The 144,179-nt window shown below is 42.7% G+C and overlaps 2 protein-coding genes across 5 annotated transcripts; one reads left to right on the top strand and one right to left on the bottom strand.

Annotated features, from left to right (window-relative positions):
* Positions 1-2,745: 2,745 nt before the first annotated feature.
* On the bottom strand, positions 2,746-22,683 carry LRP11 (LDL receptor related protein 11). 4 transcript variants are annotated; one of them, XM_086625243.1, is made up of 8 exons: positions 22,173-22,683; positions 21,550-21,564; positions 16,678-16,838; positions 12,562-12,703; positions 9,772-9,897; positions 8,812-9,024; positions 3,180-3,281; positions 2,746-2,900 (listed from the first exon to the last, which is right to left on the bottom strand). In XM_086625243.1, the coding sequence occupies exons 1-8, from the start codon at positions 22,681-22,683 to the stop codon at positions 2,746-2,748; spliced, it is 1,425 nt and encodes a 474-aa protein (XP_086481369.1). The 4 variants fall into 4 exon arrangements, with proteins under 4 accessions (XP_086481369.1, XP_086481361.1, XP_086481375.1 ...); XM_086625235.1 differs by lacking the exon at positions 21,550-21,564 and having other exon boundaries at positions 22,155-22,683; XM_086625249.1 differs by lacking the exon at positions 21,550-21,564 and having other exon boundaries at positions 22,164-22,683.
* A 53,581-nt stretch (positions 22,684-76,264) lies between these two features.
* Positions 76,265-129,999, top strand: PPP1R14C (protein phosphatase 1 regulatory inhibitor subunit 14C). Its single transcript, XM_086625220.1, has 4 exons — positions 76,265-76,540; positions 117,303-117,386; positions 118,719-118,751; positions 129,925-129,999. The coding sequence occupies exons 1-4, from the start codon at positions 76,265-76,267 to the stop codon at positions 129,997-129,999; spliced, it is 468 nt and encodes a 155-aa protein (XP_086481346.1).
* Positions 130,000-144,179: the final 14,180 nt, after the last annotated feature.

Below are 144,179 nucleotides of genomic sequence, written 5' to 3'. Positions count from 1 at the left end.
GGTGATGATTTTCACACAGAATATCAGACTTGTGCTGCAGTATGAACACTGTATAAAATGCCCTAGCTCCTGAAGCTTGCATGGGAAACCATGAAAGCAGTTAGCAAAGCAACCGTGAAGATGGAGTAGAAGCACGGCCTGCTCTGAGTGCTCCTTTGAGATGAGAGAGAGGGCCCCAACCTTGGGAGCGGCTGGGATGGGGCGACAGAAGTGGTGTCAGCAGGAGGCAACAGCTGGGACCAGCCTGGGGAGGAAGGAGAAGCACCCCCAGCATGTTGGCAAGGGTGTCCTGCGACAGCTTTTTCTGCTTAGAGGTAGGTGCTCTGGCTCAGGAGTTCAGGATCACTTATTTAAAAGCAAATAGCATTGAAGCTATTAAATGAAAACACGTATTAGCGAGACCTGTATGTATTAATTGCAGGAGCTGCCAAGCCAATCTGTTGTTTTGCTAACTTTGTCTTGCTCTTCATCTAGCTGATGATGCCCAGGCTTTCTGGAAAGGTGCAAATTTTCTTTTATTTCAGTCCAACTGTGAAGTTTGCAATTACTTGAGAAGTAACAGGCTTTTAGCTGGTGGTCTGCACAGCAGCAGCTGTCACCATCTCCCCTCCTAGAAAGAGGATTTCCTGGGCAGCCTGTGGCAACTGTAACACACAGCGATAGCTAGGCTCCGGTGCTAGGCTTGCTGCTGCTTGGAAGTGTTTCTTCTTGGCTGTCACACGCGAAATCCATGAAGGTTGACTCCACTTGCAGCAGCGCAGCAGCAAAACGTGCTGTTGGGTAAAGCGACTGGAAAGCCGAGCGGCCTCTCCAACCACAGCTGTACTGGCTGGCTCCTGCTCCATGTGGGATCTCGCTGTTGTCCTGCCCAGAAGAACAAAACCAGACCTCTTGTTCTGCTGGCTGCATGCTGGAGTAAGGGGTTTCGGTAACAGGAGTGCTACAGGCACAGTGAGAAAAGACTACTTTTCTTGCTGCTATGGTAAGATAGTGAAGGAGAATTAGATACTGAATTAAAACCCCAAACAAAGCAAAGTGACAATTCTTCAATGATGGACAATAATACCCCAACACGCTGGGCAGTGCTGTATTTAAAACGTGGTCTTTTGGGTCTTGTGCTATTTGCCATGCCTGCTGTGGGCCATGCTCCCAAGTTACAAATGGGCAGTATTGACAGAAGGTCTCCTGGACCCAGTGCAACGCTGAAGTGCAAGCAACCAGAGTTTGCCTAACATGCCAGCAGGGTTCTGAGCAAGCAGCACTGGCAACTGGATTCCCTGAGAGGCTGGCACAGCCGCTCGGCAACTACTGTCCTGCTCGGCTCAAGTACTGCTCGAGAGACGGGTCATGGAGGGAGACGCCCTGCTCTTCTCAGCCTTCCTACAACAAAACATTTCAACAACTCCCCTCACCCTACATGTTCCAGCTTCTTTTAAGACTGTTTCACAGGGAGGAGAAATGCACTTCTGTCTGCTGTAATGCTATGGTCTCGTAGCACAAAACCTAGCTGGTAGCTGAAAATAAAGGCAATGCAAGAAACGTAAGAATAAAATAGGTTTATTAGAGCTATTTTACATAATGTAATCAAGACCGAGCAACTTGAAGAACTATTTGTATACCATGGCAATATTCTCGCTGACTTGGAAGTTACTGAAGTACAAAAGACGACATACAAAAAGATGCATGCCTCATTTGCCTCTGTTTTTATTGGGACCTATGATGGACATGACATCCTTGGACAGTCAAACAAGATAGACAGCACGGTGTGTGTATATATATATGTATATATAACGTGTACTGTACACATTTTACAGTTAACACATCTGAAGTTCACTCACACGTATCAATTACTTGCTCTAATTCTATGAGAATTTCGCTGGGGTGAGGGCAGGTCGCCGAAGCTTTTAAGCTGTGCAGGGAGCTACGGGATAACCGGCAGGAGTTCTACACTCGAGTCTCAAGTAAAAGCCACTGCGTGCTGCTCTCTCACAGAGACTCAGCTCTGGGATCACACAACTGCTGTCGAGCACTGGTAAGTCCAAACTCATCCACTGAAGGACTTGTATTTTTTCATTTAGTAAGCATGACTCTGTTAGCTGCACAGAGGTTTAAACTACGAATGAAAAAAAGATGCTTTGTTCCTTAAATCCCAAATTTCGTTACAAAAGCTGGTGCTTGGATAGCGATTGCTTTTAATTAACAAAGCAAGACAAATTCTGTAATGAAAATACTCCCAGTGCATCAGGTGGAAAGTACACAAATCAGTCTCTGCTGGGCAGTGAAGTAACATGTTGGTCTGGAGCGTCTCGGTCCCCAGAGCGGAGCGCAGCGGTGGCAGTGCCAAGAAGAGCAGGGTGGCACAGGCTTCCCTCTATGCCTCGGCTGGGGCTGCTGGGCCTTGGCTGCTCTGGTGCCATGGCCCCAGGGCACGCTCTGTCATGGCCAGGACCCCGACTGCTGCAGGGAGAGCAAGGGCACCTTGCATCCAGTTTGGGGTGTCCCCACCTTGCAGTGTCTTCTGCACAAGAGGCAACCAGAGCTACTCTCTGGAGCTTGAACACTTATTTTCTGAGCACGGGCTTCTATCCACTATTTTATTTTCTCACCAAAGGGGAAGAACATGTTCTTCATCTCGTAGGCTTCTTCTACATTTGAAACTTAACTAAAGATTTTGGTCCTTTTATAGAGGCAGAGGTTCATGGACACAGGAGAAAGGGGAGAAAACAACTGACCTAAATCCCATTTTTAGAGATACATCCCATTGATGAGGTAATCGGACTCTTCGGATGTAATGGGTCGAGCTTTTTTAAGCTTCTGTCTCACTAAACGCAGTCTGCAAGCAACCATAAGCAGCAGTAAAGCAGTGATGGCCAAGCCTAAGGCTAAGGGTAACACAGCACCTACAACGAGGTTAAGAGAAATTACGCTTTATTTAATATAGTGAGAAATCGGTAGAAAAAACTTTTTTTTTTTTTTTTTTTAAATAGAGCTAGTCTATCAGTTAGGTGCTAATATTTGGAGCAACTCATGCTGCGAAATGAAACTGTATGATCATACATGTTAGGAACAGTTCAGAATATGGAAATACATTATTCAAGTCTTGACTATAGTCTCTGGATCTATAGCACCTGACTGAAAAACTAACATAAATCAAAATCAATTCACATGGTCAGTCTTACCTGTTTCTGGGACTGGACGACCACCTCCAAGCTGATCTCTCTTTGGCACAGTTATGCCATTCACATTTTTATCATCTGGTCTTTTCCCTGAGGAACTGTTATCTGCACAAAGTCAAGCAAGATAGATGAATATTGCAGTTCAGTGACTCAGGAAGTCCCATCCACAGGACATCAGAATTAAATAATGTGAAAGTGCTTAAATTTAGAAAAAAAATCAGTTTCAGAACTGCTGATTCCTATTGTATATTACAAATTTTTGAAATAATGTTAAACTAAAGATAAAATGTAAATTTGTTTTGTATCACATGCCACAGTGCATTTCAACCAGACCCAAGTGGAGTCTTTTTCCATTGAAAAAAAGATGAATATAAATTCTCTTTTACAATATGAGGTAAAATATTACTGAAGCAGTTATACATAGTTGAAAATTAGGCCATTTCAAGTTATGTTGATCTCCACCCTTGGAACTTGTAATGCAGGAAACGCTTAGGCTGGCTGCACAAATCACCTTAATTTTGCTCCTCACCCAGCATAAACAGACGCAGAACTTATATACTATGGCAGACATAAAAATACCTAGGGAAAACATTTCAAAGAAGATGACTTGGAGTCACTTCAGCTTTGTGTAGAACAGAACATACAGCAGAGCACTGTAACTACACAAGAAGAGAGAATGAGTATTTTGCTCTTGGGAGTGCAGGTGCAATGAGTAACTCAGCTGGGACTCCCTTCTCCTGCCCTCCCACTGAAGTCCTACACCAATAGCTGTGGGGACACTTCATACAAGAGTGACAGCCTGATCCACCAACACACCCTTGCAAAAACCAGAAATACACCTATGTTTTTAAATGTAGTGACTATATTTGTTTTTTACTGATAGCATAAATATCAAAGGGCACTTTGCACTGTGATGCGTTTGCTGGCAGCCCTCGGAACTGTGGCAATGCCAGCAGAAACATACTCTGCTGGAAGATGCGTAAAATATGAATGTGAAACGTTGTGATTGGAATTACATATAGTCGTGGGCGTTAAGGAAGCATTTAAGTCAGTTAGCGTGGAACATGCACCATGTGTAACTCCCACCCATCACCAGCAGCTCCGAAGCGCTGCAGGGCACGTCCCTGTCAGTGGCTGCAGAAAATACACACGACCCTTTAATTAAAGCTTAAATTGTTTCATCAACACTGGCATGAAGTTAGTGCTAATGTCCCCATTCTAAGTTACAAAACAGCCTTCCACGCTCTGGCTTTCTTGCCCTGCCTTTATGACTCGTGGTGCATAAACGCTACTTCACCTGCTAGGAAATGTCTTCCAAACAAGCTATAGCCCTCCTTGTTTGGGATCTTGAAGGTATTCTGGCATGTAAAGGGGACTTACGGAAATCCTGAGTGTAAACTGTACTGACTTTAAGGTACATGTATGGTATCAGAGCTGTGCAAAATAATCTGAATGTAATTGAGACTAAAACCAGCAGCTGTTCTCTGCTCCTGTCTTCCCTATATGAAATTAAATGACTATCTGTCTTTATTTTGGCAATACCAAATTGTGTTCACTGGCTCCTCTTAGAGCTGCTCCTGCCTGTGTGACAATGCTAGGTCTGAAAGCCTGTTTTATAAATTCGTTTCCGTGCCATTTGAGTAAAGGAGATATTTAAGTCAACTGCTTCGTAAGGACATTTGGCAAATATATCTGAATATGGAAAGAAGTTTAGCGGGAAAATTTCAAAAGGGTAGAAGAATAACAGAATGCTTTCAGTAAAGCTTGAAGGGTTTTATTAAGACTTGTGGCTGTTCTTACGGGACTGGAGAGGCTATCAGAGTCAATACTGCTCAACATCTGATCTGTTATCAACTAGAAAACAAAGAGATATTTCCCCAAACAGGTTTAGGAGCCTGACATAAAGCATGTTACATGGGTTTAGTTTTGTTTTCGCTTTCTCTTCATTATCTAGTCCATGCCTAGGAAATCGCAGTTTATAGCCCTTTCCAGTTACCCTAAATTAGAGTTCTAGGTTATGGCTACTGCTGTTGACGCCTGTGCAGCAAAAACATGACTAAGGCTTGGGCACCCAGTCAAACCTTGTAATCCCAGCCCTGAACAGTACTGCACAACAGCTGGCGTGGGCAGCCTGGCAGAGACCCCGTGCCAGGGAATGCAAAGCTGTTACGGAGATTTATACACTTGAGTTGGCTACGCTGGCGAGTGCAAATCTTCAGGCTGCTTGTGAATTCAACCTGTCTGCACGACTGTGGTTGCTAGACTGGCTATTGCTGCTTAGAAGCCAGCCCATGGCTCACTCCAGCGTGCTTTGCTGCAACTGTATTTTTGCTATATTCATTTACAAGCACAGCAGTGCCAGAGTATGCAGCTAGGCTTGAGAGCTTCCCTGGAAAGGGATGCCAAGGCACTTTGGAGGCAGCGATGCAGAAATGCTGTGCTGGCCTTTGGAGGAGCTGCAGTCTGGGTTACTTCATTCTGGAGATATGTCTGCAAAAGGAAAGGACTCCTTTATTGACATCAAATGCCTCTTCCTGCACCCACTTCCAACTACAGAAGAAAACGTTTGGCCTTCCAGCTTGGGCAAAAGTAAACCATGAGTCTGTTGCAGAAATCTCCATGCCCTGAGTGCCTAAGGTTATCTCTAAGTTGGACCTGGCATTCCCCGGGAGTCATCGTGCTGTAGACAAACCCCACTGGAAAGGCAGGAGTGCAGAAAAAGATTCACCTATTGTCAAGAATGAATGACTTCGGGGGTTTGGGTTTTTTACCTTTCTTTTTACTGTGAATAAATCCCCTGCTAGGCCGGGTAGAAGTTTTAAAGAGTGGTTTTAAACCTCGGACTTGCATATTTTCACATTTTCGTACTTAAGCATAAACCCTTAAAAAGCTTGTATGAAGTCAGAGCCAAACATAAGCGGCTACTGGAGCAAAGAAAGCAGGTTGCGGGAAATCTGTTAGGAGGAAAGGGATTCTAGGATAAATTTCCCCTAGTATTACCTCCACAGGCAGAAAGCTCACATTCCTGCTGTGAGGAACTATCGCACAGCCCAAAATATCATAGTTTAGCCCAGCTCCTTTTAAAGTGGAGAAGAGATAAAAATGGTAAGTAAATTACCCTTAATATTAACACCTTCTCCTGCTCTGCCTTGAAGTCACTGGATCTAAGAGCATCATGTTTTCCTTCCTGGCTTGTATCCATGATGATCTGCAAATACCAACTAAGAGGTAAGACAAATGTAGCCCTGAATGGGACACTCTCGAGTGAAAAGCTGGAACCTATGTTGCCGCTGTAAAGCCATATCCTTTAATATGTATCTTAAGCAGACAGCTTTTCACCATGTTGACATTAAAATCTTCAAAGCTTATTTTTGAAACTGATTTATAGTGTATCAGGAGCCTGAATGCTTGCAAAGTCAACTTTTAAGCCAACAAGTAATGTTACTGTCTTGGTCCAATAAAGCCTTTATAGTGTGACTCAGAGGCACCGGTTCTGCCTGGGCACCAGCAGCAGGTTTGGCTCTCTCAGAAGAGGGTCCATCCCAGAACAGGATTCTGCCAGTGGAATTGCTGAACTTTTGAGGCGGTTGGTATTGATTTCTGTTCGATGCTGCTTACCTCTCCTCAAAAATGCATCTAGCAATTAACTGCCTTCCTGAACATTTTTTGAGACGGGCTTCACGGAGCTGCTCCAGTGTTTCCGAGTATCTTTTTTTTTTGTAGCAACTAATTATTAGATTTAGTCTGTTACCTCCTTGAGATTGCAGTGACATAGAGAAATCTAATTAATCGATCTGGGTGGATTTTTAGGGATGGGTTACATGCCTGTCTCCTCAACTCCATAAACACTGTGGTGCTTGCCAGCGGGGCAGGACTCGAACGTCTCTGGATCTGTGGGAATCATTAACGTACAGTGTGTGACCCCTATGGAGTTTAATGTCCACGTGAGAAGACAGCCACTCAAAGGAGATTGTGGCAGTTGCCCTTGGAGCCAGAGCATCTCTTAATGTCCCATCACACGCACCCTCTTTGGAACTGATCCACAGGCGATTTAAAAACTCACTGAGCTGTTTGCTGCTTTTTTGGTGGGTACTGGGCTCCTGGGTCAGAAAGAACTCGGTCCTTCTATTCTACAAGGAAATCCTTAAGCATCATTTAACAGAAATTAATTTCTGACTGAGCCTTGTCAAAAGAACAATATTAAAAGCACAAAAGTTAAGAACAGACATGGTCAGCTGGAAATAGTGCCTGTTTAAAATTAAAAAGATTACAACAGCTTCTGGTAGGACACTAATCACTGAAGATCCATCACATTTTCTTAGTTTTATAATAATTTTTTTCTTTGATTGTCTGCTGCTGTGCAAAAGGCTACCTTGAGAGCAAAAACGGTGCAAGTAGGTCACTGTGCAATAGGTAAACATGGAAAATGACTGTGCAAAAATGCCATGCTTTTACATGCACTTCCAGTTATAACCTCTGATTACAGGTTGCCAAAGTTGGTGACCTCAATTTTGGTCTGACTTCTGGATTCACAAGCCATTCATGGTTTTTATGACTCATTTAGCAGCAGACTTTCCATTGGAGCCTGCAATGCCCTTTGGCAATTTGATGTTTCATTTGGGTGGCCCCGTATCAGGTGTGACTCAGGACTACACAAGCCAGAAAGGTTTGGGCCAGTCTCCGCAGCTGAAATACAAGCATCTGAAGAAACATCAAAGTGCCAGGCAGGGAAGTGCCCTTTACGAGAGTCAGCAGTGGAGGGCACTGTGCACTGCTCTGTTGTAAGAAGAAAATAAAGTTGTTTATAAATAGTCACATCTTGGGGAGCAAGAATCAGCCTAAACCATGAAGAAATAAAAACGGAGGTCTCGTACTCATTTTAGGCTCTGTGCACGCAATTTTGCTTTCATTCAATTGCCACTTCAAATTATTTTAATTCACCAGCAGGCACCTTAAAAGACATACTGATTTCATTGCAGTTTCTGGAGTTTTACCAAGGCAAGTGTTGGTGACTCTGCCTGTAACGTCACTACACACTGACTCACAACAGGCTTGCAGCCACTATGGAGAATACTACTGGGGACCTGGGGTTGCTTGGTGCCAAAGACTGAGCCTTCTTTATTGTGATGAAAGATTTCTCTTGCTTTGGAGACGTGCTTCAGAAAAAAAGTGCCCATAATAATCAAGATATTATGTCAGGTAAAAAAAAACAGTCGTCAACAGTTAGCATCAGGAGAATAACAATTACCCTCACCCAAGTTGAACAGTACTTTGTTATGTTCTCCTGAAGGTACTCACCTACAGATTTAGTGAGCCTGTTACATCACCTTACATAGCTGAACCTGTGGCAGAATTTGTATTTAACTCACTGCACATTTTGTTGCTTAGACTGTATTATTTTCCTAGCATTCCTGCATTTTAACTTTCTTTTGTACTTGGTATGAACTGGACTTGACAATTATAAAGCAACACCTACTTGTAACTTCATTATACAAGCTTCTTTTGTATGTTTCACATTTTCAAATTTTTACTCTTAGCCAGTCACCGAAAGGCAATTTAAAAAAATGTAAGGTGCAAGACATTTTCTTTCTTTAAAGAGAATGATTTACTGAAACCAAGTTGTTTCAATTCTTACCTGGCACAAATCCACTGATTTGTTTCTTTGGTCCCTGAGAAAGCGATTGGTTAGACATGCCTGCATCCACTGAGAGAAGCGGTTGATTTCTGGCAGTGGCTTTCAGGGTGTTTTCTGCAGAGAAGTTTTCATCTGTGTTTTCAGTCAGTCCTACAGTCCTTTGCTGGCTGGTTCCAAGAGCTGCGTGTGTCACTGTCTTCCGACCCGGGCTGACTGTGTTAACAGGAACAAAGATCATACTTCTTATACAGAATTGAAGGGAATGGGAGTGTTCTGATGGAAGACTCTCCAATATGAGCCTTGAGGCAGGCTAAACAACTTCCGGAGCTTCAGACCGATAATGAAATGTGAGTTACAGATACATAGCAAGTTACCAATTGCCCGCTGTCAACTGTTAAGCAAGAGTAATACTCATGAACTCAACAATGAAATCCAGCAACTGAAATGTGAATGAAAGAGTGGTTATCCACCGTGCCAATTCACCTTCTGATGACTTCTGTTCACTTAGCCGAGCACGGGCACATACTGAGGATGACTAATGAAAGCGAACAGAGCAATGGTGAATCAACTGGTTCCCCTACATGCTCACATTTCCAGTGGTTCAGATTCTTGCAAGGTGTGTAACTGTACTTTGAAGTGAACCTCTGAGACACCCCTTCAGGGTCCTTGCTTCCAGAATCATTGTGCAAGTAAAGAAGTGATCTTTTAAACGTTGAGAACTCTAACACAAAATCTGTAATTTGGGGACCTTTAACAGTTTTGATATGTTCTGAAGGAAAGGAAGTTAATTTCTGAGCATCTGCTCTATGCAGACTTTAAACCTTCCCATGTGCTATTTCCAATGAAAGGCTCTACGGTGGGAGCAACCTGCTCGCTCATGGGCAGAGAGGCCACAGAGGGGTGTCATTTCCCTTTGGTCATTCTGACTCCACAATCTACACTGTGGCCTGGTGCACTTACAGTTCTGGCAGAAAGTTTCATCCGATCCATCAGGGCACTGTCTCACGCCATCACAAGCAAAAGTGATGTCAATGCAGCAGCCGTCATCGCAGATAAACTGGTAGCGAGAGCAAACCCCAACACAGGCTGTTGAGAAACAATTCCCAAATTACCAAAAGAGAAATCCAAGCAGTAAATACTGAATCAAAAAAATGTGCAGTACCAAGGAAAAAGCAAAACCACGCTATGTCAAAAAGGACCACCAACAAGGCAGAAAATTGAAGAAAGGCCAGGCTCAGCTATATGATGCTATATTGACATAGAAGCTAATATAGCTAATAGCTGTTCCTGGCACCCTCATCACTGTTCTGGCACTCTCTTTACTACAGGAATACTCAACCTGGAGGCTGTTGCACCTTACACCTTGTGCGGCACTCTTTCAGCATTTCAAACTCTGCTGGCCTAAGCTGAAAGGAGATCTTCCCAGGCTCAAAACACCTAGGACAGTCTTGAAAATAAATAAATGAAATCTCTAGGGCTGTAACTGCATCTCTCCAACACACAATTCCTTCTACATACCCATTCTGTATTTCTGACAATATGTTATTTTACATGCACTCATGCAGCTGATGTGGGATCTTTTATGGCATGTTTTCTGCAACCTAATTAAAACAGTAAAAGAATGCTCATCATTTATTTACATCAGCAATCCATAGACTCTGGTACAGCACATGCCAGAACACATGCCAGGTCTCACAAGTGACCTTCACCAGAAAGAACTGGTAGCTGCCTGCTTTAATATTTAGATTCCCCCAAAAACGGAGAGTGTCCTTGGACATTTCATTTTGCATACTCAAAGCTTTCCTGAAACCCATTCTGACCTTGTAATTATTGTTTACATCCCTGCCTCTGTCCTTCCAACAGCGGTGTAGTTCATTGCTTTGTAAAGCACTATCAAACTCAGTGTTTGGTTAATGTTGTAACAGCAAATCAATTTGCGTAAGCAAGTCACAGCCTTTGGTTGTTATCCTGCTACGCACCAAAAAGCTGAGCAATGCTAAGGGAAGTGTGGCAGGAACACAGGTGCCTGTTTAAAACCCCTAAGATCATACTTAGAAAATGCATCTCCTAAACTTCAGCACTAATAATAGCATGCATTAAGGCACCATCGACTGGTTTAACTATAGCAGGAGCACTTGAATTGCAAACGGACTTGGGGAATTAGAAGAAAAAAAGGCAGCAAACCCTCTATGTGCTCCACCTAAAAGACACCGCAGATACCCACAGCAGCAAATAAATAGATCAGCAAACCTCTCTGGCTGCGTTAGCTGAATTAAACATTAATGAATACAACTCTATCATCCATTACTGGAATAGAGGTCTTATTAAACAGACTCATAACTGTTTTTTTGTAATACCAATTTATTGCCACTGGGACTACCCTCTCACGTAAGAGATATTGCACTGGTGCAAAGCACTGGTTCAGCTGAACATAGTGATGACGCTATTTAACCTTTACTTTGTGCCAAAGCAGCAAATCTATATTAGCAACTTGCTAATTCCAATGTACTCGGAAGTTACTACATTAAAATTTGCAGAATTGACAGCCACTGAAATCTAACTTACTTTCTACCTTTTAGGCTTTTTACATATTTCTTGATCTCAGAGTTTAAAAATGATGGGTCAATTCCAGTTTCAGTTTCCCCAGTAACATAAGGCTTCAGTAACAACCACTACACAGAAAAGCTTAAATGCACGAAAACAAGAAACCATTCCATCTTTTAGACTACAGATGCAGGCCAATATTATCACTACTCTGTGCTTCACACATACTATTAACTGCTTTTAACCGGGTCTTCCTTATAGCACAAGCCCTGTCATGTTGCACGCACTGCCTGACTATACAACAGTTAGGATGTGCCTGATACATATGGCAGTGTTTGATTTTTCCAACCCTGCATGCTTATTAGCAATACAGGGATGAGCATTTAAACGCTTGAAAATATTATTGCTCTAACAAACAAGCGATGCTTGCTTGCTTCCTCAATTTGCAAAAGCAATTCAAAGCAGAAAGAGATGTCATTATGTAATGAAGAAGGGCAAGATAATGCACTAGAAATGGAGAATAAGATTTCTGCCTCTGTCAAGACCTTTGTTCTCAGTATCATACCCAGGGTGTCACACAGGCAACAGCTCTAGTCGTTTTCGCACTGTGCCGGTTTTGTCTGGGAAAGAGTTAATCTTTTTCATAGTAGCTGGTATGGGGCTGTGTTTTGGATTTGTGCTGGAAACAGTGTTAATAACACAGGGATGTCTTCCTCATTGCTGAGCAGTGCTCACACAGAGCCAAGGCCTTTTCTGCTTCTCACCCCACCCCACCAGCCAGTAGGCTGGGGGTGCACAAAAAGCTGAGAGAGGACACAGCTGGAACAGCTGGCCCCAACTGACCAAAGGGATATTCCATATCATATGACATCATGCTCAGCATATAAACCTAGGGAACAAGAAGGAAGCAGGGGACATTCAGAGTGATGGCATTTGTCTTCTCAAGTAACCCTCAACGCGTGATGGAGCCCTGCTTTCCTGGAGATGGCTGAACACCTGCCTACCAATGGGAAGTGGTGAAGGAATTCCTTGTTTTGCTTTGCTTGCGTGCGTGGCTTTTGCTTTACCTGTTCAACTGTCTTTATCTCAACCCAGGAGTTTTCTCACTTTCACCCTTCTGATTCCCTCCTCGATCCCACTGGGGGGGAGTGAGCAAGCGGCTGGGTGGGGCTGAGTCGCCAACTGGGATTAAATCATGATACTCACCTACTGCAGAATGAACCATGGGAAGAACAGTCACAGAGATGTTGTCGGAGCTCCGCTGACCTGCAGTGTCTGTCACAGTTAGCTGGAAAATATACTTGCCTTCCTGGACATGAGATAGTTTCAGTGTTCCCGGTTGTGGTACCTGATTAAAGAAACACAGTGAAAAAAAAAATTGGTATAAAGGATCTGTACATAAACTTCTAGGAATAGGGAGCTCGTTTCTGTACTATGCTTTTCACGCAGATTAAATACTTCTCTTAAGTCTAGCCACTCAAACATGCGTCATCAACATGTAACGTTTTGATCGTTTTTTTTTTTGCATCCATTTGTAAAAATAAACATGCTAAATATTTACATACTGGTTTTTGTGGTTCACTTTATTACCTGGAGCTGTGGATCTTAGCACTGGAGAATAAACGGAACCATACATTTAACTCAATTTTTTAGTAATTAGAAATGTAATTTTAGAGCATAGACAGTAAAATATTAAAATATTTTTCTCTCTCTTGAGTTGGTCTGTACACAATACATATGTATACACAGAAGTTATTTTTGCTGTATCTTGATTTATGATAAGGTGACTACCAGTGGTAGCATTGCTTGATTAGTAAGACTGCCCACATCTGTCCTGACATGTGATGTACTCACTTGCAACTTTTACAAATCGCCAGACTGAATTTTTTTTTTCCTCACACTGAATTTCCCGGCCTTGCTCTGAACCTGAAATAGTTCATCTATAGTGAGTGACCTCAACATTAGTTTTCAGAAAGTCATGTGATATATATATAAATATATATATATAAATATATATATATATATAAAACAATTTAAATTGGATTAGATCATTAAAAAATAGTAAAAGAACTCATTTAATAATTTAAAACAGCTGCCTACCTGCCATTACTAGTAGGATAGTCATTTAGAAGTAAGTTTGTATAAAATGGATATGGTATTCGTATCAAATGCTGAACTTTTTTTCACCTTTAGACAATTACCAGTCACTGATAACTCCAGCTGTCTGAGAGTTCGGTAACACATACCTCAGTAACTACAAAAAAGTGCTGCAGGTTTTTTGGACATGTGGTACATTTTTACAAATGAAGCACACAGGACTATCTTTGTAAGTAACTGAAAGGTGCATTAAAAGCCTCCGTGATTAGCTTTAATATCAAAACCAAAATTCAATAAAGACCTTTGGTTTTGCTTATTTAAAGTTGGTTTTCATGCCTAAGAACAACAGGATTTTGCAATAAATATGATAATAGAGTCATAGACCTAGCTTCATAGCAGGGTGTATTGATAAATTCATTTTTCTCATCTGGTAAGGGAATTTCCTAACTGAAATTTCTTTCCTTTTCTATTTCCACAAATGCACTAAGTTAACTGATCTTGCTGTTGGAGTATATGACACTTTAGAATTTTATTCTTTATTGTATTATAGAAATAAGAACACTCTAAAAAACAGCTGCTGCTGTTCACTGTGACTGCTGAGAGAGAAAATACGGTATTTAAAACTCACCAGCCATGGAGTCCAGCTCTCTTCTCAGGGCAGAGCCAGAGAAACACCACTGACATCTGAATCCACCGCCTCTCCTCCTGGCAACCTCTGTGCTTTCCTTTTTACCTCCATCCTGCCCTGAAGAATGCCTGACTGTACCTGCCTTCTTACAAACTTTGGCTCAAACTAGACAGTAAATTTCCAGACATCAAATGAGAATCCAAATCAGCATTTTAAAAAGCCCAAGAATTGCCCACAAGTGTCACAGAGCTGCGCAGCTACAGCACGTGGGTAGCAATCTGAGAAGCAAATAATCTAAGAAGCAATAATCAGTCACAACAGAAAAAAAACTTCCACTGGCTTCCTTCTACAATATGATAAGATCTCTTCATAGCAGTCCTTCCCCCTCCCGTGCCTTTTATTTATTCTTTGGTACGTAAGTGCAATGCAACAGCTGCCTTTTATCTTATTTAAACACAGTCCTGTTCTCCCTTGTAGCTATGGATTCATATATAGTTTTCTAACAACAGATCGCAAGAAATCCAGTGACTTCAGGATAGCAACTAAACCGCTAAAGATAGCAACTGAAGATTGTACAAATAATCACAATTATTAATTCAACTCTAAAAATTAAATTATCCTGGATAATCATCAGGGTACACATCTGTGGGAGCAAATCTTGCCCATTTGAACACAATGGAAAAGAATCTATCTAAACAAAAACCTCTGCCAAGACTGCTTCATTTATCAAATATAAAGAAATCACCAAGATTAATGCTAATTTTGCAAGTTTAAATTAATATAAGACTGGTCTCTATTTTATGGAGTGACTATAAGTAAAAACATGAACTTTAAATTTTCAAATTAACTTCTAATTTTTGTGTTACTCTAGATATATTTCTACATCACAGGTATATTTAAAGAGTATTTGATTGCTATGTATGGAAAATAATGCTGCAAAGGGTCAGATTAACAACTCTTGATAATAAAATATCTATTCTATCTAGATGATATCTAGCAACTATTCTTAAAGCTTCAGTCAGGTCTTTTCTCTGTATTATGCTGTTTGCAATCCTTATGAAAGCCTTTTGACTTTTTAATTTTCAAGCGAATAAAATAACAAATGCAGATAAACTCACAGTGGTCTTTAACATAGTTTCAAATTGCAATACAGCCTCAAGTAATTCAGAACTGGCTGACTGTAGTCACCCTTCCACAGATGTCCATCTTGGAGCAGAAGACAAAACTTGCAAAAGTACATAGCACTGGCTTAACTAACACTTTTGAATATCCCTCCTATGTTTTCTGCAAGGAGGATGGTTATAAAAAATTACTTGTGTGTATTTTTCAGTAAGTATTCACCAGAGAAACCCAACTGTCTTCTTAGGGTTCACCCAGCGGCATGTTTCCTAACCATGACATGGTGGTCGTCAATTACCTCCCTCCAGGAGGCTAAGGAATAACCAATTGCTCCACAGGGTTTTTCCATGGATGAGAATTTTAGGATTCAATGCATTTAGCTAGCTCGTTATGTTAGGCAAAACTCTGGTTTGCTCCATCATTACAAATCTCGAATAGCTTTGCTGATACTGGCAGTTTGTCCAACTCGCCTTTGATGTTACTGAGCTGAGTGGACATAAGCAGCAACTGTCAGGTACTGCTCACGGTGGCACTGGGACAACAGCCTCTTGCGTTTTGGACTGTGCCCATTGCTGATCCTGTCCTGTTTAAACTCTTCCTATCCATCAGCAGCATCTCAGCAACAGCAAGGTCTATGGTCCATACCCTCTCCCCTTTAACATGTCCCTCTTGCTCTAGGTGGAGTCCTTGCTGAGTCCTGAATATTGTGGGCTCTGAACAGACTGAGTAGACTCTATGGGTTTGAGATATTTTTCCTTTCCTTTTCTGCTGCTCCTAAAGCATTCACAAAGAAGGGTAGGAGGGAGAATCCCTCTCTTGATGATTAATTTTAAGTTAAAACCAAATTGCACGGATGCACGGACATTGTACAGATGCAATAAAACAGTATCTCAAGATGTAAGGTCTACATCCCACATTTCTTTGCAGTTTCTCCACAAGTATTGACAAAAGACTTGGTAAAAATATCTTATTATTTTTAGTAACTGAATTACTAAGGTGTCTCTAACCTGGACCACAGAAGCCTGAAACCGTGTGCAGTGAGCACAATGGCAAAAGAGAGCAGAGCTGAAACACAGTAGAGTAATAGCATCCACTTGTTTGCTGCTGGCTGTCTCATGTCATCCTGGATAGAGATGAACTGTATAAACCACTAGAAATAATCACTGGAACAAACTCCCCAGGGACATGGTATAGTCCCCATCACTGGAAGTTTTCAAGACGTGACTGGACAGGTGAGATAATCATCTAGGCTCCTTGTCCCACGAAAGGTTGGACCAGATGATCTTTTGAAGTCCCTTCCAACCTGGGCTGCTCCATTATTTCTATGAAATAAACACTCAAGTTGTATAGTCATCCTAATTTTGGTGCCTGGTAGTCCTGTCCATTTGGATACATTTAATATTATTAGCTCTACGTTTAAAACTGTATGAACACAACTATCTGCAAGTAACTGTCCGTGTGTGAGATTGCACGCGTACCTTCATTTCAACCGATGAGTCACCTTGCAGCAACGTCCACTCATACTGCACAATTCCACGGTCATCTGAACTTTCTCGGCCATCCAAAATGACCCAGTCAACAGGTGACTGCAGCACAATATCCTGTCCCGCCTTGCACCGTGGAGGCTCGTCGTACTCTTCTTCAATAAAAAAGAGTGGCTCAGTTATTTATCAGGGGAAGCTGAGTGATTATTTATATAAAACATATTTTTTCTTGGTTAAGGTATTGATTCGCCACTGTGCAACTTCCTGAAAGACGGGACATGTTCACTAGTGCATATTTTATTAAGCGAAGTAGTATCTACTTAAATTTTAGTTAACTGCGCATGTTGAGCGATGTTTTCAGGAAATAACTGCTACAGTAGAAGCACGTTGCATAGAAAACCTCTCTACGTACATGGATGTTTCCCAATACAACAGGATTGTTAGCATCAGTGTGTTTTTTAATCTGAACTAAGGAAAATGGATTTAAATATGAATTACATACATATTCAAATGGCAGTTACTGCACACCTTTTTAGCACTCTGCATAACTTAATAGGCTTTTAGTCTCTTTCTATAATAGATGATTACAGGAGCGAAAGACCTATTTAACATAAGCTGGCATGCTGGTGAAGCAGTGCTCAGTAACATAATGATTAAAAATTTTCAGAAATGACTGCTGATTTCAAGTGCCTAATCTAAGACATTCAAAGCTTCATTTTCAGACTGTTTAGGATTTGTAGCATTTTGCTATATTCAAAGCACAGTTCTTATTGATTAAAATTGCAAGTACTAAGTACTTTTGCCAGTCAGACCACAAGTTTTTCAGGTTAGACTAGCAAAACCCACGGTACGTTAAGTGACATGGCCTGTGAGAAGTGGCTTAAGTCACTTGCTCAGCAACCTTCAGGCAGTGCAGGTAAGAGAGAGGGATAAAATCTGGTTCTAGAAGTCAGCATTTGACTGCTTGTTCTGGTTTTGACTGAGACAGAATCAGTTTTTAGCATTTAGAAGAGCTCTGCGTTAGCTCTTCTAAATGCTAAAAAGAACAACTGACTCTGTCTCAGTCAAAACCAGGACACTGCTTTAGCCACAAGATCACATCTTTCTGCAGTTCCCTGCCCAGGCTTCATTCCTTCTCTGGGCATGAGGTGTCTGGCACCCTGAAGTGCCAGGCTGCTTTCTGCTCTTCGACCTCTGCAAAGGATATCCTGTAAAGGACGTTGATCAAAAAAGCATCTGCTAAACACAAGGCTGTAAGTTCACTCAGTGTGGGCAGAGCTGCACAAGGAAAGAAAAGCTGCTTCCCCATCGGTGTAGGGATTCTCCCTCACACATGATCCTCTCCAGTTTCAAGAACTTGCTCGAAGGCACGGACCTCATCGGAACAGTGGGGACATTTTTTATCACTGGTTAAACAGCAAAATTTTTTTTCCTTGTTTTTCTCAGAAGTAGGTAAGGCAGAAAACTTCAAGGCATAATGCCTTAAGTTAGGAAAACATACAAATAACTGAAAACGGCATCTAATAACAGAAAGTATGAAGCAGTTCTTGCTCATCCAGCTGGCACAGGAAGCTTTGCCTAATTTATATACACGCAGTTCTCAAAACCAACGATGTTTAAAAAGCACCGTTTAGGTGCAAAAAAAATACTCATTGCTAAAAAACACCATCATCATAGTGCCAAGGCAACTTTTTGTTGGTATATATGAGTTATGTGCAGTCTTCACGTGATTGTTTACCAATCAGTCAAAAAGAGATTGAGCTGGGTCTGAAGCAACACAGCCCATTCTTCCACTTGTAACTTGGAAAGAAGTTTCATGTCACCTGCCTGGTTTCAATGACTCAATCAAAGCCCTGCAGAGGCAGAGAGAAGCCCCACTTGCCCCGGGCACCAAGCAATAAGGATATTCTCTGCCCAGACTAACTTTATACTCCAGCAGCCTGCGTTGCAACAGCAGGACCACTTCACGTTGGGGCAGGTCACAGAAATTTCATGCCAGGTCTTTGCTAGAGATGACTGAGGGACCACACTCAGGCCAAAGGATGGAGGCACCATGCCTTTGCTTGTAAGCCACCAGACCATCTTCAGAAAGGTAAATCAATGGCAAATCAGTCCGTCTTTTGCTCTAGTAAAGAAAAAAACTGGCCTGAGAGAAACAACTGGCATCAGAGGAGACAGCCTATTGAGCTAAAGACTCTTTTTCCACAGCAAAGTTTTAAGCAATGGAATACATGATCCTTAGTGAGTGAAACACCTCCAGATCTGGGCAATACATGCTTCTAAGAAGTAGTCAGCATAAAAATGCAAGGAGGCATACTCAGGAGCCACTTACAACCACCGCTCATGGGAGTAAAGGACTATCAGCCACAGGCTAGCAGAAAAACCAAGCTGAGAAAGCATCTTTTAACTTGTTTCTAACTTTTGTTTTGGTTGAACATAAATAAGCAATATGAAACTGATATACCAGAGCAACACTCAGAGATGCTGGAGCCAGGTGCTTCCTAGAAGAGGGGCTGCAGCTTTATAAGCAACACTTTTTTCTTAGGAGGGGAACATGACAGGCTTAATTTATTCTGCTTTCTCCATCCTTTATGTAGATTTGGCCTGCCAATAATGAGGCTGCCAGCTAGCCATCTGAATGAAGGCTTTGTTATAAAAGGTTATTTCACTGCGGATTCCTTAATGTCTTTGATATTAGCTTACCTGAATGTTGAATCCTCCCATTGCTCACAACTAGCAAGTAGCACAAAAGGAAAGTCCGACGTTTCTGGTGAGGCACTCAAGTCCTCTTTCTTTCTACATCAAAAATTTAAAAATTTGCCTAACAAAGGCAAAACCAGTTACCTCTTCTTTCAGTATAGACATATGAGGTTTCATTGTTAACACAGCACAAACTGCCTGGAAGTGCAAAGTAAATCTACAGCAAAACCAGCACAAACTGAGCGTAAAGTGAAGGACTCGGATTTACACTGTCAGTCTCAGAAATACATCCCGCCACTGACTGTTCTGGAAGTACAGAGATACACTTAATCTGAAGAATATATACCTATCATTAATTGCTCCCAGAATTGCATAAGCAATTGGTTTTGGTTTACTGAAGATCCTTCACATAAATGAAACAATACCCTAGAGATCACTGTATACTAATGCTCAGAAATATTTTTGAATTATGAGGACACCACATTTATGGATAAAATGTTGGTTTGGGATTATCAAAAAGAAAACAGCAGAAGACTCAACACCACAGTACTCTGAGAAAAAAAAAAAAAAAAGAACAGGTAAAATGTGATCCCCTCATGAAAGAAAATCTTGAGATGAAATGCTATTTCCTAAATTTCCTAAATTCAATCATGGGGTGACATAAGAGCAAAGAGAGATGCCTTCATCATCCTGTGATGATGCACTGTTGTCCAGATTAATTTTCCAGTGGCTTTCAAGAATGCAGTGGTAGCATAACATCAGACAGCAAAATAATTCAATCTTAATTTTACCTCTCCTGGTCTATGTCACGGCTGACAGATGTTTGAACAAAAGTTCATTCTCCTTCGTGACTCTGCTTCAGCTCCAGTGTAATTGCATTAAGAAGTCATAATCCCCTGTTTCCGATACCACCATCACCCACAAGGCACACTTTTAAATAAACCCAACAGGACCCAGAGCAATCTGCAGATTAGGAATTGAAATTGCCTTGCAAGCCCAGTGCTGACAGTCATGAAAGCTGCCAAAAAGACAAGGCATTCAAGAATTCCAGAATTCAAGAACTCAAGGAATTCAAGATCTTCAAGATTTCTACTATGTAGAGCATCATTTGAACAATAGTATTATTTATAACGTGCCATAACTGCACTCTACATTAGGGCTAGTTTTAATGGAATTAAGGCAGTTCAAAATGATGAAGGACATTTGAAGATATTTTCAAAGGTTTTCAAAGAAGCCTAATTCTCTCTGACTTTGATGCAAAAGCTAGACTTAAGCCTTCTACGTTGCAGGTGCAAGTACAGGGTTATAAAACATAATTACCCAAAAGTTGCTACATAAATGTTGCTGTGGATCTAATACTTCCCCCGTTGAAAATGTCAAAATCATACCTTGGGTTTTTCTGGCATCTTAAGATCATCTTTACTGCCACCAGTTCCTCCCTATAGCTCTCTAGTTTACCCGCCCATGCACTTTGCAAAAAATATTTAAGCATTCTAACTCCTGTAAAAGCCGAGCCCCTGTTCTCTCTTATCTCCAGGGGATTCCCGTTGGTGTTCTCATAAAACAGGCAAGACTGGACAGAGGATCAAGCCTGAGGTCTGCCCTGCCAAGGGAGCAGTAATAGCAGGTGCCATCTGGACACACTGCTCTAATTCACACCACCACCAGGTCTTCTTCATGTTGCATGCAGTGATGCATTTACTTAACTTGCGATATATCCCTGAAGAAGGCGAAGACACGTAGGAAAGTACTGTCAACAGAAGGTAATGAAATTAAGACGACATGCATTAAGGCGCAACTGTTTAACAACAGGAGGTGGGGGAGTGCGAATAAGTTCTATGGATCAGATACAAGGAATCCGACTCCAAATCTGGAAATCCAGACTTGTTTTCATCTACAGCTACTTGCTCTGGATTACGTTGTTCTTAAATAGGCTTCAGGGCTGAACAAACTGCTGCTTTTGATGTGGCTCAGACTCCAGAGGCGGTCATATGGAGTCTCCATGCTGCTTCTGGACTACCTGTGAGATATCCTTCTCTTCTTCCGTCTAGCTCTCACGTTCTTAAGAAGGAAAAATTCTAAGTGAATGAGACACCCGCTTAAGTGACAACGTCTGGACAGCACCCCCAAGAAGAAGGCTGTGTGCTTGCTCTCAAGCTACTGCACCAGGTTCTGGCGTAGCTGGCAAGCACCAGCAGTTCACATTTTCCAGGGAGCCCATCTGGCTCCAAGGGCAGCTGTTCTCCCCTTGGGGAACCTGACCCGTGCAGCCGGGACCTGCCCGGTCCCCCCGGGGTCTGGGGCTCGTGAACACGCTCGTCCCACCGGCGGGCTCCCAGCTCCGGGCCACTCGCAGGGTCTCCGCAGAGGCAGAGGCGTGAGCGCCGGGTTTTTCCAAACTCGCGCACCCCGCAAAGCCCTCGGGCACCGCTGGGCCGCCTCTCCCGGCTCAGGGGGGCCCCGCCGAAAGGCACGGCGCTGCCCGGCGCTCCCGCGGGCGTCCTCCCCTCCCGCGGGCGATGCCCCACGACCCGGGCGCCCGCTCCCGGCGCCGGGGAAGCCGCACGGACCGTGGTCCCTCCTCGCCAGCTCCCCCACGGCGCGGGGCTGCGAACGGCGGCACCGCCGCAGCGAGCGGAACCGGCCGCCGACCCCGCCCGCCCCCGCGCCGAGGGCCGGCTGCCGCCATTTCCCTCCCGCCGTGGGGCCGCCGCTCCCCGCGGCCGCCCTCCCCGCGCGAAGCCATCTTGGGCCGAGCCCCGCGCCCCGACGCCCGCTGCGGCCCTTACCCGGCGGGGCGGCGGGCCGGCGGCTGTAGGTGCTGTAGCCGCGGTGCGGGGCGAAGCGGCAGACGGGGCGGCCGCGGTGCGTGCAGTTGAAGAGGTAGCAGCCCAGCTCCGCCGCCGCCGCCGCCCCCCGCGGCCGGCCGGGCCCCTGCACCACGGCCAGCGTGCAGCGCGGCTCGGCGCAGCAGGCGTCCAGGCACTGCCGCCAGCCCGCCACGGCGGCGGGGGCCCGCAGGAAGGTGGCGCCGGCCGCGATGGAGTCCTTGGTGCGGATGATGGAGTCGGGCCTGGCGGAGAAGCTGCCGCTGCCTCCGCACCTCTCCCCGCCGCCGCCGCCGCCCGCCGCTGGCGCTCCGGGCTCCTCCTGCTGCAGCTGCCGGCGAAACTCCTCCAGCAACGACTCCACGCCCGAGATCTGCGAGCGCAGGTCGGCCAGCGGCGCCGCGCACCGCCCGCCCGGCAGCACGGCCCGCCCGCCCAGCGCCGCCAGCAGCATCAGCACCAGCGCCGCCATGGCCCCAGGCGGCGGCGGCGGCGCGCAGGCGGGAGCGGCGGCGGCAGCGGCGGCGGCAGCGGCGGGACCGGCTCCCCCCGCCGGCACCCGCGAGCGCGGCGCGGGGAGGCGCCGGCCCCGCCTGGCGGCACGCGGCGGCGCTCAGCACCCGCCGCCCTGAACAGCTCCGCCGGGCGGGGCCCCCCGGCCCCTCCCCCGGAACCGGCACCGGCGCCGGGGCCTTCGGCAGGCGGGCCGGCTGCTCGCTCCCCCGTCCTCCGCTCCAGCCCTTCCCAGCGCCTTGAAGAAGGGAGTTTCTCTGAAAACGTGCTTTGCTCGCTTGGCAAACGCGTCAGGGAAACTTCTGCACACGTCATTTGCCACTTGCGCAAGCCGCCTACAAGTAACCGGGGTGGGTGGTCGCTGAAACCGCTGGTGGTTGTGTGAACGTGATGGAAGCAAACAAAAAAAAAACCCTCGGACCTGAGGTCTCCATCCCAGGTGTAGCGTTTCTGCTCAGAAATAGTAAAAAAAAAAAAAAAAAAAAAGCCTAATAATAAAAAGATGTAATGAGGAAGGCTGTGACTTCTTCAGCTGTAGCTAAAAATCCCAGATGGGATCTCGACCACCCAAGATGGTAGTGAAGAGCTGCTGGTGCAAGTTTTTGAAGGAGAGGCTTAAATGAGTTTCAGAGAAAGGCTCTCAATTAAAAATAATCAGGTTTAGATCTGCCACAACTTTTGTTTTAGCTTTATCATGAAATTAAGGCCTTGCGGATTCTGTGACAGTAATGGAAAGACCTCCCGGAAATCAGCAACCCTCAAAACAACAGCTGCCTTATATTTTTTTTGGTCAGGTGAATGGAGCCTCAAAGCACTCAAATGACACATTGAGAACTACCTACTCACATCGGGAAACGTAAACATGCCAGTAAATTAGTATAGAGGTGGTGACGGGCTTTGCGCTGCATGCAAAGGGATGGAGTTCGGATTTTTTCTTTAGTAACGAAGGGTCATGCGGTAACTCTGTGTTTCCACATTGGTTAGCCTCGTTCTTGAGAGCATCTTTAAACACAGACTTGTACGTTTCTGGAGTTACTGGAAAAGTCTTAATAGCTGAGTCAAAAAATGATCATCATGATCATTTTGAATCTCCTTCATATTTTTGGTTCGGTTTAGGCCACGTTTCCAGCATAACTTGGAATTGCTTCCAAGACAAATCTGTTCTAATATTCTGCCATTGTGGATCCTTAGGTGTTGCCCAGGAAATTCACTGCAGCTTATGGTTTGGATTATGATTTTCCCTCCTCCTCCTCCGAATCACGGGACTGTGATTCAGTGATTGTTTGAAGCAGGTTGGCCCGTCAGCAGTGGAGCGTTTGATGGTTGCTTTTCTGTGGCTGTGTGCTCTATGGGTTCTCTAACTTTCTAGAAATTACATTTTTGAGACTTTCAATTTCCTATCAAACTTAGTTGAAACCGGTCAATGCATTCCAAGGTTATAAGAAGTTGGAGCAGCTAGACAGGAAGATGATATAATCTTAATTTGCTTTGAAAATCAGGCTAAAATGCCATGATTTTATCTTTTAGGAAAATTTTGGAGAGGTGATCAATCTGTTCCTAACAGATGTACTGGCTGTGAAGCACTGATTTGCCAGCAGTGATGCTGGTTTGCTACTGCTCTGCCGTTGTACCTTCTGATACTACTTGTGCCACTAGAATGTAAACCATAAATAAAGCTCATACCACCACTATGATGGCTGAAGTTGGCAGAAGGAGCAAATGCACTAGGTCATCACTTCCTCATAGTCACCAAAGATTTGGATTCCTCTGAGCAGAAGCTCCCAGTTCTGGATCAGCACACAGCCAGTGCTGATTAGTGGGGGCCCATTTACAGAGCATAGAGGGTCACTCATGCCACCACCCTTGGGGTAGCCAGTTCTTCCAGAAAGGTGGCCCCTTATTGTCAGCGATGGTGACAGCACCTCTGGAGAGGCAGGTTGTTCTTGCAGAAGCCACTGAGAGAAATGTTGACTTTCTGTCGCTTTACAATGAGGAAGCCATGGTTGGAAGGTGTCCCCATGGAGAGTAGACTCTTCTTCAAGCAGGTAAGCATTTAAGAGGTAAAGAAGGGAATGACTAAAGAGAGATAACTGTGCTGATGGTTTGCTCAAGTGGCACTTTTCCTGTTTGATGGTTAGTAGATGTCAAAGCATTCTCCTGTGTTGAGCTAAGGATGACATGCTTACATGCGTGCTTGGAAGTGTTGAGGCCACTCCCAGATTAGCTTCTTGAGCAAAACGTGTAAGTGTAGCAGATTTTTTTTGTATTGATGCTGGAGCAGAACCTGTTTTGCTGCCTAATTTTCTTGGCTCTGAACGTGTATCTCGTATTACTTTGGCTTTGTGAGAGACGACATTCGTAGTCGTGCTGAGGTTTTTTCAGAAGGTGGCAGCAGCTTTTTACTAATATAAAATAGACTGCTGCTAGATGTTAATATCTGCTTAAGTGTAAATAAATACTTATACTTAATTTCCCATTTCATTACTGGTTCATTGTTGTGAGCGCCTTATATTTTCTTTAGGTTGTGGAGTTGCAAATTGAAATTAATATTCAGTTTATAGTAATACTCAAGGTATTTTATCCCTGCCTATCATCAAAGTGAAATTTTAAGATGGTTTCATTTTCAAGCAGAGGGCATTAGAGATTCAGGTTTTAGTTCTTTTTCCCTTTTCAAAGGATACACACATGTACCACATTTTGTTGTCCAAAATGTGCACTTCATAAAACATGGGACAATTAAAGAGACTGCTAGCGTTCTTTTCCAAAAGTGATGATTAGGCAACACCTATATTCTTTAAATCTAAACAATACCTGGCAGAGTAATATAGGGATTCAGAATTCATGAATATTCATGTTTACAACCATCTGTTAATTAGTTTCAATCTCTATTCGTATTCAAAATTCATAAATCACTGAAACTATGGGAGTAAGATATGAGTGCTTCTGCTTTTCTCTTCCTTTACATGTATTTTTTCCAAAATGAGAGAAAAGCAGGGATAAAAAAAGCAAGGGGCAGAAAGGTAGTGGAGTAGAACGGAAGGAAATGGAGAGGGTAGAAAGGGAGCAGGAAGAAAAGGCAAAGTTACATCCAGACTTCGCCATCTGAAGTGCTTTCCTCGTGTCTTCTTTTTTGTTGGACTATGTGCTCAGAAAAAGAAATATATCTTCCTTTTCATTTGACGTCTTCCAGATGCTCTGCAAACAGTAAACACATAATGCAAATGTTATCTGCAGAAAATGTGTCATCAGCATGATGCTGTCATTGAACACATTTTCTCTGCTCCTGCTTGCTTGTGAGAATCTGCCGAGTAAACACCCGTGATAGATACAAATCAGCTCAGATGCTGGAGTGGACTGTTGATTGACAGCTGAATTTGAGCAATTTGCCCACGAATGAATTGAAGTGATAACCTTTTCTTTGCAGTTTGAAGATTCAGGTTTCTGACTGGGAGAGTGAGAGCCGAGGCATTCAGCAGAAATTACAGAGGGTAGAGTGGTAAATGTTAGCAGTGGGAGCAGAGGAATTACAGATATATAACTCATCTTTTGTGTTTTGTCATTTTTTAATATTTCCCATCCCTCCCAAGCAAAGTCGTGTAATGCTGTGGTATTAGTGTTATGAAAACAGCAGGAGGAATCATTTTTCAAACTTCTAAATGAAAAATGTAATCTAATCATTAAAATATTTCATATCGTATTGCATATATATATACATCCCACGGTGCTGTGAGTTAAAAAGGTACGACTAGTTACAGCTTGAGATGGTTTTAGTCCAAGTATGGTAAACAGTTTTCCTTGCCCTCTTTAAGAAGCGAAAAATAGCCAAGCCCAGTCTTTGCAATCTGTGTGACTGTGTATAATTGTGCTTGTCTTTCTACTGCTATGTTAAGTACCTGTGTACAAAAAGTGAGAGTTTTACTAATTGATAAAGTGGAATACTATTAACAAACCCCCCTCCTTTCTATATGCCTGACTGTAATTGTGCCTGACACAATTTTACAAAAACGGGGAAGGAGACAGAGAACAAAAAAAAAGGCATGAGATTGTTGTGTAGAGACCCTTTCCCACTAGCAGCAGCGGTAAGGATCGGGCTAAGAAAGAGACATCAGGTGATTACTTTAACATTATGTTCATACGTGCCGCGATTGCTTCTCTGCCCGGATACTGCATAATTGACTGCACAGCGTTACCCAGGCACCACGTGGTATGAGCACAGACACTCTGACGGGAAAAGCACGGAGGCTCTGGTACTGAGACAAATCTTTTGGAAAAAAAACCCTCCTTGTAAAGAAGGATGGGGGTGACAAGGGGGAGCTGATTCTGTAAAGTGAATTTATTAATTGTGTTTATTACCTGGTGTAAGGTGAAATTCACTGTGAGAGGAGAGGTCACATAATGATCGTGCTCACTGCTGCCAAGGTATGGGCACTACTAGGGTGAACTGACTGTTTCGTCAAAACCAAAATCCTGCATGGATGTAAGCACGGAAAAAAGAGAGGTAGGGTAAAGCTAAGCAAAGAAATCTGAATATTGCTGTATATATCACTCTTACCACATTTCTTAGCTGAATCTTGGAAAACCACAATATTTCTTTTCAACTTAGAATCCACCAAATGCTCCTTCAGCATCCCCCAGCAATAGCATGGGCAGCTGCTTCTTTGGGCATGAAGGCTGTAAAACTGCAGTCTGAGAGGTGAAGGACAGTTGTGATTTTATTTTTAAAGAAATGATTCAAATACTTCTCTGGGAAAGGCGATACAAGAGCAGTAGATTTGTAACTGGAATTTCAGCCAGTTCTGTAGAGATAAGTTACCACTGATTTACAAACAGTAAAAACCTAATTTAACAGCCAGAGCCTAGGTTAAGGTAGGAGTAGAAAAAGTAATTTTGCTTGTGAACAGCACCATTAGTAGGGGAATGGTTGAGAGAATGAAGACGGGTTAATATTATGGGCTTTTTTACAGTCAGCATATTTTAACCTTTGAAGGCACTGACTCTGCTTATATTTGTACTGGAGCAGAACAACATGTGCTCCAAGGTGTTAGCTAAGCAAAGATTTGTGTAATCTCTGTCCATCAGTCAATGAAAAAATTTCTTACTGCATATTGAAAATGCAGAAAACTATTTCATGTACTGGCAGAAAGTACATAACTGACAGCCTAAATCCTTTCTACTTGGCTTTTTTTTTGAAATACACGAAGCTTTGATACTACGCAAAAAACTACAAAGGATTGCTTCCCAGAAGGAAAATATCTAGCTGAAAAATTGACTCATTGCTATTTCAGCCATGCATTCTTCTGCGGTATGGTATGTTGATAAAAATCAATCAGGTAATAAGCTCATGAATAGTGAGTCGATGGAAGCTGGTGGCAGCCTTGATGTTGATCAATAACGTCAAGATTTTGTAACAGGTTACAAAGTAATAGCAGGCTCTGCAGATGCTGCTGAATTAGCAAATCGACTGGATGTGACCACCACCAATCCTTTTTTCTGTTGGAGACTCCTGATTTTTCATATAAATAGCAAAAAAGAAGCCAATTAGTTGGTCATTGGGAGCAGTTTTATATGGAATTCTTCCTTTATACACTTTGAATTTAGCGTGCTGCTCTTAAATGAAAGATTTTGAATTTTTCAACACTTCTTTCTTTTTGGCAGTTTCAAAACTCTTCAGAAAATACAGCGCTTCAGAAATGCTTGCAAGGGCAGTAGACTCTTCGCATCTGTATTGATTCTGCAGGAAAACAGAAATACAATGATGATAATGTTTAGCTTAATGGCAACTGCAGAAATTGTGAGCTGACTGGACAGCTTGATCTGCAGGGGAAGACGTCAGCCGTCCACTTCGTTCTTTTTAAGGCTTCCTTTTAACCTCCTTTACAAAATACAAATCTCACTTTAAACTCAAATCTACTCCTATTTTCTTCCTAGATGCTTCTGTTCTCTGTTTTTTTACCTGGCGATGTTAAATAGTTGCAATGAGTCTAGCAACCGTTATTGATAATTTTAACCCATTGTGTGACAGCTGATAGCTCTCCCAGTGATTTTTCTAGAGTGATTTCTTAGATAAAGCTTTGTCTCTTAATGCTGAGAATGCATTGGCTAGTTTAAGAAATCAGCTAGAATGGTGAAAACGTGCAGTTCAGTTCAATTCAGCAGCCTGAGTTGCTGCTTGCATATTCTTCTGCTGTCTTAAGTGAGTGCAGCCATGATTAGCTGGAAAGACAATAAAATTCATATAAAGGATTGTTTTAATTCTGAACCTTGAAGTTCAAAACCAGCCAAAGACTGTTCTTAGCCCTTAATGTAATTTTTAATAATAAGAGCGATAGCTTATGGCCTTGCCACATTGGTTTGCCTAGCGGTTATTTTGTCAAGATAGGACCTGATGTATGAACCCATGATAGCTGGAAGGACAAAATTTTTTCTCAATCTGAAGGTGTACAAGCAAGATCAGTAGATCCTCTCTCTGTCTTGCAGGGCAGATCAGGTAGCTTGCCTTCCCAGCTGTGAGAAAAGACTTCTGGCTTTAGTAGGCTCTGGGTCAGATTCATAATCTGCATCTCTTATTTGCAAATTGGAATTACTAGTAGATATCTACAAAAAGAGAGCTGCAATAGAAAAAAGTAATTCATGTTAATAACACACTTTGAGGTTATTGCATTGAATAATTAAATTATGCAATTAAAAATATTCTTGTCTGTTTTTTTTTCGTTTGGTACAATCCAATTCCTCTTTTGCATGTTAAGATGACTGCGTTTGCCTTAAATTACTATATTTGCATTCATGTTTTTTTTTCCAAGCACTCTGACTGTACAATTTGAACAGTTCCCTTGTATTTCTGGCCACTGTCATGTTAGAACTGCTGTCTCTGTTGCTTTGTAGGTCACACACAGAGGTCTCTCCAGGTGAAATCAGTGGTATGTTTTAGTGATGTTCCCACTTTGCTAATGGTGGAGAAATGGGTTTTAGGTGTGTTGTTACTGGTCTGTTACTTTGAGCTCGTAGATCCCCGGCATTTTACTTCTATCCTCATCAAAAAGTCTTTCTGGACTTCAAAGCAGGAGGCCTCTTAAATTAACTTAGACAGATGAGAGAGTGGGATTGTCTTTAAGTTGTGCTGCAAATCACGCATTTTGTAGTGAAGTTTGAGACAAAATGACTTGAATGCAGATAATCCTCTGGTGTTCTTCCCACTGTTCTCCCATATGTGTCTCAGAGGACGTGTATGTTTCCTCACAGGTGACAAACTTGGCTAAGCAAATACCACAGAGGGTGTCAGCATTGTGTCTCAGTCACCTATAATTTAAATACTGTCACAGTACATAAATCGTAATGGGGAGATATCTGGATTTTAGTGAGGCTCAGATAGAGATTATCCAGGATAACCGTGCAATGAAGATGCACTGGTTGCATTAACCAAAAAATGTTCTAAATATGATACAGACTTTTTCTTTTTTTCAGGGAGTGTAAGTTTCCAGTTTTCCCCAACACTTTGGATTACGTTATTATTTAATAAGGACCCAGAGCTTGAATATCTATCTGAGCTGTGACATATTATGAATTTCCAGAACTGGCTGGTAATATTCTTGAAAAATACTGTTAAAATGAGACTTACCATTTTCTTGCTTCAAATGTGGCCTAGAAATATTGTGATAGCAGCCATTGTTTTGGTGTTTCTGCACTTCTTACCTGGGCTCATCTGGAAACTGACAGTGAAAACCCATTTGTTTCAGACCCTCAAGAGCAACTCCCCTGAAGCTCAGTTCTGGCAGGAGGTGAAGATTCCAGCAGGTTCATGGTTTGACCAAAGCAGTTTGTCCCTTCTTGTGTTTCTTTTAGAGAGAGAAAAAGGAAATCCTTGGACTTGAGCAGTACTGACTTTTTTATATATATATTTTATCGAGTTACTATATTCCTGCTTAACCAGGTAGTGCTTCAGTCAGTATAAGGGGTTGTGAGTGAACGCGGTTTCTATACATTATACAGCATACTTTTCACTCCGGAGCTTTTGTTGTGGCTGATATTGCACAGACAGAACTTATATGTGAAATTTGGAAACTGTGATAAGAAGCAGTGCAATTCACAGTGAGCATGTACTTGATTTGTATCATGAAGCCATTTTAAAAAGCTTTCCCGGCACAGTCGGGTTACTCTGTCGTGCATATTTGCGTGGCACTTCTGGAGCTGAAAGCCTGCCCCTGTTTTCACATCTCCGGCAGCTACAGAACAGCCAAAGGACTAATCCCGAGGCCCTGCCACCAGTGTAATAAGTTGGCTGTCTGAGACGTGTGTGGCTGGTAACTCGTATTCCTGACTGGAAATCAGATCGTATCCAGAAGAGTTACTGAGGCCTTGCTCTAGGACATTATGGAGCCACTTGGTTGTAGAACATTATGATTGTTGTTGCTTGAATTACAAAGCGTGCGTGCAGTGCAATAGCTCATTTCGATAAAACTGCTGAATTTGTTTGTTCTGCTGATCTAAGTAAGTCCCGTAGAAGAGATCTTGCTGGATCTGTGCCGGCAGGGCCAGATCTTGCTCTCTGCTGATATATAGTCTACAAGTCTTCAGGTTCCCAATACTTGAATAAATACTTGAATGCATACTTTTTGTTTTCCATTCTCTATCCTCTCAGTAAAAACCGAATGTCTTCTCCAAGGGCCAAGAAATTTGGCTATGCGTGAGAGGAGTACCCAAATGCATTGCTTAGTTAGATCAACCTCCCAAATCACACTGTTAGGTCCATCCAGACTGGAATCGGAGGAATTTTCTTGGGTTCTGTGTAAACTTCCTGCCAGATGGTATGGAAAGTCTGGATAGTGTGTGAGCTTGATGGTTTCCTTGAGAGGTAGATTAAAGTGATAATGGTATGTGCCATAGGACTTCCTGGTGTCTTTGAGCAGCTCTCAGTAACACTTATGTGCTTTGTTTAATGTTGTTTAAAAAAATCTCTCCTCTTATTCCTTGGCTTTTTCATTTCTGCCAGCAACTTCTTTAATCTAGAGGAGGCAAGAATGTGTTTACCCTCTCTTTTTTTTCCAAGAAAAGGGGCAGGATAATCATGTAACTTAATGTTTACATAAATTAGTATTTTAACTATATTATGATAACATTTTATTTATACAACTGTTACTCAGCTCCTATTTTCAGGAGGAAAGTAAGTGGAATATATTAAGGTAATTTCCATACTTTGTAGAAAATTCTCTCAGCTCCTGCAGTAAAACTCTCTTCTCCTTAGTGGAAATATAATTTTTATGAGTGGGCATCCTCCAGGAAAATACTAATGTAATATTTTTTCAAGAACGGTGCCATTAGCCGGTTCATGTTTTAGTTACAGCGTGCATGACAAAAAGGGAAAAACTTTACTGTTGTTTTGTCAGCTATGATATTAATAGGGCATTTCAGCTTTCCTGACTTGCTCTTCATGAGCTGTTGCTGAAATTTCAAGGCTGAGGATCATTTCACTGGTATTACTTGCTATTCAGTATGTCCTGAGATGGACTATCATCTCAAAGTAAAGACTTTGGAAAATCTAGTATTTGACTCCATGATGTCTGGGTCTTCCTTGGCCTCCTACAAGGCTCTGGATATTTGCTTTTTGTCTCTCCAGTGATCTGACACAGAAAGGAATGGTAGATGTATTATACGTTTAAGTATTGCTTAAGTATCTGTAGGCTGTTGAGTGAAAATAACACACCTATTCATAGGCTGGCATTGCATTTGATCAAGATGCTACTTAGTCACACACCTATTCTTAATGGAGTTTGGGATCCTGCCATATTTTGCATCATTTGTTACTTGATTGCAATAAATTTATCCTCTTATTCCTTTAAGCTATTTCAATTATTTATTAATCTGTGTATTGCTTTAAACAGCTTAGCAATAGCCTGCATAAATACTCAGTATAATTTTCTCCTGTAACAAAGCCGCCAAATCCTTGCAATAGATTGCCCAACTGTTACCCTGCAGTGCCCCAGCTGGCTCACGGCCTTTCAACATCCGTCCTGCCATGCTAATTCAGGTTGCCCTTCCAAACCCAGAGACATCGGGTTTGGAAACACTGCACAGCGCTTCAGCTTTAGAATTTGAGAAATAGCGTATCGGGTTTTTGTTTATTTCTGATTTCTTTTTTCAATTACAGGATTTTGCACTTATGAGACAGTAAGCATAAAGGAAAACCTGCTTAAACAACTTCCACATTCAACAGTTTAATAGCATGACTGTTTGTCTAAGGCAATTCCTGAGTACCTTTTACATCTTGAGGGAAATCCTCAGGGCAGTCGTTGCAATTATTCCCCTATGATATCCCAGTTCCAGACCAGGACAAGGTGTAAGTGGAGCCTGATCAATTTGAAGAGTCTGGCCCTGTACTTCGAGATGTAGCTTTAATTTATACTAGAAAGAAATTTGCATTCCTCACACCCCAAGTCTGCGTACTGAACAACTGTTCTGCTCTTTTCTCCCTCCCTAGCTGCACGCCCTATCTCTCTTAAACAGGACACAACCCTTTTGCATCTTCTCTCCTTCTCTACCCCAGGCAATATCACACCTCACCTCTCCCAAGCAGGACACAACCATTTTCTTCCCTTTTCACCCTGCCCTCCTTTCCACTATCTATTTCCCACAGCATACGCCACCTCTCCCAAACAGGACAGAGCCCTTGTGCCCCTTGTCCTCTGCCTTCCCTGCATATTGGGACCAGCTCTCCCAACCAGACCACCATACTTCTGTGCATCTGCTCCTCTTTTCAATCTCATGCCTTTCTCCCAGCTAAATGCAATCTGAGTTTAATTATATTCTTTTTTTTTTAAAAAAAAAAAACTGATTTGATTTATTCTGGTTATGCAAAGAGAGGAGAGAGACTTTCTGAATGTAAAGCCTTTATTATATACGGTACAGTGATAGGTAAGGGAGTACATTAGCATACTCACTAATATCTTGAAAAGGATGGTTTTTTGCCTTGTTTCCCCACCAAGGTTCCAGGGGCATTGTACTAATTCTTGTTCATCTAAGAAAAAATCCTGCATCCTTCTGAACTTTGATTACATTAAAATAATAGGCTAAGAATTTAGTAATTCCATTTGATAATTTGCGATACCTTCTATTGAAATAAACCTCATGATTCATTTGGGGAATGACAACACGGCACTTTCATCCTAGTCTGCTCTGGAGATAGGGGAACTCACAATCTGCTTAACGGACATTATAGACTGAGACCGGAGTTTTCTGCATCCCTTCTACTGAATTGCATGTGGGTCAGGCTTGCCATGGTGTGGTGAGGTGCTTAAGAGGATTTCAGTTAAGCCTGACCATCCTCAGCTCAGTCAAGCTGAAGGAAAGGGGCCGAAGCAGCTAGCCAGGTCTTGAATCTTTGCGCCCCAAATTCACTTTTTTGCACCACACAGGTTACCCCAGCTCTGCCCTTTAGCCTGCGCTTCACAGTCCCCTAAAACATGCACAGCCCCACCAGCAAACTTTTATGTGGAAACCTGCACATTGTCCCCCAGATGCCGCCTAGTACTACCTCTGCACAAAGCCACCCTGTCCTCCAGGCAGCCAAAATGCTCCAAGGCAGCGTTACGGTTGCCTGCACAGCACAGTTGTGTCGGCATGAGCTAAAGTAGAGCTGGGTTTGAAGGCTGGATGTGAGTGTGACATTTACAAAGTGATCAGGTTCTTTCTGGGAGAAGAGCAGGTGCAGGACCTGATTAGGGATACAGAGAGAAGCTGCCCTTCTGTACTCTGAAGATAAGGCAAATGAGTGGACTCTGTATGGGTGGGTAAAATCTTCTGGTCACCTTGCTTCCTCCTCAGTTCGGATGCTGCAAAAAACCTACAGGTTTGGGACAGGGTTAAGTACCTCGTAATCATAACCCCAGTGCATTTTTACCCGAAGCCTGCAGGCAGCCTGGAAGTCTATCTCAGAGTTGTGCCAACCTCTTCACTCTTACGAGGGTGTCTTCTTCTCCATGGCGAGTGGTTCTGGCACATGAAGAGTGATTGCTCCATTATGCTTGATATGGCTTTTCATTTTACTTTCTTCATAGTAATATCCAAGCACAAACCTGAAATGATGGATCTGCTATCTGCCGTTAACAGCTCAGCCTCATCACTCTCTTGGGGAAAATCGTGCCTTTGCAGTAATGCTTTGTTTTAATAGGGTTTTGTTTTTCCTTTAATAGGGTCTTGGTTTTATTTTATATATATAAACCAAACATACATATACTTGTATGTATAAATCTATGTAAATGTACTTTTTTTTTTTTTTTTTCCAGAGAAGGCAAGGCTCAAGAGGAATGTCTTTTTGAAAGATGGAGGGGTGGAGGATGGTAATATTTCAAGTGGTTCTTGGTGGGTGCAAGAGTTCATTCTTTAGCCTCAGGCTCTGTCCTGAAAATGATATTAACAGGTGGGCTTTATCCTCACAGTGAAAATTGTCACTTTATCTGAGGAATGGAGGTCTGGACTGCAGTCTTTATGTGTTATACAAATGCATGAGAAACTACGCTGTCCCTCCCATCTGCTTTTAAAGAACAAAAAAACCCCTGGAATTATTGTTAAAAAGTCTAGGCCCTTGATAACCATCATCAGCTGGGATGCTGCCAGTGGTCAAAAAGTTACCCGCTAGCTCCATCGGTAGGCTGACTTTTGACTCCAATATCAGTTGAATGAGTTCTGAAAAACAAGGCAGGTCTGCGTTTGAGGTGTTAGCTACCTGAGAGTGAGAAAAGATTACTGTAATATTTTAAAAGAAGTGTTTCCTATCTGCCCTCAGACATTGTAATTAACCTGTACAAGGCCAGAACTATGTTTTGTAAATAAGTGGAGAGCATCTGAGCCGTTAGTAGACTAAGCCACGTATCTACTTTACAAGCAGTCATGTAGCACCTAGTGCAGCATCTCTATGTAGAGACTTTAAAGCTCTTCATTTTAAACAACAGTTGTGTGATCCGTAATTGCAACATACTGCTGTAAACTATCTTTACCATACTCTGTTTTACCTCTGTGGCTGCTCGTTCCTCGGTGGGCTCTGAAAGAATAATTCAAGCAAGTTTCAGTTATTGTTGCTTTGCACTTCTTCAGCACAATAATGTGCCTTGTTACCAGGTTAGCAAGCACGCCCTGCTCCCTCCTTTTTTACAGAAGAAGATTGAACAGGTCCTAGAAAGTGCCTTCCAAATCGTGTAGTAGTCCCTGCATCTTCTGGTATTAATAACATTCCCTGTTCATTTCCATTTTTTTTTTTTCTCTGTCAATCTCTAGCTTTGCGATCACACTCGGAGACCTTTTTGTAACTCCTGACTTGGGCACTGCTTTCAGTCCATTCCCTCTGGAAGTTATACTGTGTGCATATGATACCATATGTACATGTAACACTTTTATATTCACTGGAGATGAAGCTGCAGATCTGACCTAGACTGTCTGCACTAACTATAATGCTGAAATTGCTTATAATTATCTACAAGTGGAAGTGTGAAATTACAGGATTCATAATTTGCATCACACTGGAAGGGCATATAAAGTCAGTGTAAGTGTAATGAGAAAAAATCAATAGGTTTTTTTCCTTTATGCTTAAGAAATATGTTTTACTTTTAGCTAGACCATTTTGTATACTGTGTTTTGGACAAGTGAATGGAAAACAAAAGATGGCATCTGTGCATCTCTGAAGTTCTGGAGAGAAATGAAATGCAGACAGCTCTGCTAGCTTGGGAAGTTTCACAATTGCATAGATAGTTTTGATAGGAATTAAGATACGATCTGGTACGTAAGAAACATTCAGCATGCCTTTGTATCTGCTTATCTGTCCTCCTGTAGAATCTTTTTCCTGACACTACCTCCCTGAAACCCCAAGCCACGCTCACGAGTCTCATGCAAATGCGTTGCCAAACTGTGCGCTGCTCCGTGGCTGATGGGTTTCGGGAAGGGGAGGTTGCAGCCAGAGCCAGCCAGCTCTTCTTAAAAAGACTAATAATTGTGCAGTTTTTTCTGGTTCTACCTATCCATTGCTAGTGAAGAAAAGCTGTATGGTAGGGAATAAAGATGGGCCAAAGTCAATGAGGCAGATGAGGGTGTATACAGAATAGGGAACAGATGAGCGGTGAAGCCCTTTCATACATAGGGATGAATCTCCTCAGACCCACAAAATACAGACTTTATTTAGTATTCCAGACTGGGCAGTGGCACTCGGGTCTGAGACTGACTTCAGCTTCCTGTTTTATTTAAATGAGTGCCCATGATTGTGTGGGATGAGGGGACACTGTCCCCCCAGACACGTGTGTGTGTGCAGGGGGAGAGAGGCCCTGAGTGTGCAGAGGCAGGTTTAGACTGCATGCACGGACGGGGCAGGCATGGCACTGGTTCCTGCATGAGCAGGTGGCAAGGGATCCTGATGTTTCTAGGGGTTTACATGGGGACAGACAGGGGCCGTGCAGCTTCCAACTCGCACAGAACACCCTTGTGTTAGGGATGGGCAGGGCTGCCATGGGGCAGGGGAGAGCAGAGCTTGCTGCAGGTGCTTGGCAACTCTTCCAGGATGCTCCTGTGATTTTAACAAATCTAATTGCCCCCAGCACAGCCCTGCTGCATACAGCTGTACATTTGCATGCTGGTCCACAGCAAGATGCGCCCCATTAGTACGTTTTTCTTGAGTTACCTAGTCTTATGAATCCCACTTGGATTTTTGAAGAGGCCATGGACTTCCTGGAGATCTGGGTTAAGGAAACAGCCCAATTATGCCGTAACCACAGACTTTTCATAATGGCAAAAAACACAGGTGTAGATCAAAGGCAGTGATGGAGAGGCACTAGACATGCGCCAGTGCCAAAACAAAGGGGAAAAAAGCCTGCGTAAGAATTACAAACACTGAAGGAGATCAACATCACAGGGAAGGAGATCAGCATCGCCTCTGTCAGTTCATCTCCTATCAGTACCTGCCATCACAAGCTGGGCAGATCCTACTCTACAAACCACCTCAGGCACTCCATGGCTGGCTCTGAGGGTGCCTCCCCAGCACAGGCAGCCGTGCCTCCACCATCTAGGGTGCCACACAAAAATGCACGAGGCCTCCCCCATGGACAGGCACACGGCTTTCCTTCCAGGCAGCACCTAAAGGGAAAAACACAGATGGGGCAGACACCGAGGCCTGGTGCCTTGCAAAAACCAGCCAAGGAAACAATAAGCAGAAGACTCAGCATCTTCCACTAGTGGGTCCCAAAGGAAAAGGTAAGCCAAAGTTAAATTAGGATGCCTGATGCAGATGGGTATTTGCTCTCATCTGCTTGGTAAATGATGCCCTGAATATGAAGGATGAAGTCAGAGACCCCTCTGTTTTCTCCCCTTGGTTTGTGAAAGTGAGGAGTTCATCACAGCATATCAAGTGGCTGAGTCATGAATCAGAAGACTTTAGCAGCAGATTATAGCAATAGAAAATAAAATTAAGCACTTCACTCCAAAACTGTTGCCTTCTCTGAAATAGGGACTTTTCAGGATGCTTGGGAGTCTTCTTTACTTATACTGCACAATTAAATATTCAGCATTTCCTGCTAAATTTAGGTTTATTGAAGTAAACAATGATGCATAAGAGCAGAACTGGACAATTCCATTTTTAGGTATTAATAATTCAGAACCATATTTGAAAACAACAGAGGGATATATACAATACATCATAGAGGTTTTTATTATATCCACCCACTGCCTCTCCACCCACACAGAGATCTGATACTGTTTCTACTTGGAAACAATGTAGCATCATCATATCTTCAGCTTGTTTAAGTGTACAGATATACAGGATACATTTACAAGAATGCAGTGTGTTTTGTGCGGCTGGATGAGTCATTCTTTTTTCCCTGCAACCAAATCAGCCTGTTATTACTTAAAGTCAGCGTTGACAAACATTCATGCTTAGAATAACAGAAACTGTGTTTATCAGATTACGTGGAAATAGAGAAAACTGCATTCTACAGTGTTGAAAATACTCTTCTTGGATAAAACTCTGCCACTGAGCTCTCCATTTTAGTGTTACTTTTAAGATCTGATAACTTTTGTTTATCACATTGTCATTACTTACCTTGCTGTCACTTCAGGGCATGTGAAAAGTTTTTTGCTTTGGGAGCTATCTGATAAATTCCTTGTGCAATACTGTGTGTTACCTGTGTGGTCCCTGTCACCGCCTCTGACGCCAAAGCAGCCACAGCACAAAGAACTACGTGGAGTGTGTGGAAGGGGCAGGAGAAGAAAAAGAGAGATGGCGGTGCATCTGTTGGGGATATATTTTTACTCCAGTCTAGAGTTGTGGTTTTATTTAAAGACTGATACCTTAGCTGGCTTTCAACAACTTTAAGATTGATTTAGCTCAACTGAAAGAGGTTTCAGGGTTTTTTACTTGCCCATGGTGCTGAGCAATGCCTGCAGAGACATAAGTATCATTCCTGCCCCCCCTACTTGGGACTCCTTCACTCCAGCTGCCACCCCCAAGATGCACAGGGCTGAGGAGATGCCGATTTCACCTTTCTGGAGATCAATCTAAATGCTGTTCCATAGACACTGAATAAGAGATTCAACAAGAGAGTTAATAACATAAGGAGCCAAATTCAGCCTGGAGGAAGGAGATGAATTTCCAGCAAGTAAATTCCAGCAAGGGGCCAAATTAGGCGGAGACCTAAGATATACTTCAAGTGAAAGAGGTAAACAGCTCAGTCCCTTCAATGAAATTGTTTCAGGTTTATCCAAGTGAAATGAAGACCAGAATTTGCCTGGAGGGAGCTTGCTTTATTTCATAGCTATCTAGTTATTTTTCTGCTGCCCAGACCATCTGTTCCACTGGTGGGTATGTCATCATTCGCACACCCACTGAATGCCAAATTAATCCAAGTCACACAGCTTACACCTCCCTTCTGACTTAGACCAAACTATATTTTATTCCAGCATAAAATAGACATCAGAGCTAAGTTTGCCTCACTCATTTCTGAGGAGGAAAGGCTGAGCTTTGGGGCTGACTCTGATCCCCTAAGCAGGTAGTAGGTCCCACCACAGCTCATCAGCGCTGCACAATAATGGATACTCAGCAGGAAAAGGGATGCAGAAACAGAGCAAGGACACAGCCACGCTGCCAGACCCCTGTCTCACCCTCCCAAGATCTGCATCTTTGGGAAACTATGAGTCTTTGTATCCAGTAACTCTCAAATGGATTTGAAAGAATCTTCTAAGACTAAAGAGAATTTTTGTGCCAGCAGCCTGCTGTGGCAACAAGTTACAAAGCTGAACTGTAGTTTGAAGAGTTACCTCCTTTTACTTTCTTCGAAACTATCACTATTGATTTCATTTGATGTTATATTGGGAGGCAGCAACCAGTTACTCACCATTTACGTCCTTCTAGACACTTAAGATTGTTCAGATTTTTATTGTGTGCCCTCCCTGATTTTCTGTTCTCCCAGACAAAGGCTCCTGGTCTCATTGGCCATTTCTCACATCAAAACCGTTCCAGACTTTGGAGCATCTTTGTTTTTTCCCACCCACTTTTTTGAGCTGGGAGGATGGAAACAGAACAGTACATGCTATTCAAATGCAGTCACAGTGTGAATCTGTACAGTGACATCACGATATCCTCTGGTTTGGTCTTCCTTTCTTTCCTAACATTTGATTTGCTTTTTTAAATGCTACTGAACACTGAGCTGACATTTTCATAGACGTCTCTATCATAACCTCAAGATTGCTTTCCACAGCAGCAACAGCCATTTTGGAGCCTATCATCGCATATGTATAGTTGGGCTTTTTTCTCCCATGTGCATTACTTTACATTTATCAATATTGAATTCAGCTGCCTTTGTATTTCCAAGTCATTCTATATTATGACATCCCTCCTCAGCTTTTAGCAGTTGGCTTTAAATTTACTTCTTTGAATAACTTAGTATTGTCAGCAAACTTTGTTACTTCATCTTGTCCCACTTTCCAGGTCACTTAGGACTAGATCAGTCAGTGCATTCCTATGAGACTGCACTGGTGAACTTCCTCCACTGATTTATCCTTTGTGTCCTATCTTTTTAACCATTTATTTCTCCGTGAAAGTACCTTCTTTTTATCCCATTGCAGTTTAGCTTCTTTAGGTTTGGGTTAGCTTTGTCCCACTGAAAATGCAGCTTAATGACTTTGAGAGGAACTTGAACTTTGGTTGTATCCGAAAACAAGTGAGTGGGACGTTATGAAGATAGGACAAAACTGAGTAATTTTAGTCACAATTCAGAAAATGCCATCTCTCCCAAAGATCACGAAAGGATGCCCGGACAAACTGCTGCTGCACAAGCATGCCCTGAGGACGTCCATAACTAGAGATGCACACAGACATTTACAGTAACAAAGAGCACACCTGTTTGCAAAGATCTAGGTTTGCACCACGTTTTATTTCAGATTCACTGGGATGTGCCTGAGCTTCCTGGCAGTAAAGGAATATAATTAGCTGTGCTCTGGGGGGTGGATTTGTTCGTCTGAGTTGATGTCAAGTGTGAGGGAGACTGTGGCCTGCAGAGATGAGGTCACTGAAATGTGTGGTTGGGAGACAACTGTGAGAGCTGCTGGCAGATTTGCAAACCCAGGAGGAAAACAGTAACGATGGCCTTGGGAAGAAAGGGCAGTGGAGGCAATTACTGAGTGAGACATTTCACAAGGCAGTTCTGCCCTGACCGCCAGAGCAGCAGTGATTTAATGTTAGGGGCGGTCAAACTAATAGCAACAAAAGATATTTAAAAATACTGAATTGTGAAACTGAAGGGTAAACGCATAACTGTCACATAGGAGTCATTCTTACAAGATGTTGCTGAAAGGATTATTTCACCAGAGCTCAAATTTAGCATGGGCTAAAATCAGCTCGCCTGGTGGCAGGTCTGTCTTTTCAACTCTGCTACTGATGTTGCAAAACAGCTTTCTCTAGTGATCATTCCTATCCATTCGCCGTGTCTCCCTGCCTAGTCCTAAAATGCTTTTTGATACGCCTGTTCATCCACTAAAGGCTATAGACCTTTCAGGCAGCTTTTTTTCCTTTCCTTGAGAAAAAAAAAGTTCTGTATAAGTTTTCATCTTTTACTTTAAAAACCGTGGAGCATTGCAAGCATTCAATTCTTCGACATCCTCAACTGAAGGGGCTTCATCTCCCAGTTCCCTGGGCTTGTGAAAGTTGGCCTTTTGCAGGGAAGAACCTTAGTTCCACCTCTCTTTCTATCTAACTTAAAAAGTAGGTCATTCCACTTAAAATGTTGATAGATTAAAAATAAAATGTCACCAGAGCACAGCAGGATTGAACTCCCTGAACTGGAGTGTGAGTCAGGGAGGGTTAACAGTGAGTAAGGCAGGGGGAGGCTAACTCATTTCTTGTAAACGAACGGGTGTCTGGCAAGAAGCCGTTGTAACGTGTAGCAGAAAGCTTCGAATGAAACTCGATGGCTGAAAGGTGGGTTGTAAAGCAGAGACATGGTCAGTGCTGAGGCAGGGAACCTCGGCACAGGTGTAAAATGGCCTCCCAGGGCATGGCAGCTCCGGGGCAGCTGTAGCACAGACTGTAGGGGGTGGACAGGGAGACACCAAAACAGTCCCTTGGGTGCAGGTCTGAGAGGCAGAGCAGTGACTACTACTTCTGAGCCCAGGAAATGGGAATTTTTTTGATTCAGAGAGTCTGTGGGTGACAAGGAAGGTAGTCAGAAGGCGACTGGAAACCCAGGGAGGGGAAAGGCGGGGAATTCCTATCCCTGGAGATGCAGGCGGGCATGACGCAGCACCTCAGTGCGGCACCAACCCTTCCGACGGCAGGGCTGGGTAGCTGTGCCATGAAGGAGCAAAATACGTGTGTCTCAGAGAGGGGCCGCATCAGTGCCATGAGCGACTGAGCGTGATCCGCAGCCAGTGAGTACGGCCGAGCATGGTCAGAGAGTGCGGAGGGAGATGCAGCAAAAGACCATCAACATGCCCAGATGAGAGAAAAATCTCTGAGAACAGCAATTTGGTACAAAAAAAAATGGTGCCAGAGGCCCCTCCAGCCCTGCCCGTCCGTGCCCGTCCCCCGGGGGCTCTCTCCGAGCCCGGCGCCCCGCATCAGCTGCCGGGGCCGTCAGCCCCCGGCCCAGCGATGCTGCTGCAGGGCCGGACTCCGTCTCCTTACGTCCCAGCCCAGACTGGGCCAGTTCCCAGAGAGGTGTCCGGGGCTGGGGCTGCCCCAGGGCAGGGGGTGGGTCAGGCCGTGACTGCCCGGCCCTGCCCTGCCAGACCCCCATGGGGAGCTCCCGGCTGGGTGTGTGCGGATGCGGGAGTCACGTCTGGTCAAGCGACTGTATGGGCACACTGCAGCCGGGGCCGGGAGCCAGATTTTGTAGCACCTGGTCTTTGCGACCGTGGCAATGCCGATTCGTTGCCCCTATCACGTTTCTCAAGCAGGAGACAGAAGAGGTTTTGTGCGAGTCAAAAAAAACCCTGGGGTTGATTCCTGCCAGTGTTAAAGCATATGGCTGCACCTGTGTGTTTCGTCTCCCTGTTACCCCTGAGGAGGACCCTTCCTGCTCCTCTCCCCACTATAGCTTGCCTCTGGTGAGTGCTGGTGACTCCGAGATTGGGAAATTTGGTAGGTGTCTGTGGAGAGTCATGGGGTTACACAAGGTGCCATCTCACTCTACAAGAAATACAGGGATAAACAGCAATCCCTGATATCCATATGTTGTGCAGACAAAGACACAGAGCTTTCCTAGAGCCTATGGAGCTGGGATAACAGTGCAGGCATGGTGCTCCAGCCTGAGGAGCTGACTGGAAGACACTGGAGTACAGGCACAGGACGATATTTCAAGAGCAATCTAACAGCTGTCTGTCTCCAGTCCAAATATTAGACTGAACAGACTTTTTTTGTTGATAGAAAGACAGGTATTCAGCTGTCTAAGTCTTTCATATAAGGCTGAATAAAACGTCTTGAACAAAAATATTTGCAATTATTTCACGTTTAAAGTATTTGTGTCCCTTTGGTTAGCTAGCAAGTTGTGTAAGACAGCAGGCAGAGGAGTTTCTTGGGGTAGACTTTTTGTTAGACCTTTCTGAGCGAAAACACAGAATGCAATAATTTCCCACTGCAAAATGGCCTTGAGCATTTTTTGTCAGCTTTGTTTATTCCTGCTCAGGTATCACCAGTGTTCCTCACTGGCTGAAAGGACTCGAGAAGCAGATTGACATAGTGGAAATTCAGTCAAGCCAGGTGCACGTGCCTGCAAGAGAGGTGATGAATCCTGTGTTGCAGGGATAAGCGAGGTCAGGATTCACAAGAGAGAACCATGGACTGAGAGAACCAACTACTGCTGAGCCATGGACATGCTGGTCCTGTCACACTCTCCTTCAGCCTGAAGATGGTCCTACAGTTTGCTCTAGCCTGGACTAACTGCCACTGGATTTTTCTGGGAGCATGGGGAGGAGGTGAAACCTGTCAGTTAGATTTTGCAATGGGTACTTGTTCTTAGAAACCTGTTAGCATCTTCTTATTTTCTTTTCATTGAATTTGGATGCCACTTAAGAGTTAGTAATATCTATTGCCCCATTAAGAAGATAGACCCTTTTTGTTGAATAACACCCTCACTTCCTATAGAAAAAAGCAGTATGGATGGTATCTCCCTAGTGTGAATTCTGTGATTTGTGAGAGAAATTTACAGCTATGTTGGAGAACGATGTGCAAAAAGAGATCAAGGCTGTCTTACGATCAGTGCTGCAGCCTAAGCATTAGGCAGCCACTTCAGGGACCTGATCCACAATGCTGCAGGCAACAGGTTTGTGTCTCCTTGAGGAAGACATTTTTATATATCAGGGATTCTTTGGGGAAAATAAAAAGAAAATGCCTGTGGACAGAGAACTCTAAGCCAGGAGTCCTCAAAGTTTTATTAAAGAAGGGCCTTCAATGGCCAGAACATCTGTCAGCTGGTGTCATAAAAGATGGTGCAGCCTTTATGTTCAATAGATGTAACATTGAAAATGGACCTTGGGAAAGTTTTCATGTAAAATTTTCCAGGGGTATATGGTCCTAGGGGTTAATAAAGTCTCTTTATTGTCTAATGATGTTTACGTGCTTCAAATTGGCTAATTGTGGGTTTCATCCTAAGCAATGCTAGACCACTGAAAGCAAGCAGTGCTTTTGCAACTCTTACGTTATCAGCACTCTTGTGCTTCTGGACAGACCAAAAATGGAAAGAGAATTGCAAATTTTTTTTTGCAATAAACATTTCAGGGCTCTGCAAGCTGATTCTCAGTGGGTGGAAACAGGTAGTAGTGCAGAAAATAATCTCCTGCTGGTAAACTGAACAAATGTAAATGTTGATGCAGAGTACAAAGGGTTTCTGTCAAATGTAGACCTGGTACCTGCGATAGAGATGGCGGCACAGCAGAGCAGAGCTGAACTCCATCCCCGCAGGTTTGCCGTCTCTGACAGAAGCCCAGTATCAGAAAATTCATCTGTAGAAAGCGAACAGAGTAGCTTTCTGTCCCCACTTCAGTTTGTGTGTGGGCTAATAAGACTGAAGGGGAAATTATGCGACTCAAGCACAATATGGAGCTGCCTGACAGATTGCAGACAGATGTAAGCTTGCTTTGCCTGTGCACTGCACTGACTGAAGTTCAGCTAATATATTCTGTTTCTCCGTCAGGCTTACCGCATCAAGCTCAGCATTGTGCTGATAATGCAGTCACATGGCTTCTGCATCCGAGCTGGCTCGCTTCCTGCCAGCTTGAAGTAAACTTGCATCTGTCTTCGAAATACGATGTAGACATAACCTTGTAACAGGCCAGCACTTCTCAGCCTGCATAATGTGGAGCTGGGACGTGCTCAAAGCGGGAGGGAAAGGATCAGAGGTTGTCTCAAACTCTTTGAAGTAGAAGGGATTTGAAGATACGTGGTAGTACATAGGCAACCTGGAAGGGGTTACAGTGAGTGGGAGCAGATGGTAGCTTGACTGACAAGTGGAGATGCTGAGCATCTAAGAATACTAAACTAACTGGGTCCCTGGAAGCAGAAAATTGAAGTGTGTATTTCACATAGGCTTGTTACTATGACTATTCCCTGACTAGCGGATTACACCCGTGTGTGACAGTCCCTATTTATTCCCTACTTGTGATACAGAGCAACCAAGCAATTTGGTTACTGCCATGCTGGTACGGATGCTTTGAGATCTTTCATTTGGGCACAAGATGTCATTTTGTCATAAAAATGGAGATATTGATTGCTCCATAAATTATACGGATTATAAGTCAGAGCATAGCGGGGACCAGTGAGATGGCTAGAGAATGTCAGAAAGAATATACCCACATACTTCGGAGGACGAGAAAATTTAACTCTTTTGTTTACAGTATTAGTCAATATTCCTGTATGCACCCACAGTTAAGTTCTTTTTACTTCAAATTTGAAACTTCAAGTAGGAGCTTTTTGGTTTAAACTCTATTTTTTAAAAACTGAAATAGAGAGCAAGATTCTAATCTTCTTTCATGCTCTGAGTGCCCTATTCCACTATAAGCCCTATTTATTTTATGTTTGGAAGAGCTACCCATACAGCACAGTTACCATAAAGATAAAAATATTAGACAGACTCAAATTTCTCCTTTTTCCTATACAGTACACATCATTCCTATAAAATGCAAATGGATTTTTCCACATTGTCTTGTCCTAATATGTAAATGTATATTCTTTCCGGTACAATAGAGATGCTTTGCTAAGCTTAAGCAGATTTTGTTCAGTGTCAAAATGTGTATGTCCTCCACTTTCAGCTAATTTTCCAGAGAAAAAGGTGTAATAAGTGTAAACATTTATAATCCTAACAATTGATGGAAATGAAAACAGCAATTTGTGCTACAATAAAAGTGTGTGTGTGTAGAACCTAACCACTGGTGAGAATATTAACTTATTCACTCAAATTTGTATAGTAACAAAGACTGACACAATTTAGCAATCATTTTATTTTTATAAGGTAATTATAAAGTTGCAAATGTAGTGATTTATAGGACCCTATATTTAGTCTTGTGTTTAGTTCGCCATTTACTGTTTAAAATTAATACCTTCCATGCCTCATAAAACTTGTACACAATTAAGCTTTCTCCAGGACCTTCACTCACTGACTAAATTTCCCCTGCCCTGGTTTCCACTATGGCAGGATGGGCTCCTATGCCGTTTGCTATTCTGAGATTTCTAACGTAGAGATGCTGAATGTTTTTACTTTCAGGTGTGTCCTGGTTTCGGCTGGCGCTGAGTTAGTTTTCCTTTTTAGCAGCTAGAAGAGCTCTGTGTTTTGGTTTTAGCCTGGGATTTGCTATGAGAATAATGCTGATAGTTGCCAGCCAGGCTAAACCATGACAATGTGACTCTTGTAACCTAATGTGTTGCTTAAACTAAAGGACCTTTTCAATGAATAAAAGACTATAGTGTATCAGATTTCTATGAAGCAAACACAGGTGGTTTGGGACCAAGAAGAGCATTCAGGTAGTGTAACTCTTGGGTGCTCTGCCAGATTGCTTATTACATTAAACTTTTCTCTTATTTCAATTTTTATGAAACTCTTGAAGATAAAGATCTAACTTGAGATAACTTCTCTGAAAACCCAAAAGGACTTCTGAAGACTCTGGTGATTTTCCACATCATTTATAAAGCAAAAACTTGCTTTTAATTTTTGTTTTAATTTCCTCAAGCCTCTGTTGTGGTGTCTTAAGCATAGTAATGCAAATTTATGTTTTCAAGACTTCAAAACCACAGCATAATTAGCGGTGTTTTCTAACCAGCTAAACAAGTCACATGCTACCTGATTACTGGAATGATTGTTTTTCCACTTAAGAGAAAGAGTGAAGGGTCCACAGTTTTGTTGCACAGAATTTTCATCAGCCAGTAAATGGACAGACAGCCTGGTGTGTTGCAGCAAGGCAGATCGTAGTAGCATTTTGCTGTGTTGAAGGTGTGATCCTGCTTCTCCCTAGGAAGTTGCCGTCTACAGCCAGTTGCCTTTCTGAGCAGCGAGAGATGGATGTTCTGTAGAAACACTTTTAAACTTTTAATAATCTTATGTCAAGACCACTGTAAAAGCAGAGCATTTATCCCCTATTATTTCAGTTAAGAACTCCACTCCCTCCTCAGTGGATACTCCAGTGTTTAACTGCCATTAACCATTAGAAACATTTTCCTAAAGGTCATCTCAAATCTCTCATGCTGTAGCATAAACCCATTACATTTTCCTCATGTCTTCAGTCATATGGAAATTAATTCATTCAGGTTATTTTGCCATAATGTTTTAAATATTGAAAGACTTCTTATATCCTCCATTTTCTAGACTAACCAACCCCATTTTTCCGTTTATCTCATAACTCCTCTTCTCGCTTTCCCTAGACTTACTTCAGATGATCTCCATCTTTCCTAAAGCGTGTGGTATGCACAGCTGTACACAGAACTCCGGTTGAGTGCTTATGTACACCACCCCTGTCTCTACAAGACTGTGTCTTTGTTCCTGAGATATTCAGCTCTGAAGTTACATCAGTAAAATACATACCTGCATGGCATAATATAGAATACATAACAAAATATACATAGGACAGCAAAGTAAGGTTCTGTAGGAATCTTCATAGTAGGGATTTTCTACATTATTTTTTTAAGGGAGTGCAGATACACAACTGAGATCGTCCAGTTAAATAAAAATGTCAGTAACTGATGAGATGTATGGAAATGGATGATGCACATAGAAAAGCTGAAAGGTGCAAACTGGCTTTGGCAGAAAGCTGGTACTGAGCAAAACGTGGTAGCATGTTGGAAGAGTTATAATGCATTTTGTAAGACCCTGAGGCAGGTATAAGGAAGTAGAATCTGATGTGGAAACGGAAATGAAGCTAATTAAAGGACTTGGAGAATTAATCTGCCTACCTATTTAGTACTCAACCCTTTCAGACCACTTCTGGTGATTACACCCTACAGCATAAAGAATTAAATCCTTTAGTCTTCTTCTAAACAAAACTAAAACAAGTATCAGTGCTTTGACTGGATTTTCACTTTCTTCGAAGTGGGAATATCTAAATACTCAGGACCCCAACCTTGGTTGCTGGAAAATAGCAGAGCTGAGGTGTAGAGAATAAGCCTTACATTGCCTTGCAGCGAGCATTTACTCCTTGAGCTATGTTTCAGAATAAGTGGAGATCCTTCTGGGTTTAAATGCTTCCTTGCACTTCATTTGGATGTATGCTTGGAGGTCTTGAACTCAAGCTTTCCTGAGCCGGGGTCAGGAGGGCAGATTCACGTCTCTGTCACTGAACACTTGAAAAGCACCTGTAAATCTCAAGTACTTCTCCTCTTCTGAGCCAAAGGGGAGAAACTTGAGCAATTAAAGAAGTGATCAAAGAGAGAGAAAGTGATAACGGCATTCAGAAAGGGAAAAACAACGGTAAAAGCAAGATGTAGTCATTTCACTTTTCCCAATTTCTTTAATGCAAAGCTATTTGTGGAGTCTAGAGGGACAGACTCTGACGCAGCAATAGCTTGCCTGAAAGGAATCCACTGCTTGCTTTCCCCAGTTCCCTTCTCTCGTGCTTTCCTGACAGTTCACAGATTAGTTCACTGCCATAAGAAATGGGTCATCTCAGCAGCGCTGTATCATATGGGTCATCTCTGCAGCACCGCAGCAAAAGCAGCAGAGCAAAGTGAGGACTCGGGCTTCTGAGCCTTCTCAGCTTACCAACAGGCAGGTGGCTTTTCTCCTGACACAGCTCGGTACCCATCGCTTTGGTGGCAGCGGCGGTTTGGGTGGCTGTCACTGAAGAGGTTAATCCCTCCCTGTGTTTAAATGTCTCACAGATCAGGAACCCCTTCTGATTTTCCCTCAGCTGCCTGTACTCCCCTGTGATTCACGTTAGAGTTAGACTTTTTTACCTCCTCACAATGGAAGCTTTAATTGCCCTTGTGTTACATCTCACTGCAGTACAATACATGTAATTAGATGACCTCAGGCAAAAACCAAGTCCTACAATAAATTGGCATCGTTATTGGCCGCTGGTCTACTGACCCGCTGCTTCTCATCTGTTGCATTTACTCCAAAAACTGAGCAATGATCTAAGTGGTTTTGGATGTCAAGGGTATGCCAAAGAAGTTTATGTAGACTTCTACCTACTGCCCTATAATATTTGTCTTTATTGCACACATCCAGTAGGCATATAGTAGAGCATCCATTAAATGTAATGTTCAATACATATGGCCAAAGGAAGTGTGTTTAGAAACCATGGCTAATAGTGTAGGGACAAATTCCATTTTGTTTCCCGCAGATACTAAGGCTGACAGACTGTTAGTTGCATGATCATTAGCTAAAGTGAGCTCCACAGCAATGCTTGAGGCAAAATAATAATAATATGGTGGCAGATGCAGCAGGAACAGCACAAGTCAGCAGCACCAGTTAGCAATTCTTTTGCTTATTAGCAGAACATTCAGATTCCAGCCAGAATCATTAGGTTGTTTGGGTTTTTTTTTTTTAATTTTTCTTTCTGAATCCTTCCTGTCTTCAGGTCTTACTCCTTTATTGACATCAATTTTTCAAAGCAACACCTACAGACTATAAATTCCATTTTCTTTGAACAAACATATGGGTAAGGGAAGTTTTTTATGGCCTAGGAGAGGCTGCTTGTTTTATAACAGCATGCGGTGTTCAGGTTCCTAATTACAGTTGCATGCTTATCATTAGTACTCCAAAATTATGATGTATAAATCTGCGTCCTGATGCCTAGCCCTAGGGTTGGAACACAAAATTACACCAAAAAAACTGCCCAGAAATGTAAAACACCCTGCTCTTTATCGTCTTCCTCCTTGATAGCCTGAAAAAAAAGACGAGGATAATAAGGATTTAAATACATTCTTCGTGATCTGTATTTCTTACACTGACTGTGGTAACAGTAATAGATTTTGTAGGCTTGCTCAAAGTCAACCAAATGTGAAACAATCTATGCAGAGTTGTGTTTGGTCCCTGAGAAACACACCCATGAAGAACCATGAAGTCATGTTTCATAAAGACGTATCTGCAATGCATAGTTCAGCCTTCAAATTTCACAGGTGCAACAAGTTACGAGTTTAATTCTATTTTCTGCTTCAGTTCCCAACTGAAATCAGTTACTTCTCCACATTATTTAAAATTTCTTCAGATACTGGCTGGTTTCCCACTGTCCTCTCGAGAGTGAGTCAGTTCAGCAGCACCGCTGTGACCATCTCAGTGCTGTGCTGCACTGAGAGGGACTTTAAGATTCCCTTCAGTACATGGCTGAAATAGGACTACAGAGCCCAGAAAACTATTCCAGGAGGTGGGTGTGTGTATTTAAATCAGACTTTCTTTTCAACACAACTAGCCAAAGCATTAGGAATAACTTAATTTTTTACTATTACATAGGGCTCATAGATGTTGAGGAATTTTCTCCACTTTTCTCTTTTAGGAACGTACCAGAACTCCTTTGTCTTCTGCTATTAACTAGGTTGCCTGCAGTCTGGTCTAAAAGGACATGCCAAAAAAAAAAAAACCCAAGTGCTAGTCTGGTCTGATTTTAAAATGATGTTTGACAGAAGTGGCTAAATAACGAATACTCATTAATAGGACATCTACAAGTACTTGTGATTTCTCTCAAGATGTATTATCAGAAATGTTTCAACCACTCATGTTTATGTTTTTTTAAAGTTTCTAGGCAATAACAAGGTGTCAGCTATTTAAGCTCCCTAGTCAGTAAGTCATATGGCACCCAGTCTTGACCTCCCCCAGTCTCATTACAGCTTCGGTTTTGGGGTCCCATAAGTCAATAGGCGAATTTAGAACTGTGCCTGGAGGAAGTCTTTGGGATGTAGGCACACACTTCAATACTGCTGGCAATAGGGACGGATCTAGGCGGACACCTGTCCTAAAGGCAGAAAAGTCTGAGCATTTCTAGCAAGAGTAATTGCTAATGCTAATGTAAAGCTCATTAACCATGAATACTTGCATATGCAGCTTCATAAGAATTGAAGTGTAAACACTGCTGTCAATCAACATTTTAATCGCCCAAATGTTTGTGGAAAACCAATTCAAGATGATTTGAACGTGTTAAAAGTGAGTTCACCCTGAAATTTCAGCACTTCGTTGTGAAAGTATTTGCAGTGCTGACCCATCTCCACCTGGATTCTTTTAAAACACTCTGGAGCTTTATCACTGCTATAATTTTTTTTTTTTTTCTGGTTCTAAAATTGGTCTTGTAATAATAGAAACATGAAATTTGCTGACAGATTTCCCAGTGAGCTAGGATGGGCTGAGGCTGCTATTTTAAGCACCCTTGTGAGAAAAGCGATTGGTAGTACATGTGCTGAGCCCTGATTCAGCAAGAATTGGTGCAGGATCCCTGCTTCATGTTCAAGCTACAAGGAACATTGAAGAGGAACACTACTTAAACGAATGGATAGAAACATTGCAAGGTGTTTGGAAAAGCAAATTACTAATTTTGTTAGTAACAGAGAGTTGAAGATTACTCAGAAGAATCCATCTCAAGTCAGAGCCTTAGCTGATGAAAATGGGCAGAAATTCAATGAATTCAACAGGGTTGTAATGATTTTACATTTATTCAGGATTTGATCTGACATCTGAATGTGAATTTATTTTAATCACAATTTAGTCACTACTGCTGTCAGTAGAATACCCTTATATCTCATCATCCTGCAACAAATACAAAACTGGTTTCCATCTCTGTATGAAAGACTTTTTTTTTAATTTAATAAGTCAACTGCATCTGGAAGTTGAAATCGGTTTTGAGGATGATCATCCAGATTTGCTTCCTAAAATGGCCTGGGAAAGGAGGAGGTTTTGAAAGAGTGGTTAGGAGTTGTAGTTACTGCACTGTTGAGATCTGAAGTGTCCTGAGCTGAATTAGTTCCGTATTTCTTTTCAGTTGAGGCTGGATTTAACTGGAGATTATCTGCTGGCATAGCATGAAGCTAAATACAATTCAGAAAGACGTTCTCTATAATAACTTCAGTGGTTTTGTGCTTACTTATTTTTATTCTGTCAAGATCAAATTAAGCCAATTCCAGCCTATTAGGGAGGTGTGTGCACAATGAGCCTGGGGATGCGGAAGGGGTAACCAGCCTTCGGACTGCGTGGATGCCAGCCCTGACAGCTTTCCTGCTCTATTCCCAGGGGGGATGGAAAGAATGATGTAGCACAGCAGATTTTATCTGTGTGTGATACTTACTGCTATTATAAGGGAATTTCAGGGTGTGGAGTTAACCCTGAAAAGTCTGTGTAACTACCTGTGTATGTCATGTAATATACGTCATGTAAAACACATTCAGCTTTCCCTGGTGAGTCTTTCTCTTTGTCCTCTCCTTTAATTGCCTTGATCCGCCAGTGCTATTGCAAATAGCGAAGCTTAGGCCCTCTCCACACCCCAGGCTTTTCTCTGGCCCTTGAGAAGCATCTCCTTCAGCATCTTCCTGCTACTCCTGTCCTGTGATGTTCCTGGCTCACTGCTAGTTCTTCCTAAATCCTGATGCACACAGCAGCTGAATACTGCTGGCTGAATACCACTGGAATAGGCTGCCTAGGGAGGTGGTTGAGTCCCCATCCCTGGATGTGTTTAAGAAAAGGGTGGATGAGCTACTTGAGGATATGGTTTAATGGGGATTAGGGATGGTTGGACTCGATGATCTCTAAGGTCTTTTCCAACCTAGAAATCTATGAATCTATGAATCTATGAATCTATGAAACTCCTTGGTGTTTCATGATCTACAGGAGGGAAGGAGTGCTTTTTGGCATGGAGGCTTCATAGAAAACAAAAGTGATCTAGGCTGGAAGAGTTTAAGATGAGCAACATCCAGTCCAACATAGGGCTTGTGGTTTTTTTTGTTTGTTGGTTTTTTTTTTTTGCTTAAAAGTGTATTTTAAGCGAATGAAGTCTCCTGAGGTTAAAAAACCAAAAACAATGTGTGGATAATACCCTGCAGCTTTAGTATAGAAGAATTGAGTTTAGCCTGAAAGGATGTTTGAAAAGAAGAGGAAGAGGCAGCATCTAATGCTTTTCCACACTGAGTTTTTATTGCAGTTAAAACTGCCATCCCCAGTCTCTCCTGCAAATTTATCACATGCTCATTATTTGCTCCCAAGTAAAGGAAACATCTTTTTTTTTGTTGGGAAGTGTTAAAGACAAAGCCCTAGTCTCCCTTTCCAAGCCTGCCTGCCTTTCTGGGCAGCCTGCCCACGGTTCAGAATACTTGTTTATCCCAAGGAGGCCAAGAAAGAGCAAAAGGCTTTTCTAACGTCTGCAGCTTTCCAGGTGTCAGAGGCTGAGCTGCACCTGAGCAAGGGGGGATGGTGGGAGCCATGATGTGGGGGCACTGCTGAGCCCACCTCCCACAGCTGAGAGAGGGGGTCCCCAATGCAGCTGCAGGCAGAGGAAATCACACCAGGCATCTAAAAACTGAGGGAGCAGAGTGCACCCCTGCTCACTCATGTAAAATGGCCACGGTGGAAAACTAAAAGGCAATGTCCTGCCTTTAACAGCACAGCAGAGTCCAGGGTTTCCCTGTGGTCACCTCAGGAAGCATCCCGTCCTGGCTTTTGCTGGGCAGTACAAGTCCACACAGCCTCTTCTTGAAGGCTGTGGTGTACCATCTTAGCTAGATCCTAACTATATGTTTGATTCCGCATGTTGCCTTGCCTGCCAGAAAGTAAAAATCAAACCTCCATCATTTCTTTGTGGGTTATTGTAGGTTTGTTTTTGTTGTTTTTTTTTTTTTTTTATCTCTGGAAACTGTAGCTCCTGAACTGCATTTTCAGTAATTGCAAGATTTATTTTTGTATTGCTGTACATTAATCACATTGGAATGGGAGGAAAGCAAAAATAGGGAGGGAAGTGCATAGTTATTGAACAGGAAGAATAAAATGGAAACATTCGTATCTCATTTTCTAAGACTCTTGAAAACAATGGTGCAGTTTGGGGTTAAAAAAAAAAAGTAGAAAGAGCTAGCTGCCAAAAAAGTCCATAAAAGCAAGTCAAAACTGCACAAAAAGGCATGATATTCCTTTAAAAAGCTACGTGTAATCACCAGGGTACCTGACTAACTGGTACATAACATGTTTGTCTAAGCATAGTAACTCTCCCACTGAGAGAAACACTGTGAGCCAAACAAGAATATACATGCTTCGGAAATACTTCTTCAAAATCATGATGCTTGTTCCATTAGTCAATCTGGTGCACTTTCAATGGGTAAAAGACTGTTGAGCCTTAAATGAATCAGTCACACAGCAAATACAGAGAGAATCTGGGGAATTTAGTTTAAGAACATTAAACTTCAGCAGAGAAGAAAATATGAGGACAAGATATGATCTTATTGGGGTCTTCCTTAGAGGTCCTCAAAATGCTACTGTAGTCCAAGCCACAGAAATGCTCACCATTTGTTAAGCAAAGATAAAGCTGCAATAATCTTGCAAAGAAAAGAACCAAACTGAATAAAGAACAAACTGAAAGCTGTAGCACTCTTGCAAAGAAATAAGTTTTCATATCTTTCTAAATGTCTTTGAGTCTGTTATGCCTGACTTACTGCTGCCTTTGGCTTTTCTGAAAATGAAGTCCATTTTTCTGGATAATGTTTTGTTGTCTTTGAGGTAAAAAATACATCAGCAACATAAAAGCTAGCCCTGAGGAAAGGAAGGATTCCCAGTAAAGACCTTGAATTTTTGGTCCCCCGATGGCCAGTGCCATCTATAAGCAGGGTGAGGTCAGAAGGACAAGAGCTTTGGCCCAAAGTCTTTGAGAGAGGCTGAAATCACCCGCTCCCTCCATCCTGCCACACTGCAGGGCCCTTTGCCACATTAAGTGTGGGAGAAGCAAATAAATAATGAGAAACCCTTGACGTTCCACAGCCCTCTGTGGTCACAGGGGTGGCAATGAAAGCTAGGCTGCTGGGCTGGGTGACAGCAAGGGGCAGCAGGACTGTCTGGCTCCGTAACCCACTCGAGGCTTCAGTTTTGCTGAATGGGACCAGCTCTGCTCCAAAGCCACAAACCGAGCAAAATTTCCAATCCCTTTATGCGCATTGTTGATGGGGCCTGAAATATTGATGAACCATCAAGATTTTTGTTTCCTGTGCTCTAGTTGATTTCTGGTGCCCAGTAAATGTAAAAAAGCCCTGCACGTGTGAAATGGTTCCCAGCTAAATAAACGGGAAAAAAAAATCTCAAAAGAATGATCAATAAAGGCCTGATACGTCTCCTTGACCTAGCTGGCTATAAAGGTTAAATTTGCTCCAAATCAAATCTGTTCCATTATTAACGAGAGCAGATGAAGTGGACCTGAGAAGTGAACAAGTGTTACGGAAATCCAAACATCTGTTTCCAGTGGTTGTCAGAGGTTGTGGCACACAAGGGAAGACATGAGCGACCGGCACGCCAAAGGCCTCACCAAGGGACTATGCTGCCACAAACGGAGCAGTTGTGATGAGCTTGCCAATCAAAAAAAGCTGTTAACTCGTATTTATCCTAAAGCTGTCCTTGAACTGGAGTCTCAGATATAGATTTCGGTAAATGTTAAGTGTTCAGGAGAGGAAAGAGCAACGATTTCAAGGATTTTACTGGCGTTTGGACTAGGTAGCTACTTTAACTCTATGTGATGCTCACTGCTGGTGAGGCCTTGAACATGTGGGATGTCCTCAGTGAAGCATGGGGACAAAGCTGTAGCCATTGAAGAACATATTGATAGCTTTGATACTTTCTTCAGCTGAAATGCATGTTGATATATTTGAATACAGTTGGGTTTTGAAATTGTTTTAGAATACCTTGACAATGTGTTTTTTTGTGGAATCACAGAAAAGGGCACCTGGGAAGGACGGAGGCACATTGTTTGTGTTTGTCCTGTTCTAAAAGAGCCACAAAGGGAGATGCTCCACTTCCTTGCAACAATCAATTTGAGTGCCTCATTACCCTTATGAATTTCATAGCGAATCTTGTATATGAGTACTGGAATTGATATTGCACTGGCTATTGATATCGTACTGGCTATTGATATCTTACAGTATGATCTATAACCTCATTTTGGTGAGGTCCAGCATTATGCTCTGAAAACACGAGTGCACACAATTTGCTACCTGAGTATATGACTTAACCATCATTTTACATTGAGTTAAGCACTAGCTACTTCTAAAATGGGCTATCTCACCTTCTCCTGCCCCCTGCCCAAATATCTCTACTTGCTGCCTCCTGGGCATTCGTGCAGCCACATCTGCTGTATTGAGGTCAAGTCTTTCTTCCTTCCCCCTACCTCACCCAAGGAAGAAATGTTTTTTGGTGGATCAGGTCACTGCTCTGGATGACTGTGCTGTTGCAGAGGTGCTCATATTGGCACCAGGGGCAGTGAGACTATGCAGCCGAGGACCTGGAGGCATGGACTTAGATAAGTGCCAGGCACTGTGAAAGTGGCCCTTAGGTACTGCCCAGGTATTCACATATTGCAAGCCAGCTTCCTCCCCCCCTCAGATGCATCACATCAAAAAGAAAAATGTTTTTCTTCTATTTCTAAGCCTTCACACTGCTCAAAATTTGCAAATTTGCTCAGTCTTTTCTCCACAGACGCTAAGGCTGGAACATTGCCTTAAGAATGAGGAGACCTACTGTGTGGCTCCAGGCACTGGCTGAACTGCATCTGCTCAAGCAGTTTTGCTTTTGACTTCAGTGGGACTGGCTTTCATCCTGAGGCTTTACACTAGGCCTGGAGAAGAGGAGCAGGGTTAGGATGGATATCTGAAGAACAGGCAGCAGGAAGACTTCTGCCAGCCATGCTGTGACCTGCCTGCGTCCCTGCGGCCTCCAGGTATACCAGCGTACAGTGGGCATGGGTTGTAGCATTGCGTGGACATAGCAGCGCTTTGCACATCCGAAGCTGCCACATGGTTCTGCAGATGGCACGGACTTGACCTGTCCTAAACAGTGTCCCAGCACAACTCTGCTGTGAGTCTTCCTGTATCTGTCCAGGACCTTTTCAACATCTGCAAAAATGAGTTAGGAATGTGTTATAAACAGAGCTGCCCGAAGATTATTTCCCAAATTTCAGAGCCTATTTCTAGTTTTGGGTTGGTTTTGGTTTTTGTGTTTGTTTTTTTTTTTTTGTGGGTGGTTTTTTTTTTTTTTTTTTTTTTTGTTTTTTTTTTTTTTTTTTTTTTTTTGTTTTTTTTTTCCCTTTCACCTTTGAGCTTAAAGCTCAGCTTTTCACCCTGTTCTCCCCAGGCCCAGCTTGGAGCAACCTCCAGGTCAAACAGGTAATGACACAGCCTTTCCCCTCTGCGCAATAAGGTCCCCTCTACTGAGAAGACTAGGAGAAAAACTTTCCAGAAGACAGGATTGTACTGTTAGATGCAAAGGCAGGTGACAAACACAGACATGGATGAACACCGCATCAACAGGAAGGTTGCCAGAGGAAATGTAACAAGAGAAAATGGCCAGTCTGCAAGGCAAACTACAGCAGCCCAGTTAAATTGCCTAATTCAAAGTCCTCTGCTAAATAAAGATAACTCTGTAGTTCCCTGAAGCAGCTCACCACTGCAAAAGGCTCAGAAACACACAAAAATCCGTGCGGGGAAAGGAATATGGGAGAAAAAGTCCTAGGAATAATCACAGAAATGATGAAGCCAGTATTTTTCCCACTCAGGAGGTAAAATTAGAAAATGATAACAATAATAATAGTAATAATGGTAATAATACTTTGCTGCGTTTACTGAAATAACACCAACCTGGACCAGAGATGCAGCTCTGTAGATGTTGTGTTGAGAGATGACGTGGCCCATGCGCTGCACCCAGTGTGGCCTGGATCATGGAGCGGCTTCAGGGAGTCCCCTGACATCAGACAGGGGCCTCCTATTGCATCAGTGCCATAAATCTACTTTTTTATTCCTCCCTGCCATGCCCTCTGGGAAGCAAAACACAGCCTACAGTTCCACACTTCAAAGCGTATTAATGAAAACTGTGTTTTTATAATGACCCTCAGGACTTTTCTGGCATTTTTCTAAATTGGATGGGTAGGTTACCTCAGTGTGGCAATTAATGACAGTTAAATGTAAATTGAGAATTAATATCTGCCAACTTGATATGATGTAACCCTAGCAGGTTTTTTAAGCTGTTTCCTACAGAAATCATTATTCTTCAATTACACTATTTCAGCTTTGTCAGCTAGTGTATAACCTGTGTATGTTGTTTTTCAAATTAAAGAGAAGCTTGGCATTGTAACAGAGAAGAAGCATGGCATCTGCAATAGGAACACCAAAATCCTGGAAGCTGCTCCACAAGCATGAGTGTTATGTGCAAAGCAGATGGTAGAAAACTAAGCACATACGAAAATGCAAGAGGTGTGTTTTGTGTAAGCGTATTGCTACGTTTTATTTAAGGCAAGTTTTTATCAATGTATGCAGTATTCTGGAATACATATTAAAGCGCTGGCAATGCTCTGTAGAACAGGTGCCATTCTTAGCATTTGTATAATAATATAAAGCTTCGGAAAGAGAGAAGATCGTTGTGAATCAGAAAGATGATTTGGAAAGAACATGAAAAATGCTGCCTGTTCTGCAAGCAGGAAAAGCTCCAGCCGCTTCACAGGATGCAGTTTCCAACCTTCATCCTGTGTAATGAAGTGAGCCAGGTTACATGTGTGACCAAACACTTATTTAATAAATGTTAGCATAGATTTTCCAAGTGCATTAGTAATCCAATAAAATAATTCCCATGCTTCAATTAGATACGTGTGTATTTTTTTCCCCTTATCTAATCAGGACAAGCTGAATTACATCAGACGGGCCCATCACGCCTCCTTAGGCACGGACGGGCAGTTGTAAGTTATCAGAGCCCTGCTTTGCTCTGTAGGCAGCAGACATTCCCGTTCCAGGCAGAGGATTATAACCTGTCGAGTCAAAGTCTTAATCTCTTCTCAGTTATGAGTCAGTGTTGAAATGGCAGTGAGAGCATGCACAGGCGGCAAGAGAAAGATTCGTTGTGGCTAATGGGAACAGTAATGGAGAAAACACTTCAGCTGACTTTACTGAAATATAGAGAACTCCGCTATGAGGAACAAAATTTAATGACAGTACTCATAAGAAAATTAGAAATAAACAGCATAACCGTGCTATGAGGAGAGGGACTTATTTAAAACCTTCTATTATTTTTTATAAATATACTGTAAATGTTTTGACATAAAAAGAAACATGTCATGTCATCTTAATCTATGAATCTAGAGGATTCACAAATCCCATAGCTACTAAAGGAAAGATGGAGATCAGCCAGGTAAAAACACTATTAAACAAACAGGTGGTTATTGCTGAATTACTTCATGGTAAAATAGTTACTGTCATTAATATCATATCTCTTAAAATAATAATATTATACAGTTTAATATATTCATCCAGGCATGATGCAGTATAGAGTCTATCAATTCAGAATAAATTCAGAATTAATTTCTCCACCTCCCTTCAGCCAATAAGGAACATCTGTTTTTCTTTTTTCTTTTTATCTTTTTTAAAAAGACGAGCACTGTCCTGCCTTCTTTTGAACAATGCAGGGATGTGCTTCTGCTAGCAGACATGTCAGACTAGAGGTGAAGTCAGGCGTCTGTCTGTTCGTCTGTCTTTTTTTTTTTTTTCACTAACAGACCATAGGCCAAAAATCCTATGGCCAAATCCTATGGCCCAAAATCCTAGGGAGGAGAGCTAAGAAAGCCTGGCAGGAAACACCGGCTCCAGCCATGAAAGAGTGCAATACTTTTATTCACTTAAAAACCTGTAGAAAGGGTGTTTAACAGTATTTTTCAAGACAATTGCTGGCAGAAGTGGTTTAGGGTGTGATGGGGGGTACCAACTGCTAAGGAGATGCAGTGAGTAAATATTTGTTTTCCACTCTCTAAATAGCAACCTCATAGTTAGAGGACTCACATAGAGAGCTGGAGAGGTTGATCTAGGATCGCTTCAGAGTCACCCTAAAAAAATGCCTCCTCCCAGGAGACTGCCCTAGCCACCTCAGTGCCCACCAGTGCAGCCCCCACAGCCTCTGCTGAAGTCATGCTGTGAGAAGCTGGGTATATAAACCAAAATAAAGTGATGCAATGTCACTGCTATGCTGCTTCTAGCTCTTGCTCAGAATCAGCCAAGGCAATTCCGAACAAGTCTCACCGCTTCAGACTCAATTCGGACATCTGCAACAGTAGGTTTTTTTGATTTTTCTTCTGAGGTGCCTCCTGCACTGTGTAGAAAACGCAGCTACCAAACCACAGGCTTGGGAGTCAGCTCTGAAGGGAAGGGTAGTCTATGCAGATTTATTAACTCTACCTATAATTGCCTCATTTCCTAGTGCTACAGAGCTGTACTATGTATCATTCCAGGAATAATTTAGATGGATGAATATAAACGCACTGTTGCTAGAAAAAATATGAGAGTAAAGTGCATTTATAGATCAAAAAATAGGCATAGATAGGTAATTCAACAACTGCATGCCTGACCTGAAGGACCATTTGACATATAGCACCAAACATTGGTTCAATCTTTTTCATATGCTCTGGCTCCCTTATTTTTTCAGTCACCTTATGTTTTCTAGAACAGCTGCTTTAGATCCAGCCTCATCATCAGAAAGCACGTAATTTAGCAGGTGTATCTTATCAAATTCAATTTCTTCCCGGTTTTTCTTTGATTCATTAAGCTCCTTCTCCTATTCTCAGGATGATCCATGGCAGATTGCAATCTTCCCATTTGGAACATACCAGGGACATTTTATTGTCTGTTCTTTAAAGACGAATTGCTAATGTACTAATCCACAGAAGCTAGCATCTATCTACATTTGATTTCTTCAAATGCCAAGGGTTCTTTTTGAGGTCAATCTAGCGAGTTTTTGAGAATCAATACAGAGGGGCTTAAGAATAAGAATCATTAGAAATGCCCTAAATGATTAATTTAACATTAGCTAGGATGCTATATTTAAAAGTAATAACTTACTACCACTTTTTAAGTGCAAAATATTGTAAACATCCCTCAATACCATGTCTTTCACATTGCATAGGACCAAAATAGAAATAGAGTTAATAACTTTATTTTTTCGTAACTCACATTTTACATAGTAGTGTGTGATGGAGGGGCAGTTGCAGGCTGTGGGGCAGCTGAAGATTGAGCTCTGTAATAAAATTCATGCATAAATTACTAATGATACCCTATCTAAGGCTAATATATTGACTAACCCTCCTGTGAACATCAAACAGGTCAGTGCACTAAGAGGTTACTAACTAGCTGATGCCTGTGGTGTTTTTCTTATGGTGGTTTGAAAGGAAAAGAAAATGACCCTGATGTAGATGGTATTTTCACTACTGCAAGAAATATATGGGCCTATTTTGCAACACTTCTCTGAATTTCACTTTAGGAAACAGTTTTATGAAGTGCTGATACTCAAACTCTGTTTAGAAACATGCAAGGTCAGAATGACAGAATAGTTTTAAAGTTAACTGCAGCTAAAAAGAGTAACTTGTGTTTATTGAACCTGACAGTGTTTCACTCTCCTGTCATAAATAGAAAGTTAAATATAGGACAATACCTGTAGGTAAAGGTCCTAAAAAAATCTCTGTACTACCCAATTCTTTGAAGCTTGTTAAACAAAGGCAAACTAGACAGGCATTTAACAGATTAACCAATGTCAAATCATAGAATCATAGAATGGCTTAGGTTGGAAGGGATCTTAAAGGTCATTTAGTTACAACTCCCCTGTCATGGGCAGGGACACCTTTCGCTAGACCAGGTTGCTCAAAGCCTCATCCAACCTAGCCTTGAGCACTTCCAGGGATGGGGCATCCACAGCTTCTCTGGGCAACCTGTTCCAGTGTCTCATTACCCTCAGAGGGAAGAAGTTCTTCCTTAGATCTAATCGAAATCTATTCTCTTTCAGTTTAAAGCTAGTGCCCCTTGTCCTATCACTACATGCCCTTGTAAAAATTCCCTCTCCATCTTTCTTGTAGGCCCCCTTTAGGTACTGGAAAGCTGCTATAAGGTCTCCCTGGAAGCTTTTCTTCTCCAGGTTGAACAGCTTCAACTCTCTCAGCCTGTCTTCACAGGAGAGGGGCTCCAGCCCTTGGATCATCTTCGTGACCCTCCTCTGGACTCATGCCAACAGCTCTATGTCCTTCTGATGTTGGGGACTCCAGAGCTGAACGCAGTATTCCAGGTGGGGTCTCACAAGAGCAGAGTAGAGGGGCAGAATCACCTCCCTCGACCTGCTGGCCACGCTTTTTTGGATGCAGCCCAGGACACAGTTGGCTTTCTGGGCTGCAAGCGCACATTGCTGGCTCATGTTGAGCTTTTTATCAACCAGCACTCCCAAGTCCCTTTCCTCAAGGCTGCTCTCAATCCCTTCTCCGCCCAGCCTGTACCTGTGCATGGGATTGCCCCAACCCACATGGAGGACCTTGCACTTGGCCTTGTTGAACTTCATTAGGTTCTCACAGGCCCAACTCTCCAGCCTGTCAAGGTCCCTCTGGATGGCATCTCTTCTCTCCAGCATGTTGACCACACCACATAGCTTGATGTGGTCAGCAAACTTCCTGAGGTTGCACTCAGTCCCACTGTCCCTGTTGCCAACAAAGATGTTAAATGAATATGTATATTTGTACAAGAAAATTAAATTTTGAATCAGTCATACCATTGCATAAACCTTACTGAGCTGAACCTCCTGGAAAATTACTTAAGTCTAAGTGGGGGAAGAAATTATAAACTTTGCCTTATACTGAAAATTACTACATTTTTACACTTAAAAAGATGTTCTTTATGTAACTTAATGGCTTACATGACCATATATTTTTAACCTCTGCTCTGTTGTCTCAAACCATACTGTGCAAAGTTTGGGACAGGGAGTGTCTCTTGCTAGAGAGTTGTAAAAGTACTTAGAATAATGGGACTTCCATCTTGTTAATACTGCAATGAATTATTATAACTATTTTGAATTTATGAACATCTTATGCTTGCATGTGAAATATTTCTTTTCATCTGCTATTTATACAGAGCTGCTAAGTGCAGCAAAATTGCATGAATGCCCCAGAGCTGGACGGTTGTTATACACATAAAAGCTTATTTATTTAAATTGCACATATTTAGAGATGGCTTTTGGATTTTCCTTGTTAAAAATACCTTGGTACAGAAATACCCACAGAAATTAGGACTGGAGGGCACTTTTAGGCTATGCCTTTACAAGAAACAGGACCATGACCTCTTCTTCCTCCCTGAGGGCAAATACTATAATGCAGTAGAATACTGTTCCCCTGAATGTGATAGCTTTGTCCATAGTGGCTGTTGGGGACAATCTTTGGCAATTAGGTCCCCAGGACAGCGACCAGTGCAGGGCTGAGCTTCAATGGGAATGCCACTGGTCGCTTAGAGAGTAGTTGGTAGCTGGGTACCCGTGCTTGAGCCTGCTCCTGGCCCTGGAAAGCTTAGGGGGATAGGTGTAGCCTAAGCGGCTCCTGGTTCATCTCCTTGCCTTCGGGCTGGATAAACTCTCCCTGTAGAGAAATAAATAAACAACAAATATTTGCCATTCTCTTTCTGAAAAACCTCTGCAAATGTATATTCCACAGCCTCCCTAGGGAGTGTATTTTGCCATTTCTCTATCCCTACTGTTGGAAATTTTTTCATCACGTTTAATCAAAATCTCCTTTGCTTCAGTTTAAGCTCATTATTCCCTGCGCTCACCACATGAGATAGAGCGCACATTATTACCCTCAGCTTTATCGACAATTCTGAATTTTATAAACAAAATGGTTCCTTTAGTCTCTCCCTGTAGGTTATTACAGAAAGGGCATGTCTTTTAGACCTCCAATCATTCCAGTTGCCTCTCTCCAATTTGTGCCAAATTGGTCCAATCTCTTCTGGAGTCTCACACTCCTAACAGGGACCTTAGCCACAGAATCTCATGCAGTGAAGTTACTTCATGTCTCATATGCACTCTTCTTTATACATCCCACTGTGATGTAGCTTTTTTCACCACAGCATGTTTCTGACTCATGTTCAGCCCGTGATTCAGATGCCCTTGGTCCTTGTTGGTAGAACTGCTGTCAAATTCATGTTTTCCAATCATGTATTCGCACAGCTGACTACTCCAGATGAATATGGAGTGTTTGCGTTTCTTTTATTGAGTTGCATCCTGTGATACCCCTATAAAATTGATGAACTAGTTTTGTTGCTGCTCTACATTTTGCTGATCTCCTTTCTTCAATGCCTGCATCCTTCATTTTTTTTTTTTATTTACTAGATTTTGAGTGGCAACTTGAAATATCCTTAAGGTTCAAAAGTGTTCAGCACTCTTGTAAAAATCTTCCAGAAAGGCACCTGAGTAGTAGAGCTTGTTCTACTTTTCTTCTCATTTTGTTCTATATCAAACCACAGCTGATAGCTTTCACCAGCTAGCCCACTCGATTGTTTATGCTTCCTCCATCAAAACAGCTTTTAGCTTGAAAGAGCATGCACTGGAATGGCATCAATTACTTAATGCTTTTAACAATTCTATGCTCTTGACATGTCTTGTTATAGCCAGAGAGACCACAGGCTCTGTCCATGCTAAACAGCCCAGTACTGTTCATGTTTTCCCAAAGGAGGTAACTAAGGACTCGGAATGGTCGGCATATCTTTCTTGTGCAACAGCCAAGAACAGCGCCAGGTTTTAGCTACACATCCATGACAGTTTTTAGAGAGTCTTGGGCTCATTCTGCATACAGTCTTCTGCAGAATCCTTCAAAGTGCAGGAATGAGGGGAGGTGAGGCAAAGCAGGGCTATTGGCACCCAAATTGCTAAGTGATTGCTTTCTGTCTAGCTTTCATTTTTTCATTTTTTTCAGTTTAGTTTTTTTTTTTTCCCCCCAGATCCAAGCACCTGAGTGCCATCACTCACCACTAATTGCCAAGCAAAAGGAGTAAAACACATTATGTCCCTCCTCTACAGGCTGGCCAAGCTATGCAGAATAGCTTATTATCATTCTTTTTTATTTCTTGAGTGCAAGTGAAATGGAGTGTGTAGCAGAAGTGATGGGTACTAGTCTGGGAGACAACTGATCTAGAATATTATTAATCTAGATATTGTGTCTCACTCTCTAACCCATGCTTTCTTGTAATGTTTTTGTCTCCTTGTATGGACTAATGAAAATACTTTAGCTATGTCACTGATTTTCAATCTTTGTATTTTACCAAAGGGTTAATATTTATATGTAGGCAGAGTGGGATTCAAGGGCAAAACAACAATCAATATTACTAGAGGCTGTGGGATGTTAATTGTCCAACCCTGCTTCATGGTTTGTTTTGCTGTTGTTTTTTTTTTTTCAAATCTTTTCCTTTATTGATTCTCTACCTCCCCACTAATCCCTTCCAGAAAAAAGGAAGGCTGTCTACATCTTTCTAAATAAAGGTGACAGCTTGGGTGGTAGTGCTCAGATGAACAATCATAGGTTATTTGTACCAGGAATTGCTGATGTTATTGAGGGGGAGTGCAAGTAAACAGAGGTTACCTACTTCTTCATTAGTCGACACCTATTCTCAACACAAAGTACCACGACAGCACAGCCTGTGTATCCTAACATGACTGAACGGCGTGCACCAGAGATGCTCGGAGATGTTTTACGAAGTACTTGGGAGTGCTTTGAATTTCTGGCTGCTTTCTGAAACCCAATAGCAGGCACCCAGACTGCCTACCTTTGAAAACTGGAGCCCTTCCAGAGAGACTTCCTCCAAAGGACCCAGCATCCTCTCACGCCACTGCTGCTGCAAGAGCAGCTGGGAGAGCCAGAGCCAAATGGTGCCTGGGTCCCACACAAAATCTAAGACATGCATTCAGGAGGGGCCCAAAGGGCAGGTTTCCTCCCGAGGGCACTGGCTGGGCAGCCAGAGGCAGGACTGGGGAAAGGAGAGGAGGCTCCTACGGACAGCTAGTACACAGGGTCCTAATTAGCCTTCTTGTTTGGGAGCATAGATGTATTGTGTGGTTCTACACTATGTGTGTAAGGTGAGAGTTTGGAGGGATTCCACCGCAGAGGAATGGCCACCACTGGCAGACTTCAGGGCATCGCAGTCTCCAGCCGCTACTGGTCTAGGAGACAAATGAGGCTACAGTCACATCTTTTTTCCTGGTTCAGGGAGGCTGCCACAAGCAGTGGCCATTGCTTTCCCTGAGGGACACACAATTATGGTTGCCACTCGGCTGAAAACCAGCACCAGGAAGAGTGTGGCGACTCAGATGGAGGTCCAATGCAAACATGTGGCTGTCCAGGTCTCTGGCTGCATGGAGTACCTGAGCCTGTCACTGGAAAGCAGCAGAGACAACTGTGTGTGCTGTGACCAGGTGAATGATCTGCTCTGCCTGGTGGCAGAGCTGAAAGAAGAAACGGAAAGGCTAAGGAGTATCAGGGAGAGAGAAGGAGATCAACTGGTGGAGCCACACCATATCATCCCTGAGGCAAAGGCAGCAGATGGACACTCTGCAAGAAGCAGAGGATCTCCTACCCTCTTCCCACCAGGCTGAGGGAGGGTACCAAGGGGAATGAAAACAGGTCCCTGCTAAGGGTGGCAGGTGAGCTCCCTCCAGGCCTCCCTCACCTACCCAGCTGCCCTTACACAACAGGTATGGGGCTCTGGAAATTGATGATCCAGCAAATGAAGAGGAAAATATAGATGAGGGCCCACCCAGGAGGTTGCCAAAGGTGAGACAGTCTGCCCCACGCATTCAGACTACCTCTGTTAAAAAAAAAAAGGAGAGTAATTGTCATAGGTGATTCCCTTCTGAAGGGAACAGAGGGGCCAATATGTGAAGCGGACCCAACCCACAGGGAAGTCTGCTGCCTCCCTGGGGCGCGGGTCAGGAACGTCACTAGGAAACTCCCTGGTCTGGTACAGCCCTCTGATTATTATCCATTACTGGTAATGCAGGTCAGAACTGATGAGGTAACAGAGAGAGGTCCAAAAGCCATCAAAAGGGACTTCAGGGCATTGGGGCAATTGGTTGAAGGGTCAGGAGCGCAGGTAGTGTTTTCCTCAGTCCCTTTAGTGGCAGGAAAGAATACAGATAGGAACAGGAAAATACACTTGATTAACAGATGGCTCAGAGGCTGGTGCCACCGGCAGAAATTTGGTTTCTTTGATCATAGGAAGGCTTTCACAGAACCGGGTCTGATGGCAAATGATGGATTTTAGCTGTCTCAAAGGGGGAAAAGGATTCTTGCTCATGAGCTGGTGGGGCTCATCGAGAGGGTTTTAAACTAGGTTTGAAGGAGGAGGGGGATATAACTAGGCTCAGTAAACTAGGCTCAGGGAATAAGGCCTCCCACCCCCTAGGGTGAAATCCGCGTGCTCAGCTGGCTCTCTGAAATGCCGGTACACCAATGCACGCAGCATGGGGAACAAACAGGAGGAGTTAGAAATCTGTGTTCGATCAGGGGGTTATGATCTGGTAGCAATTACTGAGAGTTGGTGGGACAGCTCGCATGACTGGAATGTGGTCATGGATGGCTATGTCCTCTTCAGGAAAGATAGGCCAGCAAGGCGAGGTGGTGAAGTTGCTCTTCACGTGAAGGAGCAACTAGGGTGCATTGAGTTCTGTCCAGGGGCGGATCAGGAGCAAGTTGAGAGCTTGTGAGTGTGAATTAAAGGACAATCTGGCATGTGTGATACTGTTATTGGTGTCTATTGCAGACCACCGGATCAGGATGAGGAGGTTGATGAGGCCTTCTACAGGCAGCTGACAGCGGTCTCGCAAATGCAGGCCCTGGTTGTCACGGGGGACTTCAACTATCCTGGTATCTGCTGCAAGGCCTACTCAGCCAGCCATCCACGGTCCAGGAGGTTCCTTCAGTGCATTGATGATAACTTCCTGATGCAAATGGTGGATAAGTCTACTAGGAGAGGAGCGCTGCTGGATTTTATTCTCACTAATAAGGAGGGTCTGGTTGAAGCGCTGAAGGTCAAGGGTAGCCTTGGTTGTAGTGACCATGAAATGGTGGAGTTCAGGATCTCATGTGGCAGGAAGAGAGTACCTAGCAGAACTAGAACCCTGGACTTCAGTAGGGCCAACTTTGATCTCTTCAAACAATTGCTAGGAGAAATCCCATGGGATAGATTACTAGAAGGTAAAGGGGCCCAAGATAGTTGGTTAGCCTTCAAGGACCTCTTCTTCCTCAAGACCAGTGCATCCCAACAGGTAGGAAGTCAAGAAAGGGCACCAAGAGAGCTGCATGGTTACATGGGGAACTGTTGGGCAAACTCAAGTGGAAAAAGAGAGTGTACAGATCATGGAAGGAGGGGCAGGCCACTTGGCAGGAATACAGGTCTGCTGTCAGAGGATGTAGGGAGGCAACTAGGAAAGCTAAGACCTCCTTGGAATTAAACCTTGCAAGAAAGGTCAAGGACAACAGAAAGGGCTTCTTCAAATACATTGCAGATAAAACTAACACCAGAAGCAATGTAGGCCCATTGGTGAATGAGGAGTGTGCCCTGGAGACAGAGGATAAGAAGAAGGCAGAGTTACTGAATGCCTTCTTTGCCTCAGTCTATACTGCTGGAGCCTATTCTGATGAGCCCCGGAACCCTGAGGCTCCTGAGGAAGTCAGGATAGAGGAGAAGTCTACCCTGGTTGATGAGGACTTGGTTAGGGACCAGTTAAGCAACCTGGCCATCCATAAATCCATGGGTCCTGATGGGATGCACCTGCGGATGCTGAGGGAGCTGGCAGATGTCATTGCCAGACCACTCGCCTTCATCTTTGCTAAATTGTGGGGAACAGGAGAGGTGCCTGAGGACTGGAGGAAAGCAAATGTCACTCCAGTCTTCAAAAAGGGAAAGAAGGAAGACCCAGGTAACTATAGACTGGTCAGCCTCACCTCCATCCCGGGAAAGATAATGGAACAACTTATCCTTGGTGCTGTCTCTAGGCATATCAAGAATAAGAGGGTCATTAGGGGCAGTCAGCATGGCTTCACTAAGGGGAAGTCGTGCTTGACAAACCTGATAGCCTTTTATGAGGACATCACCCAGGGGGTGGATGATGGTAGAGCAGTGGATGTAGTCTATCTTGACTCCAGTAAAGCATTTGACACAGTCTCCTACGGCATCCTCACAGCTAAACTGAGGAAGTGTGGTCTGGATGATCGGGTAGTGAGGTGGATTGTGAACTGGCTGAAGGATAGAAGCCAGAGAGTAGTAGTCAATGGGACAGAGTCCGGTTGGAGGCCTGTATCCAGTGGAGTCCCTCAAGGGTCAGTACTGGGACCAGTATTGTTCAATGTATTCATCGATGACTTGGATGAGGGAATAGAGTGCACGGTCAGCAAGTTTGCTGATGACACTAAACTGGGAGGAGTGGCTGACACACCTGAAGGCTGTGCTGCCATTCAGAGAGACCTGGACAGGCTGGAGAGTTGGGCGGGGAGAAATTTAATGAAATAAAACAAGGGCAAGTGTAGAGTCTTCCATCTGGGTAAGAACAACCCCATGTACCAGTACAAGTTGGGGACTGAACTGTTGGGGAACAGCACAGGGGAAAGGGACCTGGGGGTCCTGGTGGACAGCAGGATGACCGTGAGCCAGCAATGTGCCCTTGTGGTCAAGAAGGCCAATAGCATCCTGGGCTGTATTAGAAGGGGTGTGGTTAGTAGGTCGAGAGAGGTTCTCCTCCCCCTCTACTCTGCCCTGGTGAGGCCGCATCTGGAATATTGTGTCCAGTTCTGGGCCCCTCAGTTTAAGAAGGACAAGGAACTGCTTGAGAGAGTCCAGTGCAGGGCCACAAAGATGATTAAGGGAGTGGAGCATCTCCCTTATGAGGAAAGGCTGAGGGAGCTGGGTCTCTTTAGCTTGGAGGAGACTGAGGGGGGACCTCATTAATGTTTATAAATATGTAAAGGGAGACTGCCATGAGGATGGAGCCAGGCTCTTCTCAGTGGCATCCAATGATAGGACAAGGGGAAATGGATATAAGCTGGAGCGTAGGAGGTTCCGCTTAAACATGAGAAAGAACTTCTTCCCAGTAAGGGTAACTGAACACTGGAACAGGCTGCCCAGAGAGGTTGTGGAGTCTCCTTCTCTGGAGATGTTCAAAACCTGCCTGGACGCGTTCTTGTGTGATCTGATCTAGGGGGTCCTGCTCCGGCAGGGGGATTGGACTAGATGATCCTTTGAGGTCCCTTCCAATCCCTAACACTCTATGATTCTGATTCTGTGATCCCATGCTTGGATCTCCTCTCTGAGACAGGAAGAGGTTGTTGTTGTGCACACTTACTTTGTAGGAAATAATGGGGGTGTGAGTACAAATTTATTTTTCCTTCTATTTTTTCTCCCTCTCATGTAGGGTCTACCTTGCACCTGAGTGTAACTTGGCCTGTGTAACTCATGAGCACTCAACGATCTCTTGAAATGCAAGTCTTCCAAAATTTCATTATCGGAGAATCTCAGGCTATAAATGGATTATATCATAAGCAAGAGGGACCAGAGCAAACACTCCAATGCAACAAATACTTGCTTTGTGTTGTTATTTTATACTACTAGTATTAGAATTACTGCTTTGACCACAGGTATTACAGCAGGGGGTTGAGCAATGAATACGTAGTTTCTCCTTTACAAGAAAGGACAAAGAGTAAAAAGCAGCCCTTGGCAAGAAACATTTGGAAGACCCAGTATCTGAGGAGCTTTTTAGTAAAGGCATAACAAGCTCAAAAAGTAGGGTTTTGGAGCATCAAAAGGATGGCTGCAAGAACAAAAAGTCAGCAGTGCTGAGAATGATAGATCGACACAAACACGGTGTCTTTGGAATATGGAACATCAATATCACAAACAGATGAAAAGCGATTGAAAATGAAAACAAAATCATAATATGTCTGGGGAGACAAGGAAGTTACCAGTCAGAGGGAGGGGCATTAATTAGGACATGCAAAGTAGAAAATCACTTACAGACACAGAACCCATTAACGGCTCACAGCCCCAAGCTAAATTCAAATAGGAGACACAAAAATGGCATTTATACACTGTCTGACACACACGGGCTACTGCTGTGATGAAAGCAAAGCTTAGCACTGCAGCAGTTTATGAACTATGGCAGTATCCCCCTGAACTGCTTTTGCTTACTGATGGGGAGGATGGCAACACTGATCCAGACAAGGTGATGCACAAACGTGACCCCAGTGCCCACACCACAGGGGTGAAACCTCCTCCGAGCTCTGTGGGGTGTCAAGGCTACTCACTGACGAAACACTTTTCTCACACAACGATAACATTAAATAACTCAGGACAGTGTCTTCAGACTCCTCAGATGCAGTCACCAGGCACAAGACTGTGGTTGATGGAAGTTTCCAATAATCGTGCAAAAGAGAAGCCCCATGACAGTGGATTTCGCTCGTGTGCCTGTGAGGCAAGTCTCCCAGCTCACCAACAAGATGCCATGCAGAGCTCTTAAACGGCGGGGTAGCTGATAGACACAGGCTGTCTAGCATTGCAAAAATAATGGAGTCTATCATTACACACACAGGAGATTCCCTGGCAACTCCTAACGCAAGTATTTTGTCAGCAAGCCAAGGAATACAAGTATGAAATGACTCCTCTGATTCTGGGAACACGTAAAGGCTAACGTGCATTTCAATAAGGACATAGAATCACTAACTGGTGCGTACCTTGCAGTTTTACACAATTCTGGGTTGCTGAAAATCTCCAGCTATGAGTCTTCCACTCAAATCTAATTTCTTCCTGAGCACATTGTCATGTGATGCAGAAACCACCAACATTACATACACGTGAATCCCTGAAAGAGCAAATGCCTCAGGAAAATAACAGATGCTAAACTGAATGAAATTTCATGACACAAACTGGTTTATTTCAGAGTCCAGAAACTTATTTCCAAAGTTGTTCAGAAAAGAGCAGGGAAACATCTCAGAGAAACTGCTAGGAAACAGTGGAAAGCCATCAAGAAGAGGCAAGATGCAGGGGTCCTTCTTTCGAGCAGCCTCTGGGGAAAGAAAACTTGTGGACAGCAGAATAAAAAGGAGTGTTGGTGACTTTTGGCCAGTGCAGTGTTTGACAGCACAGGAAAATATGGATTTAGACTATCACTGAAGATAACAAGCCTAAACTTTGTTTCCTAAATAGCAAGCTTGCCTAAAGAAGAACCTTTTAGCCACAGAAATAAGTCAACACTGACATTTGTGGCCAGCACTGATGGAAGCATCAATTGTTTAGGAAGAGAATATACCTGCTGTCAAACAGGGTTACTAAAGGTGAACAGGCAATTAACGCTCAGGGTCTTGAATCCTCAAGTGTCACTGCGTAAGCCTGATGAAAAATTAGTCTGGATGCTCGTTAATATTTTATGTGACTGGAAAACAGGTTAGGACCATGCAATACGTGCACAGGAAGTGGATACAGCTTCATGTTGCTTACATTCACAAGATGTTGCCACATCCACTGTTTGACAAAGAAACCTAGGGAAGCACAGGTCATGAAAGTGTTCCTCTGCCTTCGGTGTTTCCTAATCCATGCTTTCTGTTCTTTACCTATCCTATCACCCAATACAATGTTTTTGTGAGAGAGACCTGGACACGATCACACTGAGAGAGCATGATATTTCAGTGGCAGTGTATTTTATCTCCCCTTTGGTTTTATTGATCAACCATTAGCTTTAGATGAAATGCAGCACCATGATTTTGATTTAGCTGCCGGAAGACCCTTGCCTACAAAGCTTAATCTCTTATGCCCTGAATTCGTGCCTCAAGGTAGGTCTGAAACTGAGGCTGAAGGGTTGGGAAGGAGTGTTCCTCCCTTGGCCACGTTAACTGTAGTCTTTGTATGGGTGTATCCATTAATAGTTCCGTTGTGGTATGAAGTGTCTGCGAGGAAGCTTCTCACTACAAGAAATGCTCTCGTATGCCTCCTGACACTCAGGAGTGAAGTAGAGACTGTGCCCACACAGGGCTGCATTGCTCATTCCTGGGATGTTAGCAGATCTAAACATTTTTGCTCAACTTTGACTTTTAAACAACTAGATCTTTCTTTCAAATGAAGCAAAATCATTGCAGGAAAGATTCTTGGCAGCACTTTTTGCCCTGGCTTCCTGAGGAATGCACTCGCTTTAAAAACTGAATGAAAAACCGATGGCACATAAACTGCCTTATGACAATGCTGGCAGTTCTACCCATTTCTCATCCACCCACGTTTACCAGCCACTAGGTATTATGTTAGAATTGTAACTTTGAAATGATAACCTCTGAGGACATGCTTTTTAATCACCACTACCTCACTTTCTACTTTAAGAGAGTTGCAGAAGTGCTATTTGAATAGTGGGTGCCAGCTTTTAAATGTCTGCGGTGATTATAATATCTTATTAATAATAGTATTGAAAAAGTCCTTCAGCTGAGACTTTCTGGATTCTCATACTCAGAGTCAATGAGAATATTTTAGCCATCTGCACATCTCATATTTGCTACAGCAGGGAACAAAAAAATCTCAGTATTTTCCAGTCAGATTAGGTCCAGTGCGGAACATCTCAGTGTTCTTTTGGCTCCGGAAAACATCCTATTATGGTGACAGTATGGGTATTCCTGCTTTATCCTATGGAACAGCAAGTAGGATGCTGAGTATGGCTTTTAAAAGCCTCTTGTGCAATATTTATCTTCTTCTGCATGAATCCATTTTTTTCTTAGCGACCAAAACCAAAACCAGTCTATAAAGATGAAAATGTTCCTGCTCTAAACAGGAAAGTTTCAAGTTTTGTGGTTGAGAACGTCAGCACCAGACTTCCAGTATGACATGCAGAGCTGCAGACCCAAATTACAGACCGCTCCAAACACAAAAAGTTTAAAAGACAGCCACTCCCCTCTTTCAAAAGCTCCTCTCCATCTTTCTGGTTTCTCTAAGAACAACTTGTTGACGATGGTATTTTCCTACTGTATTTACCCAAGCCCAGATTTATAAAAGCCAGGCAGGCAGCACTACCCAGCTGCAGCTGGGAGTTGAGGTTTGCTGGGGTAACGGGTGATGGGTAACGGGTGATGGGTAACGGCGGCGCAGGCTGCCCGGTGGATGGGACGGGCTCCTTGCGTAAACTCACACTCGCAGCATGTGACCATCTCTCAAGCTCTGCCTGCCGCCCGAGCTTCAAGTGTGATCTACACCGGTGCCTAGCTGCGGTTGCTCAGTATCTCTGAAAATCATGTGGTTCCTAAACACAGATAAGGAGCTTAACTTTATATGCTTTGCTTTGAAAAACTGGTGCATCTTTAGACAAAAATCTAAAAGCTATCATAGCGTTTAAGACCAATAATAAGATTTTATCTCTTCATCATATTAGATTATGATCCCTTTAGCAGCACAAGCTGCTAAATAGCTTTGACGAGGCTCCAGTGCCTCATGCTAGCCTCTTGTTCAGTGGTGTGTCAAGCGCAGAGAGCAGAAGAGGCTGAAATGCCACAGCTGCCACATGGGCATGCTGAACAGCAGCCAGGATTTGAGCGAAGCAGGTATGCCCAGGTAATTGTGGCCGGCCACCCATGCCCCCTTCCCCTCTGCCCTTTGCTGACTTGAGACATCCTCCCCCCAGGTCAGTGTGTGCAGGGGACGGTCCCCACAGCTGCACCCGAGCTTTGGGACACCGGGCACTTCCAGTCCCAGGTCTGCATGGGCAGGAGGTTGGCTTCTGCCCCTTGCTGCAGGCAAACCGCTTTGCTAACGGGGTCGGTGCAGGGCCCCTACCCAGCGCCTGCGTTCCGTTGGTTGCTTACTTACGTGCAGTCCCTGGCCCATTTTGGTGCGCGTGATGGACCATCGGTGATCTCACCCTGTGCCTCCGGGGAGACACAAAGCTGCTGAACACACTAATGCTAAAACCGGTGCCTTTTAGAAAGCCAGCCGTCTCCAAACGGCTAATTGTTACACTGACTGCTGATAGCCCCAAATATTTGCTTTCTCTTTGGGTTCAGTGCCCTCAACTCAGCCATCCCCCCGCCCCCCGCAGGGAAGAAAACGCTCGCATTCAGCGTTTGAACGCTGCAGATACACAATATTTATAAACGCCGTGCGCATGACGGGGCAATAATGCATTTCCTTAAGAAAAAAAAAGCCATAAACCACCCAGCAGCCGAAGTCCCTGGGGAGCCCCGGGGGCGCGCCCTGCCGCGGGAACACGCGGCTCCGGCTCCGACGGGAGGGAGGAGCAGCCGCCCGCGCCGCGCTGGCACCGAGGCGGCCCAGAGGCTCCGCCGCCGCCACCACCGCTCCCTCGATGGGCAGTTCCAGGCTCCGCTCCGCTGCGGGGCTGGGACGCGGTGCCGGCGCGGAAAGGCGGGCCGGGGCGGTGTCGGGCGGGCCGTGCCGCCCCTCGGTTGTCCCCGCCCCCCGCCGGTTTGGGCCCAGCCCTCCCGGCGGCGGGGTCGGCTGCGCCGCTGTGCCATGAGAGGCTTTAAACGGCAGGTGCGGGGGAGGGAGGCAGACGTGCAAGCGGCGGCTGCTGCGGCCCGGCGGTAGCGGCGGGCGGGCGCCTTTCGGCTCGGTGGGAGCCGCGGCGGAGCGGAGCATGTCGGTGGCGACCGGGGGCAGCGAGGCAGCGGGCGGCGGCGGCGGGAACCGCGTTTTCTTCCAGAGCCCTCGCGGCGGCGGCGGAAGCGGCGGCTCCTCCGGCGGCTCCTCCCGGGAGGACTCGGTGTCGGCGGCGGCGGCGGTGGTGCAGGTCCAGCAGCGGCGCCACCAGCAGGGGAAAGTGACGGTGAAATACGATCGGAAGGAGCTGCGGAAGCGGCTGGTGCTGGAGGAGTGGATCGTGGAGCAGCTGGGGCAGCTCTACGGCTGCGAGGTGCGGGGCCGGGGTGGCGGGGTCCCCGGTGCGGCCGCCGTAGTCCATCCGTCCACCGCTGCCTCCCTCGCCCCCGGCATCCTCCACCTGCTTCAAGTCGTGTTTCGGCTGCGGGCGGGGGGGACCTGTCATCTCCACCTCCAAATGACATTCCGGGGACGTCGCCCTCTCCCCGCCGCCGCCCCGCGCCTCCGCCATGCCCCGCCGCGGGGAAGGGGGAAGGTGTCCCCTGCCCCGCGGGGAAGGGGGAAGGTGTCCCCCGCCCCGTTCCCCCCGAGGTAAATGGGAAGAGACCGCCCTTTGGGGACAGGCGACGGCCACCGCCCGGCCCCGCACGGTCCCCTCTCCTCCCGGGGGGCTGCTGCGGCAGGTCCGGGGGTGTCGGGCGGCGCTGGGGCTCCCGGCTGCGCGCCCTGGGGCCATGTCTGGCCGGGAACCGCTGTCCTGTCCCTGCAGCTCCCCAGGGCAGGGCGGGCCGAGGCGCGGAGGAGCCTTCCGCGGTCTGCGGGGCTGTCGGTCCCCGTTAGATGCGAGCCGGCCGTGCGGCGGGGCTCCCGGAGAGGAGAGCGATGTGCTGCGGGCGGGGGGGAGGAGGAGGAGGAGGAGGAGGAGGGAGCTGCGCGGCGGCTGTGCGGAGGCGGCTGTCGTGGAAGAGGGACTCCGGTGCGGATACGGTCCCCGGTAGACCGTGGTATTTTGTATTAGCCCGGCTTCCAGGAGTGGGGTGGATACTACCCGGGAAATTTTCAGTCAGCGGTTAGAAAATCGTGAGGAAAAGAATCGAAAATACTTGGGTTTTTTACCTAATTTGTAGATATCAACCCTTTTGTTTTTCTCTTACATCTGGGCAAAAAGTGAGCGTTGCCGGAATGAATTCTGTTCTGTAGAGGACGGGTGAACAGGACGATTTTTCAAGATTGTTCAGAGGAACAGTGACTGTTACCTTCCCTATAGAGATGACAACGTTGTAAGTAAAGGAAGTACCAGTGCTTTGTTTTGTCAAAGCTTCATTAGAAATGTAGACCTTCTAGTCCCCAGAGGATCCTACCTCCCTGCCACCCCAAGTATTTACTGTTACATGGGATCACAACGTTAAGTCTGAGCTGAGGTTCGTACATACTTTTCTCATCGGTAGTCTAATTCACTTTATTATTAGAGACATCTGAAGTGAGATTTGTTGAAGCCGAATGTGAATTTTGCAGCTAGCATCTCTGGAGCCAACATCTCACCCCAGGGCCCTCGGGTATTCTGGAGCTAGGAAGGCAAGAACTTGGCAGTCCCTGGTGTGTGGATGTCTCAAGTGAATGTGAGAGCCTAAATAATCAGGCCTGAATATCTAGCACATATGTAATAGAAATGTTTAAAGAGACTTGCTTTCATCTAAAAACCAGTTTATCAGCAAATTTGTCAGAAGGTCTTGTCCTCGTAAAAAAATGTGCGTGTGACAAGTTAAACCTCCTCTAACTATTGACATCCATGAACTAAGGGAAGGAAAGATAAAAATGGAAACTCTGGTTAAAAAAAAGCAGTTGTTACTCTTCATCATGGTGTGACATGCCTCTCCAGCCTTATGACTTGCTAGGCCATCTAGCCTGTAGGCTGCAAGGATTTCCTTGAGGTCAGAAGTACTCATACAAGTGTTTGCATGAGCTGATGATGTAGTTAGTAGCTGGCCTGCTGGATCTGTTGCCTCTAGTTTGGCTCGCGTTGTTCAAAAATGCCAGGCCTGTTTGGACTGTGTGCTTTTGACATACGCAGTTGACAGACCTAGTTGTTCTGTATGTGAGAAAAGATGTGATCCATGGGACAAAACCAAGGTCTGGAGAAATCATTGCTGCTCTTCACAGTATTCAAGTAACTAGCTTGGTGGAAGAAAAAAATCTTTCATTCTTTTCCTTATTGTTGCTGCCTCTGACTGAAATAGAAGGTGGTTTGCATTGGAAGGAGCACTCCCCATTAAGATGCGGACCATATATGGCTGCATAAAAACCCTTTTTTACAATTTGATTTCTAAAGTGACTTTTAGGGGAAAAAAACGTTTGAAGCAACAGATCAAAACGCTTTTAGCTTTGAAAGTTGAGAGCAAAACGTTGAAGTCTTCTTCTCCTCTTTGCTGTTAACGTGTGAACTCTATCCAGTGTCAGCATGGATGACAGTAGTGAAAAGGTCAAGGAATTAATATGCTATCAGAATAAAGTCGAAGATGTGTGATGAATGTAGTGATTAAAGACCATAGCAATTTAATGCAAGATGGTTTGGTTGAATCTCCGTTGATTACTTTTAGGCTTACAGATGTATCTCTCAGGCTGAAACTTAATCACCTATGCAGACAGTTAATAACTCTGTCTGAAGGTGGGGGGGGTGGGGGTTGGGAATTGCTTACTTGAACTTCTGTGGAAGATCTGCCATAACTTCCTGATATGATGACACTTAAGCTCTGAAACAACCTGAAATCTTCCAGAATGTCAGAAATAACCATAGAATTGCTAATCCTGGAAGAGCTAACCAGTGTGAGTGTTTTGTTGCTGTTCTGACTAGGAGCTCTGTTTCGAAGGAGCGATGCACTCCATTCCTAGGAAGAGCAGAAGTAAGTAGAGGGTGTTTGCAGTGCGGTGCACTGAAAGTCTGCAAGAAGACCTGGACGTCTCTTTGTGAAACTGTATAAATGTAGTGCCTGCCCAGAGTTTTCCATTTAAATAGTGTTTTCTATGAAATCATGCTGAGATTCATCAGTAAGTGGACACTTGCAGAAAGACTTTTGTTTATTCAAAGCTAAACGTGTTCATCGTCTCTCAAGTACTTGCAAGTTAAGTCAGCTATAAGCTTGTCTTGGCTTGGTGACAAAGGTTAGGAGATGAGGTTGAGAAATAAGGAGACAGGTTTGTTTGTGTTCTTTTTCTAGTGAATCTTGTCTTTACCAGCGCAGTTCTAGTTTTGAAAATCGGATGCCAAGCAGGATAATAGAGTTGGGGGAAAAGTGGTTTAGGAAGAGGCCTTTGAGACTATTTTTAATGCTGACCAAAGATCTGTGATACAGATCAGCTTTAGAAAGGTTACTTCCACATGACGTAGACTTTAGGGATAAAAACCAGCCTGAATGATAAAGGATTACCAAGGTAGAAAACTTGAGTAAGACCTGAGACTCTTAAGCAGGATTTGTTTGGCACCAGAACCAGCTAACGTACTCGAGTCAAGTGCTTCAGGTGAGCATCTGTCTGACTGTTTGCTCCTGGAGCTATTTAATAAAAAAAGAAGCTTAATAACCTGTTTGGTTTGGTTTCTATGAATAGTGAAACTGAGGATGCAGTCACATAGTATATTGAAAATGCAGTGTCTTAATTGCAGGACTTAAACTGACTTTAGTGTTGACCTTTACTAGATACCTTTTTTCTGAAAATAGTTTCTTCACAGATGCTTCATGGTTTGGGCTATATCATTATTGGTTAAGTATTGCTAAATAGTACCACACAGAACAACTTACATCATCACTATTCATTCCCTCATGGTTTGCAACTTGTAGTTCAGCATGAAAGTGATGACAGTCTAGTTTTCCAGATGTATGATTTACATTGTGTGCACCTGCCAAAGTTGTACAACTTTTATATATGTGTAAAAGCCCACTGGATCTGTCTCCAGAAACTGTTCAACTTTACTAGTGAATTACTGTGCTCAGGAGTCCTGTCCACCCACAATTACAGCGTTTGCTATAGATGGCACAATGCTGATGGAATGAGCGCATTGAGGGCACACGGATTTTGCACAGCACTAGTAAACAATGAAGAAAGATTTTGTTTGTGCTACGAGTTTGTTGCTGAGTGTTTTGTAATGTTGAGACTTGCATGTACAAATCAAATGAGCCCTTAGATTTTGCATTCTAAAAGTTGAATGTAAGACTTACCTTCTAATATGAGGTATTGCTGAGCTTAGCTGGATAATCAACTGTTTTATTAGAGTATGTCTACTCACTTATGGAAATTGGTGCTTAGCAAAGGTATGATGTTGGTCTGGAAGTAGTAGGGAATTATGTCCAAGCTTACTCCTTTTCCATTCCGGGGCAAAATACACTGGAATTCTATTTAAAAATTCAGCGTACAAGAAAATATAACTGGAAGAGCTGCTCATAAAAGCCCCTCAAGCATTTCCTTTTAAGAGTACAAAGCCATACCAGACTGAGAATTGTCATGTGTAGGAATCTCTTCCATCTCCTGATACGGGCACTGCAAACACAAGAGTGGTGTGAAAGTCTGAAACGGATAAGGGATTTCATGTTGGCAGGGCCAATCTGTGGCTATTGGCTTTTGTTTTTTTAAAAAAAGGTATTGGTGAGGTATGGGGTGGGGAGGGGAGGTATTGAAAGGAGCACTTTGACTTAGTCCTGCATGGATTGAGCTCCCTTCCCCTGGGTGCTCTGTGACTGCAATGTTGGAGAACACTCTCTTTGGCCATCTCCCTGAAGCTGCTGGGATTTGCTAACGGTGACAGCTTGTCCCTAATATAGCATCAGAGAGTCCGTCAGTCTGTACACACTTAAATTTGAACTGGCTGATGCTAGACAGAAGAAGACAGAAGGGAAGGCTCTTATCTAGGCTGGGGAGAGAGATCACAAAAGTAAACTTCCTAGCCTTCCCTTTCCTCTCCTGCACAAATGTTTTGGCCACAATGGTAAAGCTAGTGGCAAGGTGTAAAAGGTGGACTGGGGGTTGCGGGGAAGGTGAGCTGTAGGTCTTGTGTCAGGCTTTCTGAAAAGGATGGACTTTTGCAAGAAGGGTTCTAGTCACTTAAACTTGAGCTCTGAACAAATTAGCTGCCTTGACTATATTTCCAAAAGATTTTTTTCAATACTGAATCTGGTTGGAGACTGATGGTTGTAGGTTGTCTACCAAGAGCAGTGCTGCCTATGCTGAATAACTAAATGCTGTACAGGGTGTCAGTTCCTCTGTGCATCTGCATCCAAACAGGTGTGTCTTGTGATTTGATGGAGTCAGTTGCAGCTGTTTCTCTCCCTGCTATTCAGGACTGTATTTATGTGGGGCACTGACCTTCTGAGTGGTATGGACCACCTTCTCCAGCCTGCTCTCTCACGGGTCAGTGCCTCTACACACCCCACAGATCCTGTTCTGAGGCAGTTGCCATGGTTACCAGTGATCTGTTTTGCTCTGAGTTTGCAAGAATGATGAATAAAATGGTACAAGGACTTCAGGGCTAAACATCCCGTCAGTTCCAAAACAGCCTGGTCAGCAAGCTGCTAAGGTTGCCATGTAGTGATGCGGACCTGATGGTATGATCAGGTACCGCTTATTCCTTAGGCTATGGTGAGGTAATGTTTGAAATTCATTATTCGTTTCTCAGAAGGGTGTTTGGTAAGGAAATCTAGTGAATGAAACACCACAGAAACAAACTTTTGCTGACTGTCCGACTCTTTGAATAGACTTCCTCTAACTTAGACCAAGATCTCACAAATGATAATTGCGTGTGAACCCCTTTATAAATGGATCAAAAGTGGAAAGAGGCCAAGAGGGGTCTGAGAATTAGAGTGTTGCTCTGTAAAAGCGTGCAAGTTAATAGAGGAAGGAAGTTAATAGAGGATCTATTTCTTCAGGAAATCGGGTATTACTGTCTAGATGCATTGGAGTAGAGTACTTCGAGGTCCATCAAATTGTTTAGGAATGTATTTGAGTTACTTATTTAGGACAACTAGTACTTATGTCAAATCTCCACCTTATGAACTTTGGAGCACTCTCTTGAGGGCAAGGATGCTGCTCAACAGACCTGTGCCAGTTAAAGTGTTGCTGTGATCAGAGACCTACAAAGGACACAGGCAACACTGATGTAGCAAAGACTTCTAATATAATGTAGCAACCATGGAAAGGCAGTTGAATCCCAAGAGTAGAAAACAGGAAGCCCAAAATGGCCTATAAAATGTATGTTGCTGTAAAACAACCATTGTAAAATGCATGCTGCTGCTTTCAGAGGAGTGCACTTAAGTACCTATGAGGGTGCCAAGCACCTGATGGCGGTGAGCACAGAGCCTTTTGTCTGTAAACGCGCTGCTTAAACTCTGATCTTAGATTCTGAAGACCCTAATCTAGTAGGAAATGTACCACCATTCAGCTACTTTCCTTCTTTTCACATGCAAAATTTGCACTACATCTCAAAGGAGTTCAAGAAAATAATTTTTCTACTGCTTGAGCTTTGTGTAGTCTGAATGTCAATTCTGTACTGGTCATAGTGCATTGTTTTATCTTAAGTAGCAGCAATATTCTTGACTTCTGATTTGAAGCTTCGCAACACAAATCTTCATCTTCCCTCAGCTGTTCCATAGCAAATCTTTGTCTTTTCCCTCTCTGTTCAAGATTCAACTGGTCTCTTTGCTGAAGCGATAGGTGTGGTTGTCTTATAACAAGGCAAAGAAATAATTGATTGCTTACATCACTTAAATTTTTATAATTGTACTTCTTATAAAGAGTAGCTTCCAACCGTTGTGGCTACAAAGTCTCTTCTGCCTTTAGGCAAATTGCTTTACATAGAGTCAGCGCTTGATTATCCAGGATAACTAGGGTGGGGAAGGGCTGGAAGAGAAAACATGGATGCAGTGGAAAAACCGTGGATTAAAAAAATAATTGGAAACTATGCTGCAATTATAAAAAAATAATTGGAAACTATCATGGAGTGAACATACAGCTGAAGGGGAAAGAGGGGAAATCAATCATTAATCTACCCCCTTCCTCCCACTCAAGTTCATCACATGCTCATCTACATTGCATTTGGACTTGAATCTAGCTTGGATGTGTCTGTGCTTGTAGCAGAATTAAACTGCGACATGGATGATCTATCCACAGCTGGCTGAGAGCTGGTTATGTTGTGCTTTGAAGACACTGCAGTATTGGTCCTTTCTACCTCTGTATTCTGACACAGTTGAGTCTCTCCTATTGTTGTCACAGGTTTACAGTAGCTGATCTAAACTGTGCTACGGAAGCAAATGCCTGAAACAAAAATAACCCTGTTTAAGTGAGGAAAATAGGTATTTCATGGCACACCTGCCTCTTAAAAAGGCATAGGGAATGTTTCTAAATAGGTGTCATATTTAAATAAAAAGATCTTCTACTTGAAGTAAGACTTTGTTTCATAAGCAATGTGATAGTTTAGGGTTGCCCCATGCCTTACAAAGGCTGGCTGAACTCCTGTTTGCATTCATGTAGCTCTCACTTTAGATTAGTTTATGCTCAGCCACTTAAAAGGCACTGTTCCTGGCCGCAGATCCAACCAAAAAGAACCCTGAACAATTTGGTAGTGCCTATTACTGTACGTAATCTGTGTGAAGCAGTTCTCAGAGTACAGGAGATGCTGAGGAAAAATATGCTATCCTATCTCTAACCTGATTCAGTCTGAATTATGGTCACCTTGCCTCTTGTCACCACAGGTGATAAAGCAGCAGCAATATCAATCCATTCTTCTAGCAGCCTTGTGTCTTGCCTGCAGTATCAGAACGCTAAGTTCTCATTTTTCCCTTCCCTTTTTATTTCCCTTCCCTCCGTCTAACTCCAGAAACTTCTATTTGACAGCACAAATTGAGTAGGTTAGACATGGCCATCCATCTGTGTCACTGCAACATTTGGCTGCCTGTTGTAAAACCTTGGCAGTTTCTTTTGCTGTCCCCCTGAGTGACACATGGAGTTATGGAAGTCAAGATTTCTAGAAGTTATTAACATTGGAGAAGAAGGGGATGAAATCTAAACTGCATGCAGTCTGTACAGCAGCAGTATGACTATATTTCAAAGGTAAAATAAATTTAGCTTGTTAGCGATCTTCTTGGAACGGTGAAGTGTTTGGGCAGAGGTACACACTGAAACAAATCAAATTTTCTTTGATGTGATAAGTATTTAATTCTGAGGATCCTATTTGAATAGGAGAACTGTTACTTCTTCCCCGCTCCCCCCCAAGGAGCATGATATCTATTTCAGGAACTGGTTCAACGTGATATCTTAAACTATTTTTGGGGAACACACAGCTCACAGCCCCAGAAGGCATCTTATATCTCTTCAGTCCATGCGATATTTATCAGTAGTGTAGATCTGGTGGATCTAAACCTAGAGAAAAATCATAATGTGTACTATAGGTCTTTAATTATTAGAATGCTGGTAGCTTACCATATGGAGTGAAGTGAGTACAAAAGATAGCCTTAATTTAAAGTGGCCTAATGCTACGTATGTAAATGGGTAGCTTGTGCAGTGGTGCTGGTCTACAGGTGACACTTCCAACAGTGACTGAGATGAGTTCACCATTCTGAGTGTGCTGCCAACAAAGGGATCACACACTTTGGTCCTATGGGTTGGACTTCATACATGCAAATGATGGCACAATCAATGCCTAATGAAAATCCTCTTATCAGACTGCCTTAATAGGATTACTTTCCAGAACACAGAATTGGGAAGGATCTCCTAGGTCACAGGGTCTGCTTTCTCATTTGCAGATAAGCTCTTTGCATTCGGTATCATTTTTTAACAGGGTGACTCAGTTATATGATGTCTCTTTCCACATTATTTCATAGATTTAAATGTACCTATTAGATGCTGGGTTCTTTCCCACCTCCTTCATAAAATATAGAAAGATATTGATAAAAGACCAACGCTTGCTTGGGATGGGCTTGTCTGGACTTTCACTTTGGGGTGAAGTTTAAATAGACTGTAAACACACATTACTATATGTTCTTACTCTAGGAATCATCGGGCTTAAGTGATGACCACAGTAGAGGGGCAGAAGTATCAAGACAGTGATTCTGCTGTAGGTCATTTTCTATCTCATAATGTTCGTCTCTTGAGTAGATGTCTACAGACTCTGGGACAAATGTGCTCACTAATATTTCATGGAATTAATTTAACAGTACTTGGAAAAATATATGATGTTAACTGCTCAAGATCCTAACTTATTTTAGCACTTGAATGATAACTTCTTTGAAGTAGATATCCAAATTAACTCTAGTGTGGTACAAATGATTTTGTGATCCCTCTAGATGGCTGATGCATAACATTTTGACATTTACTTTAAACATAAAAAATGCTTTGAGCTTTTACAATTGATTGCCATACATTTCAAAAGATAATACCTGAAGCATGTGTTGCTTTTTTTTGTTAGAGAAGTCCAGATGTTCTGGATTAAATTCTTGGGTCTTTGTTTTTGTTATGCTGGTAGTAATTGTGCCACTTCAGGCTTACTGTCAATCTATGTATTCCTGTTTCAGGTGTACTGAAGCAAAACTGCTTAGTCTTCTTTCTAAGAAGATTAACAAAACTCCCTAAATTTGGATTGTGGTTGAGTTCTTCCTCGTAATACTGAGAACTGAATGCTCTCTGAATGCAGAAACTAGTGTTGGGAGGAGGGCTGGTGGGAACTAGCTCACTGGCAGGCAGAAACATTTCATCTCTTACTTCAGCTGTCAGTGTAGTACTAGTCTGCTTAGCTAAAGATTTAATCGACTTGCATATAGATATCCAGCTGCTGTTTTTTATCAAGACCAAACTCTTACACAGAAGACTTGCTTAGGGGTCTTGAAGTAATTCTGATAACCAAATAATGCATTTATACGAGGAAGCAATGTCAGTCCTTCACTTTATCATCTGGAGGCTGTCTTGTCCCTGGTTCCCTGTACCAGAAGCTTCCTGGACTTGTGTAAGAGAAAACACCTAAGCAGTCTCTCCACTTTGTCTTTTCTTTCAGTAGATCTCTGAACACTTGTTCATTTTTTTTAAGTTTATATCAGATTTCAACTTAAAATATGTAATGACTACATTTGATATTAAAATTGCTTGCTCTTACTCTGGGTTAGTAGTTTCCAGTGCCTTGGATGTAGCGAGTGGAAGGAGGCAGGACCGTGTGCCAAACTACGTTTAGGGGACCTGACAGTGAGAAGCAGCCCTGGAATCAAACAGGGGTCCCATACAGTCTCTAGCTTCCTTCTCCAAGGGTTTGTCATCCTAGGTGGAATAGCCACAGTAGATTATCCCACTTCCTAGATCTGAAGCTGTTTAGCCAACTCATTTGAAAGATCCCTCAGGTACTTTTCCATCTTTGGCAGTCCTGGGACTTGTCTGGGGAGTGAATTGGTGCCTCAGGCCCCTGGGGAAGAGGCGTGTCCTCTTTAAAGCCTGTTAGAACTCCTGCTGATGTTTTTTGACACCTGTGGACCAGTGCCAAAATGCATCGACTGCCAGTTCCCTGCCTGCTGCTTAAAATTAGTGTCTTGGAGGAGGGGGAACACTGCTGTGCTCAGGCACCACTCGAAGGAATGACTTGCTACAGACTGTGGAAAGGTCTCCAGATCTCTTGCTGACTAAATTTTTTCAACGAGAAGTTGTTCCTAGATTCTTCAGGATGTGAGAGCGCTTGTTTTGGTACCACTGAATAAAACATTCCCCCTCAAGCAGAATTCTCGTCTCCCATGTCAATTCTGACAGGACCTGGTACTTCTGACTGAAGAAATATTGGCATTTGAAAACTGTCTCTTATTCCAACCAATAATACTTTAATTGGCTGGTAAAACAATTGCGGTGAGAAGATGGTAAGTGTGTCAGATGCTTGACATACCCATACTGTATGACTTTTACTGCAGAAGACAATTTACATACAGCTTCTCAGCATAGAGAAAATCAATACTGCAGACTAATGTTATCTTTACAGGGTTGCTGAAGCTGAGATGAGGACGGCCATTTAGAGGCCCTATTATCTCACGTGCTCTTTCCTCATGTTCTTTCAAGTGATCTGATGGAGTAATTAATCCTTGAAGTGTCCCAAGAGGCAAACCTACTTAATTGCACTGCTGTTTAGCCTAAATTCCCAGAGTGCAGAGGACCTGGTGATCATCCTGTTTGGTCAAAATGTTTTCTTAAGGTGTATTCCTTGGATCTTTTCACTTTGACTCTTAAAAGAAAGCAGTCAATCTGTCAAATTTGACCTAGCATGACGTGGTTCTAGTTGTCAGGGGTCATGCTAAGAAAGTGTGGCACCATGAGTGAAGGAGAAAACTAATGAATCTCAGGACTCCTCTGAAGTGCTAGGTCAGCAATTAAGAGTGTTAAGCTAGAGCTGTATGAGTCTTCTATTCCTTTCTGAAAGGGAAATGGATCTTTCCAGAGGCTAGAAAGTCTGCTTCAAGCATAGTATGTGCTTTCCAAGTAAAGCTGAACTAGCATGGAAATGCAAGGATGAGATGCGATAACCTCTAACTGTAGAAAATGCCCTGCATGTTCCTCTTATGTCGTCTAGCTGTGGAGCTCAGAGCACACTGAAACTTTGCTTCCGTGTAGCGCAGCTTGCACTCACAAGCCCTTCTTTTCTTAGGGAAGTCCTCTCTTCAGCTTCTCTGGTTCACCATTGTGCTCCATGTGGTGCAACAACACAGCATGGGTTTACCTGTTATCAAGCTGTCGCATTCTTCCCAGATACAGAATTATGTACAAATTACAGGGAAGCAGTCAACTGGGCTTCTGTTATTTGGAGGTGGAGAGTGACCTGCTGCTGTGAATCAGGCAGAGGTACGGATGTCCTGTGACTGCTGTGTAGAAAGTCATTCCGCTGGTGTAATCCTCGAAGTACTGCCATTTAGAAAGCTCCTGATGGCTTAACCTACTGTGCCTCTCAAAGATGACTATGTAACATGTATTTGCTAATGCCAAACTATTTCTGCCTTGTGTGAAAGTGGATGATGACAAAACACATGATGTGTCCTTCCTATCTGCTTTGGAGTGTTTTGTTTCACAGAAGTGACAACCAAGCATAGACTTAGCATGTCCTATTTTTATATTGAGAACATGAGACATTTGCTTTGAAGATAGCACTTGATTTTTAACAAATGTCTTGCTGAGATGGGATCCATGTCACGGGTGTGATTAGGAAGTGCTGAATGCTTCTCTCTTCCTTTGTTCATTGTAGTTTGTGATCAATGCCTCTTCTTCATTTAGTTATTTCACAGTCTAGTGATTCCTTTAGACTTCTGTAGAGATGCACAAATTAGACAATTCCTTAACCAGCATGTTATGGATATTTTTGGATAAGATGAAGTTGTTTTGACAGTTCACTTGTGAAAACAGTAAAATAGCAGTGTTAGTACTGAAGGAGTCTAAATGAAGTCTAAACCTTACTGTGACTGGATGTCAGTTCCTTTTCTATGCTTACTAATGACACTGCAGTTGCAGGGTGCAAGATTCTTTACTTTCACTGCATAATGAGCAGAGGTGTATTTTGTAATTTTTAATATTAACCTTAGGGCTGAGTGGAATGCCTGATGTACTGTGTTATTATTGGCAGTTCTTTTTGAGGAAATGGATATTTTGGTGTCCTAAAATCTTTTCCCTGTAATCACTTCTTGCCAGTTCATTTTATTCTGTATTTTATTCTGTATTTATATCTGATTTTATTCTGATAAAGACAGTAGAGAGCTGCAGCCATCATAACAGGGATTGACTTTTATTATCAAACTGATGGGCACCGTGAGATGTAGAGTTCTCAAAATTCAGAATCTCATGGCATTTGGTCTTGTATTTCTTGTGCTGCCTGTTTTCCGTAACTTAGTAGCAATGGCATGAATCCCAGAGAACTTGCTGCTCTACTTTGTGTCTTGCCCACACCTCCACCTGCTGGCTGCATCTCTGCTTTTACTGCCTGTGGCTCTAGGGTAATATACCCTCTTAGGATGCATACCACAAGGACACATCTCCTGCCTCAAGAAGTGCTCTGGGAACCCTTGTCCTAGAAAGTGCAAAGGCTGCAGTTGTTGATAGGGCTTTGAGCAGATGGGGATTTTCCCACCCTTCTTCCACCTGCTTCTCCACTGCCAGCAAGTGGAGTGAAGCTCTGTGCCAGCAAGTTCTGTGTTGTCCTAAACTCCATGTCTTTGACATGGACGTACTCCACCAGTATTTCTTCTCTAGAGCTCCTAGCTCCTCTAGAGCTTGCTTCTGTCCATCTCTGTAACAGGCAGTGGAAGGATATCCACTGCCTCTGAACCAATGGGAAGTGTTGGGTTATCAGGGCCAGGTAGGAAAAGATGGGAGAAAACTGAAAGTTGAGTGCACCTTGAGAGGCAGAAGTAAGGTAGAGATGGTGGAATGCATACAGGAAGTGCATGGCAGGCTGCCTGCCTTGTCTCTGTGTTTTTTATGTTCCTTCTTTCACTAGTATGTGCTTCTGATCCAGTTACGTGGGCTTGTGTCTCCTTGCCTAAACTCTGCTGGTTTGCTTCTAGCAGTAGGATTATGGGCAGTAGAAGGTGCCACTTTGATAAATGTAAGTAACTGTTTAGTAGCCTGCTTTCTTCCTTTGCCTCTAATTCCCTGCTCCAGCTAGTCCCCACCCACCTTGATAGTAGTGGAGAACTTAAGAAGTCAGGGGTTGTAGGGACAATGAAATTTACATTACTTTGTAAGTTTGCTTCTCTTGCGCTAGAGGTTGCTTTTAGGACAAGTGGCTGCTGGAATTTCGTGGTTTAGGAAAACTGATTTGAGTAATGTTTAAAGTAATGCCAGTATTGGAGTGTCCACTGGAACTGGATTAGAGGGAGAAGTATTATGATCGCTATCAAAAACTGCTGATGTTTCTGCAATTAAGTGAGGATTCCTGTACATTTAACTCTGTAGGTGTGCGATCTACTCAAATGCCTCTAAAGAATTTTTCCAATGTTTTTTGTAACTTGCACATTGGATCTGGGTAAGTGTCTACAGGCACACTTATGCAGTTGCCACCTCACTCTAAGTCCGTCACTAATGGGTGAAACAGTCTTTGTAAATGGATTTTCCTCAGAGTTTTCTGGGCTGACAGGTGTTTGGTAAGGTAAATTGTTGGTGGCCATAAGGAGTTTCTCATGGAACAGGAACTACCAGGTCCAAATGTCTGAGGTACAGGCTATAGCAAAAATGAAATAATAGACAGTTTTGAGCTGTTTTTTCTGTACTCTGTAATCTTTGAGGCAGATTTTTAATAGAAGCTATTTTCCACTTGCCGACCCCAGCTTAACACTTATTTAATTTTAGTACGCTAACCATGGTACAATGTTAGAAAACTACGGTCTTTCAGCTTTAGTCTTTCAGCATTAGTCTCAGTGACCTGTTCACCCTGTCACATTATAGCATCTGCTGTTATTCCAGACTACCACTATTTTCTCATTCTTTTGACTTTTGAAAAAAAAAATCTTCACAAAAAGGCAAAGCCTGAACAATACATGCAATTATTTCCACAGTGCTGCACAGGAGCACTAGGGATGTGCTTCTGAAACACTGCAGCAGATGGGCTGGCTATACCTTGAAAAAGCAGGTTTCTTCCCTTCTGATTTTCACAGCTGCAGTAAAGCTGCAGTAAAGCGAAGCTGGAGTATGTCTGACTCTGTCCTCCCATGCTAGCTTGTTTTTCATGTTGAGTCCATCTTGTATGATTGTTTCTTTTAGCAGTCATCTGGGTTTCTGACTTTCTTTTTGCTTTTCGAGTGGTCAGTTAGCAAATCAATGTGAAGAAGTTGCATTAAAACCTAGCCTGGGGATTTCTTGCCCCAAAAGACAAAATACACAGATAAGGCAAAAAGAAGAGAAGCCATCTATGAGTTCACAAAGACTGGCTTGCAGAGGAGCTATGCGCAGAGCAGTTGGCTTGCCGCTCTGCTGCTGCAGTAAACGAGGAGTCTTTGCTTGCTGTAGGGTGAGGAGAAGGGGAAGAAGAATATCAAGCAGACAGTGTGTGTTATAGGAGGGAAGTTAAAATATGCAAAGACATGCCTGTGTGGCCTTACTCTGACTTAGTGTTTGAGAGGCTGCAGGAAACAGGGCATGGGGTGGAAGCTGAGGGAAAAGGAGCATGATCTCTCCTCTTTCCTACTTTACGATCCCTCCCCTCTCAAATCTTGTGCTGCTCAGTGCAGAGCAGCTGAAGTTGACTTCTGGTCAAAGCGTGGCTGCAGAGCAGTGATACTGCTGATGAGACTGGCTGGCGGTGAAGGAAGGAGCATGCTCTAGGATGCGTTCTTATAAAAGCCTTTAGTCCTGGGTGTGCGTTAGGGCTGTCAAGGGCAAACGTGGGAAGCTTGGCCTTGTGGGGAGAGCTCAGGTCTGGAAAACAGGCTGTGACATAGAGGCGTGAGGTATGTCAACATGCATGTCAAGAGATGGAGCGTTTGAAGATGTCAGTGCAGACCCAGCTGTGTTGTTATAACCAGAGTGGCTGTGTGGATGTACCCTGATGAGGAGGTGAGTGTCACACCATTGATTTAATTTCTATGTAAAGACTCCTGTTTTGAAGCACCTTTTATTCAGCCATGAAACCCATTGAAATATCAATTTCTGGAACGATTGTTTATCTTGATTTCCTCACATTGCAACCCCCTTGTCAATTAGCGATGGAAGTATGGTGGCAAATAACACAAGATAAAAGGAAGTACAGGAGCTGGTGACTTCTCTGGTTGTATCTTCATAACATTCAGATTACTGCTTGACCTACAAAGATTTCTGGGAAGATTTATGTAGGTAGGGGAAAAAGGATTAAACTTGTTGGATAATAGTCTCTTTGCAGCAATGTAAGCCAGTCTTGGCTGCTGCTGTGTTGGTAATGGTGCCTTAAAGAAAACTATCAGCAGGCTAATGGCAGCTTTGAAAACAGAAACTTACCCTGCTCCATCCTATTCATCTCCAAAGAGATGAACATTTCCAGTCCTAATGATCCATTTAACTGCCAGTATTAAACACACATCTCAAGAAAAATCATGTGCAATTAAAAAGGAGGAAGCCTGTTAACCTAACATTGGGGCTGTGCAATTGAGGACAGTCAAGCAACTGGAAGATAGATTTTTAAAACTGAAGTTGGTTTTAATTCGACTCCTACTCAGAGAATCTTATTCTTCCTGTTTCCCAGGTAAATATTTACATTGCTTTAATTCTGAAGCACAGTCAGTCTCAAGTGCTTAAAGGTTAATGAACGAAGCTTCAGAACTAAGGGCTAGCTAAGTATTTCCTCCATGTCAGATGGAAACGATCACATTATGACTTGTCCAATGTTACACACATACTTTGTGGTAAGATCCTACTGTAAGATCATTATACTCATGCATTTAGTTTAATTGCAGGACCACTTCCATTCACTGTCTGTATTTCCTGTTTCCTAAATGTGGAACTCTTCACTCATTTTGAGAACACACTCCTTGGTGAATTGTAAACTCCTTCAGGGCCTGAGTAGCAGTCTTGTAGTTTACAAATGAGTTCGGTGTTCAGTTGTCATGTTTCTTCTGCATGCAAGTTAGCCTTACATGAAAAATACGGCCAGATGCAGAGCTGTTGGACTAACCTGGGTTCCCAGGCCCGGTGCACCCGTAAGCAGCATGGATCACTGTGTACCTAGGCACTTCAGTCTTATATGATCGTTGCTAGGACTGGTGGTGTCTTATTCCTGTAGTTTTTTGCTGCAGTAAACTGAGCTGCTCTTCATTTCCAAGTGAATTGTGGGAACTTGTCTGTCCTTGGGGCATGTTTTGAGGGGGAGGGGAAGAAGATACTATGGGAAAGCATCGACTGACTTGAATTGCTTTAGGGCTGTAATCAAAGGGCTATAATCATCAAAAGGTGGAAAAGTACCAGCCCAGGAGTCAGGAGCAGTGGGGTTTTTGCCTATAGCTCCAAATAGGCCAGGGCGGCTGGGAGTGGAGCACTGAGTGCATGATGGACTACTTGTGTGGATAGGAGCTCATTAGGAGCAATACAAGAGTAAAGGCCAAAGCTGACTTGCTATAAAACAAAGTGTTAAAAGAAGGCTGGAGTAGTTTCTTATGAATAAAAAAAGTCAAACAAGACAGATACCACTGCCTTGGCTGCTAGAGCAATGTGAAGATGCTTTGATGTGAAACTTTGGCCCAGCACTCAAAACAACTCTTATCACCTGAGCCAGATTGCCAGGTTGAACTTGTATATAGCATAAGCCACCAAGCTGTGTTTACAAAGTGATGAGTAATTTTAAACTGCAGTTTTAATTTACCCTCACTTGTTCCTGTGTGTATTTGGAGTCTTCCTTGTAGATTGGAAGCTTAACAAGCTGTTATTTCTTCTTTGGCTCTATCTGAAGTATTTCAGAATTTCACATGAATATTCCCCATTTACGTGCATACATCCTGGATTCTCTTCAAATTATAAAAACTATTTCCTTGTGTGTGCTTTTTGTTTATTTGTTAAGAACAACGACGTGTAGGAACTTAAAAATTAAGCTGCTTTCCTTACTGTCTTTGCACAAATAGTCATTCAGAGCTATATCTGAAACCACAGCAGGAAATGAGTTCCGCTCTGCATAGAAACAAGGTGAAACTGCTGTCCTAATTTCTCCAATTAAGTACATAATGTCCTTTGGATCGGAAAATGGTGTTGCAAGTTTGTGTATTTTGGTTTTGAATATTTTTGTGACTTATGACTTGGCTTGTCTTAATTCAGTGGTAGATGCCAAAGGCATTATAGGAAGGACCTTTAGCATTTTTAAAGTGAAATACACATAAGAGTACTCTTGGCAGAGCTCATCTCCTGCTTGCAGCTGTAGGTAATGGGGATTTTAAACAAAGGAATATTGGATATGTTTGATTTTAGTGAGTGGTGACGGATTCTGCCACTTTCTTTTAACTATCTCCATTCCACAGGCCACTTAAAAGACCACTTAAAAAGCTTGGGCTAGACTCTTTCCTGGTCATAAAATGCTCCCTGGATGCCTGTATTCTGCTGTGCTAAAATGACCAGGCAATGGCTGCTGTACCCATTCCCTATTAAGTTGATTTTATCCTGTGAACTCTTGTTATGGAAGGTAGCACTGCTTATTATGAATGCAGGATTTATTGGGATCCTGACTCCTGTACTTGGCACCATTTATGTAGAACTGGACCCTTTGTGCTTTATCTAAGCTGCCTACCTGTGGAAGGAATATGAGTACAGTGTCCTTTACATGCACCTTCTACAAGCTGTGAAGATAGGTTTGAGGGGATTGCTCCATCTTCTCTCTTCCAGACCATCTGGGTTTGGAAGACTTTGACGAGGATTAAAACTAGCTATTTGGTAGCTTTGGGCAATAATGAGAAAGTGGGGTCCTCAAACAGTGTCCAGATGTAGCTACTTTAAAAACATCTCAATGTTTTTTTTTCTTATTTTCAAAAAACAGTTTTTCCCTCCCTCAATTCTTTGTATTGTCTTTGAGCCAGCAGATAGAGACCTCTTAAATGGCCCAAGCTTTCCAAGCCCTCTGTCACAGGAGGGAGTCAGACATTTCTTAAGCTGTTGCTTTGACAGTGAAGTTCAGTAAACGGGTGTGGAGAGTTGGAAAGTGTGGTTGCTGCTGTTGCTGGAGGAATTCATGATGTCTAACCATGTGCTTATTCTGGAGATGTCCTGAAAGTGATGAGGTGAACTTTAAACTCTGCTTTCACTGGCTATTTGAATGATTAAGAAGGCTAGCACCAAGTGCAGGCTGGTGGGAAGGAGTTGGTGGTACCACCTTGTGCTGACTGATATGACCCTGTGCCAGCCAGTGCTTCTTCTAAGCTAGGTTGAGTGTGCTTTGGCTTGGGTTTGCTGGAGCAAAGCTTGCCTTTGGAGGTTGCATATGTGTGTAGCCTGGTACCTCTTAGTTGGAGGAAAAAGTCTATTCAGGAGATTGGATTAAGGCCAATTACTGCATGAGAAAATTCTCATGTTGCTCCTGTGTTTTGGCATGCTCGGTCTCCCTGACCAGTTCTTGGAAAAGCACTAGTGTTTCTTTAATGTTTGAGGATGTTAGACTACTCATCCTAACTTTTAATTTGAAACTGGGTATTCTGTTATTAGCTGTAGCCTGAAGTAATTTTCAAAATCCACCTGTCACTTGGATTATGCTGACTCTTTCCTTGTTTTATTTCCTTCATTGATAAGATAAAACATTAAAGAAATGTACATCCCTTGCAGCTTGTGGCTATTGTGGTATAGTAACATATTTTAGAATGCCTGAAAAGAACTTGAGAGTTTTAAAGAAATCTGGTAATGCAGGTTGGACAAAGAGCAATTGCATGCAACTGTGATGCTGCATGGCGAGTCCTCTGAAGCTCAGACTTTTAATTTGAGAGAGAAAGATTTTGGGGCTACCCGAGCACTGATTTACCCCTACCAATTTTAAGAGGGTCCTTTTCCACTGCAGAAAGTCTTCTGAGCTAGTGCTACATGGTATTTACCTGCTTCTGCTCAGCTTTTTATTTTTATGGGTATAAACAGTTTTTGCAAGCTCAGAACAGCTTGCCAAACCCATTAAAATACAAATCCTGAAAGCTAGTTCTCCAGCCAATACCAGCCAGAGACTGGACTGTTGCTAGAACACAGGGTTGGCTGTATTTTAAACGCACTGAATATATTGGTTTCCATTATTAAGCTAAAATGGCAAGCTAAAAGAGCTTGGCAGAAAGATCCATGTGTGTCTTATGCCATGTTAACTCTTGTAACAGTAGCTTCAAATTGGCTGGAGGGATAATGGTATCATAGCATGATGATAACTGTAGAATTTAGCTGCCTGTTTCTACAGAACTTAGTGAAGATACTTCATGGGGTCTCTGAAGGGAAGATCTTCATCTTTTATTAGATGGTAGTGAATCCACACAGGTAAGCTGTTACAGCTTCATATATATTCTTAAGGGAGGAGCTTTATTTGGGTACCTAAGAATCAAGACACAAATCACAGGAGACCCACACTTCCTTAGCTTCAGTGTTCTCTAACCCTTGTCATTGTTTCTGCTCTCTGTAAGAACAGGTATGAGGAATCCAACCACAAATGTGGTACATAGCCTTCTTTTGAGTAGCTTCTATGTTGGTCTCTGACACACCATACATAAATCTGCTACTCACAGCAGATCATAGTGCCATCTCTTCATTATTTTTTTCATTTTTAGTTTATGGGAAACAATGTTCACTTTAAAGTGGACATTTTCTTAGAGAAAATTACCTATTACTAATAAGTCAGACTGATGGGAAACTTCCTTTCAAGTTCTTAGTCATCCCGAGTCGTCTTCGATGTGCCATTTCATTGGCAAAGGGAGTTGTTGCTTTTTTTGTGTGCCGTAGTGTAAAATAACAAACAAAAGAACAAAACAGGCATCTCAAAATACCCCCCAGACCCCAGTGGTCCTGTACATTACCTTGGGAGCTAGGTGAATACTCTTGTTCCATCTACAAGAAGTCTTGTAGAAGTGAACTGTTTCAGGATGCATTGGGTGTAGTTTATGCTGAAAACTATTTTGACAACTGAAATGTTTTCTGCTTTCTGAAATGTTTCCCAGCTTTCTGCAGGAAAGAGGAGCAGACGTGGAGCTTCTTATCTTTTTTTTTTTCCCAGGGACGGTAAGGGAGTGCCTGACTTGGATCTTATTCCCTTCCTTCGACCTGCTTCTGCGTGCATGTTCATGCAGCTTCATGTCTGAAGACTTGATTGTCTCTGGTGTCCCTGGAATATCTCCCATTTGAGAAAATCTGTAGGTGGAAATAGAAACAGGACTCTGAGAATCTGGAGGAGTAAAGATTATAGGAGTCTTCCTCATGAACATGTTTGTGTCCAGGCTGATCTCTACAAGGGCCTCAAATCTTAGACTTTGGATGTTTTTAAGAAAAGTAGCCAGTTAAAAATAACTTGATTGATTAACACAGTATTATACTTTGAATTCAAAGTTCTTTGAACTGGCTGTTCTGTATTAAACGTAGACTAGCACACAACTGGTACTTTAAAGATGTGCAGGAGTGCTTCTGAATTGCTTTTGATGGCATCGATTCTGTACCATGAGGTCAGACTCAGTGGGATTTTTGTTTGCAGAAAGTGTGTGATTACTTATGGCTATCATTTTGTCCCTAGAATGGAAATAAGCTGCTATGGGTATTTGGTTTGTGTGTAGGTGTTTTGCAGGCCTGGGTCATCTGAGAAGGAGCTCTACTGAAGGAGTTTATTTGGGATTCCTTGGAGTTACTTCCTTATGTGTGCCCCGTGGGATAATGATGTTATATTTCTTGTACCTACTTCACTGCCACCCAAAAACTCTGAATTTGAATGTATGGGCTAAATACAGTGTGTCAGTGGGAACACTGCTGTCCTTTACATATACCATTTTAAGTTGTAATGTTCAACTGCTTGAAATTTTCTTCTGCCTGCATTTCCAATTCTATCTTTGATTTCAAAGGTGGAGTGATGTGAGAAGAAGGCAAAATAGTCAGCCCTTTGACTAAAGTGTGCTAATGAGAAAAAGCTAAATTCTGTTTTAACAACTGGAGTGGAAAGGATGCTCAGATCATATTACTTCCTTTTCTTGATATCTGGAAGTAGAAAATTTTCTACAGAAAAGATTACTGCACTATATTGAGTAAATTCATTAAAATCTGTCCGAGTTAAATGTTTAGCTTCAGGCAGTTTAGGGTTTGGGGTTTTACTTTTGGCACTGAAATTAACATTCGTTGGGTGCTCAAAGTAGCCAGCTGGTAGTGCCCATCTTTAGGACTTTCAATGTGTTTCTTTTGATGTGGTATTAAAAAGTTTAGTCTTAAAATACAGTGTAACAGATGGCAAAACTAAATGACATTAATTGTGATTTGTAACATGTCTTTTTGTCAAGCACTATGAGTAACACAATCAGCTGGACTTTAAGACAGTCTGTGTGTAGTCTCATGTCCTGACTTAACCTTTACCAAGGTACACTGGTTAACTTCATCAAGCTCTGAAGAAGGGCATTGGCTCCAGCTCTCCTGGAGTAGGATAATGCTGTATGTTGCCATCAGGATCAAAAATAGCAGCAGTGAACTTCAGCTACTCTCATAACAGGAGGATACAGGTCTTCCATGCAGATATGTGAGATGCTATTAGTAAGATTCATCTGCTGTGTGATAGCAGAGAGAGCAGTTATAGCTCTATGCTATAATTGCTTGACAATACCTTTACAGGCTCCTGCTGTAGAGGGATGGTAGACATAGAAAGCCAGGTGAGAGAAATTACAACTTGTGAGTCCTGGGCCTTGGTAAAAAAAGTAATTTTTGTAACTTTGGTTTAAAACGTTGCCCAGCACAAATGGTTTTGATCAGATAAAGGTCTTGTTCTGGAAAGTGGCTGTTCTTGAGTTAGGTATGACTGACATACTAAGCAGCTTCATGTACATGAATTTTGATTGTCACGTGATCAACGTGTTTGTTTGGAAGCAGGGAAGATGAAGGAAGGAGAAGGCTAACCTCCAACTGCTTCCAAAATGCAAGCTAGTAGGAGGAAAGTGAAAGTCACAGGAATGAGTAGCTAAAATGTGAATCCAGGTAAAATCTTTGAATGGTCCCTTGAAAGTCTGCCAGAGGCTAGAAACTAGCCAATGTTGTCCAGAAGGAGGAAACCCATGCTATTATGGCCTCACATGGTGCTTGCTCAAGCTGATCTGGCTCCTTGCTGTAAATATATTGTATTGGCTGAATTCAAGCCATAGAAATTTTGAGCCCTTATCACACAAATCCTGAGGTAATTTAGACAAACAGTGTTGATCTGTCTCAACTCTGTAATTTCTCTTGCTAACAGCTTCTGAATGATGCCAGCGAACTTACGATTAAAATTACTTTGACGGCTGTTGCAGAAGCTTTTGCTAGAGAAGCAACTAAGATTAGAGCTCTACTGTGATAGGCACTTAGTTGCAAACATGAGAGATAGTACTGCCTGAAAAATGTGCTGCTGAGGGGTCTGGTGACTGTAATGCACCCAAGCGAGCTGATGTAGGATCCATCCAAAAGCTGTTGGTAGTATAAAGCTCTCATCTGAGGTGGCTGGCCTCAAAGTAGCATGCTAAAGATGACGGACATTTTGGACCCTGAAAAGGTTCTGGGTGGCAAAAGGTTTGACTGATAATATTCTGCTTGTGAACACAAAGGTGGCTTTCTAGAAGGACACTTCAAAGACGTGCCTTTCTTGAGCTTGCAGAGACAGGGGCATCAGCTCATTGGACACCCTCTCAAGACTCTCTACTAAGGTTGGCAGTTTGTCTGGTAAGGGAGACTTCCAATTACTATAAATATAGATGTTAAAATGCAGTAAGAAGTGGCATCATCAAACCAGCTTCTAACGATAGTATTTTTGTGACACTATTCCATGTGTTCTGGGGCCTGAAAGACATGTTTAAGCTTCTAGTCTCCCCTCATGGGGGTTTACAGGGACCTGGGCTCAAAATTGTTAAATCCTAAGCAAACTTTAGCTGCTTTAGCTAGATGTTGTGCTAAAGCAGAAGGCGTGTCTTGTGCTTAGCCATTATGTGGCCAGGGAGCAGTACACCTAGGCATTACCTGGATTCCTCATGGCCGTGGGAGCAAAACATGATACCCTATGTAGGTTGGACTGAGGCCTATGCATGTAGATGCATGAGCCTTTGAGTGGTCAAAGTTTGCCTTAAAATATGGTAAAACTTCAGTTTTACCTTGTGCTAAGCAAACACATTATTTGGTTGACTCTGTTTAAGATGTTGGTCTGTCGTACTAGAGACTAATAAAAGTTAGTTGTTCTTCATCTCCTGGTGTAGAGGTTCAGCTGCTCTTATCTGGGAAAGCAGAACTTCCCATCTCCAGGTGAACTGCAACATACCTTGCTTGGGGACTGTAGAAATACCAGTCTCCTTAATTTGGTGCTTCGTTTCAGAAGAGCTCTGTGGAGCCCTAGGGCTGCATGCATGTCATGTTTTGCTGGTTGAGTTTGCTGCAGCTGACATGAGGGCTGTCATAACAGCGCTCTGCTCTAAAACAGCACAGTATGCTTTTCCTCAGGTGAAACACAGAAGTTAAACTGTACCACCTGAAGGCCTTGAAGGAGACCCTGCTGTCATGGGAGGTGATAGGAGAGGCATATTTTTGTCAAAATGTGAATGCTTGTCTCTGGAGATGCCTCAGAACAAGGCTCCTACATGAACGTGTCTTGGCGAGCAGGTGGAGAGGCTACTGTAGCAGGAAGATGCGGATTTTAGCAGAACAAAACAAGGTGTAGCTGTGCACCCTGGCAGAAGCCTTTTCCTCCAGCTTGGCAAAGCTGGTGCTGTTTGCTGAACCAGACTTCAACTCTGCTTGGTTACTTGTTCAGAGTGTCTGCCTTTGTTGTGAGGATCAAAGTACCATCTGGAGGTACATGCAAGGTAAAGTGTCTGAGGTTGTTTCAGAGTTTAAGTGTGAAAACAACTTTTTTTGTGAAGAGCAGAAAGTATTTTGAAATTTGACTTGTTGACCGATTTGTCCTTTTAATTAAGACTTGTGATGTGCTGGTTTTCCTGTTTGGAATTCAAAGGCTGAGGAGTTAATACTTGACTTCAATCCTAGCTTTACTGACTTAAGGGAAAAAAACTTTCTGTTAAAAAAAACTTTCCTTACTTGTTGTTTTATTTTTTTTTTTAAGATGCAAAATAACTGATTTCACAAGTCAGTGGTTTCTTAGTGTAGTGCAGATGATACTGGCTATTCTCTCATCTTTGTCCCTTTTAATGAACTTCAGCACCTTTTAGGATGAGGCCTGGTGCGCTCTAAACTTTGGGATTGGAGTGTTGGGAAAGTTATTAGTTTAATCTTGATTTTTTTTTTTTTATGCCAGCTGAACTGAGATTGCTGACACTTAGCTTAAACATTTTGGAACTAGCAGAGAGCTGTTTTGTGTCTCTTCATAATCGCTGGCCCTGACAGTTTAACAGAGCTTATTGACCATCTGCTTTGTCTAGTTTGCCACATGGCAGAGTAACAACTAAGCCAAAATACTGGCTGCACAGTGTATTAATTAAATGACTTGCTTGTAAAAACTGTCAGGATACTAGATTGATTTATTTTGTATGTTTAACTTGAGGACTTTTGTCCGTCCTTTTGCTGCAGTCGCTGGATATTGAGCCAAATAACAAAAAATAGGTAGTGAGAAAGGAGCTGTTTGACTGTGTATTGGAGTCCCTATTTAGCTCCCTGCCCTCTGTCTCCTGTAACTCATTCTCAACAGATGGGACTCGGAATATATTACAGTCTTGTTCCCCTGCTGCTACTTCTGACTGCTGCTCTTTACCTCTCACAAAGCTGGCAAAAGCAACAACTGTTTCATAATTTCTCTGTTTAAAGGGAGAAAGATAGCAAAGAGCGGGGTGGTGCAGGAGAGGCTGAAAAGCAGTCATCTTGCTTGCAAAGGACCAGAGAGAAACATTGTTCTTGTCTCTGAAGAGCTGGTATCTGTTCTGAGAACAGATTTCCTGTTCTTTAGTGTCTGTATTCCTGGTAACACAATGCATCTTTCTCTGAGGTGAGAGCAGAAGTTGAGAGCTTTAAGCAAATAGCATTGGTTATGTCTGCATAGCTCTAGCTGGAGGGACCTGACTCTAGGCTGCTTGTTAGTGTGACTAATTCTGCTCAAAGGCAAGGCCTCCTGGGAAAACAGTTCTTGAAATCCAGACTGTGCTGGTGGCAGATACATATAACATGTTCCCTGAAAGGCATGTGGCAAGACTTTGGCAGTATCCCACAACTGTCTGCTTGATCAAGGGACATGGTGTAGGTAGCATCTCTGCAGCTAGAAGCTGAATCCTGTTGAGCTTGTTATAATGAACAGATGGCTTGTTAATATGCTGTGCTTTTTCAAGGCCTTGCCACCTCTACTTTCACTGCAGAAATCTGTGTACAGATTCTTTTTCTTCTGGTAACTTTCTGTAACAAGTAGCTGTTCATACACATGTGTATGTAGGTGCATATTTGTGGTCTATTAACATGCTTCCGAAGGGCTAGTGTGTATATATATGTGTGCACTGTGTATATAGTATGCCGTTGGATGGCATAACATGAAATAGTATTGCAATTCAGTACAACATCAAACTGAATGAAGCTATTGTCTGGCTGTATCTTTAATATACCTAAGCTGCTGGAAATGCTTTGCATAGTAGGTAAATAACTTCAGAAGAGAAGTGAAAGACTGCTGTACTCACTTGGGTTCTGTCTGAAGAGCCGTGTCTAGTCAGCTGCAGACAAAGCCCCTGCTAATGCCTCCTTGTTTTGGCCTCTGGATACTCATTGCTAACCAGAAGCATTGCTCTGTGTTCTGGACTTCCAGGAGTTGTCGAGGATCTCTGGTTTACAATGATGTGATCTGGATCCCAGGTAGCTCTGGTATTGCTATTCTACAGAACCAGAAAACTATTTAAGAAATGGAATCTTGATTATGCATGTGTTATCTCATTTCTAGGAAGCTTTGGTGTCCCTGATGATTGAAGGTGACTCCTTCTGGCACTTAAGGGATACTTGAGAAAATTACACTCCCCTTAAAACCTTCTTCCCCTCCTCACCTTTTTTTTTTTGCCTACTGTGTTAATTAACATACTTAACAAAAGAGTGATAGACTACTTTTAACTTGAAAACATAAGGGTTATAGCCCGTCTGCCAGGGCTCCAACCCTGTAATGATGGGCTAGCTAGACTTGATGCTTTTCAAAAATAGTCTTTTTCCAGAACTGTATTTCTGTCATAGGAAACAAGTTTAAGCAGTTGTTTTCTTTAGTGTGTACATGAGAATTGTGATGTTAACAAGGAGGTAAAAAAGTTAGTGTTCATCCTTCAGCAGCTTGTCGGGGTTCTTTCCCTACAGTTCAGTCCAATTGCAGTTTCTCTTTTCTTGATATTACCAGTCTGTAAGTTAATTTCATTTAAGGGCCTTGTTGTCAGTCCCGGACTTGCTCTATTTGCCTGCATCATCTTTCAGCTCCAGTGATTTGTGAGGACTATCAGCTGTTGCATGAGCATCTGGAATTTTTACAGTCGTGCTGGAAAATAGTACTTGTTTGTGTATCTGAGGAGCAGAGGGACATCTTAGTGCTTTGGCCCCATTCTGTTTTGGGCTTGCTAACACTGTCATAATCATGTAGCCCACCACAAGTTTTCATTATACAATGTGAAAAGGTCTGCCACATGTTTGCTGCTGGCAGGATTGCATGTCCTGGAAGATGATGGACTCTTAGCATTTAAAAAGTAAAGCTGTGAGTAAATTAGATGCTTCAGAATGAATTCATTTTTTTACTTTTATACTAAGCCAAAAAACCAAGTATCTTGCCCTATGTTATACTTTTCTCCTCCAGTATGCCTTAAATGACTCTATAGTTACGGAACCACAAGGCTTTTTTTCCTTTAAAAAAAGAGAAGAAATATGTCTATTATCTATAACTCCTAATTCTTCTGGAATGCCACTGGTAAGAGAAGCACATGTTTTTTCTTCAGCCTGTGACCATTTCCGACAATGCAGATGATTAGAGATCGCTGGCAAGTCCCAGCTTTGCGTGTTTGTGTCTCTGCAAAACGGAGGAAAATATTTTAACATATGCTTATGACATCTGCTTAAGAAAGATAAATCTTGAAGTTCAAGCAGGAGGAGACAAACAAATTTTAGGTTGATCACAGCAAAATGAGAATTGAGTTGAAGTGTACTGTTTAAGGATCCTGAGAGCTGAAATGGGAGGTACTGATCCTGCAGGCTACCTCTGGAGGCAGTTAGACTGGTATCTGTTCTTAAAACAGTTGTTGCAGATCATCTGCAGGCTCTGTGAAATGATACTTGCTCAGTTTGTGTTTTCAAGATGGCAACACCCTTTATAAGGTTGGCTGGCTGCTTAGGGTGCAATTCTTTGGCAGTGAGCGAAGATTCCCCTCCCCTGGGATAGGTAAATTTGCCCGTAGGGACGTAGTGGGTTTCATAGTGAAATGGGTGGAAGGAGTTGGGACTTAAAAGAGTTTGCTGAAAGCTTTTATTTTAGTGGTGCTTTGGACTTCTTTGTGATGAACTCTTCTCTTGCATTCAGTGCTCTGTTTGCAAGGATGTGCTCTTAATGAGGAAATACAGTGCCTCCTTACAATCTGTTCTTCAGAGGCTCTCAGGAAAGAGTGAATGTGTATACTTGAAACTAAATGAATGAGAAGACATTTTTGCCAGACTTAGAGCTTTTAAATGGAAGTATCCTAAAATGAAGTGTAAAGCCTAAATTCCTTTCAAATGTGCTGCATTTGGATATAATGAAAGGATTTTGGAAAAAAGAGTGGGCTAAAACTTACTGGCAATTAGAGGTTAACTAAAAGAGGATGAGATAACACATAGGACCTATAAGCACATATGTCAGGTAGAGAAATGGTGCTTTCACAAGTGTGAAGAAGAGATGATGCTGCAAGACAGAAATCCCAGTTAACAAACCAGCTGGCAAGACAGTGTTTCAATGCAAGACAGATCTGAATGCTTCCATTGAAAATTCCTCCTTTTGAAAGGATTAATGCACCCATACCAATGCAGAGAGTATAGTCTGAACTTTATGTTCAACTTTCACCTTCCAGCACTTACTCATTTGATCTGTCTTCTATTGATACAAACTTTTCAGATGAGACATTTATTAAATTGTCAAGTGATGGAGAACTGAAGCTTTCCTTTTGTATTTCTTACTGGCTTGTGCTATTTTGTCTCCAGAGAAATGTTGGGGATAGATGCCTTTTACTAACTTAGCAGCTGCGTCTGCGTTGGCATCATTGTAGACTAGGCAAGGATTTCCCAGCCAGGAGAGGAAAGCACAAAGAGGTGTTCTGCCTATTCAAGAGACATGGCCATGTTTCTGGTGTACTGGACAGCTGCATCAGTGTCATAGTTAAAACCATCTGACTTTTAAGGTCTGTCACAATTTTTCTGAAGCTATCAAATACCCATATGGTAAAATAAAAGTAAATAACAAGTTGAATCTGACTCAACTTCCATTTCCCAAATGAACTAATGGAAGTATTTAAATGAATCATGGGGCTGTGAACCAGACAAGGCTTGCCAAACTGTTTTCTGGCCAGTGTGGGATTCCTAGAAGCTGTTCTCTTCCAAGTCAGAGCCTATTTTGGTTTCTCACTGTTGGATGCTTTGTGGCAGGAGATCTGAGCAAGTGCTTCCTAAACAGCTGCTCATACAAGAACTACTGTGTATGGACAGACCAGAGTCAGCTCTGCAAGTGTGTGACCCCTGACTAGTGTTTCAGTCACCCATTCAAGCAACAGAAAAATGCCAAACTTAAAAATAGCAACTCCAGGGCCCAGGATAAGTATTTTCTGTCACCTATATAATAAGTTCTTTTGCAAACTTGCTGTTAAAACACAGGATACCAAGAGATTAATTTGCTAAAAAAAACCCCCCAAAACCAACAAAGTGGTGTATATATGCATTTTTTTATTTTTACAAAAGCCCATTTAGCAGCTAATTGAGGAAAAGTTGCTCCTGGTGATTTTTTTGCAAATTACTTCCTTAGCTCACTTACAATTTAAAAAAAAAAAAAGCTGAGAGGAAAAAAATGTTGAACAGAAGTGGGGAGAAGAAAAGTGAAAGGATCTGTTATTCGTCTTTATTAGCCAAGGCGCCTGCACAAGCCTCCAGTGCTGTTTATGGAGTTGCAGGCTGCATCTACACATACTGTTACCTCCCTGCTGCTGATGGGAGAATGCAGCTAGTGAAACGTGGCCTGTGTTGGCTCTAAGGGCATCTAAACAAAAAGGCATGGCCGCCTGAGAGAGCATGGAAAGTCTTCCTTCCAGCCAAGAAAACTTGACGGGTGTGTTGGTGACCGATAGTAGACAGTGTGTCTGCTAGGCAAGCCCAGTCTCAGCTGAATTGGCAGAGTTTGAAGTGCAGTAGAACTCCATTTTAGCTCTCCTAACGCTTTATTCTTTTAAATAGCAGCTTTGCGGCCCTGCTAGCAAGCAGAACAGAGAACTGTGGAAAGAGAGGACCAAGGTTTCCTCTTCTGCAGTGCTGGTTTTAGACCATTTGGCTGATGTCACCATGGCTTTCTCATATGGTCTATGTAAACACAGAGGCATCTCTGACAGTAGTGGTCACATTGATGCAGAAGCATGCAGTGAGTTTTAGTGGCTGATTAGCCTTTACTGATTGAAGAGAGCCCCTGACGTCCATTTGAAAATCCCGTTGCCATCACTCTTGGGTGTAGGTAGGCCAGAATCTACATTGGAACAGTTTGGAGGTTTTGATGCTTTGTCTGTTACAAGCTACTACCATTATGAAGTGCTAGCTTCAAGTAAATGAGTCAGCAGTTTTCTTACTACTTGCTCTTTTGTTGTATGCTGAGTGGTACCATGTTTTATTCCAAGTCATGTGTTGGCATAACTTTGTGACACTAAGGTAGCTGGGATGCCATGTGCAGCATCTGTCCATGGTGCGTCAGAACACAGTAGCAGGGGAGTGGTCCTGATTTTCTAATGCTCCAATTCAGAAAACCTTTAGTTGCATAGGCTCTATATATAGAGTTGTCCTCTGAAATTTGCCCTGCCTCCCTTTCCCTGAGTAACTTCACTTCAGTGAATAGTTTGGCAGTATTTGTACCTGTCTCACTGTGCTTTAGCTTAACCTTCCCTCTCCTCTCTTCCAGCTGACTTTTGTCACAGTTGGCCGTCTTACCTTTCCTCCACTCCTTATACAGGGTAGAATGTTACACGTGCTAACCGTGTTCTGATGTACGACCCAAGCAGCTGACTTAAATTCATGGTTTGGGCAGCCTGTAGCTGTGAGCAGTTTGTCCAGAGGAAATCATGCTGTGTTGCCGTCGTCTTTCTGCCCTCTAGCCTTCTAATTGAAGGAAAGGCAAAAGTGCAACGGGATCTGCGAAGACAGCAGGTGCCTCTGTGTCGAGTGTCAGTGCAGGCAGGCTTGTGTTCTGGGGGAGGGGGAAGATATTCAGGGAAGCTGAGTGGGGACCCTTGCTCTGGATGTGGAGGTCCTTTCCCTATCCTCTTTCACAAAGGCTTGCCCTTAAAGAGAGCTTTCATAGGAGTTGCATTGAGGGATGATTTTCTCATCTCTGCCTATAAGCCTGGTCCCTCCATGCTGAGAGAGGCATTCCAACTGAACTAAAGGCACAACAGAGTTGCTTCTTTTTGTATCACCAAAGTGCCAGGATTGTGCTGTTGCTATTTTGGTGTACTTGTGCACTATTTCATAGTATAAATTTTACTGCTTTAGAGGGGCTGACTCTTTGAGTGGAACTTGTAACTGGAATAGCATCTGTCCACTTCATCTGCTCTGCAGTTGCTCAAGAGCCAAGAGGAGAGGCCGATCTGTGGTGGTGCCAGCTTGAAACAAACAACAACAGCTTACAGTGACTGAGATGAGAAAGAGCCAGCTTGGGTAATGAAATGGAAAAACTTGGCTTGACTGGGGGCTCCTCCTCTGCTTATTGAAAATATCAGTTGTTATTAATTGCTTTAATGAGGTTCACAACTAGAATTTCAGATGTGTTGTGTGTGATGTATAATCACCGCCTTGTTAGTAGACTTTTAATTTCCATTTGAATTCTGAAGTGACAGCTGTACCTAACTCCTGACACAACATGGACATTACGATGTACCTTCAGTGACACCCAGAAGTTGTTTTAAAATTTGTTTTGCACTATATTTTTTTCTTTGTAATTGTTCATAAGTAAGGATGTTTGAGCTGTTCTTGGTTGGCTATTGATAACTAACACTAACATACAGGATTAGTGTCCCTGTTTGCCTAGAGTGGTATCTGTATGCAGGGATTGTCCTGCTTGGCGTCATTCTGTCCTGAATCCCTTCTTCCTTCCCACTACCCAAAACCAAACCCCCAAACTTGTGACTCTAATGATTTATGCTTTCCAGGCAGCTTGCAAGAAAACTAGTTGACAAATTATGTTGTCAGATAATGTAACTCAGAGGGAGCATGTCCTTGTAGTTTGACTACATCCCTTTAAATTTTAAAAACCTCTAAACTTGTCATTGTGGAGCCTGGTTAAATCCAAATGTTGGGTCCCTCCCTTGCCTGTAAGGGACATATTGCTTAAACTGATCTGCTACTTGTACAACAGGAAATGATCATGGGGATAGTGGTGGGTATGGAGGACTCCAAGCTACTTAGAGGCTGCCCTTACACTTCAGCTGTGTGTCGTCTTCTGTCTCTCTCTTGGCTCAACTTTACCCCTTTTTGTAGCCTTCAGAAAGGAATCAGTGATCCTGAATATTTTGTAAGAGTCCTAGCCATTAAGGAGACATTCTCACAGGATCTTTTTCTTATTTTTGCGTTCTGGCCAAGGAAAACATTTGTTTCAGATGTACCATGAGCTAGTGTTGTGGGGTTTTTTAACTAGGGCTAACTTTAGGACATCTCACCAAGCCTTTAAAAAAGGAATCATATTTTTCACCAAAACGCTTGCAAATGGCTTATATGAAACATGACTAAAAGCCCCTCTTGCCCCTAGTCTCATATTTCCTTTTAACTCCTTTGCTGTCTGTTGGAAAGCATACTTTAGTTTGTTCATCTAGATGAGTGAGGCTGCTGTCACCCTGTGACAATATGGTTTTATAGCCCTATGTGCTTTTTTTCAAGTATTTGCAGTTGACAATACTGTGAAAACTATGTAGCTCTTCACTAGGAATAATGAATGAGCTGTTGATCAAAGCTAAAGAAGAAACTTCTTTCTTTACTTTTCCTTAGTCTTTGGTGGTCAAGAACGAGCTCCCTGCTCTTTAAAGCTTCAGCTCACAGGACTCATGTTTTCACAAGTCACTTGTTGATCAGCTGCTTAAAATTATGTGTATGGACATACTGATACATTGAAGGTAAGTTTTATACAGAAAGTACTAGCCTGGAAAATGCAAAAGGATTGAGTCGCTGTCATATCCTCCATCCAGTCAGTGTTGTTCTTCCAGACTTTACTGACTTAATTTGAATAAGGTTATTTTGGCAAATTTGTCTCTGTTTTGAAGTGAATATGTTAGAAGGATGTGTTTGCTCATGTTGGGATAAGAGGAGGAAAGAGAAGGAAAAATTCCTAACCATGCTGTTTCAGTGAAGGCTGGCTAGATGAGTAGGATGGGCATGCTCTTAGAATTATCCAGGGAGCATGGTGGTATTCTTTTTGACATGTAGTCCTGTGCTTTTTCTCATACTGTGTGTCTGGTTGGGGCAGCACACACTGAAGTTGCTTACTGGCATGGATCTGGGATGCTGTTAGGTTACACTTTATACCTGGGAGCCTGAGAGTGCTCCCTGTTCCATGAGTTCAGACATGAATCTCCAACAGGTCTCCTCTGTGGGATTTCCTGGGAGTAAGATGTGCTTTTCCTAATATAAGCTTCGGGCTATTTGCCCACGTATCTACTAACGAACATAGAGTGAATTGGCAGATGCAGACAGGCTTTAGCTAGCTAGCTCTTTCTTCTCTGAGCCAGGTGGATGTGGGTAAGCTTTGGTCTGGAAGTCTGATTGCTGTGTTAATAAACTATGGCACCTGAATGTAAATGCTCTGTTGGCAGAGCATCTCTTGGTCTGAAAGCTGCACTAATGCAGCTGTAGTTTCTTGACCGTGCGGTTTGTGTACACGGGCTGAGCAACCTAAGGCCCAGCTGTATCTGCCTCCGTAGATGCTGTCATTGTGTGGGTCTGTTCTGTCTGTCCATCCTTCTCATCTAGCTTAGTATCCTTTCCTTGCAGCTTTTTTGTGTCCTCTTTATGGCCAGGCGCTGATGATGCCAAGGTAAGCTTCCCCTCTTCTTCACAGCAAGGAGTGTATTCCTCTACAGAGAGCCCCATAAGCATTGTTCTTGGCATTGCTCTTGATTTAACAACTGGAAAACACACTTTTAAAATGTTAAACTTGTCCAAATGGAAATAATCTGAGCTGAAGAGCTTTGCAGTAGATGCCTGCCTCAGCTGGAACATCTTGGAAATATTTTTTAGGTAAAAGTTCAGTTATTTCTGATGTTGAGACTAAAATTGGGAGGAAAAAAGTGTTTTTCCACATCATATGAGGGCTTTCAACATTTCAATTGAAATGCTAGTATGTCTGGCCTTGGAAATTCAGGAGGGAGCAGACTTGCCTTGTGTTAGAGATGCCTGTGGCCAGTTTATGAAAGCGTTCTCAGTTTAATCGAGCATCTCCCCTCCGCTTTCACTTGTGCTTGTCATGTGTTCAAACTTGTTAAAGTTTGGCAATAAGCACAAAGATTGTCTTAAGTGAACAAGCTTCTTCTATAGGGGAACTAGGAGGGGCTGGGCTCTTGCAGTTTGTCTTGGCAGGGAGCCCTGGTCACAGTGCCTGGGAGCTGAGTCTTACTCCTTTCTCTGCTTGCAGTGATCCTTCCTCTGGCCCTCAGCTGAGGTAGAAAGGTATATAGGAAGGAGGTAGAAGCAATATCCCAAAAAGTAGGAGCAGAGGAGGTAGGATTTTGCAGAAACCAAGCCACGAGAGTAAAACATGAGGACTAAATTCTTAACAGCAGGAGCAGAGGGAAATGGATGCTTGAGGACAAGAGCTAGACCTCTGTTCTCCAGACCTGAGAACTGAGTCTAGATCTCAAAAGACTTTTCCAAGCCCTACCAGCAACTTCAGGGGCCCTTGTAGTGTTTGTAAAGTGTTACCTCCCTCTAGTGGTGTGTGTGCGAGGCTATGGGCACAGTCCTCTGCTAGTTCCAGTGGTGAGGGTAGACCAGATCTGGACTATATAGATAAACCATTGTGTCCTTGACTTTTAACCAGCCATTCATACCATGTTATGTAGCTGTAGGTGCACTTGGTGTTCCTGTGGGATACTGGGCTGTTCTGTTGACAGATGGACTCTTAAGTGTCCGTCTCTTTCTGGGTATTTAACTTGATCCATGTGAGGTCAGGCTTGAAAACAGGCTCAGCACAGGAGAAAGTTTCTGTAGGCACAATGCTACAGATAAATTATGATTATTCAGAAACTGTAGGATCACTAACTTGAAATGAGTGGACAAATCTGGTAATATTGTGTGCTGGTTTTGTCTGAGATGGAGTTAATTTTCTTCATAGTAGCTGGTATAGTGTTATGTTTTTGGATTTAGTATGAGAACAATACTGATACTAGACTGATGTTTTTAGTGGTTGTTAAGCAGTCAAGGACTTTCAGTTTCCCATGCTCTACCAGGTTTGCAAGAAGATGGGAGCGAGCATAGCCAGGACAGTTGGCCCAAACTGACCAAAGGGATATTCTATATTGTATAACATCATGCTCAGTATATAAAGCTTGGGGAAGAAGGAGGAAGGGGGGGACATTTGGAGTGTTGATGATTGTCTTCCCAAGTAATCGTTACGCATGATGGAGCCCTGCTTTCCTGGAGGTGGCTGAACACCTGCCTGCTGTTGGGGCGTGGTCAAGGAATTCCCTGTTTTACTTCGCTTGCGTATGTGGCTTTTGCTTTACCTGTTCAACTGTCTTTATCTCAACCTATGAGTTTTCTCATTTTTACTCTTCCAATTCTCTCCCTCATCCTGCCAGGGAAAAGTGAGCAAGCGGCTGGGTGGTACTTAGTTGCCTTTAATTTCTCTGCACTTTTATTTAACGAACAAGAGTAATGAAGAAAGATAAACTTGGTGTCGATGGAAGAGACTGCTGCTCTGGTTAGAACAGCCTGGGTGCAACACAGGCTTTTCTAACTCTCAGCTGAAGCCAAGACTAGATGGCATGTGCTCCGGGCTGTGGGGCCTTGCACTCTGTTTCCTTTGAGATTACGTATTCGACTGGCTGGTTGCTAATGAAATAAGTGTCTGATGGGGGAGAAAATAGTATCTAACTGCATCATAAGGATTGTATCATACTGGGAGCAGCATCCTAAATGCATTCACAGATTATCAGCTGTGCAAACTAATATTAATTGTTCTATGAACCAGTTCACCTGGACCAACAGAAATGAGAGAGAATGATTTCTTTTTTTGTATGTCTAACATCAGGTGATCGTGTCTGATGTCTGTAATGGCATTACTACTGTTAATATTTTAGGATTATCATAGAATCATAGAATGGTTTGGGTTGGAAGGGACCTCAAAGATTATCTAGTTCCAACTCCCCTGTCATGGGCAGGGAAGCCCTCCACTACACCAGGTTGCTCAAAGCCTCATCCAACCTGCCCTTGAACAATTCCAGTGGTAGGGCATCTACAACTTCTCTGGGCAAGCTGTTCCAGTGCCTCACCACCCTCTGAGTGAAGATTGGAGAAAACATATGGTCATTCAGTAATTGGATTGTACCACTGAAGATCCTACTGCAAGTGTCCCCAGCCCTGGAACTTGAGTCTCTTCTTGCTGTCTCTAACATCCTTTCCTCATCTTCTGTTCCTCATACAAATCAATAGATACTAGCAGTCTTTTTGTGTTGCTAACAGCTTTGTTTTAGCTGTTGTATTTTGTCTCTCCACTTAACTAGGGTCAGCCTTAAGTCAAAAAGAGCTTTCTTTGATTATAGATTCATAATTTTTGATCACTTAAACTATTCTATTTATTCTTGTTTTTTATCTACTTTTACCCTGACCCATAAGTCCCCAAAAGAACTGAATGTTTTGAAACAAGGAACGCATGGGTTTTTCCTTTGTGTTTCATACAAATGACTATTTGGGAGTATTCTTTTACCTGCACTGAGTGCATTCATAATCCCACCAGTGACTTCTAGTTAAGGTAATTTATGACACTTTTATTCATCATCCTGAGACTTATACATTGTCTTGTATTGGGACAGTACCATCCGTATCTGCAGATGAACTTGTTTAGAGTTGACTGTATTAGATGTCTGGCAGATGTCTCTCAAACAAAACCCCTATAACCCAAAACCCAATCTTTTCATATATTGAACGGATATTTCTAGAAGAACTGGTCCTATTTTCTAGTTTGGTTTTGATCGCTTACGCTGGCTGTCTTCCAGGACGTTGAGAGAAATCCTTGACTCATACAGTCTGAAACTTTCATAGATCTGAATTGAATGGTCTTTCCTTCCTTTTCCTTCATCTTTCTCTTGCTGTCCTTTGAGGTGCTTCTAAACTCACTGCACAAATGATGTCTTTAACTTCTCTTGCTGCACTTAACTTCTCCTTTCTCCCTCAAACTTAAAATCTAAAGTAAAACCCAAACAAACCTTTTTCATTATTTCCCAGCACTGCAAATGAGATGATGCACAGTGAATGGGCAGTGAGGATGAGGGACAGCAGGCTTGTTTGAGAGTTGGGTTTATAGTGGGAACTTTATCCACAAGGTGACTATTGCCCTTTAAATTTTAAAGCCACAGATAAATGTTTTATTAGTAAATACTTGCAACTATGTTGGACCTGCTTTTACTGTGCTGTGGTGCTGTCCTCAGGGTCAGCAGACCAGAGTGTGCAAGTGTTCTTCAGCTGCCCCTGCAAAATCCAGCCCTTTGGCTTAAGCTGCTGGTGGTTTCAGAGGCTGTCAGACCTTTTTCCTGGTCTCACAAAGAGATGCTCACCTGATTCTCTTCCATTCACTATTGGGGCAGTGAACACCTCTGCCAGAGGCTAAATAGCAAATGGTTGGAGAGATTGTAATGTCTTAAACTGCTACGGCTATTTACTGCTTAAAGCATGTCTGTGTGCCAAGGTCTTTGCTGCTAGCCTGCAAAGAGTTCGTGCAACCTAAATAACCATGGGGCTGTCTTCCAATGCAAGGTTGAATTTAAGTTGCATTAAATAGCACAGAAGCTAACTTTGGTGAAATTTTTTGTCTTTTGAATCATAGAATGGTTAGGGCTGGAAGGGACCTTCAAAGGTCATCTAGTCCAACCCCCCTGCAAGGAACAGGGATATCTCCAACTAGATCAGGTTGCTCAGGGCCTCGTCCAACCTGGCCTTGAACGTCTCCAGGGATGGAGCATCCACCACCTCTCTGGGCAACCTGTTCCAGTGTTCTGCAACTTTCATGGTAAAAAATTTTTTCCTAATATCCAATCTGAATCTACCTCCCTCTATTTTAAAACCATTACCCCTTGTCCTATCACAACAGGCCCTCCTGAACAGCCTCTCCCCATCTTTCTTGTAGGCCCCCTTGAGGTACTGGAAGACCGCTATAAGGTCACCCCGGAGCCTCCTCTTCTCCAGGTTGAACAGCCCCAACTCTTTCAGCCTGTCCTCATAGGAAAGGTGCTCCAGCCCTCTTATCATCTTCGTGGCCCTCCTCTGGACCCTCTCCAACTGGTCCATGTCCTTCTTATGTTGGGGGCTCCAGAACTGGACGCAGTACTCCAGGTGAGGTCTCACGAGGGCAGAGTAGAGGGGAAGAATCACCTCTCTCGACCTGCTGGCCACGCTCCTCTTGATGCAGCCCAGGATGCGGTTGGCTTTCTGGGCCGCAAGAGTGCATTGCCGGCTCATATTGAGCTTCTAGTCCACCAGTACTCCCAAGTAGTACTCAAATGAATGCTCAAACAGAAATCAACTCATGTCCTGCCTACATTGTTAATGCAAACTGGAGAGGGTGCTTAAACGGAGAGTGTCCATCCTCCCCTCCCTCAACCCTTTCAGTTGATGGGTGTTTGCACCTGCAACCTCCATGCCTTCTTCAGTTTTAGCTTTTTCTGGAGGCTGCTCCTGGTCAGCATGCTGCTTGTGGTTTCTTTTCTCACCATCATCTGCTATTTGTAACACCTTGTCTCCCTCTCACTGGACAGAACATGGCAGTTCTTCGGTTTTCTTGCACAGCCTCATGGCATTAACAAGACCCTTGAAATACCACCCTTCAGCTATGCACAGCTGCTTTCAGGCTTGCCCCAGTCTAATCTGGATCTAGCTGCTTAACTGTAGTAGGATCAACCATGCTTATCTCGCCAATAAAGTCAGGCAAACAGAAGACATGACTTTCTTCCTTCTGTCATTACAGCTGTTGTGAAGTGGTTAGGCTCCTGACCTAAGCACATGTTTTTCATGCCTAACATAAAACTCTTGATCTGCAGGCAGGAGAAATGCTTTGATTATGTTTGTTCATTCAGTCAAAAATAGGAGCAAGTGTTACCTCTTTGGGCTTCTCTCCACCATTTGTGTTGTATCAGAGTTGAAATCTACTGTGAAGCGATGAAGATATGCATGATTTTTTTTACAGAAAATATAACTTAATTAAATGCCAGGATGTCAGATGCAATTATAGTCTTTAATTTCTGAAATATTCTCAAGTTATTTTTTATGGCTTTAGTTGATGCAGAGGAACTGTTACCTCTTACACCAAAGCTTCACTGAATTATTGTTACAGCTGTCCTCTGGACTGATGGCAGTGTGAACCTTGAAGATGTAGGAGAAGGTTGATTTGAAGAAGATAAGAGTGGAGAGGGATAGAAGCAAGGATTTCTCCCACTTGACTGGTACCAATCAGAGTAAAACTAACCTTTCAGGAGTGCTCAGCTTCAATGAATTGTGATCACAAAAAAGCATTATATACCTTCCAGGGAATTCCCCCTCACTGTCGCTTTCAATGTTGTTTCAGTGTGCCAGAATGCCACTTGGACAGGCAGGAACTCAAAATGTGTATCTGACAAAATATTCAATGTGCTGAACAGCACTTCTGAGCCCAGACAGATGCTCAGTTGGCATTTACTCAAGTCCATGGATGCGTATTTTGATAAGTTTACAGTATTAATGATAACTCTAGGCACCCTATCTTAACAGTATTTATAATGAGCTGCTTAGGTTAAATCTTCAGGAGGTTTGTTGTCTGTTTGGGGAATTTCTGGTTCTTAGCGTGATATGCAAATTAGTGTAGGGTTGGGATAATAAGCTACTAAGTGTACCACCATTATGGATTAATCTTTATCCCTTCCAATTCTGATGGCTTTTACTGAATGTTTTTGTAGTCTGTGGAAGACTACTTTGCTCTCCTCTTCTACCTGTTTAAATTGCTAATGAGTCTATAGCATAAGGTTAGAAACTCCTCTATTGCCAAATTGTGTTACAGTCAGTAGTATTTTTGTGATTCATCTCCAGCGCATGCCCACGCTTCTTTTCTGACTAAAATGCATGTTGAAAAAGAGTGAACCTGCTAACTGGGCAAAGGATGTGCCTTGTATATTCTTATTCATCGAGTCTAATAGCCTGCATGGCTGTGCTATCGTGTTTCTGCACACTTTCCTGCAGAGGCAGGGAATGAGGAGCTTAATCATCCTGCTTCTCTCCTTCTTCCTCACACCCAGATAAGTGTTGGGAGTGGCTGAGACCAGAGTGTTTTGTATGTGCAGTGACGTGCTACGTTACCATTTTAAAGTGCCTTTTATGATGAGAAAAAGCAAAAAATGGCTAGCAGATTTTTTTACATAACTGTAAATGCAATAAAATGTGATATCTGTGGATGATGAATTCTCATTGGGATTTCAGAACTCAGGAGTCCTTCAAAATGTGTGGGCTGCCTCTCTGACTTGAGAAACAACATGTCTGATGTGCTAGTGATGCAGCGGGAGAAGCGTATGGATGGAGGAGGTTTAAAAAAGTTTCCCTAAAATACTGTATTCCTTAGACTTCGTGCTTCGCTGGAAATCTAAGGTCTGCTGACGGGGCATGTATGTCATCCTTGTGAGTCAACTTTGAGCAAGGGAGATCTTCCATAGTGTAACAAAATCAGCAGACCAGTCCAGAATGCTTTCAAAGCAATTTTGTGGCTTGCTGCAGCTTTTATCTACTTCCCTTTCCCTGACCTCTTCTTCATTCTCTTGCCCAGTACTGTGAGAATAGCATGACTTGTGCTGCTGGGCATGGGTTAGTAACAGCTCCCAACTGTGAGGGAAGGGTAGCTTAAGAGCTGTCACTGCCTGTGTGGCTGGGACTTGGCCTTCTGCTGGCCTGGGAGCAGGAAGTCAAGCCACCATCTCTTACTGATTTCCTTCTTGTCTCACTCCAGGCAGATGGGGTTATGTGTTCTATCACTAGATTGCTTTTGAGGTTAGTTAAAGGATATCTCTATGGACTAAGTGGGAATTCTTGCCTCTCAGGAAGAAGAGATGCCAGATGTAGAAATTGACATTGATGACCTTCTTGATGCAGCCAATGAAGAAGAGAGAGCTCTCAAATTACAGGTAATACTATTTTCTAATTTTAAATCAGAATGTGGCTGAATTAATGCATCTGGGTCCATATCTTGTGTTTGGTTGAATCTACTGTAAGTAAATAATTAGAACTGAGGGGTTCCTAGTTCTGAGTTTAGCATAATCTGCTGGACTGTACAGATTGTTTAAGACAAATTTCTGGAAGGCAGGTGATAACAGAAGTAAAAAAAAAAGTTCAAAGAATCTGTTAATATAGGGTGATATACTGAGACAGATTTTTTCTACTTTTTTGTATTTTTTTAAAGTGTATAAAATAAAGAACAGCCACATAGAAAAACGATGTGGCTGAGAGTCATTTGTTATGACCAGATAGTTTCTGTGACTCATTGCAGCAGCAGAAATAAACAGACATGCATATACAAACCAGAAATCTTTTCTCATCCTTAGGATACTGGAAACTTTGTCTATACTAGCTAGAAATTGGAACCCATTGAGTTATCTTGGAGTAACTTATCTAGAAGCTTGAGGAAAGGATGAGGATCAGCAACAGGAATTAGTAGGGAAATTCAGAAGCTGTCTGCTGAAATTACAAAATTCAAATTAGCTCTCTAATTCTCTGAATCCTGCTTGAAGTAAAAGTTAATGAATGGAAGAATGAGGAGAAGAAAAGAAACATTATTGTCTTAGATACACATATATCTAAATTAAGATGTAAAACCAATATGAGAGTCTCTGTTTAATCTTTTCAGATGCCCTAAAGGAAGGAGACCTGTCCCAGAGCAGTGGTTTACACCTCGGCTCACTTCTAGGAGGTGACTAACTTGGTGCTTAGATGCACTACATCTGATTTGCAGTGCCTATTGGCACCCTTTTCTTAGTGCCCACTGCCCAGCCAGAGACATGGGGCATGGCCTCAGGCTGTTTGCTCAACATTCATTAAGTAGCTTTGCTTCTGCCTAAACTAGCTGCTGCAGCTGCCCTGCTAGGAATGCTCGATCTAGCTAACGTGTATTTCTGCATTACAAAGACTGTGATGCCCTCACAGAAAGCTACCTTTCACATGTTTATTCCTGGGAGAAATGATCTTGGATTCTCCTCTCTTCAGTTTTTCTTGGAGAGAGGAATTTTGTAACTTCCAACCTGGAGGAAGAAGCCATCATTTCTCACCTGTTGCAGATCATTCTGGTCCACCTAGGAAGCAAAGTTGACTTGCTACAATGCTCAATTTTCAGTAGCATCTTCATCCAGTGATTCCTGGTTCTTGCTCGTTTTCCCACTCCCTTGCCAGGTTTCATACTGTAGATTTGTTTATGCTCACTGTTGTTCTGTATTGGAACTGACGCTTTCATGTTTTGCTTCTAGGAAACTCTTGTAGATTGCTACAAACCAACAGAGGTAAAAAGACTTTTCTTAAATACCGTTCACTTGTGGGAAGTGTAGCTATGTTCAAACTAAAGTAACTTTTCAATACTTATGGTAAAGTAAATACAGGAATATTAATGGGGGGCTGATGGGCTTGAGACTTTATATCCTGGGAATGTCTGTGCCTGTCACTTGACTACAGTCAGAACAAGATTGGGCCCTGTGGAGGAACTGTGGATCATTTCAGATGAAGTATCAATATTGTCTTCTGTAGTGTCCTCATTGACTTTACTGCTGCTTTGAGTTAACTGTCATGTTACAAGAGAACTAAACACAAATCTCATCAGATGGCTAAACCCGTACTATATTCACATGAAACTTCAACTTGAGAGATGGACTGTGTGCTCTTCAATGTGAAGCTGTTTAATTTTATCTCTAACTGTAAAATTGTTTGTTCTGGGAACTGCTACGTAGATATGTATCTCAGCTAATTGCTTTTGTGAATGGACTTGAATACAATCATGGGACAACCTGAACTAGCAGTATTTAGTTAAAAGTACTCAACTTTCAACTTGAATATCCATTAATGTGTCCAGTGCCGTTGTAGCCTACTTCTTATATAGCAGTGTGTGCATACTAGGAAGAGTAAGTATTGCACCAAACACTTGGAATCATTGTAAAAAAAAAAAGGTGTCTAGGTTGTGGATCAGTTTCTTGGTTCAATGTATAGAGTTAGTGCTTTCCCACCAGCAGCTGCTGCACAGTATATTAAGAGTGGGTAGCTTACAGGATTCCCCTAGTCAGAGACAGTTCAGCTGTGTGACTCGAAGCCAGATGTTTGGGTTTTGAAACAAGGCTGCAAATAGCTTGGTTCCTGTGTAACATCTGTAGCTGTAGCCACTTAAACTACTGGGGCAAGAATAGTCAGGCTGTCAGGAAGAACCACTGTTATGGTTAAATAGATAAATCCCAGTCCATCAGATACTTTCTTCAGGGCTTTTCCATTCTTCTTGATTTCTGTAGTAGATTAGGAAAGTTCTCCAGAATTGCTATTAAAATTGCTGGTACTAATTTTCTGATGGTGTTGGGGATTGACCCAGAAAGACTTGCATTGTAACACTTGTATAGCTTGGTCTGTGTTGTACTGTGGTTTCTTTACAGCAGATAACACAACCTCCCAATATGGAGATGCCAGGCCAAAAAATCAGGTCTTCAGATGTCTCACTGTAGCAAAGCTACACTACAGATGACCTCTGTCAGGCTGCTCCAGCCTTTTCTCAGCAAGTGCTGTTGAACCTTAGCAGTTCTTTGTAAGATAAGTATAAAGACTGATATGGCATGCAGAGCCTGACATGGTTCTTGTCACAGGCTAGTGAGAGAAAGTGGGGGTCACGAGTGGGTGAGAGAAACAACTTGCTGAGAGTTTAGCAGCCACTCATGTACTGGCTTGTTATCTCATGTTATCTGAAGGCAGATGAGGAAGACAGAGAAGCAAATAATTACCCTTCTTTTTAATTCATTGAACATACAATATAAATTGTTTTTCTTAGCTCTAAATTTTGATGCTTGATGCAAGGACAAATTCAGAGCTCTGATAAGGGTATATGACAGTAGTTAGTGAGTTTTCCACTGGAAATCTTGGTCATAAAACTGCAGGAAACTTGTGCAGTAGGGGTAAATTAAGTTGGCGTGGCAGCTCACAGAAAACAACATCCTGGACGGGTGTGCTTGACTGTCCTCAAGGCATTTGGATCAAAAGTGAGAGTTTAATACTGAACTTGTGACTTGTCTCTTCAGTCCTCTGCTGATGGGATGAGATGCAGGCAACTCCTTTACCTAGGAGAATATCCATCTTCCTTGACAATATTTTGAGATAACCAAGTTGAGAGGAGTACTTAGTCCACTCTTCTGTGAGGATAGTTGCCAAAATGGGAGTAATTTTCCAGGACAGGTTTCACAACAGCAGCTTTTCTTCATCTGTAGCATGATAAACCCAGTAATACTGCATGGCTGCTAACTTAGACCACTTAAAAATAGTGATTTTTAACCTGCCATTTGTGGACTAAGAACAGCTTTTAAGTTGGCTTAAACTTGCTATATGAGGATCCACAGCTTGTCTAGAAAATCTGCAATCCTTTTGTATTTGCAGATCATTCAAAACTATTGAGGTAATTGGGTTGTGAGAGGATTTCTAGAAGATTTGTGGAGAATGGATGTGAGTGGATGGAATTTCTCTTGATCAATCAAACACAGTCAATCAAGTGCACGAGGGATTTTAGTGTCAAGTTACACAGTTTGCGAAAGGCAGTAGCCTCTAACAGGGGGGAAAAATTAAGTAATATGATGTCTCCGCTATTGAGAACATAAGGAAAAATAGTACAGGCAGAAAGCTTAATAATTTGAAGCTCTTATCCCATCTGTTTAAAAAAAACCCCACGAACATATATCTTAAGTCAATTTTGTTTAGTGTCTTTCCTTAGCCTAAAGGTTAGGGAAAGACTGAGGAATTTTTGCATGTGTTCTGGACTGATTTTTCATCAGAAGAAGCAGAGTTATCCAGGTTACTTGAAAGGTGGCAGGGATTCTCAGGTTCTGTAATAAATTAGTAGCTGACAGTAACTTATGAGGAACTGCTATGAAACCTTTCTTCTAAGGGAAATATAGCTAGACTGGTCAATGTGCTTTACAGTTCTAAAAGCTTTTCTAAGGTAACAATCATGACTGTTTTAATTTGTATGGAAATACGTTTAATGTGGGAACCTTGTTCCAAAGTCATGTAGTTTACCCAAACAAGGCAACAAAAGGTTAATCAGGATAGTGTGCATACTCAGTATGATTTTTGGGTGCTATTTAAGTTTACGTTAATGATCCTTAAATTAAAATGCTGATCTGCTAATCAAGATTCGTATGCAATGTGACTGTGTCATTCAGTCATTAAAAGTTAGTTTTATGAAGTGTGCCAGAAACTAAAAATAATTTCTGGGCACAATTTGCCAACTTGGCTGTTTCTACAAACATAATTTAAAAAAAAACAACAGTGGCTAATAGATACATTTGGTAACTAGCAAACTGTAAAGTATGTTTTATTGGTGTTAATCACTGCAATATGTGACTTTTATTTATACTTCACATCCTTTTACTTGAGCCACAATCTCCTTGCTCCACATAGTTAAGCTGCACTTGTTGAAGAGAAGTTGAATAGCTGCCTGACTCAAGGCATAGGCTTTGGGATCTCAAATGTGGACAGTGCTTTGACTCATAGAATCATAGAATGATTTGGGTTGGAAGGGACCTCAAAGATCATCTAGTTCTGACTCCACTGCTGTGGGCAGGGACACCCTTCACTGCACCAGGTTGTTCAAAGCCTCATCCAACCTGGTGTTGAGCACTTCCAGGAATGGGACATCCGCAGTTCCTCTGGGCAACCTGTTTCAGTGTCTCACCACCCTCTGAGTGAAGAAGTTCTTCCTTAGATCTAATCTAAATCTCCCCTCTTTCCGTTTAAAGCCATTGCCCCTTGTCTTATCACTACACGCCCATGTAAAAAGTCCCTCTCCAGCTTTCTTGTAGGCCCTCTAAGTACTGGAAGGCTGCTAGAAGGTGTCCCCAGAGCATTTCCTTCTCCAGGTTGAACAACCCCAACTCTCTCAGCCAGTCTTCAGAGCAGAGGTGCTCCAGCCCTTGGATCATCTTTGTGACCCTCCTCTGGACTCACTCCAACAGGTCCATGTCCTTGTGTTGGGGGCCCAGAGCTGAACGCAGTGCTCCAGGTGGGGTCTCACAAGAGCAGAGTAGAGGGACAGAATCACCTCCCTCGACCTGCTGGCCACGCTTCTTTTGATGCAGCCCAGAATTGCTGGCTCATGTTGAGCTTCTCATCGACCAGCACTCCTAAGTCCTTTTTCTCTGTGCTGCACTCAATCCATTCTCCACCCAGCCTGTACTTGTGCTTCGGATTGCCCTGACCCACGTGCAGGATCTTGCACTTGGCCTTGTTGAACTTCATGAGGTTTGCACAGACCCACCTCTCCAGCCTGTCAAGGTCCCTCTGGATGGCATCCCTTCCCTCCAGCATGTTGACCACACCACATAACTTGGTGTGGTCAGCAAACTTACTGAGGGTGCGCTCAATCCCACTGTCCATGTTGCTGACAAAGATGTTAAACAGCACTGGCCCCAATATTGACCCCTGAGGAATGCCATTCATCACTGGTCTCCACCTGGACTTCGAGCTATTGACTGTAACTCTTTGAGTCTGACCATCCAGCCAGTTCCTTATCCATTGAGTAGTCCATCTGTGAAATCCATGTCTCTCCAATTTAGAGACAAGGATGTTGTGTGGGACAGTATCAAATGCTTTTGACAAGTCCAGGTAGATGATGTCAGTTGCTCTTCCCCTATCCATCAATGCTGTAACCTCATCATAGTAGGCCACCAAATTAGTCAGGCAGGATTTGCCCTTATTGAAGCCATGTTGGCTGTCTCCAATCACCTCCTTGTTTTCTATGTGCCTTAGCATAGTCGCCAGGAGGATCTGCTCCTTGATCTTGCCAGGCACAGAGGTGAGACTGACTGGCCTGTAGTTCCCTGTGTCTTCCCTTTTTCAAAATGGGGGCTACGTTTCCCCTTTTCCAGTCAGTGGGAACTTTACTGAACTGCCACAACTTCTCAAATAGGATGGATAGTGGCTTAGCAACTTCATCTGCCAGTTCATCTTCCCACCCTGCAGAATTAAACAGTGCTAGAAGTATTTTTCAGATGATTTACACTTCCTCTGCTTCCCCTTCTCTCTTCTCTCTATCATACCTAGTTCAGAAGCGGTACGTGTATTCTTGACATAAGACAAGGCTTGACATGATGTGAGAGAATAGCAATTGATTTCTAGGACTGCACTAACTTAGAGTATGCTGTCTGCAAGATCAGTGCCCTGACCAAATTTTTTGTGGTTGAAAAGCAGCAGGGAGCAACAGCATCCTCCTGCATCACCCATGTGCCAGAGAGCAGCCAGTGCTTCACTCAGTGCCATGCATTGCCTGTGGAAAATTCCACCTAGACCTTTGTCAAGTTGCTGTCTCAATTCTGTCTATGTGATGGAGAATCTTAATGTAGGTCACAGGGAGTTTTGAGTCTCATGTTAGCAGTGAATGTAACGAAGAAATTGAAACATAATCTGTTGTCTTGATGATAGGGTTTTGATACTTGACAATAGACTCTTATTTAGAGGAAGATTATTATGGGTGTGAAATCAATGAGGTTTTGTTGAAACATATACTTTGAAGGAGGCTGGCTAAATCTGTGTTATTGCGTCTCTGCTATTGGTAGCAGCAAGACCACCCATTTAGAATGGGCTTTGGAGAAAATCTGAAATATTTGTGGCTGATGTGAATTAGAGCTTCTGCCAGTGGGACTGCTAAAAGTGGGTGACAGGAGAAATGACGAGGAGACTCTTAAACTACTATGGGAGAGAAATCGAATAAGTGGGCAATTTTTTGTTTACAGACTCTGAAGTATGTAGTTGAGCTACACCATGTCTGCAGATAACTGATCTTTGAAGAGAACTGGATAAATTCGATTTGGAGTTTCTTTGCTTCTTTCTTTTCTCATAGAAACATACAAAGCTTCAGGCAAATGGACTAGAGATCTCTACCACTCAGGAAGGGAAGATTAAATCTATACAGACCATCTTGCTAGTATAATTCTTCATTCAGTGCAAACTAGGAGAAAAAGGAGATGAAGTCGCATCATAAGAGGTTATTTTGCTGGGAACTTTAATAACAATTTTCAGTATGATTTCCCCAAACTGTTGAATTGCTGTGCATATGGAGAATTTGGTCAGAGATTTAAGTCACTGACTTCTCAGTTACTTCAGTGGCTGGACTATTTCAGCAGCTTTTAATGCTTGAGAAAGGTAGAGAAGTGTTTACTTAACTACGTGTTTCTCCAAATTTAGTTTCTAGTTGGAGCAAATTACAGGCTTGTGATACAGCATTTTGGAGTGGTCCAAGCACTGTGATATTTTTTTTTTAAAACTAAAAGTTATTTTGAGTATCTCTTCAGATAATGTATGTACTTAGTATGCAGATATGAATAGAAAGCTCAACCCTTTTGAAATGAATCCCTAAAATTTTGAAGGACCATATTTTTCTTTGATCCTGCTATGTTAGAATTCTTTCAAATTCATGTTACTATTTGTTTTTTAATATAATCACTAGGCAGCAATATGTAGGATACCCATTTGAAGCAATAATAACTAAAGATTTGTCCTAGAGCCTTAGTGCAGTGTACTGTATTACATCTGAGGGAGCCTAGAAGCTCAGATGTTTACTGTAGTTCAGCTGATAGGTGGTAAATTAAGTCACAGTAGCTGTATTGTGTCCATATTACTTCAAATCAAGTAGGATTTTTTGTAGAGAACAAAAGCTAAGAAATATGCATATTTAAAAGCAATGCAGACAAATGCATATCTAGAAAAACATGGTTTCTTCATCCATTTGACCACTCTGAATTCTGTGAACTGAAACTATATGCCTGCTGAGATTTGCCCTATGTTGTACTACAGCGTTGGAGAGAGTTAAGCTTGCATGTTTTCATTTCAGCAAGTACTCATGGATACAGCTTACAAATACCCATAGCAATATTGGAAGAATAGAGGAGCAAACAGTGATTTGACAAGAATAAGATGTTCTTGTTTACATGCTGCCGAATTGGAAAATAACTGGACTGCATGTCCTGACCATATCTAAGTGTTGTGATATTTAGTCAATGCCTTCCTCGTACAGGGCTCACTGAGAAGGTAAATTGCTGCCCATTGTCCTCTGGGCACTGATGGTGCTGTGGCCTCATTGGAGAGGCTGTGCCAACGGGATGGTTCAGTGAGGCTATAAAGATGCTGCACCAGCTCCTGCTAATAGAAGGCAGCTTCTGGCCCTGTTCTCCCAAAGCATCTGTGCCTTGGCAGTTCCCTTTTTCCTGTATGATCAGCTTTAGGTTTGAGCCTGTAAGGAAGGGAAGGTGTTTGGCAGTAGGGTTCCCTTTTTTTTCCTTTTTTATTTGTCTTCCCATTCAGATGGCATTTTTGATCTATTGTTTACTTTCTTCCCCAAGTAGCTGTGGGGATTGCTCTCCAGACTGACTTGACTTTTTACATGCAACCAATCAGGCTCTCTCCAGAAAATATCCTTGTGCAAACAGTCAAGGAAATCTTGATTATTTTTTTAATTTTTTTTTGACTTGGCTGCAGGGAAGTAAATCTATGGAGGAAAGCTGTGATTTAGGATTCATTTCATGCTCTAGTGAAGCAGGAGGACTAGAAACCCTACATTTTGGTTTAAGACTTGGTCCTATTACATGTGTACTGTTTATGGAAGAGAAATCTGGAGAGACAGTCTAATTAGTCTCCAGAATTAATTGGAAGACTTGAATAGGAAGACTAGAATTCATTGTCTGTCAAATGACCTCATTAAAACGATGAATCACACCTCCAAAGCAGAGAGGTGAAGTGATTTCCTTCCCTATCCTGAATTATCATTTCACCTTTGTTTGTCTTTATTTTTTATTCTATATTAGGTGAATACTTTTGTTGAACTAAATGCCTTTGATTCAAGGGAAAGCAGTAGAGAATGGAGAAGACAAATGCCTAAGGCTGAATATAGATGAGTTCAAAGGAACTACAGATTTACTCTGTCTCATTTAAATTTGCCTTTAGAATTAGAAAAACCTCTTCAAGAAACAATGATTTTGTATTATAAATTAACAAGACTCTCAATACTTGTAACAAAACGGTATTTAAGAGGTCTCCTTGAAGAAAAATCTATAAAAAGAATTTAAACTGAGTTTGTGTACATTTTTGCTTCTCCCCACTTGACTCCCTCCCTCCCCTCCACCCTCCCTGCTATTTACCAGAGCCCAAAGTGCTGGTATGAGATTTTTCTTCTATTAAAAGTAGATATGACCTGTGTATTTCTGGCTGTAGCTCTCCAGAGAAAAACTCCCGAGTTCTTGAATATTTAGCTGAATTATTATTAAATATTTTCCAACTCTGTGAATTAAGTATTATATAAGTATATGTAAGTAGATAATCCAACCTGTATTACAGAACTACTTTTAATTTAGATTGATACATGATTGGCTTTCAAATGCATGATGCTAAACTTCAGCATGCCTCCTAGAGGGGATTTCAAGTGTAAAATGACTTTTGTGTATGAGGTTGAGATAGATGTGGATATTAAGCCTTCTATTAAGCCTCAACTCAGATGTCCACAAGGAATAAAATGACAGCTTTCGAGTGATGCTTAAAGAAAACAAATGAGTATTAACTGTATGTCATAAAGCTGAGTTGGTTAGTTGTGAAGCGAAGGCTTATTGAAATGCTGTGAAGTCTCCTTTCCTGCCTCCAAGAGGGAAAATGTGCCTCTTTTCTAGAATGCTACCTTTCCTTGGTGGGGACCTGAAAAACAAGAAAGACACAAGCACTGGAGCACAGCTGTGTTAATGACAGTTGGCTCCATGCAAGCATCAGATGCAAAATGATACTTAAATCTGAAATGTACTGAACCAGTGCTATGATGTGCACAACCCACGAGCGTGTAAAACAGCACTACTGCATTATGTAAAACATCTTGCCAAATACAAAATGCTCTTGTTGAGTTTTTCTGTTTGGTACTGCAGACACTTATTTCATGAAAAAGTTCCTGAGGGGTAAAGCACTTTCAATTATTACATGTACTTTTTCAAGTGAGTGCAGCTCCCTTCCCCTTCCTGAATTACAGCCTTAATTACCTCAGACCTGGTTAGGGGGCTGCCTCTACAGTTATGTGCGTTAAAAAGTTTCTAGATGATGTTGATACAGAAAACTTCAAACAAATACCTTGTTTTGAAAAAGGTGCTTGTGGTACCACGTCAGAGTATAAGGGGAGGAACTCCCCTCCTCTGCTGTGATGTTGTATTGAAAAGCGATTGACCCCTGGCAGCCTTTTGTCAGCAAGGGAAACTTGTTCCAAATTCTTCTGAGTTGTGGGAGAAAACAGACAGAGAAAAGGCAGAAGTGCCTTTCAAAAAGGGATAACCGAAATGGTTACAGTCAGAATACTGCCCATAGAATTCCCTATCCACTCTGCAGATGCCCCTTCCTGTAATGCTTTTGCTTTCAACTTCCGTGAAGCAGTTGAGTTTCCAGTTGCAGTGTCTTGCTGCTGCCTTGATGGTGGGTGAAGGTGATGTAGAGTATTTGTGGCTTTTACAGACAACTGATAAATTCATTCATGGGGAAGAACTGAACTTCAGCCTGTTCCTTCCCAAAGCTGTCTTAATCTGATGTTTTGGCATAGGAGTGTAGTGGGGTTTTTTAGGGAAAGAGCTGTTGAAAGGCAATACTAATTACATTAATCGCAAGTAAAAATCTTTTAAGATCACTTTAAAGAGTTTATTTCTGTTATGATTTCACTGCAGGGCTTTGTTTAAGTTTGATAGTAAAAAAATCCTAAAGTGTATTTGTTTCAAACAGCACCATGCCATGTTAATTTTGCATTATCTAGTAGGTCTGAAAGAATAACAGAGAACCAATGCATACTGCATTGAAAACTGTGAACTTTTAGAGTAAACCTGTCTCCCTCCTTTTTCTGACCTCTAAATGGATAAGTACTGTACTCTGAGTTTAGAGTGGATATTGTTGCAGTGAGTTTAGAGTGGATATTGTTGCAGTGGCTTGTGCTTACGTGGGAAAAGAGAGCTTCTAGAGGATGGAGGGGAGGATTTTGGGTCTTAAATCTGCTTTTCTGATCATCTCTTTAGGCTATCTGTCTATCTGGATGTGAAGCGCACTATTAATACGCATGGATGTATTCCTGTACAGGCCTTGATCTAGTTAGTTCAGGAGTGGAGACCTGAATATACAAGGTTCTCTGAGTGTTTGTAGCCCACACGGATGTGAATGCGGCTCTGCCTTTGCTGTTTGAAGCCACAGCTAGTCTGGGTGCAAGAGTACATGCATTACAGTATAAACATGCATAAACTGTCCGGAAAGGAAATGGCTCTGTTGGGGTGGTATCTGCCAGGATTGTGGTCCCACCAGAAAAACCTGACATCTTTCTCAAGTTAAAATGCACCTTTAGGGTGACTTTACCTATGCACAGTGTAGCACCTGGATAATACTTGTTTCAATGTGACTTTTTTGAAAGGTGCTGTCATTTAGGTGGTGACCTTGTTTACTGGAATTTTTAGCCTCAAGCGTTTGGCTAGAAAGCCGCACTTTTAGTCCTTTCACACCAACCTGACTGACTAAATGCATAACTACATTCCATGTTTATAGCTAAATGATTTCATGGTAAGAACCTTTTTGTAGGTGTATATATAGTACTAAGGGTAAACGTTCTCCTAAAGTGACAGTAAGGAGGTGATTTAACTTTTAATGCATCCACAGTTACTATATGAAAGTGTATGCCAAAAGGACTTCAGATAATGGTGCAACTCTGTAAGCTTCTCTTCTCCTACAATTTAAGAAGAGAAAATCTGCTGAAGCTGATGGAATTATCACTGTGAATAAAGACCTGGTCCATGAATATATTTTTTTTTTTTTTTTCCAGAATATTGTCGTTCCCTGATCTCCACAACCCATTTTGCTCAGCCTAAGCCAGTGGTACTGCTTCTTGTTCCTGCCTTGCCTCAGATTGGCATGAGTGTTGGTGTCGGCCTGAGTGATGAGCCTGGTCAGAGAGCTGAGCCAGCTTGGAAAGTAGCAGGGCAAGAGGAAGTTTTTAGCCAGATAAGCTTTCTGTTCCAGCTGAGTATGCAGCCAACTAAAATGCTAGTGCTGGTGTGGAGAGCAGTGAGAAACGCCTCTTTAGGCAGGAGTGCTGATTTCTGTGCAGGCTTAAATTGTGAAAGTCTGCTTTGACTATTTGCATTGTATCCAGCCATAGATTTTGCTTGATTCAACAGTTGGTAGAAGGTCCTGTGTAGTAAAAGCCTAGGAGATGGCTAGCAACTGAGCCTGAACACTCATGCAGAGGACAAGCTAGTTGTTCACACCTCTACTGTGTGATGAGAGTATGCATATAGGGTTTCTGGAGATCAGGTCAGAGAAATTCTAGCTTAGCAGCAAAAGCTTAAATAAAAATGTATAGTTTGCTTTGAGAATTTTTTTTAAACTCAAGATCATGGTATTATGGGATCAAAAAAATTACTTATATTCTCTAATCTTTTTTCCTAGGAATTTATCAAAGAGCTGCTAACTCGGATAAGAGGAATGAGGAAACTCAGTCCCCCTCAAAAGAAGAGTATATAAATAACTCGAAGTAGTAGCACTCTGTAAAGACATGGAGACATGGCAAGGGAAATGGGACTTTGAATACAAGACCTTTATTAAAATAGTTGTCTTTCTCCACAACTTTTTTGATTTAATTCAGTTTTGACTCAAGGAGTTTCTTTTGTGTGTTTTAAGGGTTCTTTTTTAAGTGTCTTTTTTTTTTAATCAAGAATATCAACAATTTGGATGCTGCTCAACTTTCGCTTGAGGATTACTGAAGCAAGTGAAGAATCCACGAGTTAGTGATGAGGGGCAGCAAGCTTACAGGATCTTCTGGTTCACCATGTAAACTTACAGAGCTAGGAGACTTCTCCTTGCAACTAGTTGGATAACGTTTTTATAATTGGTTGTACATTTAACTCATGGATGTCAAGTTTCTTGTGCTTGTCTGTACATAAATTATAAAGTGGGTTGTGAATACTGTTTCACATGGATGGAAGGAAAAGTTTGTTACAGTAAATTATTCAAATGGTGGTTATTGCAAATTTGCTACCAGAAGGTACCCATTTAGATTACTAAAATGTGCTGCCATTTTTCTAAATACCCTTAAAGCAGCCCAGTGAAGAATTTCATCATATCGTCTTGTTTAGACTGCAGCATATGAGAACTGGGAATTTTAAGGGCTTAATTTGTGGGCTTAAAGTTATTTGATTGACTTTGATGCTTTGCCAGATCATTTCCTCTCCACCTCATGGTGTCTTGGAACTGTGATAACCTGTACTGAATAAGGGTCTGCAGTGATACCTAGAGAAATGTCCTTCACTGTTTAAAAGTTCCTTCACAGTGGAGGAAAGGCAGTGCTACAAAAATGAGTTACAAGCACTGTCTTGCATTTAGTGATGTGGTCTTAATCAAATGCAGATTCCTCTGCTATTAAGGTAGGCAAAGAGTATTGTAGTCTTTGTTTATGGCTCTGCCCTGAGAAGTGAGGAGGCTTCTTAACTTGGGCTCTCTTACTTGTAAAAGCAAGAACAGAAGAGAGATCCCTTCTCCCCCCTAGAAAATGTCCTAACTGAAATGTTCAATAAGCTACCATATGTTGGTAGGTGACACTAGTCAGGCATTTTATATCAAGGGTGCTCTGAACATATTTTATTTTTCAAAAGAAGTACATGTTTGTGAATTTTATGTATACTGGCAAGCTTTTTTAATGTATTTAATTTTGTAATGTTTACTGATGATTTTATTTACCAGATATTTACTCAAATAAATGGAACAACTTGTGACTTGTTACATGTACACTTTACAAGACTACTGTTGCTGAGTAGGTTGGAAAATTGACTTACTTATCAGAAAGAGACACCTGTGAGTTGGTAAGTACATGGGAACCCAGTTGTATAGACCCTAATTGGCTTTTAAGGTGCAACAAAAGCCCTTGCCCAATATCGATCAGCCAAGCTCCTGTAAACTGGTGCACAGACTTCCTTTTGAAAGTCTTCTGCAGATGAGGCCTTTTTTCCCTCTGCCCTGGGGGATTTTAAAAGGAAAAAAAAAAAGCTGGAAATTCTGTCAGATAAATGCTGCTGTTTCCTTTTCAACTTCCGTCTGAGGTGAGAGTAGGGGAGGGCTTATACTGGGTAAGACTCAGTTCTCTACTGAAGATGTGGCAGAAAGGTGTCTTTCAGCAAGAGACACTCTACCTCTGTTTCTGCACCCCTCTGAATGCTCATCAAGAAATTCCAGCAGCCCTAAGAAAAGACTTGGTTGTTTTGCCTGCAGCATCTTAAATTGAAATCTTTGTACCTTGCTGAAGTTGCAGTTCAGCTCAAGTTTCCTAAGGAGACTTCCAACTAAAGTTTTTAAAATTGCGAAGTGAAACCTGTGCTCCAGGGAAATCGGGGTTGGGGAGCTTGTGTACTCCTTCTGAAACCAATTGGTTTGGTAACACATTTGAAGTTTGGGACAGTCGTTACTATTTTTGTGTCTTGTGTGGATAGGACAGTCAGTTCTGTGAAGGGACTTCCTCTCCTCCCACTCTGTGTTTCACTGACAAAAATTTCAGTGAGCAAAAATGAATTCTAAGTAGCTTTTGTTTGCAGCTGGCATGATTTTCCTGGAGGCTTACAGGGTTTCATTCTTGCTACTTTTTACTTAATGGAGATACTCTTGGCCTTGGTGTAAGTGAAGGGAGAATTGACCCATTCACTTAAGATTTCATTGTGCTTTATGTCTTTATACTGTGTGGGTGTTCTTGGCTCTGGGCAATATTCAAGGGGCATATCAATAGCACACTGTTACTGAAACAACTTGAAATTAAATCTTGCAGCCCAGCTCTTCACTGCCTTGACTGGACAGCTTTCATGTGAAGGGCCAAGTCTGGCTGTAATGAGAGATTCCTCCGGACATTTAAAGTGGCTAATGAAGGGAACTGAAGTTCCCTCTTACAAGTATGTAGAGAAGCTGAGGTTTTTGTTTTGGTATTGAAGTGCCTCTCCAGTGTACAAAGATTGCCTGCAAGAGCACAGAGGTCTGCTTCATGGCGTAATTAGCCTTTGCATGTTTTACAGCAGGAGCTGACAGTGTGATGTCTGCTGTGGTTGATCTTCCAGTTGGCTTATAAAGAGGAGGAAAGTACTTGTAATCATATTTAGTGTGCTTTGTGAGGCTGCAGTGACAGGGTAGTATATTCCTGTGGCACAGAAGAAAGATGATGAGCCCTTCTTCTGCCAGCCTTGTTTCCTCCCCTTCCTCTCATTATTCCTATAGTGAGTTTTACTCCTAAAGTTGCTATTCGTACAGGGAACATCTGGGTAAAACGTGGGATGGAAGCTTTCCCTATTGTCAGAGAACATGACCAAGAAAAGCGGGAGCAAAATACCTGCTCCTTTTGTGGACTTCAAACTCTTTGACACTGAGTCTTGGTAAGAGTCTTTAGCAGTTTACCCTGATAGGTATAATAGATTGCTGAGTAATTCCAATTTCACAAACACTATTTCTAGATGATCATTCAAAATGACCATTTTGCTGATTTAAGACAGCCTTAATGTAAACATGCACCTCAAGGGCGAGGGGAAATCACGTGGGCCACATCAGCAGAGAGCCTGTTGCTTGGAAACTGGAAGAAGATACAAGTCTCTTTCTGAACAAACAGTTGAACTTAAACTCTTGTTGAAGTGCTGTAAAAAAAGGATTAATTGCTTCTTGGCTACAAAAGGTTTGCCATTGCCAGCATCATGCACAGGTGTTAAACAGGTACTGAATAACTGCATGCAGTGCTTTTTAAAAGATGTTGAGCTTTTGGGAGGAAGTCAGGAAAGAAATCAAGTGCTGGGAAGTCTAGAAAAAAAAAATCACTAAGAAAATTACTCTATTATGTGTTTAGCTATTAAGAAAACGGAAGAGTCTTGCTTTGCTGCATATATTTCTGTATGGGAAGAAAAAGGGAGAGGTAAGGACTTTCATATATTGGAGAAAAGCATAAGGAGGAATGCCTAGAAGATGGAGGAACAAAACTTTGAATGTGGGAGAAGATAGAGCACCTTGGTGGTGAGAGTGAGGAGCCCTCCGAGTCCACTACTGAGAATAGGTAAGATGACCATCTGTTATACTCAAATTGAATTTGGATGCTTTTTTAGATGGGTTCGTATTAGATGAGTTATTCAGTTCAGTCAAGATAATTAAGGGTCTTAAAACTATGGACATCTGCTTCAATTTTATTTCTAGAATTGCGTAAAGCAGAAGAAACAAGACACTGATTTGTATATTTGGGTATTATGCTTACGTAGTGGTCAAATCACCAGTACCAGTTATATATATTATGTACAACTACTGGTTTTTTACTTGACTTCCATGTTGCTTCCCCTTTCTTTTACTTGACAGAAAGCAAATGGTGTAATTATTGTTACTATTGAAAGCCAGAGAGAAATTGAAGAGAAAATGTGCCTAGAAAGTACCTAGTGCTGCAAAATTTATTCTTGCCATTTTAGGACTCTGCCAACAGCTTAAGTACAATGTTTCTGAAGTTTTGAAATTACTCTTTGTAATAGTCTTACCTAGTACTGATGGGATTTTTATCTGCTTTTTTTTTGGTGAAATAATGACCAAATTCTCTGAGCAATTAGCTTACACGACTTTACTTCTGTTTTCCAACAAAAATTAACATTAGTTGTTTAAAACTAAAGAAACTGAACTATTTGAAAACTTATTTCTTTAAAATATATTTAAGACTGAAACTTCTTTAGGAGGAGCAGTTAACAGGTTTTGTTTGGTAGTAAACTTAAATGTCTTCTCTCACTACTTTGGTGTTTACTTAATTGATATTTCCCTCTCCCTCCCCTCCAAGTTCAAAATAAAAAATATCCTGGGATATCCCTTAGCAGAGGTTTTGGTCTGACTGTATAATACTGGGTTAGACTTGAAGTAAATAACTAATTACCAAAAATCGTTTCAAGGACACAGACTTGCCTGACTGCCCCTTTTGGGTGGCAGAGAGAGACAAGAGCACAAGAAACTCTCCTACCTCCTCCATGAGGACACTACATCAGTGTCAGCAAGGCTCTGACTCTTGCCCTGGCTTTGTGGATGGGTCTGTGTCCCCTCATGTAGCCCATAGTCATACTTGTGCTTGTGGGACTTGACGCAGTGAGTACTATCAGATGTATGAAGAATTAGAGCATGCAGGTCTATGACAGGAGTTTGCTTATCCAGGCTTGGTGTATCCCTTTGTGTCACTCTACCTGAGGCAAAACCAGGTCTGAATAGCCTTTAGTATACTAATCTATAACAAAGAGGGAATCCCGGTAGGGATATGTTGACGCTTTCATCAATATCTGCTGTCTCCCACTAAGAGAAGCCAATTTGTGACCGTGGTGGCTGTGCAGACCCTGCAGGCAGGTTCTCCTCGCAGCTCTGTCTGAACTTGGCTTTGGATCAGGGCCTGCCTTCCTACTTGTGCAGCCTCTTCTACTACAGTAAGTAGCAGGTACCTTTGTAAAGCAAGTGAAAAGGCTTCAATTAATGCCTCAGACTTGTCCAGCAACCAGAAGAGGGTCAGAGCCATGTCAAGACTACAGACATCGTGCCATGATGGTGCTTGAGACAAAGGCACTAGAATTGACTTAATGTGGTAGGCTGGATAGGTAGGCTTCAGGTGTGTCCTAAGAGCTGCTGCAACAGAGACACTTCTGAATGCTGCTTGTGGGTTGCTTCCAGTGTACCTGGACAGTGCTGTGGGCAGAGGGTGATGGTGTGCTGCCTAATGCCCGTAGTGATGGAAAGAATCATGTCTTGTTTGACTACCACACTGTACCAAAAGTGGAGTTGGACTCAACCTGTGCTGACATGGGGCCCTCAGGTGATTTCGTACCTTGTTCTTGCAACTAATGATCTTCAGTGAACTGCATGTTTTCTGTTGTGTCTCTCCAGTATTAATTTCAAGCCTATCAAAGCAGTAGTTGCTAAATCAGCTTTAGTATCTTTTGTCTCCAGTACTGTCATGGTGCATTTGTCTACAGTCTGCACTAATTTTCCCCATTCCTTCAAGTTTAACAGCTTGATTATTTCTCTTAAGGACCTTTTACTACTCGATGGAAATGGGAATGTGTCATCTGGTGCTATTTCTGCCACAGAAATTCTGCTGCCAATACCAAATCAAGCTAAAAGACTAGAAAGGATGCTGTAAATTTTAATGTCTTCTGAACTACAGTCTTACACTGCTGGAGCTTATGTACTTTTTGCCTTGTTTCTTGACTTACTTGGGAAAGTGAAGTATTCATCAGTGTGTGAATGCAACTCAGCCACATACTAAAAGGTGAGAATAAGGCTTCTGGAGCTAATCAAACAAATTCTAGGGGAGGGAGTATGTGAATAAATGTAGCCTCAAGTTTCCCCAGATATCTGGAAGATATTCCAGTAGTGTTTGCAGGGCTGCAGAAATGGTCTTGCATAGAAACCTGAGGGTGTAGTGCAAGTAACAAAACAAGGAATAAGTGGTGGCAGTCACACAAACTCACCAAATGGAGACCTTCTTTGTCCTTTGGGGGGAAAAAAAAAATAAAAAATAGGTGTCTCCTGAGCTCAGCACTTTGTCACAGAGATTAACTTCCATCAGGCTCCACTGAGCTCTGCACTGGGTCTGGGCAGTGGCCCTGTGGAGAGATGAGTACTGGTTCTTCAGGTGTAATGCAGATATAAACACATTTGGGCAATCATGTACCAGCTAACTTCCTCAACCCTGAATCCTGTGTTTGGGCTGCTAATAAGCCAGTGTGTCAGGCAGAGCACTGGTACGATGTGCATCTATTCCATTTACAGCGGCTGTGATGTGAATACTGCAGTAAGTAAGGAATACTGCAGCTCTTCAGCCTTGAAATTAGGAGAAAACATGTTTTTTGTTTGGCAGGGACAGGAGTTTGTTGCCAACCCAAATGTAAAAATAACTCCAATCCTTTGATATGTGTACCTAAAAAAGCAAGTCTTTCAAATGGATATAGCCGTCCATATGCGATTACCAACTGACAATGTATGGTTTTGAGAGAAAATGAAGCTGTTTAATGTTCTTTTATCTAGATCCGTTTAATTCATGTCTCCTAAACTCCAGCTGTCCTTTTAATACAGCTTTCACAATCATCAGAAATGCTTTAACATTTTTGGGGGGGAATTTTTCTCATGCTGGTTTAGACTTAAAACAAGCACAAAATGATCTCATATTGGAAAAAGGCAATGCAAGCTACAACTTGTTCACAAGATTCCTCTCTTTATACTTGTCTTGAAGGTGTTTCTGTTTCCATATCAACAATGTACCACAGTAGTGTGTGTTTTATAATGGTAAATCCTTGAAATTTTAATAGTCTACCTCAAGTGTCTGCTCTTTCTTTTGTCCTCTGAGGTGCCTTGGTCAAGAGCTGCCACTTAGCATATTGTATTGATTATTTCTTTGTCTATGAAGCTGTACATTCAGCTCAGCACTTAATCACTCCAAGCTGGATTTTCTGTCCTTGGCACAAGGACAATGTGTTTAAAAATATATGTCAACTCTTCAAAAATTAGAAGTTTTAATGCCAGGGGTGAGTGAAGTGATAATTGTTTTACTTTTCCCTTTCTAGTTATCTCTCACATAGAAAATCTGAGCACTTCCTGAAATTAGTATGACTTTTTCAGTTATAATCTTGTTAGCTTCTTCCTAATTCATTTAGTACTTGTATTTCTTAGTTTTTATTTATGGTTGAAGTTGGCATCTAACAACTGTTAGATGGTTGGTTGCTCTAACAACTGTTCGCCCCTCTCAGAATTCCTTTCTAATGCTCTCATCTTTTTTTAACAGAAATTCAAATATGTCAAAATTATGCCACTTCTGCAGCACCAGCAAAGATAACTAGGCAGGGATTCAAGAAAGATCAAATAAATCAGATTAACCCACAGTATTGCTGTGTTTTCTTTGCTGAAGAAAGCTAGACTATCATGCCCAGCCCCCATCCTGAGTTTCCCATAGTCTTCTCTTTTTTTATAACAGCAGAATCTTCCCCAGGAAAAGCAGATTTATTTTTCTAGGCAGGAAGCACCTGAGAGAAATTGCTTAGAAATCTGGTAGCTGGTTCAAATATCTCAGATTAGGCTCATGTATGAGGTTGTTTTGTTTTTTTTTTTTAAAAAAAAAAGAGATTGGGACTGTTCAGAGCCTTTGTATCCAGCCACAGGCTCTTGTTAACTAGAAATTGAAGAGCAGCTGACAAATATGCATCAGGGCTGGGAACCAGAATCAAACAGCAGATATGTTTCAGGAATGTGCTGAATTTCCACTTGTTTCAGTTTCCTTCCTGTCGAACCTTACTAGTCTCAAATGCTCAAAAATCTTGAGGTAAGTAATGTAGACACTCTGCGGCTAGAGAATCCTGCATCTTTTATAATGAGTATTGGATGGTTCGATTGTTTCTTGAGATGCTTTCTCTGGGGCCACGTGTAAGTTGTTCGCTCTGTTGATTGAGGGCTAAAACTTCCTTTCCCATCTCCAGCAAGTTCAGGAACAGAAATCCTAGAAAGGATGCTGGGCTTGTGATAAAAAATTATGGTCAGGAACAATCAAGATAACATTTGTAGATGCTAGAACTGATTGTGCTCCTGTTCTGCTATGGTGCTCTTCTTGGTGCAGCCCATGTAGCCTGTGGAGCTCCCTCCTGTGCTGGCAGGACCCCAGGTCTGTTTGTGCACAGAAGCCCACGAGGTAGACAAGCTAGGTGAAATTAAAGTATTCTGGCATCAGTTAGATTTAGAGCTGATGTAGTTTACCCTCTATCCAGTTAAATGCAGGCTACTCATTGCATTAACTAGAAAGCAACTGTCCTTTAAATTGGGTTAGTAATAGGGGGCTTACATGTATCCCTTTGGTGCTTTGCTGCAGTACGTAGGGACCCTGGAGAAAAAGCAGTTCTTGGATGGGTGCTAGAAAGAAACAGCTCATTTGTATTTTTTTTTATTAATAGTTGAGGACAGAGAGAAGCAAGCTGGCTTTTAAAATGCATTTAGATTGAAAGTGTGTTGCAGTGGAGCCTTGCTAACACCCCAACTAATTATACTTCCAAATTTTTTCCTTTTGGGGACAGGAAAAGGCTGTCCAATACTGCAGTGTCTGCAAATCATGGAAGTCTGAGTTCTTATTCTTAGAAGGGTCACTTAGTGAGAGCAAACAACTCTAATAAATGAACAGTGGTGGTTGCTCAAAATGTGTCAGGAGGTTTGAGCTGTGTAATGGCATTTGGGAACTTTCTAAGCCACATGTTTGTAGGCTAGGGGGAGCAAACGAAAATGACAATGTTTTCATGGTATCATTTTTCTGTAAATGACAGATGAGGTGTGTGGTTCAGTTACCCACACATCTCCTACACAATCTGCGACTGTTATACTGCTGAGGGAAAAGACAGATAACCAGTGGTTGGTTTCTGTGCAGAGCTTCGGATGTGTATTATCCTATAAAACAAATGTGTGACTGCTGCTGGGAGCTATTAAAAATAAACAGTATCTTATTCTCCATTGCATGGGACCCTCCCTCTTAGGGTAATACAGGAAATAGGAAGGGTTCCTGGAGAAGGAAGAGGGCTGCGTGGAAGGGCAGGCAATCCCACCTGCCCTTCATGACATGTCAGGCAACTGGGAGCTGAGCAGAGGTAGGTGCTTGTAACTCGTTTCTATGAGATTGCACAGAAGACTTGAAGTCACTTACTTAGGGATAGCAAGTGAGTGAACTCTTACAGTCAAAATAAGAACTAAAAAATAGTTTTTTCTCCTGCTTGTTGGTGTTCATTAAAGAGAATGGAGTTCTGTACTTTATCTGTTGTTCTGGTGCCCACTCAGCTTATTGCAGCCTGAGGTTTCTGTCCTGTCTGACCTAAATACCTCTTACTATCTGCCATTTTGTTGTCTGACTGCTTTGCAGACCTTGGAGAAATGTTTTCCACAAGAGGGTACAAGACAGGACTTTGCATTAACCCACTGCCATGACAGAAACTGGCTGTTAATTCCTGCTTTTTGTGCTATCCCTACTTGGATCATGACAGTGTACTGTCTGTCACTGCTTAAGGGAAGAGAAGGGCTCCAGTGGGCACAACCCGCCTGCTTGTCTGTGTTGGGACTCCGGTGAAGCATACAGATCCTCCCAGGGTCACGCAGAGGCTGCCCAAAGTGGTGTCAGCAAGTCCCACAGCTGAAAGCCCCAACATGGGCGGCGCTCCCTCCTTGCACATGTCTCAGACAGACACGTCACCGGTGCTTAGTCAACAGCAGTGTTGGAAAGCAAGGAGCAAACGCTTCCTTTCCTCTTCATGGAGCTCTTAACAGTCAACGTACTGAAAGCTGTGTGTGCTAGACAGGCTGTTGCCTGTAGGAAAACAAACGTGAACTCTCCTGCATCTAATATTAGGTCGTGTTGTCAAAGCTGATTGTGGTGATTCTCTCTGAAGAAGGAAAGAAAAAGTCTTCATTTCAAGTCTCGGTGCCCTTCAGAGCTTTGACAGCAGCATTTCTCAGGACAGTAGTTTCCTAAACAAAATGCTGCTAGTATCTCAGGGAATATCAGTGTTTTTCCTTCCTTATTTCTAGTCACCTAAAAGAGCGGAGTCAGTCCTTTTAGCAGCTGACATGTCAGAGGCATCCAGGAGGAGACTTCAGGAAGCTGGCAGTGACTTGGAAAAACGAAGCAAATCTGCAGGGAGTCTCTTGGCTGATTCAGTGGCTTTCTAACATCTTTCCCTCCCAGGTGGGCCTACCTCCTGGCAGCAAAGGCGCTGTCTAGGCTGAACGCATCGGAGGCAGCAGCAGCACACTGACCTCTTTAATTTCTCAGGATTAATGTGTTTTACTGTTTAAGGCAAACACCTAAATGAATGTTGAGGAGCCTTGCTCATGTTTCTCTGTCTCTCCTCCATCACCTCTCAGTTGCTCACTGGCAAGAGTCATAAATAATGTAGTATTTTTAAAATACCTTTGAAAAAATTAAAATAACTGATGTGAACTGTGAAGTATAAGATCACCTGTGAGGAGGGGCTATGGCAGATGTAACAAGTGGTAATCCTGCTGAGGGACTGTTGTTTGGATGTATTTCAAAAGTTTAAATAGAACTACAGTATTTATTATTACTAATGGGAAAATAATCTTTATTCCTCCAGAACATTAGAGATACACTGTGTTTTTTTGTACCACGGGCAAATATAAAGTTATTATAGTCTAAATAGTCTAGCTTGAAGCTCACTCAGCCTAACTGAGGAATTTCTCTTACTAACAACACCCACTGCTTATTCTGCTGCAAGCTTGTGAAGGCCAATGGCTGAGACATTCATAATTAACTACTGATTTGAAGGGCCTTGATTTATTGGTGTTCCAACAGAGGGCACTTTAAAAGGACCTTTATTTAAAAAATAATGACTCTTCATAATGTTTCTCACCTGGAGCATTATGAATTTGAGGCTCTGAAACTCGCTGGATGTTGACAAGATGAATGAACAGTGTACACCTATTTAGGCAGTGCCTGTGACTGCTTGGTGCAGTAGCAGTAAACAAAAAACTAATAAAAAGCCAGGCTTTATGGTTACATAAACTGCCTTTTTCTGACAGGATAATGTTAACGTCTGATTTGTATAGCAGGCAGTAAGCCTTTTCGTCCTACAAGAGTAATAAGTTAAATTACTTAAAAAGTCCCAAACCACCTTCTGTTACCTCGACAGCTCTTTAAAATGCAGCAGGTAATCTTATACAAAACGTTCATCTAACACAGACCGCTGCTTCCTCCTTTGTCCCTAATGCCTGTGCAGCACTTTGTGCTATTTTAAGCGGAGAGAGGCGTTTCGGTGTGTTAGCGTGCCTCCATTCAGGGCACACGCGATTCTTTGCTGCCGAGCATGGCCTTCTCGGTGTGCGGAGCAGAGCAAGGTCATCTGTGGCAGGCTGAGGAAGGGAATAAATCAATGAACCAGGCAAAGGCAGTCACTGGTAACTAGTTAAGAATAGAGAGAGTGGCTCAGGTATGCAGTGTGCACTGTCAGCAAACAGAGCTTGAAATCCTCAAGCCAAATAGTGCGTTTCCGAGCTCGGTGTGAGGCTTGGAGGAAGCTCGAGTTGTTATTGGATCTCAGGATGCTGCGGCCTGAGCGAAGGTCAGCTTCAGACAGTGGGTGCTGACAAGTGCAATAGATGAGTTGCTATGTGAGCTGGCTTTAATGGACTTGGATGAAATAAGAAACGTTGGACCCTGAGTGTTGTTAAAGGATTTTGTGTATGAAGCCTTTAACACTTGGTTTTGTAGCCCTGCTGGTTTTGATTGGCTGGGAGATGGCAGAAAACCTTGGGGGACTCTTTCTGACCCAGCTGGGAGGGAAGAAGAAACTGGAGTGCCTGACTGCAAGGTTTCCAGCCCAGTGGGCAGCCTCAAAAGAGCTGGATGACTCAAATGTACTACTGAAACACTACAGCTGCTCTGGGAAAGAAGTAGTATGTGTGGGGATTCTTGGAAGCTTAATCTGGTTTTAGTTTCATGTATTGCTCTTTTTTAAAATTTTATTTATTTCTCAAACTGGCTGCTCTGGCTATGTAACCCTGCCTTGGCACATCTTTCAGATGTCGCCAGCCTACACTGGCCCAGGGCTTGATCCAGCTCAGTAGAAAGACCAGATAAAATATTCTTGAGCTGGTATAGAGCAAACCCTACATCCCTCCTACTGTGCTTGCCCTGTTGGGGTACTCCACAATGCCTGTCCCCATGGCCCCCAGGCTCTGGTGGCTGTCTTTGTCCCCCCTCACCTGCACACCAACCCTTCCTGCTTTGGCAGCCCTTCTGTGTCCCAGGGTGGAGGGCAGCTTGACCTGCTTCTGAAACCCCTCCTTCTCCCCAGGGCTCTGTTCAGCTGTAGCATCTCAGTGCTGTTCTCCTTGTGAGAAATGACAGGAATCTCCCAAGCTGTAACTTCTGTGATGTACCTGGGTGGTGTTCGGGGGATTTCACCTGTTTGGAAGGGAGGCAGCTGCAATACAAATGAGCTTGGCTGCAACAGAGAAAAAAATGCAATCACTAAGGGATCTTCTCATCACTGCACACTGGGATTTAAGCTTGCTGCTCTGCTAGCAGCCTCCTGCCTGGCCTTGCAAAAGTCGCTCCTGTGCCTCAGCCCTCCTTGCAGTGATGGTCCAGGGCCGGTTGTGTCACGGGGGTATTGTCAGGATAAATGCAGCTGAGGCAGGAAAGCATCATGGTGACATGAGCCACTTGCCTGTCTTGCATCAAACACAATGAGCAAGATGTATAAGTCACTCATGTAGTTTCACCTTGAAGTAAAATTTCTTAGCTTGCCTCAAAACTGTATTGATATTTTAAAGTGGAAAACAAAACTGACCCCGAAGTCCAATGAATAGAGGCAAGAAAGGTTATTCTTAACAGCGTGGGAAGTGCTGTTCTTACAAGGCTCGTGCTACCCAGGGTATGTGCCTTGCATTTTGCTCAACAGAAGCAGAGCCCTCTCAGTTTACAGAGCTGAAGGGGAATAGCAAGCTAATAATTCCTGTTACTATTTTTAAAGTTCTGCTTGTGTTGTTTGTAGCGTTGTTACCCAGCAGTGCCTCCCAATGCCAGGTTACTTGAGGCAAAGTTGGTGTTTCCACTGAAGTCTGTGTTAATTTTCTGGCTTTTTGTTTGCTTTTTCCTCTCCCTTCTCTTTTACTTGCGTTATAGTCTTATGCTCTTGTACATGGAAAAAAAAAAAAAAAAAAATCTTGTAGCCAGAAACTTGAATTTGACAAAGCTTTTGTTGTCTGGTTCAAATAGTCAAAGTTGTGTTTGCAAAGTCCCAGCACCCACTGCCTGCCTTTATGACCTTAATTGTAGGTACCCAAAACGGCTTCTGTGATATTTTTTTTTTTTGGCCTGGTGGCTTGATACTTTCCTAACCAGCCTGTACATGCAAACACTGTTGAACATGTCTAGGCAAGCTGACGGGTCAAATAATTATAGGCAGAAAGCTCCTTTTTGCACATCTGCCCTGACGGCCAGTGGAAGCTCCCAGGGAGGCAGGATCTGTGCCCGGGGGCTTGCTGAAGCCTCTGCACTGCTGCTGGAGCTGGCTGGGATCTGGCTGCTGAAAGAGCAAAAGAGACAATTATGTGCAATGAAAGCTGAAACGTTCATGAGAATTCCGTTAAAAGAAAGGAAACTTTCTGCAGGAGTGGGGAAGGTCAAGCCGGAGCTCATCCTCTGCGGTAACTCTCTCTTACCCCTTTGATGCTCAGGGAGATGCCTGCACGTCTGATGCCGGTCAGCCTGTGGCATGGTGATAGAGCATGGCTTAGTCAGAGGTGGCACAGATGCCTGTCTGTTGCTGCGTCCCGGAGTGACGAGCTGCCTTCCTAGGTGTGTGGAGCAAAGAAGGAAAGGGGACAGCTGAAGGGAGAAGGGAGAGCAACTCATTTTCAGAGTCACCGGTGGAGGTCTAACTGACCTCCAATGGGGCAGAAGGTGTGAGAGGGACAGGAGGGAGGTGTGAACAGGGAGGCCTTTATGTGTCAGCCCATCTCACTGTGGTCCCAGAAGCCCCTTGCTGTAGTCTCCCATGTGCTGCACACAGAGGTGTAATACAAAGGTTATACCAGTGCGCTATTCTAGGCTTCGTTTTTGTTCCAGAGGGGTTTAAATAATTAATGTGCAGCTCAGCAACACAAGGCAGTACCTTGTAAGACCTTTTAAAATA

The sequence above is a fragment of the Tauraco erythrolophus genome, chromosome 2, assembly GCF_009769465.1.
Source record: "Tauraco erythrolophus isolate bTauEry1 chromosome 2, bTauEry1.pri, whole genome shotgun sequence".
NCBI classification, from domain to species: domain Eukaryota; kingdom Metazoa; phylum Chordata; class Aves; order Musophagiformes; family Musophagidae; genus Tauraco; species Tauraco erythrolophus.
The sequence above is the reverse complement of the archived record's forward strand: the minus strand, read 5'-3'. Positions and strand labels throughout refer to the sequence as shown.

Coding starts and splice junctions, on each gene's coding strand:
- LRP11 (XM_086625235.1), bottom strand. CDS start 22,683: ATGGCGGCGCTGGTGCTGATGCTGCTGGCGGCGCTGGGCGGGCGGGCC. Junction 16,839..22,154: donor GGGTAAGGGCCGCAGCGGGC/GTCGGGGCGCGG, acceptor TTTTTATTGAAG/AAGAGTACGACGAGCCTCCA. Junction 9,898..12,561: donor CATGGTTCATTCTGCAGTAG/GTGAGTATCATG, acceptor GTTTCTCAACAG/CCTGTGTTGGGGTTTGCTCT.
- PPP1R14C (XM_086625220.1), top strand. CDS start 76,265: ATGTCGGTGGCGACCGGGGGCAGCGAGGCAGCGGGCGGCGGCGGCGGG. Junction 76,541..117,302: donor GGCAGCTCTACGGCTGCGAG/GTGCGGGGCCGG, acceptor CTTGCCTCTCAG/GAAGAAGAGATGCCAGATGT. Junction 117,387..118,718: donor AGAGAGCTCTCAAATTACAG/GTAATACTATTT, acceptor TTTTGCTTCTAG/GAAACTCTTGTAGATTGCTA.